Source organism: Panthera tigris, chromosome B2 (assembly GCF_018350195.1).
Source record: "Panthera tigris isolate Pti1 chromosome B2, P.tigris_Pti1_mat1.1, whole genome shotgun sequence".
Lineage (NCBI taxonomy): Eukaryota > Metazoa > Chordata > Mammalia > Carnivora > Felidae > Panthera > Panthera tigris.
The window spans coordinates 68,973,994-69,118,172 of NC_056664.1; positions in this window are offsets into that span (position 1 = coordinate 68,973,994).

The following is a 144,179-nucleotide window of genomic DNA, read 5'->3' on the forward strand; positions in this document are numbered from 1 at the left end:
AGATTTGATTCTGAAATATGCATTACCTGCCTAGTCTTCAAGGAATTTTAAGTAGATGCTATGGTCTCTGAGATTTAATGTTGTTCTAAGAAGGTGTGTGTGTGTGTGTGTGTGTGTGTATTATTCACCCATTTGATTTATACAATATTTACCCACTGGAAAAATTGAAAAATATAGAACTATTTTAGCAATCTATGCTGATTGGTGCATGTGGCTGGTTGAGAAATGCCAGAGAATATGTGCTTTTTGTCCCCATATATAAGATGAACTGCACTTTGGGATCCAGAGCACCAAAATCCCTCCCTATTTCCGGCATTGGATTGCCAAAGACAATTATCACTTATTTTTCTGCTAAAACTACCATCCAGCTTTGTCTCATTCCTAAGTCATTATTTGTCACTTGGGAAATTTGAAGACTGAAGTGGAAGCAGTCACAGAGAGTGGGGTGCGTAGAGATTATTATACAGACTGCTAATGCTGGGTTTCTCAACATGTCTGTCTGTACCATAGAATTACCTGGGAAGTTTTTCAAAACTACAGTTGCTTGGAGTCCCCCCAAAGGCCCCCTCAAAGACACTGATTACATTAGTCTGCGTGCAATTCAGCCATTTGTATTAAAACAAAAACAAAAAACAAAATGAAAACAAAAACTCCCCCAGTAATTCTTATGGGCAATCAAGAGTTTAAAAACACTGGGTTTGAAGATGTAACCAGGTAGCACTTGAGACCAGGACATTTCCATAAAAATTTGCTCCAAGAACATTTCATATTAGGAAGATTTTCCCTTTTCCCTTTTATATTGTTAAATTTATTTTAAATGTTTTCATTTATTTTTGAGAGATAGAGAGACAGAGCACAAGCTGGGAGTGGCAGAGAGAGAGGGAGACAGAATCTGAAGCAGGCTCCAGGCTCTGAGCTGTCAGCACAGGGCCAGATGCGGAGCTCAAATTTATGAACCGCGATATCATGACCTGGGCAGAAGTCAGTCGCTCAACCGACTGAGCCATGTAGGTGCCCCGCTTTTCCCTTAAAAAAAAAAAGTGTTTGTTTATTTTGAGAGAGAGAGACAGAGAGAGAGAGCGCAAGAGTGGGGAAAGGGCAGAGAGAAAGGCCAACAGAAAATCCCAAGTAGGCTCCACGCGCTATGCAAACAGAGCTCAATGTGGGGCTGGAGGAGGGACTCAATCCCATGACTGTGAGATCGCGACCTGAGCCGAAATCAAGAGTCGAATGCTTCACTGACAGCCCTGTAGTAGATGCCCTGGAAGCTTTTCCCTTGAAAAAGGGGAAAGTCACAAACATGTGACTGCAATTTTCCCCCTATACTGTAATTCCCTTGAGTCGCACCAGCCCTAAGTGCTGATGTACCCATGCAGATTTCTGTATTGGAACTGGAGACCTTCAGCCTGCCATGCACTCACAACCTGCTGACGTTCACATGGAGGATGCAGGCTTCCACAAAGAGAGCTGTCTAGAAGTTCTAGAGTAACCTTTTGCAGAGTAGATGGTTGCCTATAGAGAAGTTTGGCTCGCTGTATAGATTCACGCATATGATCCTGAGAAGAAAGTTTTCACTGGAATTTAGAAGTGGCATTGTTTTATCCTCCTTGTTCCCAATAAATAACAAAGAAATATGACCTTCCTTGGAGGCACAAATGTGTGATACTTATCAGAGCTGTAATATCTTAGGAAAAATTTATTTAAAAATAAACACCGTACCGAGAAGGAAGCCTGGCCCTCTGATCACATTGCCTAAAGCCCAGTTAATATTTCCCACTAGGCATCTTACCAATCACTGAAATTTAATATACCCAATAATGAATTAACTTTCTTTTCCCACATCTACACTTTCAGGCCACAGCTACTGGAGATCCATTTCCTCATGTGCAAAATGAGAGGTTTGAGCAAAGAGGCTCTCAAAGGGCCTTTCCAGCACTGAAGCTATAATCTGCTGGGCAATTCTCAGTTCATTACGAATGCCTGTACATTTCTCTAGGACTTAATTCTCTGAAACTTAATGCTTTCAAATTATTTAACATCATTATATTTTTGCTGTGTTAATGACATATTGTTCACATGGTTAATCTAAGCAAATAAAGCAAGTTGAGCATTGTTGTAAATCAGTGTAAGATCAGAGAATGAGGAGAGGTGAGGCAGGCTCCAGAGGAGGGTTGCTCCTTCAGCCACATCCAGACCTCCGGGCATTGCTGCCCTGCCTGAGTCCACTGACAATGGCAGTCTGCCCACAGACCGAGGTGGCAGACATGAAATATCCTTTCTAACCCTGCCGCTCCACCTTATGCTTCCTAGTACGTTCCTGAATTCACTAAGCGGAACAGTTTCTCTGATGAAAACTGTTGCCAGAGCCCTCAGTTCAGAAGGAAATAACAGCAGTCTCCAGGGGAGGACAGCCCCAGGTTTGGAATCAGATGCACAGCAGGCGGGGCTGTGGGAGGGCAGGGCTGAGCTGGAGAGAAGGAAGAAACTGGAAGCTCCCAACTGCTCAGTGGTAGAGAAGCTCTTGCCACAACCGCCACTTCTGCTCTCTCTGTGATCACAGAGAACCCAAGGTTTTTATTTGTACATCAGAGCTTGAAATAAACCTTGAATACAGGTCTAATGGGAGACTGAGAGGAGTTCCAGGACTCTAACATGTTTACTTTTCAAACACCAACTTCTGATATAGGCATCAAAGTGAGAATCAATAGCTTTTATGTCCTGTTTACTCTTTCCTAGGTAAAGTGCCTCTTTACTACTAGAACATTTTCTCCCTGTCCCTCTAGTTAACACAACAGATAACAAAATGGGCTGCAGTTTCTTTGAGGTCGCTGTCAATTTGCCATTTTTGTGGTTTTCTGCCCAATTGGTAAAGAAATGTTATGATTTTTAAGAAGCATAAGTTGAAAGTCGTCCTATATGTTTATCACTGAACAGTAACCGCCTGGAAGTAAGCATTGCATGAAATATAAAATATGCCTGAAGAATTTTTAAAAAGATGACATATGACTTTACAAAGAGAAGTATAACTGTCAAGAACTATCACTGCCTCATACTGACTTGATTAGAGAATCTCTTTTTATAGGCAGCTATTGTGAAGTCAAATTAAAAGAGTTCTTGGTGCATGTGGAACAAGAATAAAAAGGGCCACTTGTATTTTGAATTCGTGTGTGTTTTGAATGCCTATCAGCACACTGCCTTCATACCTCACTGTCCATAATGACAGCAGTCCTGCACAACCCCCACTTAATGCTGTAGTTGTTCTCTGGACCATTTTTGCTTGGCTATTGTCTCCCTGTTCTATCCTTCCACTTTTGTTGTTGTTGTTGTTGTTTATTTCTTTATTTGGCGGGGGGGGGGGCAGTGAGGGAGAGAAAGAGAGAGAGAGAGAGAGAGAGAGAGAGAGAGAGAGAGAGAGAGAGAGAATCCCAAGGAAACTCCATGCTCAGCACAGAGCCTGATGTGGGGCTCAAAACCATGATCCTGAGATCATGACCTGAGCAGAAATAAAGAATCAGACACTTAGCCAGCTGAGCCACCCAGAGGTCCCCTATCCTTCTTCTTTTATACATTCATGCACCTTTCATTCATAGGGTGGAACCCAAGCATCAAAAACCATTTTCTCTTTTGGTAATGTTTGTTATTTTATCTCATTCTTTATGATTATTTTATCTTTCAGGAAAAAATAATTTTCCCCACTTCAGATTTGTAGGCTGCAATCTACTGTTCTCATCTTCTGCTCATATCTTACTAATTTTTATAGCTAATATTTGAAATACATAATAAAGATTGTTATGATGGGTGCACAGCTGATCTCTCCAGTCCTGATGGACTGTGGAGACATTTTGTGTTTCCTTGAATGAAACAAATTCCAGCCCTTCTTTTTTTTTTCCCAAATAGCCTCTAGTTTTCTACTGTACATTTTTTTGTAGCCAAATATGCAAGGTGACATAATTTTCTCCAGAAGATATATTTTATTCTAAAATGTAGAGTCTTACAAGAGCCCTAAAATTTTAACATCACATTTTGGTGTTAGGCACATCCAAGAGCATATCATCCTTGACAGAAAACTGCACTATGGAAACAGTATTGTTTTTGTTCTCATTTCACCACGTTCAGATTACTGATTTTAGTTATAAGTACAATCAGAATCTAAGAGTTGTGCATTAAATTGTTGGGCAATGAGGTGATAGTACATAGCTTGCTGTTTTATTTATTGCAATCTCTTCTCCCCATCCCACCTTCTAACCACATCTGTTTGCTCTCACATCTCTGTAGTATTGAACATCCATCTTCATTAGAGCATGTATTACAGTGTGATCTCTCCATTCCAGACCTGATTTTGACTTCTCAAAGATAATATCCATGCATTGTCTGTTTTTGAATACTTAGTTTCCAAATGTTTGGGTTTTTTAAATCTTTTTAAAAATTACTTATTTTTGAGAAAGAGAGATAGAGTACTAGCAGGGGAGGGGCAGAGAGAGAGGGAGACACAGAATCCAAAGCAGGCTCCAGGCTCTGAGCTGTCAGCACAGCGTCCCACACAGGGCTTGAACTCACAAACTGTGAGATTGTGCCCTGAGCTGAAGTCGGATGCTTAACTTACTGAACCACCCAGGCACCCCACAAATGTTTGTTTTTCAACTGAATTAGTTTTACTGTTTCATTTAGTATCTCCATAACTTACACTGAAAGTATCCTGCCATTTCTTCTGATCTATAGAAGCACTCCAGAGATGGCTTTATTTATTTTAGAAGATTCTGATATAGTCTGGAAGGATTGCATTTGAACAAACACCATTCCATGGTTCCATGGTCAGTTCTTGTACTATACCTCTGGAGCTTGCAAACTCCAGCTATAGAGCAGTAATAAGTAAGTGTATGTATTCAGGTTTTCAGTGTCAAATATATCCTGAGCAAAAATGTGAAACTATGTTTAATACAAAACATTACTTGAGTAAGACATTTAAGTTGCCATTGAGACTGTATCAAGTACAATTTAAAGTAATTTAAAGCAATTACACTTTCCTCAGAGGTATCAATAGGTGAACTCTTCAAAGCAACTATTGCTCTGATGCAATTTACATGTGAAGTTTTCTAGTTATTTATATAATGATGATGATGATGGTGTGTGTGTGTGTGTGTGTGTGTGTGTGTGTGTAGAATCTCTTCTTACTCTGCCTAAATGTACCCATTTCAAAACCCTTGTCACCGTTCTATGTGCTCTAGTTTAGCCATTCCCATTTTCATGAGTATCTGAAACTCTTCCACCGGGATAGATGAACTCCCTGTAATTTTCCTAATTTATATATAGACTTCACTCTCCCAGCATGCTAAATGCAGACTCAACCAACAAAAATAAAAATTCCCTCAAGAGATAATTCCTTTCTTCTACTAACAGGTATTTTCTCTTTTAATACTTCTTGCTTTTCATTGTCAATTTCGAATCACTTAGTATGCCCAGAACTATAGCCAGTCAGCTGTAAATACCATTCAATTTAATAATAATAATATAAAACTTCATGTACAAAGTGTGAATCTTTTCATCAAGCACTACTGAAGTACTAAGTAGGAAAAGATGCAATCCCTATTTTCTCAGGCTACAATCTTCCGGGGAAGGAAAAAAAGTGTAAGAGTTAAGTATTTATCTGAAAAATGGACTACTGTATCTGAACACATCTGGAAAAATTGTTCAAGTTGCTCTAGGTTATGCTGTGATAACCGATGACTCCAAAATCTTAGTGGCTTATATCAATTAATGTGTATTTCTTATTTGTGTAACATATCTAATACATTTCAGGCAGATTCCTATTTTTATTCTCACAGGAACCCACACTGATGGAGGCTCCACCTTGACATATGCTTCCACAATTGCCAAAGCAATAAAAAAGATGGGGAAGTAAATCACACAGTAGCTCTGAAAGTCTAGAAATGATATATGATACTTCTCTCACTCTCTTTGTCCAAATTAAGAGGTATGCATGATGGCTCTCAAAAGTGAAAATGGTAGAAATGTGAGAGAAAAACATTGGTTGAAGCAGCAAGAAGGAAAAATCCATAATCATATAAACAAGTACATGTGCTCAGATGCCAAACCCATGGGAATACCAGACATCTCCATGGACTTTCGAAGAGTAAAGACTAATATAAACCAGTTCAGGCATTCAACCCTTCAGTCAATGTGTATAATCTAAACTGCTTTTTATAAGGCAGCATTAATTCCTTAGTCCCTGGTCCTCATGTAATTTCTTGGTATAATAAATACATTAAGGAAGGGTGCCTGGGTGGCTCAGTCAGTTAAACATCCTTTGGCTCAGGTCATGATCTCAGGGTTTGTGAGTTCAAGCCCTCTGTCAGGCTCTGTGCTGACAGCTCAGAGCCTGGAGCCTGCTTCAGATTCTGTGTCTTTCTCTCTCTCTCTCTCTCTCTCTCTCTCTCTGCCCCTCCCTTGCTTATGCGTTCTCTCTCTCTCTCAAAAATAAATAAACCACAAAAAAGAACGAAGTACTGTTAGCACATTACTACTTATATGAAAAGATAGAAATTTGTGTATCGTGATAATTTTCCAGCAATGTGCCAATGAATTAAAATTGAAACGATACATTTCAAAGTGACTGAAACCTAACAGAAATTGTCAGTTATTAATTGCTTATTAAATAAACAAAAGCAAAATGATAATTTCATGCTTGTCTTCCCTTAAGGGAAGGGAGAACTGCAAAGTCACTCAGGATTTCACTGCCTCGACCCAAAAGGGAAGTGTCACTGTCACTTTGTCTGGCTGTAAAAGTGCTGGTACATGTGGCCTTCCTTGAGTCTCAGAAGTAAAGGATTAGATGTCAGTGAACATGATTCTACCACGCACAGACATTATGGGATTAATGTGGATGGAATTTAATGATAAGAAGCAGTATCCTACGTGAGGGCAGGATATTTTCTAATTATTCCCAGAAAATTTCTACTTTCAGGTCAGTTTTAAATACCTCTAAAATGAAATTCCCTCATCTTTTTTTTGGCTTCAGACTATGCTCCATGCCTCATTTTTCTTATTAAATGAAAGATTTAAAATAAATGATTTTAAAATTCCCTTACAAATACACTATATTGAGGTGTGGAAACCAGTTCCAAAGATATGATATAGCTCTACAAATATTTTTATAACTGCTCAGTTTCCCAAACAGAGCTCCAAAATGTAAGGAGAATGAACTGGTTGAGTGCCTAACCATAGTAAGAGCTTTATAGATATATTAATGAATGCATTAATGTGAGGATGTGAGGATGCTGATAAGTTTTTATTGTTTTGGGGTACGCTGCAATATAAATATACTGTGTTCAAAGAATTTAAAAGCAAAATGGATTTTAAATAGCACCAGTCTAATTCTCTTAGTCTGAAATAAGAAACCTGAGGAAGTGGAAAATTAACGGATTTGTCTGATTATAGCAGTTACTTTCCCAGTGTGCAGCCTGAAGAGAAGGTTCTTCCTTCATGTCCTGAAGATGAGGACACAGACAACCTTTCTCCCTCTGGTAGCTTTGAAGTCTATACCAGTACCAGTGGCCCTCTTTAGGCTCCAAGCAGCCGTCACTCTTTCTCTTTAATGCTAGATCCTAACTGCAATCAAAAGGTACTTTAGAATGTATCAGTCTTCCACAACATCAATAAAGATGGTCATTTTGCCTCTCATTTACACATCTACATATGGAGAGATCACAATTAAAGTGGCTCACTGCTTTGTTAAACACCCCCTATTACACATTATCATAGAGCGTTGAAAGTAGAATTGTTTCCATACACACACACACACACACACACACATATATATACATACACACACACACATATATATATGTATGACATACATTGTTCTTGGTTCTGCCCTACATAGTTACTCAAAATAATGTTTATTTCTCTTCTACCAAATAGACTTTAAGTTTATAAAGATAGTGCATATATTTTCCATCCCGTCAAATGTTTTATTCCAAACTAACCTTCCTAAATTCCTTTCAAACTGCCTTAAACAACACGTTTTTAGAAGTTTTGATTATTCAAATCACATCGTTCTAATCATGCTTCTATTTATTAAGATCTCTTTTTTAACATTGTGCTCAGAACGTAGCACCATGCTCTAATGTTTTCTGACATGTGATGCATATAATGGCGTCATGTTTTATCTTCTGAAAACTATGCTGGCTTTGTATCAGATGATATACTCTAGATTTACATTCATTTTCTAGGTAGCTATGTCCCATTGTCAGCTCACGAGAAACGTTATTAATGCAGATATCCTTCACTCTATTCTTATGAAGTTGCTTTATGAATTTTTAAAAAAGTTGTTATTGCTTATTGTTATTGCTATTATCTCTATTGGGGAAAAAAATCCTGAACAGAAGAACTGGATTGGCATAGCTAATTAATATCATTCTTGATTGGATGGACTGCAACCCTTGAGTCAGGATCTCAAGTATAATCCAATAAACAGTGGTCAGGAACATAAGGCAGCCCTCTCAGGAAACATATGGTAGGAGAGGAGTCAGAGGAGTCAACAACTATATGTATGACAAATATGTTTTCTCAGCTGGTTTTGGCACTGCTGGTTAGTCTCTTCAGGTCACAACTCCCCTTCCCTGATGCCTGCTCCACCTCGATCCATAGGGATGGACACCAAGTTCACACTGGGATTCACTACCACCATGCTTTTAGTCATTGTAACCATATTCATTGGACCACATTTGATAGGTCAAGCTTTGAATGTGCAACACCAGTGGGCCAATCAGAATCCCTCTTCTGAGAATCTGGAATTTGTTTAAAAGAAAAAGTTCATCTCCCACTATGTAGCTGCATCTGTAATATGTAAAATAGAACGCTAATGGTGGCCATATTTTTTACTTTATCATGAGGACTGAGAAACAGAGAAAGCTGGTGCATCCAAGGACGGAGACTGAAGAAGATGCAATAAAAAACAAAACAATTAGGGGCAGAGAAAAATTCCTGATGTCATTTAAGCTCCTGATGCAATCCTGTGTGTGAATTTTACCACATTCCTGGCCCTGGATTAGACAACTATGTCACTTTATAATTAATCTTTTTTCTTTTTGTTCTAGAGCTGAGTCCAGTTGATTTCTGTTACTGAAACCAAAACAGGTGCAAATAAAATAGATATTTTCTTGGCTTGTGTAGTTTTGTCTTTCTGAAAATATATTACAAGTATCATACCACTGTTTTACATTTACCTTTGATTATTGCCTTCTTATACATCCTTATTTTAAAACATTTGATTTCAACAAAGGGACTTTTATGCCAGGATTGTCCTTCTGCTATCTTATCCTTCTTTAGAATTATTTGTTATTGCATGGTTCGTTTTATTCTGTTTTTTCTTCTCTTTTTATATTATCCAAATCCTCATGAATCATCACCAATCTTTCTCTAATTATAAAGTGAATCTCAGGGCACCTGGGTGGCTCAGTCCCTTGAGTGTCCCACTTTGGCTCAGGTCATGATCTCACACCTCATGGGTTTGAGCCCTATGTCAGGCTCTGTGCTGACAGCTTAGAGCCTGGAGCCTGCCTCAGATTCTGTGTCTCGTTCTCTCTCTGCCCCTTGGCCACTCATGCTCTGTTTCTCTCTCCCTCTCTGTCTTGCAAAAAGAAATAAACATTAAAAGAATAAAGTGAATTGCATTTTTTGGAGCATTTGTGATATTCCTAATGTCTACAATATGAATGATGTATTTATTATTCTTAGGCTACTATAGGCTCTAAGATAAAAATATAGCTCCAATGTTAATCAGTTTATTCATGTGTATGAGGAGAATCTATTTCCTTCACTGTTTCTTCTTGCTTCTAACAAGTGAATAAATTACTGTATAATATTTAAATAACACATAGTTGAATAAAGGGAATCATCACCTTAGAACTAAATCATGCAAAGAGGCAAAACATCATCAAAATTATTATGCCGATTGAAAAATAAAATTCAACTTTTATTTAATTGACAAAATTATAAAACTTGTATACATGCTTCCAACAAATGCTTACAATTATATGTTGAACAGGGATGTAAAAGAAAGGGAGAAAGAAAGAAAGAAAGTAAGTAAGAAAGAAAGAAAGAGAAAGAAAGAAAGACTCACGTGTTTATTTTTTAAACATTTTTTTTCACTCACTGCCCTTTCCAAGTTATTCTTATACACCATCTATATGTCATCTTTGGAGAAATGTCTGTTCATGGCTTCTGCTCATTTTTAAATTGGATTATTTGTGGGGTTTTTTGTTTGTTTGTTTTGGTGTTGAGTCATATAAATTGTTTATATATTTTGGATACTAACCCTTTATCAGACATGTCATTTGCAAATAGAGAACAAACAAAGGATTACCAGAGGGGAGGTGAGTGGGAGATGGGTGAAAGAGGTGAAGAGGATTAAGAGTACACTTACCTTGATGAGCACTGAGTAATATATGGAATTGTTGAATCACTATATTGTGCACCTGAAATTAATATAGCACTGGATGTTAACTACATTGGAACTAAAATAAAATAAAAAATAAGAATATAAAAGTGAATAAGACATTTAAAAAAGTTATCTTCACCTATGAATGGATAACAACTCCAATAGGCTTATGACTTCTCTATTTTCTTTTAGGTAATGAATATACATATTGTCAAATTGGTTGCAAATACAACCCCAGTTCAGAAACTAAAATGTTTGATCCAATCTATTTGTCATTCTTCAATCTTGTTTCAAAGGCTAATCACAGCACAATTACCTCCATACTGTGGCCACAGACAACATCAGTTTTCTTTCTTACCAGTGTTCTAAATATCCCAACTATGGAAATAATATTTCATATTTTTCTAATATGTCACATAGGCATCCTCATCATAAGTCACATATAGCACACACTCATACTCACCTTTACCTGCCTGAGAAGTAAAGAAACAGCTCAGCAACACCTCCTCCAGAGAAATCTTTTAACCACCCTCCTCAGTCTCTATAGTTTCGCTATTCAACATAACTAACACACTCACATCTTTTACCTGGCTTATGGACTCAAGAACTATGAAGATGTTTTTGTACATGAAAGTTTCTGTTAAAGTCATTTTGATCTTTGTTATCTATTGTATTGCTACTGAAGTCAAAATAGAAGAGAAACAATGCTTTTTGTCATTTGACTATACCAATAGCTTTAACTAATTTTAAAAATAAAAACAACCAAAATATAACTTTAAGGAAGTACTTTTCTTTAAATACTGGATTCAAAGAACAATTTATAATATACTGAGTTAATTAATCTCTGGTTGCTTAATATGCTTATTCCCAAAGGCTGATACTGGCCTTTGTTTTCTGGTTATCTTGTTTCTTTGGTAGACTAATCTTATTTGTGACCTACCATTGGCTAAGCTACTTATACTAGAAAAGAGTGATTAGTCTACACATCAGTCTTAATTCCATTTCTATCTATGAACTCAACTATGGTCTTTATTTGGTCAAATTTTGAAGAACATCTCCCTAATAATAGTCTTTTCTTCCAAGTAACAATAAAGGTGACACTTATGATTTATGTGACACGTCATATTAGTTCTTAGTTAATTCTTAGATTTTTTTTCTGTACATTGACTTAACTCAGTATCTAATGGAATTATTTTATAGAAGGTAGATTTGGAATTTGTATCACTTTTCTTAAAAAGACTAAAATTTTTGAGAAAGGATGACCAAAACTTTGGATAGCATAACTGAAAAAGGCAGTCATGATTTTTTGTTCACTCATGTTATGTTTTACCTGTAATTCTTTGCTTTATGTTGATTCAAGTGCACACTAGAAGGTTTCAGACAAATTGATTTCCTCTCAAAAGCTTAAAGCTCAAAATAAGAAGCTTTAACACTTTATTTTTTTTTTATTTTTTATTTTTTTTAATATATGAAATTTACTGTCAAATTGGTTTCCATACAACACCCAGTGCTCATCCCAAAAGGTGCCCTCCTCAATACCCATCACCCACCCTGCCCTCCCTCCCACCCCCCATCAACCCTCAGTTTGTTCTCAGTTTTTAACAGTCTCTTATGCTTTGGCTCTCTCCCACTCTAACCTCTTTTTTTTTTTTTTCCTTCCCCTCCCCCATGGGTTTCTGTTACGTTTCTCAGGATCCACATAAGAGTGAAACCATATAGTATCTGTCTTTCTCTGTATGGCTTATTTCACTTAGCATCACACTCTCCAGTTCCATCCACGTTGCTACAAAAGGCCATATTTCATTTTTTCTCATTGCCACGTAGTATTCCATTGTGTATATAAACCACAATTTCTTTATCCATTCATCAGTTGATGGACATTTAGGCTCTTTCCATAATTTGGCTATTGTTGAGAGTGCTGCTATAAACATTGGGGTACAAGTGCCCCTATGCATCAGTACTCCTGTATCCCTTGGATAAATTCCTAGCAGTGCTATTGCTGGGTCATAGGGTAGGTCTATTTTTAATTTTCTGAGGAACCTCCACACTGCTTTCCAGAGCGGCTGCACCAATTTGCATTCCCACCAACAGTGCAAGAGGGTTCCTGTTTCTCCACATCCTCTCCAGCATCTATAGTCTCCTGATTTCTTCATTTTGGCCACTCTGACTGGCGTGAGGTGGTATCTGAGTGTGGTTTTGATTTGTATTTCCCTGATAAGGAGCGACGTTGAACATCTTTTCATGTGCCTGTTGGCCATCTGGATGTCTTCTTTAGAGAAGTGTCTATTCAGGTTTTCTGCCCATTTCTTCACTGGGTTATTTGTTTTTCGGGTGTGGAGTTTGGTGAGCTCTTTATAGATTTTGGATACTAGCCCTTTGTCCGATGTGTCATTTGCAAATATCTTTTCCCATTCTGTTGGTTGCCTTTTAGTTTGGTTGGTTGTTTCCTTTGCTGTGCAGAAGCTTTTTATCTTCATAAGGTCCCAGTAATTCACTTTTGCTTTTAATTCCCTTGCCTTTGGGGATGTGTCGAGTAAGAGATTGCTACGGCTGAGGTCAGAGAGGTCTTTTCCTGCTTTCTCCTCTAAGGTTTTGATGGTTTCCTGTCTCACATTCAGGTCCTTTATCCATTTTGAGTTTATTTTTGTGAATGGTGTGAGAAAGTGGTCTAGTTTCAACCTTCTGCATGTTGCTGTCCAGTTCTCCCAGCACCATTTGTTAAAGAGACTGTCTTTTTTCCACTGGATGTTCTTTCCTGCTTTGTCAAAGATGAGTTGGCCATACGTTTGTGGGTCTAGTTCTGGGGTTTCTATTCTATTCCATTGGTCTATGTGTCTGTTTTTATGCCAATACCATGCTGTCTTGATGCTTACAGCTTTGTAGTAGAGGCTAAAGTCTGGGATTGTGATGCCTCCTGCTTTGGTCTTCTTCTTCAAAATTACTTTGGCTATTCGGGGCCTTTTGTGGTTCCATATGAATTTCAGGATTGCTTGTTCTAGTTTCGAGAAGAATGCTGGTGCAATTTTGATTGGGATTGCATTGAATGTGTAGATAGCTTTGGGTAGTATTGACATTTTGACAATATTTATTCTTCCAATCCATGAGCAGGGAATGTCTTTCCATTTCTTTATATCTTCTTCAATTACCTGCATAAGCTTTCTATAGTTTTCAGCATACAGATCTTTTACATCTTTGGTTAGATTTCTTCCTAGGTATTTTATGAAGAAGCTTTAACACTTTAAACCTCACTTAATGAGACTGAAGAGCAGTGTCTAGAACTATTAGTCGCCCATGGTCAACCAGAGATTGAGAAATCTTCTTTTCAGATGACCGACTATTCTTCATGCAAAAACTGTATTTAAATGACGTGGTCATCAGTGTAAAACACCCTGAAGAATTTACAGACATAAAAATAGCTCTTTTGGAACTACTAAATAAATATACTTAAGGTCACAGGATACAAAGTTAATGTGCAAAGTCTGTCACTTTCACATATACCAGCTACAATCAACTGGAATTAAAAAAATTAAAATACATGTCATTTACTATAGCATTTAATAAAATGAAGTATTTAGGGATAAGTCTTACAAAATATATACAGTACCTTTATGTGGAAAACTACAAAATGCTGAGGAAAAAAATCAAAGATGTAAATAAATGGAGAGATTATGTTCTTAGAATCAATATTGTTAGAATGTCAGTTCTTCCAAAGTTGATTAATAGATATGACACAATTCCAAATATAACTCTTACTGAGCTTTTTTTTAGATAACAACACACTGATTCTAAACTTTATATGGAAAGACAAAGAAAGTATAATACCCCACAGTATACTGGAAAAGAACAATGCTAGAAAATCAACAGTATCCAATATTAATTCCTACTATAAACCTTCATAATATTCAAAAGAGTATTGGTGAAAGTATTGGTGAAAGAATAAAAACGTAGATCAATGGAAAATATGGATGACCACACAAATATTGTCAACTTATTTTGACAAAGATATAAAGACAATTCAATAGAGAAAGCATAGTCTTTTCAACAAATGGATTGAAATTATTAGATGTCTATATGCAAAAAAAGAACTTGGGCACAGAACTTATATTTTATACAAAATAAATTCAAAATGGATCAAAGACTTAATTGTAAATGCAAACTACAAAACTTCTTATGGAAGTCTCAGACAAAGGCTATGTGAAGTTGGGTAAATTGATAAACACATTCATACAATAAGATACTATTCAGCTATGAAAAGAAATGAGCCATGAAATCATACATGATTGATTGATCTTAAATGAAGAATTCTTAATAAAGGAAGCCATTTTAAAAATGTTATATATTGTATTCCATTTATATGAGATTACAGAAAAGGTAAACTGATAGAAATGATAAATAGATCAGTGGTTGCAAGAGATTTGAGGAGAGAGAAGGTTTGAATTGATAAAGAAACAAGATATATTGTAGAGTGATAAAACTGTTGTATATGATACTTACATTTATCAAAATGCATAGAATGTTACACCAGAGTAAACCTTAATATATGCAATTAAAAAAATCATTGAGGTGATCAGAATCCCAAGAATGAAATACAGACCTTAGCAAAAGAATCTAACTGTATTTAAAATGTACAAAATAAACTTACTGAGGATGGTGGGGAAAAAGTTGCTGATTTAAGTAATTTTGGAAATGAGTATAAACTATATGGCCAAAGACAAAAGGAACTTCACATTAGAATTGTAGTCTGCTTGATACACTGTTTCTCTAAGGATAAGTATGGATTAAAATTCTCATACTGCTATTCACTTATAATGGTACTGAGCAATTAAGTAAACAGACTTCTCACTGTTGGAGTAGGAGGTTACAGATAAGCAGGAGGAGAAAGCTTGAATTCTTCATATGTAATGAACTAGATACAAATATATTAACATGAACTATTGTTAAGCTTAATATAAATACAGACGTATACATATAGAAATACTTATAGATATCTGTATATACCTGTGTTAGATTAGAACGATGTATTCTCTTTACTACTTGGCAAGAATTACTACTTGAGAAAGAATGAAATATGGCCTTTTGTAGCAATGTGGATGGAACTGGAGAGTGTTATACTAAGTGAAATGTCAGGAAGAGAAAGACACCATACATTTTCACTCATATGTGGATCTTGAGAAATGTAACAGAAGACCATGGGGGAGGGGACGGGAAAAAAAAAAGTTACAGAGAGGGAGGGAGGTAAACCAGAAGAAACTCTTAAGGACTGAGAATAAACTGAGGGTTGATGGGGGGTTGGAGGCAGGGGTGGGTGGGTGATGGGCATTGAGGAGGGAACATGCTGGGATGAGCACTGGGTGTTGTATGGAAACCAATTTGACAATAAATTTCATATTAAAAAAAAAGAAAGATGTATTCTCTTGCTCTGTTAGATGAGAGAGCCTAGTTACCATATATCTTGCTTTCTGATACCCTTCTCCAATAAAATTGACTAGGAGAAATGGTTTATTCTAGGGCCAAGGCAGGAATATACAGGATGAACATAGAACATCCTATTTGGCCAGAAATTAAGAAGATGCTTAAAACACACACACACACACACACACACACACACACACACACACACTGATGAGAATATGTCAAAGGGAACTAGGAGCCAACTGAAAAAACCCTCAATGACCAAAGCTGGAAAAATTTGAGTAAAAAAGAGTAGTACTGGTTGTAACCCAGTATAGAATAAATAGTCATGAGTCCATATTGATATAAGAAGATGATTGAAAAAAATAAATAATTGATATATTAAACATATTTCATATTCAGAAAAATTCCAAGTAGTTCATGTACATAAATTAAATAAATTTATGATAGAGCATAACTTCTGACTCTTTAATTTTATGCTGCACATAACAACCTTTTTCCCAAAGGTACTTAATGAAAAGTAGGGGGGGGGGAACAAAGAGTAATTTTACACTTAAAGAAGAGTAACCTTACCAACCAAGCAAACAAAAGAGAAATCTTACAGAAATCTGACAAACACTATTGCATCTCGGTTAGCAAGGTTAGCATCAGCAGTGACCATTCACATGACAGCATGTACTACTCTTGATGTGATGTGATAAGAAGGTCAGTTTACTTCTGTGCTCTTCATCCCCAAATCCCATGACCCCAGTATACTCAGGAAAAAAAAAAACCATCAAATAAACCCTAGTTAATGAACATTCTACAAAATACCTAACCAGTATGCTTCAAAACTGAGAAACTGTCACACTCTATAGAGGCCTAAAATAAGAAGATACTAAATGTAATGTGGTATCCTGAGTGAGATTCTGGAAGAAAACAAGGACATTAGGTAAAATCTAAGAAAATTTATATAATATAGGAATTTTGTTCATCATAATGTACCCATAGTTATTCATCACTTGGACAAATGTACCATACTAATATAAGTTAAGGGAAACAATAGGAAAAACTGGGTATAAGTTATGTGGGAACTCTGGCTCTATCTTTGCAGCTTTTCTATAAATCTAAAACTATTCTGAGTAAAAGTATATATAAAAACAAACAAAAAAGTTCTTACACTAGAAATATGCTTCTTAGGAGTAAAGTTACTTACTGATCATTTGACCTTGGGCAATAAAATTTTTATTCTTCAGTTTCCTCATCTGTAAAATGCAGAGAATAATACCTAACTACTAACCTTGTAGAGAGTGTTACATAACTGAATACAGGCAAAAAACTTGTAGCAATGCCTAGCACATAGTAATAGTAAGCATTACATGCATTAGTTGCAGTTCCTGTCATTTTGCTGTTCCATTTCTGCTCTACCATTCTGCCACTACGGACATATATTTCCCAATGCTTCTCTAGTGGGAACGAAGTTATTTCCTTCAGTACAATGGTTGCTAACTAAGAGCAATTTTGTATCTAACTCACATTTAGCAATCACCGGACACAATTTGGTTGCGGAAATATATATACACCTGCTGGTATGTAGAAGCCAAGGGTGCTGCTAAACATTCAACAATTCTTAGGACACTTCATCACGACAAGTAATTGTCACACCCAAATTAACAACAGACGCAGAATTTGAGAAACCGTCTCTAGTATCTTGTTTCCCCTACTGATCTTTAAGATGCATACAGAAAATGGAAAGACCTTCGTAAATGTGCTTTAATGATAACCTGAGTCTTATATAGCAGGTCATATGTTTTCTGTAAGTCAGGGTAACTAAGGCCATCTAAATACTCTAAGATGCACGGTAAATCCTCATGAAGCAATAACCAAATCAGCACATCTTCAGTAAAACCATACACATGTTACATTAGCTGCAGTGTTCTTGTTTTTTTTTTTTTTAAGTTTTCACATACTTTCTTGACCAGAAATTGTTGACCTGTGGTAAGCCTTTCCTTACATAAAAATACCAGAAGCATTAATAAAATTTATTGAAAATAATTGGGGATATTAAAACCACACACTGAAAAACATAGACATAACTATAATTATGTTAATTTGTGAGTAATTTATTCAAACTTTAATGAGAAATATCCTTCTTTTTGAAAGTATTGGTAAAGAAAAATTCTTATGTTACTCTCCAAATTCTAGGATATTACATGCAACTGCCTTAAAAGGCATTTAAAAGCTGCTTGTTCATAGCTAGAATACTCCATACTATCTGACTTAACGTACATTAACTGAAGATAAAGAGTGAAGATACAATGGAAGGTTTTAGGAATTACTAATTCCTTGAAATGGAAAGAAAGGCTAACTTTAGTTGCTTATGGAAAAATAATTTCTATTATTTAGTATTTATCCACATATAAATATGTATTATGTTTATTTCAAATTAAATATTTATGCAGACTGAGATACTTTGACTAGTTTCTTCCCTCTACCTTTCTTTTCCAAAAGAACTATGGCCATGAATCTCAAAATGTATATACAAATAGGGGCACAAAGCACAATGAAATATATGTCATAATTTTAATAAAATAAGAATGTTGTATTTTTAAGATTTCATCAATATTTTAATGACCAACTTCAGAGACTTATAATTTATGCCAGAAATTTAGAGCTGGATATCTTATCTATATTCTGTTGCCAGAGCAATTCTGTGCAGAATTGTGGAAAAGGAAATGATGACTTTTAAAGATATTTTTAGTCAATTTCTGGAGTGCTTTATGAACTTTCAAAATTCCTTGCCAGACAGAATGCTGTGTCTCTCCAGTTGTCTTCATCCCCCATGAAAACATAAGGTCTTTGAAAGCAGAAACTGTTATTTTGCACATCACTGGATTCCCAGAAACCAATTCATTCTTACAATAAATATTTTAAGATAACTAAATGACTATGGGCCTTCTGGTTCTGGGCATGAAAAACTTACCCTCCTAAGTACCTAAAAATAAGCAGAACAAAATAAAAAGATGTAGAAAGTTGTAAATAACTCTCTGCAGGCACTATACAGTAACCAACACTAAGCTATGATTCTTGAGGGAAGGAAAGCAGAGTAGGTGAAACCCATATTTCACTAGTGCTCAGTCTGAGGGTACTTTTTGAACTCCTGTGCTTCGGTACTAATTTGCTTCAATACTACTAAAGCAGGAAAAATGATGGAAGGAACAGGGTACCAAAGAAAAAGTATTTGCAGAACAGAAACCCTAAGCCCTGTGAAATATTTCCGTTACATCTTTGGCCAACTTCTATGCTATTTTTGCAAAGATTGAGACTATTAGAGGTGAGAAAAAGGAAAGAGACAAAGGCAGAGACAGAGAGAGAATATAGTTGAAGGGAACCTGATTGCTGATCAGCTATTTTTACTAAGTGTTGGAAAAATGTTGATGTTCAGGTCAAGCCATAGTAGAGGGATCGTGATACATACATTGACTATTGAGTTGGGATCTCAGAAAATATGTACACTACATACCCTAGCTGTAAAGCACAGGAGAAAAAGACTAGAAAAAAGAGAAAAATAAATAGACTTGCTTTAATGAATCAGAAAAACATGCTTCAATAATAGGATTAGAAAGATCCATGGGTAATATAACTTCAGACAGAATGTAACTCATCACTTTTTGGAGGAAAATATTATCTATAAACTCTACATTATATCATTCTCAATGCACTTCATAAATGAAAAGTTACTAGATATAGTGAGAGGCAGAAAAATTTCACTGATGAAGAAGAGTTAAATCAGCCAATAGGAGTAAAACCAGAGGTGATCCTGACATTGTGATTAACAACAGGAATCTAACTAGATTTAATAGAACCATATGTGGATAAATTGGATAAATCAGTAGAGTATTTAAAATTGAAAAGTAGAACCTAATAAAACAATGCAGTTACCACTTTTAAGCTACAGTAATAAATATATGAAATAAAGAATATATTGTATGTCTTTAACAATAGTCTGGATATAGTTAAAGAAATGTTTACCAATCCAGAGAGCAGAAAATGTCCAGAGTGAAATTGAGAGAAAAAGGAATCAAAAACCAAGGACATAACAGATGTCAGACATAATCAAAGTTGTCTCATACAAGCAATTTGTATCACAAAAGGCAATGCAAGAGACAGTCATATTGTGAGAGGTAATAAAAATGCTAACATAAAGTAGACTGTTTTTAAACTAAGGTTGAATTTTGTAATTTTTATAGTAACCAATAAGTCAATGATACTAAAAACGTGACCAAAAGAAAAAAAATAGCTAACAGAGGAGAAATAATGGAAAAACTTTTAAATACTTGTTAGATTAGAACAAAAGAAGTCAGGAAAAGAAAAGTAAAGTAACCAAAAATGAAATGAAAATGAAATTACACACCACTATAACCCTTGACAAAATCATTGTCACAAATTACCAAAACAAATCCAGCAATGTATTTAAAAGTACAATATTACAATGATGGCTCAGTGTTAAATAAACAATCCATGTAGCTCACTATATTAATAGATTAAATATGTGTGTACAAATTTCAGTAGATATAGGAAATGCATCTGACATTCATTCATAACTCTAAAATCTCAGCAAATTTGCAATAGTCTAGAGTTTTCTTCATCCAATAAAGAGCATCCACTAAAAAATACACCTAATATCATACTTAATTATGAAATAGTAAAATTGGGAATAATACAGGTTGTTTAGTCTTATTACTTTTATTCACCATTAAATTGAAAATCTTTGTGCACGAAGGCAAGGCCAAATTTTACAAAAGTGTAGAAAGAAAAAAGTAAAACCATTCGTCTGTGATAGCATAAATGTATACATAACAGTTATAAAGAAATCTACATAGATATGTACATAACAATGAGTGACTGTGGGTACTCAAGTTAATTTCATCTTTGCCATCCAAGAAAATTGAGATATTCAGTTAGGAATAAAGCCATGAAAAATTTAAAATGGAAGGGTCTGAAAAATTTTAAATGGAAGTGTTCATAACCCTGCCCAAAATGAAGCTCAATTTCCTTACTATTTCTGTCAATTAATATATTTTCACCATAAGAAAGGCAGTGCATAAAGAATAATTTCAAGATTCTCTACAAAGTTGATATATGATAGACATGATTTGTTGGGTTCATTTGGCTTGACAATTTATTTTGCCACATGTTGGGTTGAATAGATGTGAGAGAAACACAGCTCATATTAGGAGAATTAACACTGCTTTTTTTTCAGTAATAGAACACTAAACTTTTACTCCTAGCTAAGACTTGTTATATCATCATACCCATGTTTGCTTAGATGTCCAAATGATTAAACTAAGGATTGACTTTTCTTTTTTTGTTTTGACTCAAATGGAAATAAGTTGTGTCTGCTTGTCAAGGTTTCTCAATGATTCTTATTATTTAATCTGATAGAATTTTTTTCTTTTTTTTTTTCACAAAACTACTTTGTGTGTTCTTCAGCTCCAAAATGTATTTTATAAGTGTTGGCATATTAATTTTCATAATGTAAAGGAGTTTTAAAAAATTAATTGTCCATATATTTGAAGAATCAAAGTCAGTTTTGCATCTAAAACTGTAAGATATTTCTACATTACATCTTCTCTATTTTATTGTGTTCTTTTGTAATAATTTTTCTCATATTTTTTCAACCTTCTCAGCTAACCCAGTGGGATTAACGTTGTGTTGATAATTACAGGAATTACCAAGGACTGTCTTAGGTGTCTATTCCACAGAACAGATCTTTCCTACCTACGTTATCTGTGTTGCCTAGATGACTTTTCAAGTTTTTTTTTTAGCAAATATGTATTTTTAAAGTTTGTTTGTTTGTTTATTTATTTTGAGATAGAGTGAGAGAGTGGGGGGGAGGGACAGAGAGAAGAGGGAGACAGAGAACCCTAAGCAGTCTCTGTGCTGTCAGTGCAGAGCGGACATGGTGCTCAATCCCATAACCATGAGATCATGACCTGAGCTGGAAACCAAGAGTCAGACACTTACTCAACTGAGCCACCCAGGAGCCCCATTTATTATATTTTTTACTGAATGGATTTATAAACTATGCATGCTATATATATGTCATAGTAACTAGCAATGTGATTCTGGAGATAGACTACTTGAATTTGAATTCTAACACCTATACTAGTTGTGCGATCTTGCTGCTTAGTGTCCCAATGCCTTTGTTTTCTAAGATGTAAAATGAAGATAATAAGATCCATATCTCATAGAAAAGTTTGAACATTAAAATGAGATAATGCATGTAAATTAAAAAAAACACATGCAGAGCACTTAGAAAAAAATTGAATATTCTAGGTGTGCAAGAAATGTTGATTACTATTACTACAACATTGCTACAAAAACGTTATCAAAACTTTGAGACTGAGAGTCCTTTAAAAAGAAGGATTTTGTCTTACTCATCTTTGTATCTCCAATAGAAAAGTGTCTCACATTTCATGAATGCAAATAAACATTACTGAATAACTAAATGAATGAATGAGTGAGCGTGATTACAAGATCTATTAGTTTTCTTGTGTCTATGGTTTCTGACCTTTTGCAGATAGGTATTTTTATCATCATCATCATAATCATTGTTTTAAGTTTGCCTCCTTAAATGCAATAACACATTCTTTTCTAGTTCCCATATACTGACTGTTAGGTGGTTTTATAGTATGTAAAGAAAATATGATACCCAGAGCATGATTTTGAGAAGATGTTGGAAACATACATGTTTACCTCACCTGTCTTCTAAGTCCCTACCAAAAGTACTCAAAAATAAAATAAGTGAGATGGGTAGATAGGGGGAAATCTCAGTGCACTGCAGGCCATAATGTCCCAGAGGAAAATTGTCTGGGATGCCTAGATAATTCAAGGGCTCCCAACTTTCCCGTAGAATCTGGGAGAAAGTCCACAGAAAACCCCAACTATTATAGATGTCAGATCATTGCTTTGATGGTGTGAAGAAAGTTCTAAAGGTACTCTGCTGTAGGGCTCTCTATGTCCGATTGAGTTATGGAAACACTGGAGAGGTTCTATCCAAGTGAACTTAATTACCTCACAGTGTTTTACAGGATCCTTCCTTGTACATGAAGAAACCTGGAATCAGATAAGCTACCCATTCTTCCCAGGTCAGCCAATGATCCATGGGAGAAGTTAATCATCTGCAACTGATTTATCACTTTCTCCCAGTAGCCACTACATGAGACACCAGGACAACTTATTTACCCGGGAAACAATGTCCACGAAGATAAAAGTAAGTATGCCATTTAAAATAATTTATGGATACAAGGTAAGGACATAAAGCCAAATGTTAAAATTGTTAGCTTGTATTGAGGTGGTAGAAAACATTTGTGAATAACATTAATGAGTCTCAAGAAGAGGAACACAGAACAAAAAACAATGTAAAGAAATAATATAATTTCTAAACATAAAATTTCAATTGATAAAACTGGGGTGGGGGGGAACCCTGATAGGCATGTCCTAAAACTAATCAAAATTTCAAAAAATTACTATAACTCACAACAACAAAAATATATAAATAACAAGTAAAAATACTAGAACCTTTAAGAACAGATTCAAAAGCACTAATATACAAGTAATATTGTTTTTCCTGGAAGAGAAACAGTAAAGGATGGTGAGATATAATAATTAAATAATAGAAGACATCTTCCTTGACTACAGATGCTGATTCTCATAGTGGAACTTGTACAGGGAACAAATGATGTTCGACAGTGATACATCATATGGAGAATAATAAAGCAGATAAAGGAATAAAGGGCTGGAGTCTGGAGCCATTTTTCTATAAAAGGGATAAGAGAAGACCTTCCTAAGAGTTGGTCTCTGAAGGGACTAAAAATGTAAGCCAGTGGATTCCTGAGGAAAACATGTTGTAGACTGAACTGAAGACAAAACAGTATTAAATGAATTTAAGGGAGGATTGTATTTGGCATATTTCAGAAATAGCAAAATCAAGGTGACATCTGAGTGTGGGACTACATGGGAAAGGATTGATAGAAGAGGTCACAAAGGATACAGAGGCAAAAATATTCCAGATAAGGCAATGGCAAGAACTTAGAATCTGAATTCTGAGTGAGATGTTATGCCACTGGAAGATTTTAAGTGGAGGAGTTACATCATCTAGCATATTTTTAAAGTTTATTGTGTTGAAAATAAACACTGAGAGATAAGGTAGAGGTGAGGGCAGAGAGAAGAAGGCAAGTGGGAAGCCATTATAATTAATCTAGAGCTAGAAAATAGGAGCTAGGACCAAGTAGCAATGGAGATGATAAGAAGAGGTTGGGATCTGAATATATTCTGGAGGCAAAGCCAAGAGGATTTACTAAGAGATTCAACATTGGAGAATAACATGCATGGATTTTAAAAAGCTTATTTAGCAATGTTCTTTTATTAGACAATTTGGGTAAGATTTATTTAATGTCTAGCAAGATGCAGAGAACATGAATGGTTTGGTTGAGTGCCATATCAATGACATATATTACCTGACTTGCAGCAGAGAGTCAATAAATATTTTTTAAAATCAATGAATGCATGTTAGGAAACTGTATATTATTTATTTCATAATGTGAGTAGAACTAGGCAGTCCAATACTGAATTTTTTTAAAAATCTCCTTTAGATATTAAAGAATGGTATCTAAATAAGGTCTTACTAATATTATGTCAACATCTTGAGGTACAGTCAGGGTGGATAAGATAATCAAGATACCTTTTCATGGAATAAAACTGGAAATGAGACAGTATTGCTTGGATAAGTTTGGTAACCTCATCTTACATGAAAGTACCTATGCATTTGTTTTCTGCCTTAGAACCTTGGTCAATATTGTGCTTGTATTCCTCAGGGTGATATATTTTTCTTTCAAAATTAAAATATATATGAATATATATAATTATAGTATATTTTCTCCTATAGAAAATAAAAGTCATTTAAAGACCATTTACTGCTTATTTTTGTAGTAGCTCTTATGTTAGACAGTGTTATCTTCCTCCCAAATGAGTTTTATATTAACAGTGATGAATTTAAATAACTGGCAACATTAATTTTTCCAGACTTACTAAAAAATTTCAAAAAGCAAAGAAAAATTCAAATATATTTACTTTTTATTCTTTGGTTAGCATTATCTAATTCACTCCCCAAATCTGATCATAAAGGATTTTGTAATCACATAAAGACAGGATTAATGACAGTATTGTTTCACATAAAGTTCTAATGCAGAATGAGCTATGTATAATACATAGCAAAATTTTCCTGTAGTTTTTTGTTTCTGTAAATGCATTCTTTCTATTCAAGTCTCTAAATACATATAATCCAGCCTATTGTAGGTTATCCCTCATGGATTAGTAAAACATAGGTTTTGAAATCAAACTAATTTATGTCTGAAAGTTAGGTTTTTATTCCAATTGGCTAGCTGGCCCTGTGCATGTTTTCTGTTCTCTCTAAGCTTCAATTTGAAGCTCATATGAAATACAGAGATTGTAAAATATATTCTCAAAGTCTTTTATTCATTTAAAGTATTTATTAAGTGCCTTCATATCTAATGACCAATAAATATTAACCTTCTTTCATTTGAAGAATGTATGAACACACACATGTTATATACAATGGCTATATTACATACATATATGTATGTATATAAAATAGTCATTATGCAATTATTCCACTAAAATACATATTTGTTCAAATTATATATGTAATATAAATAATACTAAAACATTAAAACGTTTTATCCATTTGACTAGAAATCTGGTCTGAAGTAGAGCTTTTGTTTGGTCAATGGTCAGTTTTGACATTTTTTTTTAAAATTAAGAATAATACTATGAATGCAGTTTCTAACAGTAACTGTTTTCCATTAGATAAATATTTAATATGCACATTATATTTTGTCCTAACTACCACTTGTAAAATCCTATAAAGTAGGTATTACTAATTACTGTTTTACAAGTGAAGAAATTAAAATTTAGGAAAATTAACTTATTTGCCCAAAGCCACATGACCATATAATGGTGATACCTAAATTTGAGCCAAGTGATTCAAACTGCATAATATTATAAAATTATTAATATTTTATTATATATAACATACATACCTATATGTATGTATAATTTAGCAATTAAAATTTCCATTAGAAACAAACACATGTTTTACAACGAAGGTCAAAGAGTTCTCATATAAGGCACAGGCTTGAAGGAGTCAAAACAAAATTTTCAAATAACTGAAAGTTTTTAAAGTTTCAAATAACTTTGCCTGGGTATTAAAATTCTCAAGATCAATGTCAGGAAAGCTTGGTTTGTTTCAGATGACATTTTGACATTAGAAAGAAGGATAATTTCTAAGCAATCTGGTTTCCCCATGCATATAGATTTAGGAAGATCAATAAAATTACTTGAAGGGGCAAAGCCAGGTTATGCTAACATATCTAATTGAGAGTTTATTTTGATTTATATATATTTTTTTTGGTTAAATGATTCATGCCTCAGAAGGATGGCTTGAAACTTTTCTCATCAGAGTCCTGAATGAACAAGATTGTGACATACTGATCACAATGCTAGAGAAAAAGTGTTATCATTAAATATAATAATATATTCATAAAATCAATTATTTTAGATCTTTTTACTATGCATTTCAGAAAAGAACAAGTATTCTGTAATATAACCCACATAAGCAAAATACAGAGAAAAAATAAAGTAAAAACTAGGAGGCTTTTTGATTTTTCTCTTTATTGTCATGGTTTTAAAATAGTCTTAACATGGGTGATTTCTTTTATTATTATTAAAGTGCTCTTTATTGAATGGAATCAATAAAACTTAGCCAGACTTAAACTTTAAAAATGGAATAACATATATCTGGAAGTATTCATTGTGGTAATACGGAAAAAATCTTCCAATGTAAAAATCTTCCTCCTTTCTCTAAATACTGTACTCTGAAATTAATTAAATTATGAAATTAAGACTTTTGTGTTGCAGAATGGAGGAGTGTGTTAAGAAGGGAGAGAGTCTTTAATGGTAAATTTAACAAATTGTATGCAATTTCCCTTAAAATGTCATGTTAATCTGTCTAGGCCTAGTTTAGGAGAACACAGGGCATTAAAGTTAACCAAACTTCTAGAAAAGAGACAAAGTTTGCAGGAAAATCATGCAGTCCACCCCAACACACACCTACTCATTTCCTTTTCTTTGCCCCTCAAAGGCAACACTCATAGAACTGAAAACAGAACAGATTTAAATTACAGCATGATATAACTGTTTTAATCAGATTTGGAAAATATCAAGTTATTATTATACTTATGACTCATTCTAATTTTAATATACAGTTTAAAATGCATACTAATAAGGTAAGTAATTTTAATCATATTTGAAGTCCAGACCATAAATACTTATACATTTTTATGTGTTTAACACACACACACACACACACACACACACACACACGACTTACGTTTCTAAATCTGTTTACTTAGGAACAGTCTCAAAGATCTCCATGAAAGGTATTTGAAAACTCCTCATTCATATGAGATGGTTACAAAAGTGTGCCTATAGGCAAAAATGGATATTTAAAAGATGTTTACTTTTACAAAGCACAATAAGCTAAAACAGATGCACTATTTTATCACAGCCCAAACAGCATCAGTTATAAAGACCTCACAGGAACATATTATCTGTGGTTGGATAGTATGAGAAGAAATTGACTGTGGCATCCAACAGGTCTAAGCTCTCACACATGTAATGTGTAAGAGTGATCTAATACCTCTGTGTCCTTGGGTAGTTCATGTAATGTTTTTAAGCCCTCAGTTTCCTCTTCTGTAAAATAGGGGTAATTATTTCTATTTCACTAGATGTTAAGGATTGATAACAACATAGCACAAAAAGTACTAGATGCAATGCCCGAGAAAAAAATTTCTGAGTAAATTCTAGTTTCCTTCCTGCTGGTTTCCCAATAACACAGGTATTACACTCAAAACTTATGTTTCTACTACTTCATATAAATCATTGAATTTTCTTTCTTTTTTAAAAAGTTTATTTATTTATTTTGAGAGAGACAGAGAGTTGTGTGCAAGTGGGAGGGGGCAGAGCGGGAGGGAGAGAGAGGATTCCAAACAGACTCCACATTGTCAGTATGGAACCTGACATGGGGCTCGAATCCAAGAACCATGAGATCATGATCTGAACTGAAATCAAGAGTCAGACGCTTAACCTACTGACCCACCCAGGTGCCCCAAATCATTGCATTTTCTTACTTCTCCCAGCCTGCAAAATGAAACTTCAGCTTTGATCTGAGGATGGTGGAGTGTCCAGAGTTGAATGCAAAAAACACTTCCCATGAGAAAGTAAGATCTGTGTGTGTGTGCGTGTGTGTGAGAAAGAGAGAGAGAGAGAGAGTGTGTGTGTGTGTGTGTGTGTGTGTGTGTGTGTGTGTTGGGGTTTAAGTGAAGTGGTAGAAGGACAGAAGATAGTGTAAAAGAGTATTCTGTAGCATAAAAGAGGAAGTTTGTATTGAAACTACATGGAAGAATTAAGGAGCATCATCAGGAAGAGAAGGGAGAGCAGCAGGAGAACAGGAGAACAGCAAGAACAGCCTAATGACAAGAGTCTGGAGGAATCCTTTAATTCTGACATGAATAATGGAGAAAAAAACAGTCATGGTCAATCTGGGTTTTGTTGCCTCATGTAACATCTAAGACCTTCCGCAATTACTTTCAATTTCAAAGTTTCAAACCAAATGTACTACTTTTTTCTAAATATGAAAAAAACCAACTCATTACCATCATATTACTTAGGCATTACTCTGTTTTGTAGACAGAGATTGAGGTTGAGAGGCAAATTAAAACAATGAGAAACCGTCTTTCATTAAATTGGCAAACACAGAGAAGAAAAACAACATTCAGCCCCTGCGTGGGTGTGCCGAGATGGAACTTGCCTTTCCATGGTGATAAAGGTGTAGACTGGCACAAAATATCTGGATATAAACTTGGCATTATATATCAATACATTTAAAAATGTTAATATTTCCCAATTTAATCAATTATTCTCACTTTACCAATGTCTCCTAAGGGAATAGTTGTATGTATCAAAATTTTATGAAAAAGGAATATTTAACTGCTGGAGCAGTACAGCACCTATGAATTTGAAAACTGACACACAAGAGCTCCATTTTGGACAGGGCCTCAATGTGAAGAAAAACTTCTGGGAGTAGATCAAAATATAGACAAAAAGTTTAAAGATCTAAACCAAGATGGGGGAGAAGTCAAGAACCACGATATATCAAAAAATAAGCTGTCATTCATTTGAACATTAAAGGAAAACAGCAGAAGGGGGAGTCATATGAAGTTAACAAAGCTTTCCTTAAATGTGTTTCATCCTAAAAGTTAATGGAGTCTCATTTTTCTTAAAAATGTATGCTATAAAACTATTCTTCCACGTAACCCCAACAGAATTCAGTATGAAACTACATCTTGAGATAACATATCCTGAACCTAAGAATGCTTTCCCAGCATCACCAGCACCACACTGCATATTCAAATGAAATTACTGAATTTGAAAGAGAAAGAAAATCTTTTTTAAACCTAGAAAAACTGGCATATATTTTATTAGAGAAAGCATATTAGATTATCACACAAATTTTAAGATATGTAGTAAAGCAAGAAGAAAATGGAGACAATGTTTAATATAGTCAAGCAAAGAATTCATAAGTGAACCATTTTATATCCCATGAAACTGACTTTCAACTACAAAGGGCACATACAAGCTGTTATCAATATGTAAGAACTCAAAGAATATTGTTCCCATGAGGATTACCTGAGAAATCTATGAGGAAATAACGTACAGACAACCAAAATGATTAAAGAGACATGGACATAAGGGCTGGTGGTGAACACTGAGGATATAGTTAATTGCCCATAGAATTATGATGAAATAAGGGCTAAGAGGAAGAAAGTATGGTATGCAATGGCTATTTCCTATAAACGTTTGTTCATGGAGGGTTACAATGAGAAGGGAGAAAAAACTTAATGTGTTCAAGTAGCCATATAACTGGTAAGATTAGTACAGTTATTCTGAGACTATTTTGCCTGTAATATGGGATAAAACAAATGAGCACTGGCATATTCAAATTCTATCATTCTTGTGTCTTGTAGAAGCAGAGGGTAATGATGTAACAGAGAAGACAGCAAAATAAAAGTTCTGTAGTCTTGAACTTTAAGTGAAAATATCAATATAAATTTTTAAGGTATTTTATCTTGGGTGACTTAGCTACAATTAATACTATTTCATGCCCATGAAAAATGGTTAAAATATATTACATTAAAAATAACCCTGCCTTGGAGTGCCTGAGTGGCTTAGTCAGTTAAGCATCTGACTCTTGGTTTTGGCTCAGGTCACGATCTCACAGTTGTGAGTTTGAGCCCCACATCAGGCTCTGTGCTCAGAGCAGAGCCTGCTTGGAATTCTCTCCCTCTCTCTGCTCCACCCCCCCTCTGTCTCTCAAAATAAATAAATAAACTTTAAAAAAACCCTGCCTATACTAAGTGCAAATGTGGGAGAGATGTGAGCCAACTGGACCACTAGTACATTTCCAGTGCGAGTGCACATTGGTATAACTTCTTTGGGGAAAAAATGGTGTGGTAGTTGTAGCCCATCAGTGTTACTCTTCCTTGTAACCACAACAGAATTGCATACATACATAGTTTCACCAAATTCATGTGTTCAGTGCTCATAGCAGCATTATTGAGAATAGCAAAAACTAGAAACAACTGGTAGTTTTTAAATTTTATGTAACTTAATTTAAATTTAAATCGTCACATGTGGCTAGTGGCTACCATATTGGGCAGTATAATGGGAGTATTTTTTGATGGAAAGATATCAAGTAGAGTTAATGATAGGCACAATAGCGCATCATAACATCAACCACTATAGTTCTAGAGCAAGGTCATGACATCTACAAAGGACCATAAACTATTCCAAAAGTATCTCCTTTCATACTACTCCTCCTGATAGAGATGGAGCAACAGACTGTAAAACACTGAGATCTCCTGGTCTCATTCATCAGATTCTGTCAAGCCTATCATTCATCAGATTCTGATGAATCTGATGCCTATCATTCATCAGATTCTGTCAAGCCCAACATATCACAAAGTTGGATGAGTCCAACAGCAATCCATCATAAGATGAAAGTGACACATCTGGGATCATACAAGAGCAGGGCCAGAGTGACCATGCAAGGTGCACAAATAGGTTGCCCATTATGTCAACCACCATTGTTGCACCAGTGTCTCATGCTTAACTCACCTTATGATCATGTGAGAGATTATTTATGGCCAATTAATGGAAGAAGAAAAAGGATGATGTTGTTTGCCATAAATGGATTGGTTCAGCAAATCTATGTGAGCTATTAATGGACTACAACCACATAATAGCTCCAGTCAGGGATGGTCCTGAATGATACCAGTGAGAAGGAATCATTCAATGGAAAGAAGCCTTAGATGATGCATTTGTTCATTCACTTTGGGTGACAAAAATGGCCTGAGTGAAGAATCTGTATAGGTGCATAGGCAGGGTGAATAACCTGGCTGGATGGCTTGGGACCTGGAAAAATAAATAAAAAAGATTAGGGAATTGAAGATTTAGGGAAAATAATGTAGTTGGAAATACAAGAATAGGTACAAAATATGAAGATTTGTGAAGCATGTTAACATCCTTCAAGAGCATCCACTTTAAGTTTGTACTGCTCTGAAGAGCCATCTTAGCTCAGGGCACCTAAAAGATTGGATGATGTCTCACTTGCAATTATGTCAATATGTCTCTCCAATTCTGCCTTATTTACTTCCTTACACATTTACCTCCTAACAGCATTTTCTAAGAAATGTTTGGTAAGTCTTTACTTTAGATTTATTTCCAGGAAACTCATTCTTATTAGGGAACAGACAGAATAAAAATATTAAAAGACAATGTTAAAACAGTGATAAAATAAACTGTACAGAGGTTATATAAATAAATGGAGAGATATTTCATGTTCAAAGATTGAAAATTTCTATATTAAAATGTCAGTTCTTTCCAACTTGATGTGTAGATTCGATGTAATTATATTCAAAATCCCAGCAAATATTTTGTTGACATCAATATACTGATTATAAATTTCATATGGAAAGACAGTTTTGGAAGAACTGGTATGCTCTTTAATAAATAAATTTATATTTGTTACTCGAGAGATTCTGTGTGGCTTATCTTTGAATGTTATTTTTCTTTTCTCTTTCAAGGATTCCAAAAACATGAGCTTTTTATCTTCTTTGCCATCTTCCATATTCAGCATAGTCTCTATAACAATTTAAGTGTTTTCACTTTATGGTTTCTTTTTGTGGGATTTGCTTATGTCTGTCCCTTAGGTCTCTATGTTTCCAGTCATTTTTTACATTTAATTTTTATTGCTTTTAATATTGCTTTCTGGAGGTTTTGTTTTTATTCCCATTCATTTCTTGAGCTCTTCTTTTGTTGTCTTTTAACCACTCTATGTCTTGATTTATTCATTTTGAGGTCTTTTAAGGAGGTATATTATTCTCCTATTACTGTTGTAACAAATTACCACACACCAAAACAACAGAAATCTATTCCTTTGTATCTCTGGAAGCCAGGAGTCTGAAATCGTTTTTAGTGGAGCCATACTAGCTTTGTTGCCTTGGGGGGAGATGCTTCCTTGATGCTTCTCATCTCTGGTGGCTGCTGGACTGCCTTGGCACCCTTTGGCTTACAGTTCTACATCACCACCACCTTCTGCCTCTCTCTTATGAGGATACATGTGATTGCATATAGGACCAACCCAAGTATTCTAGGATAAGTTCTTCTTCTCAAGATCTTTAACTTGATTACATCTTTTGCTATATAAGTTCATAATTACAGGTTCCAAAGGTTAGAACATGGGTTTCTTTTGGGTGGGCACTATTCAGTCCACTACAAAGATTTATGTTACTTGTCAGTTCTCATGAAGCTTAATGATAGGTCAAGATGCAAAAAATACCACAAATGAACACATAAAAAAAATCAGTTCACCGTGTGCAAAAATATATCAGCAGTAACCAGTGCGTGTGCATGAGATGATTAAAGCAAAATTATGTTACAGAGAGTCATTAAGTGACTATTGTATGTTAGTTGCTCTAGAAGGGCCTCTCTGTGTTAATAATAACTCAACAATAATCTAAATGACAAGAAAGAGTCAGAAATTCAAATAATGGGAGGATGAGCATCCAGGTAAAGGGAACAGTTAAGGTAAAGGCTCTAAAGGTAGAACAGGTTAGCCATATTAAAATAATAGAAAAACAAAAACCCTATAGCTAGAACAAAGTAGATGAAATAAAACAAAGACACAGAAATGGAATGAATCATATAAGACTTTCTTTTGTTTTATTGTCCACCTTTTTCTTTTTCTTTTTTAAATGTTAATCCAACATAGTGAACATACAGTGTTATATTACTTTCAAGTGTACAATATAGTGACTCAACAATTCTATACATTACTTAGTGCTCATCGCAATAAGTGTACTCTTAATTCCCTTGCCTTGTTTCACCCATTCCCACACTAGTCTCTCCTCTGTTAACCACCAGTTTGTTCTCTATATTTAAGAGTCTGGTTGGTTTTGTTTGTTTATTTGTTTGTGACTTATATATCTTTTCAAATTAGTGTCTTCATATTCTTTAGGTCATTACCCAATAGCAGAATTATTAGATCTTATAATACTTCTATTTTTAATTTTTTGAGGAGCCTCCATACTGTTTCCCACCGAGGCTGTACCACTTTGCATCCCCACCAACAGTGCACAGCGTTCCCTTTCCTCCACAGCCTTGCCAGCACGTGTTTCTTGTGTTTTTTTTATTTTAGCTATTCTGACAGGTGTGAAGTGGTATCTCATTGGGGTTTTGATTTGCATTTCTGTGATGATGACTGATGTTGAGCATCTGGATGTCTTCTTTGGAAAAATGTCTGTTCATGTCTACTGCCCATTTTTAAATGGGTTATTTACTTTTGCATTGAGGTGTTCTAAGCTCTTTACATATTTTGAATACTAATATTTCATCAAATATGTGATTTGCAAATATCTTCTCTCATTCAGTAGGTTGCATTTTAGTTTTGTTGATTATTTCCTTTGCTGTGCAGAAGCTTTTTATTTTGATGTAGTCCCAATAGTTTATTTTTGCTTTTGTTGAGAATGTTTGCTGACTGAATTCAAATGCCAAGATCAAGAGTCTTAGTATAGTAAAGAGCAGAGAGATGCCGAAGTTTAGTGAGCTGGGGGGGGGCGGCGGGGGATAAAACTGGATATTTTTTGAGGGAAAAAATTTTTAAAAACCTACCAAAGGCTGTTGTGTGTGCTTTAGTTAAAGAAGGAAACTCAGAGGCAGTGAAGCATCCGTGTTATTAAAATAGTCTTTGAAAACAGAATACAGACCTGAGTTAAAGAATCAGTGGTAGGAATAAAAAGAAAAGGGTAAATGGGAAGAGATGTCTTCAGATCTACAGGACTAGATGACAAAGTGATGAAAAAGGAGAACAACAGGATACCTCAAATATTTAATGCTTGGTTATCCAGAGGAATGATAATGTAATTAATAAAAATAATGTTCAGAAAATTACAGCATGCTTTAAATATATTTATGCAATATATAAAACTATATGTTAATTTTATCCCCTCATATAATTGTGCTTCTATTTTTCTCTCTAGCTGTGTTTTTACTCCTCTCCTCCACAGCATGCCTCAAAAGTACAGAAAACATGTTCACTCTGCCTCATGACCTTGGCACATGCTCTTCCCTTTGTCAGGATCTTTTTTCCTAATCAACTCCCAATCCTCATTTTATCTGGATTACTCTCATTATTTTTATGATCTTGGTAAAATGTTACTTTCTTGGGGAAGTTTTCTCTCTTTAATTCAGTCAATAAATATTTTTTGAGTGACAAACATGACTAACATTTTTCTAGAAAGAAGAACATTTGAGATGGAGATAGCAGCGATTGCAAAAGTTTTCATGAAGGAGAGTGTTTTGCATGCTAGAGAAATAGCAAGGAGGTAAGGTGGGGAATGATATCAAAGACATGATGGAGCAAAAAAACTTATTTATGGTCTTATAGATCACCAAGAGTGTTTTTGCTTTTGCTAATAGTGAGGTGAGAAGTCTCTGAAAGATTTTGATCAGACAAATAAAGTGATCTGACTTATGTTTAAAAGTCAAGAATTACTTGGCTCTGGAAAGATGGGAACAAGGTCAGAAGCAGGGTAGATTGATTAAAAGGCTATCTCAGTTATTAAAATAAAATATAATGATGGCTTGGAGTTAGTAAGATGGGGTTGCATTCTGAATAAGTTTTCAAACAAAACTAACATGATTTTCTGATGGATTATAATAGAGAGTGAACTAGAAGTCAAGAATGGATTCAAGGTTTTTGTCTTGAGAAACAGGAATGACGAGCTCTTGCACTGAGATGGAGAAGAATGTGGGAGAAGCAAGCTATATGGGAAGACAAGTAGTTCGGTTTTGAGCATGTTATATGCATGATCTTTATTAGGCATTCAAGGCATTAGATATTGACTAGGCAGTTAGATAAACAAATCTGGAATTCAGGGTAGAGTTCTGTACTGAAAATACAAATGTATGAGCCTCATGACAGTGTGAGGGTGGTTAAGCTCTTGTCTCTCAGCTCCAGTTCAAGCTTCTAACTGCTCTGTGATTCTGTAGCTGGGACTCCACAGACTTCATTCCACCTTTGATAGCTGACTGATAATTTCTATAAATAACTGAGTTCATCCTTGTGTATCTGAGTACAATATTCCCCATAAGTTCCAGGTGTGTGGGAGATTTTAAGGAGCTGAATTATACTGCCTAGTGTTCTTTTCAGATTTATGTCACTGCCAGTTTCTGGCCCTACATATTTTCACTTCTATGTGTTCAGGGAGTCAGATCTCTGTGCTCTCCCATTTGCATAAGGAAATTACGAGCAGCCTGAGCCCTTTGGCTGTCCTCATTCCCTTCCTCTGACTAGTTAGGGCATGGACCTGACTCTGTTTTGGTCCAGAGACTCCATATGAGTTCTACTGGTGGTTTTTAGGGAAACACTAGCTTTTTCAAGGACGTAGTTGGTCTTACGTGATGTCACTGATGAATTTTTCCAGGCTCCAATCCAACAGACACTGCCTGCCTCACAGTGCACTGGTGTGTGCAATAATAAAGGCCTTTTGTTTAAGCTACCTTTAAAAAATAAATTAGGGGCGTCTGGGTGGCTCAGTCAGTTAAGCATCTGACTTCGGCTCAGGTCATAATCTCATCATTCATGAGTTAGAGCCTTGCGTTGGGCTCTGTGCTGATAGCTCAGAGCCTGGAGCCTGTTTCAGATCTGTGTCTCCTTCTCTCTCTCTCTCTCTCTGCCCCTCCCCTGTTTGCACTCTCTCTCTCTTTCAAAAATAAGTAAACATAAAAAAATTTTTAAAAAATTAAAATTAAAAAAAATTAAAAATTTTTAATGGTGCTAGTGGGTCACTGGAAGGTAGGAGGATAAGAAAGGGACTTGCGCTTTTCTGATCTGCCTGATGTTTCTGTCAGCATCCCTCCCTCTAAACCCAGCAATTACTCTTCACCCTAGAAGCATTGGTTCATTTCTATACCAATTAGTGCCAGATTCCACTTTCCTTCTCCTCTCACAGAAACATCTTCATTGCACCCCTTCAAAAGCTTAAACACCAAAAATAAAGCAGTGGCCTCCTCCTGCCAAAGGCCTGGATCCCAACATCACAGGTCCATGCCGCAGGCTTGTTGAGGACTATCCCTCCACCTTTATATTCGAAACACCTAGCAGACTGCCTAATACAGAGCATGAGATAGATCAGTGAATGAACAAGGAATGGATGAGAAATCTACATTAAATAACATATAGCCTAGCCAAACACCAAGCATTCTAGTGCTTGAACATGATAGTCCTATTAAATTCATATTTTCTTTGATTTTCTATTCTCATCAAATGATCCCACCCTGTCAGTAATTGTTCAAGGCAGAAACTTGAGAGTCAGTGTTAGTTATTTACTTTCTCTCACATCTCACAGCCACTCCATTTGCAGATTTTGCAGATTCAGCTTGTAGATAAATATCAAATCAGTCAACTTCTCTCTACTGCCACCACAGAGCACTATGACTCTAGTGTGGGATGATCTAATTTAACTCCATAAGTGGTCTCTTTCCTTCCATCTTGGCCTCCATTCTGAGACTTGATTCTTCACCCTGTTTTTACATCTTGTTACTTCCCTTCAAAGTCTCTCCCCGCACATGCCTTTCTCACTTCTTGCAAGTGTTCTTCTTCCCATCTCAGGGTATTTTCATTAGCTGCTCTCCTTCTTAGTATGTTCTCACACTGTTTCATTTCCCTAATACTTACTGGTGCTTCATATCTTAAGTTAAAAGTCATTTTCTCTTTAGACACTTTCATTCTCTGGTCGAGTATTGCTGTTATATTCTCTTACGAGCATCTACTTCAATTTAAATTCATTAATTAGTTTAATAATTATGTGCCTGTTGTCATACTATGCCTTTTTACCCTCCTTTCTAAAGTCAGAATAAAATTAGTGCCCATTCATTACATTTTGTGAGAATTAAAAAAAAATTATGTTTATTTTTGAGAGAAAGAGACAGACAGAGTGCAAGCAGGGGAGGGGCAGAGAGAGAGAGAGAGGGAGACACAGGTCTGAAACAGGCTCCTGGCTCTGAGCTGTCAGCACAGAGCCCAACATGGGGCTCAAACCCATGAACCGTGAGATCATGACATGAGCCAAAGTTGGATCCTCAACCTACTGAGCCACCCAGGTGCCCCCAAAATTTAATATAATACATGTAAATCACTTAAAATTATGTCTCATTCATTGTAGACATTCAATAATGTTGGCTATCATTATTTTTAGCATCATCCTTATTGCTAAATTTCCTTGAGAGATTTAAGTAACTTAAGGAATTTATCAATTTGGTGGAGACAAAACTTAGCCCATAGCATTCTGGCATTAGCCCCTAAAATCATGTCCTTCTTCCATGCAAAATGCACTCGATTATTCCATTCCAACAGCTCCCAAAGTCATAACTCATTCCAGCATCAAGTCTAAAGTTTAAAGTCCAATTTATTTTTTTTAAGTTTATATTTATTTTGAGAAAAAGAGAGCAAGCAGAGGAGGAATAAGGAGAGAGGGAGACAGAATCCCAAGCAGGTTCCCAATGCAGGGCTCAAACTCATAAACCACGAGATCATGACTTGAGCCAAAATCAAGAGTCAGTTGCTTAATGAACTGAGCCACCTAGATGCCCCTAAGATCCAATTTCTCATTTAAATATCATCTAAATCAGATTTGGCTCCTGGGAGCAATACCCACACTGCTATATGCAAGTGTCCTGCCTATGCAATTATGCTAGGTGGAGGTACTGCCCTTTGAAGCCCAAGTGGTAGTATATTAAGTCTCAACACATACCTGACACCTTGCCCACACCCTATGAACTCAGAGTCTATGGTGGGAGTAGCAACCCTGATAATGTCTGAATCGCCTTTGGGGTACTTGTTCCCTTTTCTTGAAGGATAGCATGTGTTCACAGTCTTTATTCCGTCCTGTTTCCTCTGTTTCTTTTAGTCCCCACTGGTAGTGTTACTGCCAGTATAATCCCATCTCTATTCCTGGCATGTGTGGCTATAGCTGATAAGGTACTCAGTTTATGTCCTCCCTAATCTCAGGATCAAATGTTTCCGTGCATTTGATCCAGAGATTAAGTGTTCTCTGCTGAACACGCTTTCTCATTTTCTGCAATATGAACAGGCTGAGAATTTTCCATATCTTCAAATTCTGGTTCATTTTTGCTTAATAATTTCTTCTTCAATCCACCTCTCTCTTCTAGCATTTTATTATAAGCAGTCAGGAGGATCCAGGCTGTTTTTTCAATACTACCTAGGATCTGCTTGACTAAATATCTGATTTCATCACTCAAAAGTTTTACCTTCCACAAAACACTAGTACACGGTCCAGCCAAATTTTTTGCCACTTTATACCAGAGATAGCCTTTTCTCCAGTTTTCAATAACATGTTCCTCATTTTTGTCTGAGAGTTCAGCAGAATGTCTGTATTTCTAGCACGTGCTTCAAAACTCTTCTACTCTCCACACATTACCCAGTTTCAAAGCCATTTCCACATGCTTAGGAATCTGTTATAGCATCACTTTCACTTTTCAGTACCAAAATTTGTCTCAGTCCCCTTGAGCTGCTATAACAAGATATCATAGACTAGGTGGCTTAAATAATAGGAGTTTTTTCTTCCAGTTCCATAGACTGGACATCCAAGACGAAGGTGACAACAAGGATGGTGTTTAGTGAGCACTCTTTCCTTGGGTGGCAAATGGCCGCCTTCCTATTGCCCTCGCATGGATTTTTTTTTTCTGTGTGGAGAGAAAGAGAGACAGGAAGAAAGCTTTCTGGTGTCTTTGATAAGGGCACAGGCCTGATCTCTAGATAGCATAACACTGCAGGTTAGGGCCCCAATATATGACTTTAAAGAAACACAATTCAGTTCGGAGCAGTAAGTCTGACATATTCAAGATGGTATTTCAGCATCTAGCACAGTGCCTGGGACATTTTAGTAATAAATAACTGTGTGTTGAAAGAACATATGTACAAATGAGTGAGTAAATTAATGAACTGCTATTATCATTAGAAAGAGAAAGGGAAAGGCTTAGGGATGGAACACTGAGGAACACTTATGATGAGAGAAATAAAAAGAAAAAAGCCAGAGACAAGAAAGGTCAGGAAGGGACAAAGAAACACCATGAAATGTCTTGGAAAACAAGACACAGAGAGATCTAAATGAGGGTCACTCAATTGTGCTATAACACAACTGGACTGACATTAGCATTTCTCACTAATTCTTATAAAAACGTTATCAATTCAAATTAACAAAAGGCCAGGGGCTTGATGTTCAAAATAAATTATCTTAGAAATCAGGTTATTAGTAAACAATCAGTTTAATTAAAATGGAAAACAAATCACAGCATAAGTAATATATTTGTCAGGATCCTAAAACCCACTGACATCAAAGACATTGTCATTATAAGAGCATGTGCTTTCCTATCTTGTCTGCTTGTGAGAGAAATTTTTACCTATTATAAGGTTAAATTCAGAAGAACTAGATAGAACTAGATAGAGAAGATTGGATAAACTGATTTATAATGTGATTTGGTTCATTTAACAATATATGGGTATGTTTTCCATGCTATCACCTAATTTTTCACATCATTTTTAATCATTACGTAATTGAATAATAATAAATATTATTTGTTTTGTAAAAAGATGGTTCAAATGAATTGCAGTTATAAACCTTTCCAGGTCTAATATCATGGTAAAGATTTATAAATACTGAGATTATATTCTTAAAACTTTTTTTTTTAAAGTACAAAGGTTGGGTCAATAGGGAAACATATCTTTATTTAGTTAGTTAATTAGTTTAGCGTATTTATTCACTTTGAGAGAGAGAAAAGCCTAAGCAGGCTCCATGCTGTCAGTGCAGAGCTTGATGTGTGGCTCAAACCCATGAACAGTGAGATCATGACCTGAGCCCAGATCAAGAGTCACATGCTTAACCAACTGAGCTATCCACATGCCAGGAAACATATCTTTAAAGTGTTTGACTTAACTTCTCTTTCAAGCAGTGAAAGAGAATACTGGTATCCCTACATCTTCATCAACATAGGTTTTACCATTCTTTTCTTTCCTTTTTTTTTCTGCTATAGGCAAAAATTTTCTTTGTGTGGCTTTAATTTTCATTTATATAACCAATGATGAGTTAATATTAAACAGCATTAAAATGACAATATATGTGCATTTAGGATTCATTGGGTGGAGAAGAGTAAATATATTCATTGAATCATGTATTAATTAATTATTTACTAAACTTCTCCTATGCTCCAAGTTCTATTTTAGACACACAGATAAGTAAATGAAACTGACCAAAGTCCTTGCTTGCTGTCAGGAAAGTTATATTATAGTGGATGAAAAAAGATAATATAAAAATAATTAAGTTTAAAAGTCAAGAACCCTAAGGACAAAAGCAAACCAGAAAAGGAGGCATAAATAATTTTAGAGACCAGTTTTAACTTAGATATTCAGAAATGACCTCACCAAGGTGACATTATTTACAGAAAGACACAAAGAAGGTGAGAAGTGTGGCCTCATATATAAGTAAGGCAAGAATGTTGCAGGCAGAGAGAATGAGAAATCCAAAGAGTGAGAAATAGGACTGCCAATCTGTGACTTCATTTCTAATGTTCGAACCAGCAGTGAGACCACTGTGTCTGGGGCAGAGGGACTGACGTAAGTAGTGGAAGATGAGGTCAGAAAGATTTCAGGAGTCTAAAATCAGACCATAGTCTTTCAAACTATTCTAGGAACTCCAGTTTCTTATTTGAGTCAGATGGGAATACACAGAGAGTGTTAAGGAGAGGAAAGATATCAACCAACTTGAATTTAAACCAATTATTCTGACTGTTCTGTGACCAAACTTGGGGCCAGAATGGAAGATGAGAGTCCAGTGAGGAGTCTGTGCAGTGATCCTCATGACAGATGATGGTGGAAGGAGAGGTGGTGAGTAAGAGTGAAATTCTTGGATATATTTCAAAAGGATTTTCTGGAGGATTTGCTGTGTTCTGTGAGACAGAGAGACTCCAAGGGTAACTTCAGAATTTCTGAATTGAGCATGGAGAGACCTTTAACTGAGATGGGGAAGACTGGGAGAGGCAGGTTTGGTAGAGGGGAAAGATCAGGAATTTGCATTTGGAGACATTAAGCGTAAAATGCCTGCTAGACATGAAGAAGGCAGTTGGATGTAGAAGTGGACAGTTGAATGCACAAATTCAGGGTAGAGATATAAATTTGGGAGTCAGAAGTCTGAATGGCAAACCTAAAATGAATTTCAAAATGATGAAAGTAGGAGATACACAAACCTTTAAGACCTGCAAATAGTTTTTCAGTTTTAAACTAGAAAACGATAATTCTACAGGTAATCATAACATGGAAAAATACTACAGAATTTTTCATTCGCATTAACATATATTTAACATTCATTATAAATAAAGTGCCCTATAGTTGTTTAAAAAATAATAAATGTATCCAGATAAATAGCAATGCTTGAAAACATAATTCCATAGGATATTACATATTACATATATTACATAGACATACATACCAAGATGATATCTAGGACTAATGAAACTTGATTGACTAGAGAGTGAAGGTAATTCATAATTATGATACAATGTAGACAAGCTTCTGGGAATGCTTTTGAAAATTATTTAGCAAACATATTCAACAGCTTTAAAATATCACCTCTCTTATAAAGTAAATCTACTGAGAAATTTAGAATACTATGTAATAATTAAAAAGATGATTTAGGTCTCAATGTGTTAACATTTAAGGATCACCAAGGAATGTCAGTTTTAAAAAAGTTAAGTTGCAAAATGGATTTATATTATAGACCAATTTATATTAACATATCTTTATATATGTATATATAGAAAAAAATTTCCAAAGATTACGCACCAAATAATAAAGTAAACTTGGCTAGGGACAAGAGAGAGGAGTGGGGAAAGATGGTAAGAAGAGGAAGGAAAGGGAAGTATAGCTTTTTAACCAATATTTATTTATTTATTTATTAAATTTTATTTATTTTTATTAATCTCTAGGGGCTTGAACGCATGATCACAAGATCAAGAGTCGCACACTCTTCTGACTGAGCTAGCCAGGTGACCCTGGTATTTTTATTTTTATAAGAACGTATGTTCATGTACAATATGTATAATAAAATTAAGTGATTTCATTTTAGTTTTAGAAAACTTGTAATAACACTAAACATTCTTATTACATTGTTAGTTTTTAAAGTTTAATATCAAATATATATATATATAAATGGAAACATTAGCAATATCTGTCTTTGACTGGTATGATCATAAAAGTTTTCTACCTACTTATTTTCCTAAAGTTTGCATTTTTGTGATAAGTTTTAGAATAATTGGGACACCTGGGTGGCTCAGTTCTTTTAGTGTTCAAATCTTGATTTAGGTTCAGATCATGATTTCACGGTAGTGAGATAGAGCCCCGTGTCTGACTCTGTGCTGAGCATGGAGGCTGCTTGGGATGCTCTCTCTCCATCTCTCTCTGGCCCTCCCCTGCTCATTATCTCAACATAAATAAATCAACATTAAAAAAATAATAATGCATATATTAAAGTAAGTCTCTTTGAGATATATAATGAATAACATAATAAATATTAATTAATTAATTAATTAAATGCACCCTCCCAGAGTTGTGACAAAGTGCTGATTTTCTATATTTTAAGATTAATACTGAGCTGAAATTTTTTTTTAATTTTTTTTTAACATTTATTTACTTTTGAGACAGAGAGAGAAAGAGAGCATGAACAGGGGAGGGTCAGAGAAAGAGGGAGACACAGAATCTGAAACAGGCTCCAGGCTCTGAGCTGTCAGCACAGAGCCTGACGCGGGGCTCGAACCCACAGACCGTGAGATCATGACCCGAGCGGAAGTCGGACGCTTAACCGACTGAGCCACCCAGGCGCCCCTGAGCTGAAATTTTTTTAATTGTATTTTTAAACCTCTTAGCAGAAATTCATCATAATGACTCAGGTACTCTGATTAAAGAGAAGGTTTTCACAATCAGTGGCATCCACTTGACATCTACAGTGAATAAAACAACTCCACATGATAGACACTTGTATAGTAAAGTTTCATGCATGCCAACAGCAGGTTTATGATGTAATACAATATATTATACATGTAAAATGAAAAACTATTTGTTAAGCTAAAATATTCATTCTTGATTTTAAAACTCAACATCAAAAAAGAAGAATATTTGTTAATGGGAAAATAAATATTTTTGTATATCACGCATTCAAAATCATAGTTAAAATGGTGAAATATTATAGACATGCAAAATAAAATGCCTAGGAAATAAACCACAATATTAATTTTCATTGCACGTAATTATTATTCTCAAAGGTCCTAACCAAAAAAATAAGACTAGAAATAAAACAAAATAGCATATCCTTTGAAAAGCTGGAGAAAAGAAGAAGCCCTTGTAGACAATATAATTGCAAGCCTAGAAAGCACAAGAAAAGCAGCTTATAAACTTACTTTTGGAATAGAATGGTTTAATAAATGTATTAAATATCACACCAATGTGTAAAAATTAATAGCATCATTATATGTACTAGCAATAGCCATTTGGAAGGCAAAAAGAAGAAAAGATTTCAAAATAGCAACATAAGTGTGAAATACCTGGCAATAACCTACTCACATATTCTGCTAGTACTTTATGAAGAAAAATATAAAAGTAGGTGTGTAGAAAAAAACAAAAAACAAAGACACAATAAATGGAAAGACCTACATGCTCCAAAATAGAAAGAATGACTTTGCAAAGATGTCTGTTCTTTCCAAATTAATTTATAGATTTAGCAGCAATTTAAAAAACAATATTATGAAACTCACATGTACATAAAAATGTTTGAGAATAGCTAAGACCTTTTTGAAGAAAAACAGATTGATATTGGAAGACTGATTCTGTCATAAAATTAAAGTTTCTTATAAAACTAAAACAAAAGTATCAATGTTCTCTACAATAGAGATACTGATGAATAAAGTGAAGCACCTAATGTTTTTAGTAACACTAGTGTTAATGGGCAGAATTTTGCCCCACGAACCCCCCACCAAAAGATAGGTAGAAATATTAACCACTGATACTTCAAAATGAGACCTTATTTGAAATAGGATTTGTATAGATTAATCAAGTTAAAATTAGGTCATTAGGGTGAGTCCTAATCCAATATCTAGAATCCTTCTAGAAAGTAAAAATTTACATACAGACATAAACATATAATATGAAGACTAGATACCACCTGAAGACTGGATTGGATTGGAAGATTGAAGCAAGGTATCTATGAGCTGTAAAACACGAGTGTAGGCAAAACATCACAAGCCAGGAAAAGACAAGGAATGATTCTCCTCTACAGTTTTCAGAGAGAGCATATGGCTCTGCCAACAATGTGATTTTGAAACTCTAACCTCCAGAACTGTGAGACAACAAATCTCTGTTTTTCAAAGCCACTCATTTTGTGGTACTTAGTATGGCAGCCTTAAGAAACTAATGCAATTAGTATAGAATATAATTTTATAGTACATAAGGATGACTCCAAATACTGGGAAGGAAAGGAAACATTATCCATAAATGGTATTGGGAAAATTGGTTAGTTTCTTAGAAAAAATACTCTGGTGGATTTAAAAATAGAAACGCTGGAAGTATAAAATTCTAATGTGGAATAACAAATATGTGAATCAGAGAACATTCTTGAAGCTTTGAATCAAAGGGAAAATCCGTAAAGAAAATATTAGATTAAAGTATGTAAAATTGCCATTTTATGAGTCAAAAATGGCCAAATATTCGTCACTACATATGCTTCAATTGAACACACTTGATCACATTAAGAAGTAAAATCCTTGCCTGTCAAAAACATCATAAACAAAATTAAAGCGCAATAACAGACTGGAAATGTGCTGATAACATGTCATACTTGAGACAGAGTATGAATTGGGAGTCAGAACCCAAATTGCTACTTCACCAAGGCTATTAAAGTTACTTAATATATAAATTTCAGTTTCTCCCTTTTAAGATGGTGATGATAAAATAAAACTTTCCATGTTGTTGCATCAATTAGATATGAAGAAAATGGCACAAATTAAATATAAAGTGTTTCTTAAATATTAGACACCCACTAAATGGACATTGCTAGATAAATGACTTCTTTATAGACATGTTAATTATTGCCTTATTTATTATAATAGATCATGGTCTAACCAGAGAGTTATGCAAAGAAGTGAGACATATCTATGAAATAAGATACCATGCAGCCAGTGAATTTAATTGTTCTTTCAAAAAATTTTTTATTATCCGCTATGCACCAGGCACTGTTCTAGGCTCTGTTAATTGAGCAGTGAACAAAACAAAGACCCTGTTCAAGAGTTTTGTGTTGTGGTGTGTGTGTGTGTGTGTGTGTGTGTGTGTGTGTGTGTGTGTGTGTATGTGTGTGTGTGTGTGTGAGAGAGAGAGAGAGAGAGATTGAGAGAGAGATGAGGGAGAAATAGACTAAGAAGACAAGAAATTTGGGGTGCTAGAGAGTGAAAGGGTGAGGCTTAATTTCAATATCCTGATCAGGGGTGTTCTTTCCTATAAGGTATATTAAAGCAGACTTTTGAATTATTGAGGAAGGAAACTATGCACACACTAAAAGTAAGGTGCTAAGGACAGAAGAATGGGAAAGACAAAGACCCCATAAGGGGGCCATGGTTGGCATGTCTGAGGAAGAGCAAGGAGGCCTGCATGGCTAGAGGAGAATAAGTGAGGGAACAGTCAGAGGAGATGAGTTCCCAAGATGAGCCAAGATTGTTTAACCCTTGACGAGTAAGATCGAAATCCACTGGTGAATAATTTTTAGTCATAAGAATGATGCAATACTAAGGAAAAAACTTGAAGATATAAAACCAAATGCAAAAAATAATCAAAATATATACAAAGAAAATTATCTCAATTATGTGCATGTATATAGAAAAGAGCCTGGAAGTAAATATGCGAAAAGGTATCAGGAGTTTTGAATGGTGAAGAGAAAATGGGTGCTTTTTTTCCCCCATATGCTGCTAAATTTTCCAAAAATGTTATGTAAAAAAGCAAAATTGTTATAATTAAAAGAAAATGCTTAAAAAAGAAATGTATATGCATGCATAGTAAATACATTTTATAATATTTAGAGGAAATTTTGTCAACTTGAATCTTTGATCATTTGTTTCTCAACCCTCAAAAGTCATGTCTTATATATTGCCACATATTATTTTTATTGTTTTCCTCTTTTATTTACATTTTTCTTATTTCTATGTATTTTTACTTTTCCTCCTCAACAACTGCTGTACATAGTTTAATAAAGTTAGATCACAATAAACGATATATGGCTTAAAAGTAGATTTCTTTCCAGACTATAGAGTGAAATTTCTAATAGAGTTGCTGCTTATCAGTGTAGATTCCTTGCTTTGAGGCTCGAAAATATAAACTGTAACCCTGGGAGTTGATGCACAGCCTCATCATGTCAGACATATTCTGATAACTATAATTTAGGTGTTCTTTTTAGACATTGTGTGACCTACCCCACACAATTTGCTAATATAGCTAACAAGTCAGAACCATACAGTAAAAAGAAAAGCCTTTCTCACTTGTTTGCATCTGGGATTGAAAGTGCCTGGAAGGTGGAAACCATGGCTGTGCCCTTTTGAAAACTTCAGTGGAATACCATTCCTAATCTTTGGCTCCTATATTAAAGTACTTTGATGCTGAAAAGTGTTTAGGACTGACTAAATTCCAGGCAATCTTAATTAGCTGATTAAACAAATTTTAAGGATGTATGAAAACAAACATTAAGAGTATGCAACTTTGTTGTAAGCAAGGGCAAATATAATCTCTATAACCAAAGTATTTACAACTTCTGGCTTGAACTTTAGAAAATAAAGCACAAAATAAAAAATGCAAAGAAAGGTTTCCTATTCATAATAGGATCTGCATCTTACTGAGGTCTACTCCAAATGTATGCTTATTGTATTTCCACATAATGCTTTCATCAGATGGGAATACATGAGCTTACTCTGAATGGAGATTGTGAATTTATTTCTTCTCCATCAAGGTCGTAGAACAACGTGGGCACAAGACAGGAAGACAGGGGAAAATGGAAACAGAGAGATTCACATACATAGTAGGAATAATTTCAGGTCCCTTAAGAATGAATTTACCAAATTATGTCGTACACCTTAAACTTACACAATGTTATGCGTCAACTATATCTCAATAAAGCTGGAAAAAACACAATGGATTCACAAGCTAAGAGAGCTTATTTTTTTTACAATTAAAGACTTGTCTATATCTAGTTCTTATATCTTTTCCTTTCTTCCAAAATTTATAAAAAGGACTCAATTATTCTCTCTATAATGGTAGATGTAAGCATCCACACAGTTCTCTTATTGTTATTATTTTTATCTATACTTACTAATAGCTCCTGAAACACTTTCTCCATATATTTTTAATTCACCCATGAGAACATGTCAGCAACAACTCTAAAAGACTTTGTAGACATAAAAATTCACTTGTCTTTAATGTTAAACTTTAACTTTCTTTAAATGTCTAGCAAAGCTCAGCTAAAAACCTATCCTTTCATAGGAAGCCTACTCTTGATTCACTAATGAATCAAATTCAGAGCCCTGGAGTATGATTGCTCCCCTGCAGCTAGCAAAATGTATTAAGTTAACTCTAACATTATCTAATGAAGCACTTCCATTGGTGACTAAAACTAGCAGAGGCCCTCTCATGAGAGTCACATTATAAGACGGAAATGCCAGCCTTGAGAAATGGCAACTTCTCTGAGACCAAAAAGGACCCTTTATGAGTAGTGTTCACAAAAGAAAAAAAAAAACGCACAAAAACTCACAAAAAGTACCTTTCAATATTAATCAACCAACAGATCAAAGTTATTAAGACCATGAGAAGACAACAGGAAAGAAGTGATTTAGCACATCAATGAAAGATTCAATTGGAACATATTCCTCTTTCCTTCATTTTAAAATAATAAAATGTAAAACTTTGATGAACTTACATTTTACTTAGAGCACAGTTTTCAAAATATAATTATTTGTTTTCCAAACAATGACAGTGTATGATTTCTTTGCTGCAGAAATTTACTGTTTCTTCTTGCTTCCTAAACCCTTTGCTGGGATGGTTGAGGTGAAAAAAAGCAGAAAGAAGATGGAATCCTCTCTCACCACTGCTGGGAGTAGGATGAGGCAGACGCTCTCTTCCTCTCAACACAAGGAACCAGACAAGAAAGTCAATGTTATGTTAATGTCAGAAGTGTTGAGGAGAGAGGTGCTAGAGGGGCCAAGGATAAAGACCATGATGAAAATTATCCAGAAATATAAGCAGAGTGAGTTTTTACTTAATAGAGGAGTCACAAATTTAATGAATGCACTCTCTATTAAGAGACAGTAGAGAGGTGTTAAATAAGTCACCAAATGTTGCCACGAACCCCTCTACAATCCACTATGGCTGATGCTGCAACTTAATTTTGTACTCTCCGCCTATCAAACCTTAAGTGTTTGATATTCTGCTTAACTCACTGATCCATGAATTTAGTGCCAGTTATTCAGATTGATTTGCATGGGGAAACTTATTTGACATTACACAGGTGAGGGTTTAAGAGACCTAATTTTGGTATCAGACAGACGTGAGTTAGAATTCAGTCTTTACAGTGTACTAACTCCATAGTCCTGGCAAGTCACTTAACCTCAATTTGCTACCTCAAATATGGGGATAATAGTAATATTTCATAGACTGTGATAAGAGAATTTCAGAAAAGAGCCTTGTACATAGTAAATACCAAAGTAATTATGGTTATTATTATCTCTGTAAAATAGACTTTCTTCAGGTAAACAAAACATTATTTTATATACACCATTCCTCAGTGACTGATCAGTCTTTAGTCACAGACACGTGTTGATACATCAACTGTTTCAGAAGTGGGGCTAAACAGAGGGAAAGTTATTAGAATTTTTCTCCTGGAGTTTCCATATTTTTGCGCTATTTAGGTCAATCCATTGGTCAGTGCCTATTTTGATACCAGTAAGCATAAACCTTATTAGTCAAATCAACACACACTAGGAGAAAATGACCATTACTCATATGTAATATAAAAACTGTATATATACAGATATACAAAATATTATGTATTTTGTATATGAAGAATGATATTTTCTATCTATTTATGTGTAGCAACTGAGAGAGAGCAAGAGAGAGAGAGAGAGAGAGAGAGAGAGAGAGAGAGAAGGGGACAGGGAAAGGGAAAGAGAGAAACATAGTAAAATACTGCCAATTTATGAGGCTACTGGAAGTTTTATTCAAATTCTGGATATAGACAGTGCAAAAAAGGAAAAATTATAGTACTTTCCATGTATGATTATAAAGGCACATATTTTAAAGAAATGCTGGCTATCTGAAGCCATCTGATTATAATATCTGGTATAATACATCATAATCAAGTATTGTTTATCCCAAGAATGCAAGGATGACTGAATATCAGAAAATATATCAGTATAATTGGCCACAGATAAAAGTAACAAACTCGTGATTACACATGCAGAAAATCATCTGATATAAATCAGCACATAGTATAAAAGAGAAAAAAAAAAGATAATAAACATAAGGGAATTTCCTTAACCTGGAAAATTTCTAGTCAAAAACTTACAGCAAATGTTTTACTTAAAAAATATATTTAGGGGTGCCTGGGTGGTTCAGTCAGTTAAGCATCTGACTTCGGCTCAGGTTACAATCTCATGGTTCATGAGTTCAAGCCCCACATCGGGCTCTGTGCTGACAGCTCAGAGCCTGGAGCCTGCTGCAGATTCTGTGTCTCCCTCTCTCTCTCTCTCTCTCTCTCTGTCCCTCCCCTGCTCGTGTTCTGTCTCTCTCTGTCTCTCAAAAATAAATAAATGTTAAAAATAAAAAAACAATATTTAGATACTGTCCCTTACCCAGCAAGATAAGGATACCTATTATAACTTTTATTGTTTAACAGAGTACTGAGGGCCTGGAAATATACTGTAGGAAAAGACAAATAAGATTTATATGTTTTTAAAATGAAGACATAAACTATTATTTAAAGTTGATAAGATAATCTACTTTGAAAGCCAACAGCATCAAGAGGTTAGAGTGGGAGAGAGCCAAAGCATAAGAGACTCTTAAAAACTGAGAACAAACTGAGGGTTGATGGGGGGTGGGGTGGGAGGGAGGGGAGGATAGGTGATGGGTATTGAAGAGGGCATCTTTTGGGATGAGCACTGGGTGTTGTATGGAAACCAATTTGACAATAAATTTCATATATTAAAAAAAAAAGAAAGCCAACAGCATTAATAACAGATGGGAATTAAGGTCAGTATATCTCCTGGATCAAGATCAACATATAAAAATAAATAGTGTTTCTGTACACAGGCAATAACAAATAGGCAATATATCCAAGAGCAAGATACAATTTTTAATAGTAGTAAAAATAAATGAAGTGCCTAAGAATTAAGAAAAAATATACAAAAAAAACATAGACTATAATATGAAACTCTATTAAATAATATAAAAGAGCTTCCAAATTAATAAAGAGAAAATCTGTACTCTTCTACAGAAACATTTCCAAAATTCATAATATGAACATTTCAAGTATCACAAATTATTAAGGAAGTCTTAATCATAAATCTGGCTGGACTCTTTTTAGTGAATATATTCTTTAATTTATACGGTTATATAATGTAAAATATTTAAGTATTTAATTACATAAAGTTAATAATCTCTTCTTCAATGAAGAACACTATGAGCAAGTTAACAGACTGGGGACATATTTAGAATAAACACATACGTGTCCAAAGCCAACAAAGAAATAGCATGTAACGTATACTGGAATACTTACAAATCAACCAGAAGGAGAAACAAAATTCCAGACTAAATCAACAAAGAATATGAATTTTCACAAGAGGTAGTCAAAAGGTCCAATTAGTAAATGAAGAGATCCTCAAATTCACTGCTTAGAAATGTAGAACTAAGATAATGAATTATCTATTTACTCTCATGTGTTTGATATATATTTGGTAGAGATGTGGTGATATAAAATATCTCTCATTCCCATTGTTACTGTTCTAATAGTTATTCACATGAAAATTACATATATTCTAAGACCTAGTAATCCAACTGTTAAAAAATATTTCAATCATATCTATAAGAGGATATATTTAAGAAAATACAATAGACTTCCCTTATCTGGGGAGATATGTTTTAAGATTCTCAGTCATTGCCTAAGACAGCAGATAGTACTGAACCTTATATAAACTGTTTTTTCCCTATACATACAAACCTCTGATAAAGTTTAATTTATAAATAGGAAAAGTAAGATATTAACAACAATAACTAATGATAAAGGAAAAACAATTAATTTTTTAAATGTTAATTTATTTTTTAGACAGAGAGAGAGACAGAGTGTGAGTGGGGGAGGAGCAGAGACAGAGGGAGACACAGAATCTGAACAGACTCTAGGCTCTGAGCTCTCAGCACAGAGCCTGACAGGAGGCTCAAACCCACGAACTGTGAGATCATGACCTGAGCCGAAATCAGGTGCTCAACTGACTGAGCCACCCAAGTGCCCCAAAGTAAAAACAATTAAAACAATATACTGTAATAAAGGTTACGTGAATGTGTCTCTCTGTGTCTCAAAATGTTTTATCGTACTGTCCTCATGCCTCTTCTTCTTGTGATGATGTGCAATGATAAAATTCATACATGATGAGACGAAGTGAGGCGAATGATTTAGGCACTATGATAAAGCATTAGGCTACTATTGACTTTCTGATGATACCTCAGAAGGAGGATCATCTGCTTCCAGAAGCAGTTGACCATGGTTAACTGAAATTATACAAAGTGAAGCCACATTTTAGGAGGTACTACTTTGTAAACATTTTTGTGTTAACCCCAAGCTGGAGGTAATGCTGCATTGTTGGTGGAAATGCAAACTGGTGCAGCCGCTCTGGAAATTTGACAATAAATTTCACATTAAAAAAATATAAAAAAATAAAAAATAAATAAAATTAAAAAAAACAAAAAAAAACACCCAAAATGTAGAGGAGGCACACCATAAATACTATGGAGTTCTTAAAAGCAGCAGATTTGACATATGCCTTACAAAGTGGACATAAATATATAAAATATGGAAAAAGTGGACTATATATATATATGTATATATATATATAGTGCTTAGAGAAAAGAGGAAGAAACATTTTCAACATGCATTTTTATACTGTCTATATTTTTCAATGACAATATAAAGAAAAACTATGTCACAGATATCTGAGAATGTTGTCTATAGCTGAGTTCATGAGAATGGGCTAGGAAAATGATGGTGGCATACCAAAGACCATTATTAGTTCAGTCCTCTGTATCTATGTCAATAATAAAGAAAAATAAACAATACTCTATTAAAAGTAAACAAATGCAATCCACAATTGTAAGAAATAATAATTATAGTAAAATATTATTAATTAGGTAATAGATTTTTAAAATGCTCTACAAAAGCATAGATAAGTGAGACAAAATATGACAGGGCCAAGACAAAGCTTTCTCAAGGATATAAACTTAATTGCATGTTGATGATTGGGTAGTTCACTAAGATAAAATGTGGAGGGAGAACATTCAGGATGAAGGAAAAAAATATCTAAGGCTCAAAACTGTGAAAGAACAGTATATCTTTAATTAGCTATGATAGCACAGTACTTTTGTTACTTTTTCAACACATAATATTTATTTCAGAACATGATAAAGTGAAATTTCAATTTACATGGAGTTATTTTTCATTTATCTTAACAAATTTTGGCCAATTATTTTACAAAAGACAATATACAGATTCACCTGTATTTAAGCTAATTTAATTCCAGCATTCAGTTCTAAAGTCATATTTGTTGTAATATAGAAACCAAATTACCACTCCACTAATTTTTCACAATAAAAGTTGTCTTTCTCACCTCATGATGCCATCTTGAATAGCAGATGCTTTCAAAGATTGAAAAATATCACCACCTGTGAATCACCATTTTCCACTTCATTCACTTAAAAAATTCGCACCACAAAATTTAGATCAGATAAATAAAAAATGCCTTGTATTTGCCTTGTATCTGAATAGTAAATGTTCTTAATATTTCCTTGTGTTTGTACTTTATACTTTCATCCTTTCTACTTTCATAGTCCCTGTCCTAGTACCTGATCTGATTCTCAAACTCATATATCTATCCAGACCTCTCCTCTGAGCCTCAGATCCCAAGCTCTGTTCTGTGTATGTCACCTACCAAATCCCTGAGCATCTCAAACTCAACATGCTTATAACTGAATAGGTCAGATATCACTCCTAAACCTTCCCTAATTGTATTTTCTATCATAGATAATTTTAACTGGTCATGTAAGCTAAAATCCTTACACTCATCTTTCATTCTTTTTTCCTCATACATCTCATTCAATCAACCTACACATTCTGCTTATTTCATCTCTCATCTCTCTTTTCTGACTAGATGAGTACTGAAATATCATTAGAATTCTGCTTCCCTCATTACTTCACTCAGTCCTCTTTTTGATATGCAGTTCTCTCTTCTGAGTTTTAGTATTGTCTGCTAAAGCCACCACTGGACAATGTCACCTTGTCTTATATCAGGCTGCCATAACAAAATACCATATACTGGGTAGCTTAGAAACAGGAGTTTATTTTCCCACAGTTCTGGAGGTTGCAAGTCCAAAATCGGGATTTCAGTATTGTTGAGTCTGGTGAGGACTCCTTTCCTGTCTTATAGATTGTAGCCCTCTCAGTGTGTCCTCATATGGCACAAAGAGAGAGAGAGTGTGTGTGTGCACGTTCTCTGGAGTCTCTCCTTATAAAGTCATTAATCCCAAGTTGAGAGTTAGGGCTTCAACATAGGAATTTTGAGGAAACACAATTCTCTCCATAGAATTCCACCCCTGGCTCCCCCAAATTCATGTCTTTTTCACATGCAAAATACATTCATTCCATTCCAATAGACCCAAGTGTTTTAATTTATTCTAGCATCAACTCTAAAATTTAAAGTCCAAAATCTCATCTGCATAACATCTAAATCAGATATTAGTGAGACCCAAGGTGCACTTTTCCCTGAGACAAAATCCCTCTTCAGCTATGAACATGTGAAATCATATAAGTTATGTGCTTCCAAAATACAATGGCAGGACAGATATAGGATAGGCATCCCTTTCCAAAAGGGAAAAATCAGAAGGAAGAAATAGTGACAGGTCCCAAGCAAGTCCAGAATCTAGCAAAGCAAATTCCACTAGATTTTAAAGCTTAAGAATAATCCTCTTTGGCTCAATGTCTTGCCTTCCAGATCCACTGGGGTAGAAGCAACACCCCCAAGTCTCTGCCTGAAAATCCCAGCACCACAGCTCTACAGGGTAGTGCCACCTCTAAGACTTCAGGGGGTGGCCACTGAGCCTGTTGAAACTGACGCAGTGGCCATGATGATCTCTAATTCATCTTTAAGATCACGTTCCCTTCTTCTTGAAGAATTGCACATGCTCACGGGTGAATAGCTCTATCATCCTATCCTGTCAAATCCAAGTTTGTTGACCTTTTTTCTTTCTGTCCAGTCTCAATTTCCTTCAGTTTAAATAGATAGTATTTCTGTTCATATAATCCCATGAACTCTTTTTCAAGTGATAATCTAGCCACACTCTTGATGTTCTGTTCAAAACATGCTTTCTCACTTTTTATAGTATAGACAGGTTCAGAATTTTCCAAGTCTTTGAGTTATTGTTCCTTTTTGCTTAGCAAGTCTTTCTTCAATCCATATCTATCATCTTGCATTTTACTATAAACAGTCAGCAGGAACCAAGCTGTTTCTTTAACACTTTGCTTAGAAATCAAATTACTGCATCTCTCACAATCTCTACCTTCAATTAAAATACTAGAAGACAGTCAGCCAAGTTTTTACCACATTACATCAAGGATCGTCTTTCCTCCAATTTCTAATGACATATTCTTCATTTTCATCTGAAACCTTACTAGAATGTCCGTATTTCTAACATTTCCCTCAGAGCTTTTCTAGTCTCTACTTATTACCCATTTCCAAAGCTACTTCCACATGTTTAAGTATTTATTACAGCACCATCCAACTTCTTGGTACCAATATCTGTATTTCTCAGTGTTCACCTGAGAAACTGGCCCAACAGAATGTGAATGTATGTAACATGTAATAATACATGCATACACACACACACACACACACACACACACACACACACACACATTGGCAAGCTAGAGACCCAGGAGAGCCAATGTGTAGTTCCAGTATAAGTCAGAAGGCCAGGAAAGACCAATACTCCAAGTGCCAGTGATCAAGTCCATTCACTCAGACATTTTGTTCTATTCAAGCCCTCAACTGATTGAATGTGGCCCACCTAAATTAAAGAGAGAAATCGAATTTAATTAGTCTACCAATTCAGATGTTAATCTCATTCCTAAACACCCTTATAGACACACCTAGAATAACGTTTAACCAAATGTCTAAGCACTTCATTGCCCAGTCAAGCTGACACATAAAATTAACCATCAGATATGTGATGCCACAAGCGGCTGGTGACTAGATACATTTGCACAGATTAGAAAGTCATAGTTTCTATTGAAGCCTGATGAGAAAATACAGTGCATGAGGTTCACGAATCCTTCCTAATCCACTCTAGATTGCAGTAATGCCTTTCACTCAGCTTTATGATACTGGTTGTTTGTTCAAATTCTAACCTTTCTCATCTATTGTCATTCTCAAACTCATCCCTCAAAAGCTCAGCTTTGGCATTTTCCCTCTCTCTGTTCCTCTGGCAGGCCTAGAACTAGCATCTGGTTAGGTCCATGTTGGCCTTTCCTTCATGAAACACCTTCCTGTTAAGCACTGGCCCCTAGTGATCACACTGTGGCATCAGCACAGTATACATGGTCACCCCTGCTGATTTGCAAGAAAGGTGGAACAGTATTGCATTGTTAGAAGATTTGGCTGTTTTACTGATCTGTAGCTTTTATGTCATAGTTTTACAAGGATTGCCATATTTTTATGCCTTTCCCTATCAACTACATTAAAGTGTAGGGGTATATAAAATACCAGATAGAGGTGCATTGATTTTAAATCCCAAGTATTTTTTCACTATGTACATTATTTGCCACCCTCTCCATCACTAATATAATTCAGTCTTTTAATATCTGGAAAGGCCCCTCCAAAGGAACACCTCAGTTGAATCATTATTTCCAAGATCTCATTCTCAATTGTGAATGACCAGAAATTCTGTTTTATCAAGTACTGAGAATTAATCAGTGTCTCTGGGATAGATTCAAGCTAAGCAAGCTCAAAGGACTGACGTATAAAATTGGAATTACAATTTATTCATTTATAATTAAACAAAAACCCTCTTTCAAGTAGACTAAATATCTACATTTAATGGTTAGCATATTCTCTCCCAATGGAAAAGCTACATGGGTAGTCAAATTAAAATATGAAGATTTCTTGATGAGTGTAATATCAGAACACCAGAAAAAGGCAATCTGACAGTGTCCTTGGCAGAGGTAATTAGAGCGTTTCTGTCCTGCTATATTGATATAACTTCCTTGGAGGGGAAATAGTCGCATTGTTGAGGGCGACTACCCCTTCCCACGAATAATAACTAATAGCCTCAGAAACATGTTTTATTTTCTTTCTGTATATGTATATGTACATATATATACATATATATGTGTGTGTGTATATATATATATATATACATATATATATGTATATATATATATCCTCATTTACTCACACATTTAAAAAAATTAATACAATAAGTTGGACTATAATATTTTTTAATTAATTGAATGAGACCTAATTTTACAGTAACCTATTTATCTCTAAAGTTGGAATATTACTAGAAATAGAGGATGGGGTGCTTTAAATGATAACAGCGAAAATCACAGTAAATAAAAAATCTCTGGACCATCTCTTGTTTTATAGGTAGGATTATATATAGTTTGTTTTTATTTACATACAAAACTTATTTCAATTAACTGAACAGCTTGAGTTTATTATTTCCTGGAAACATATTAATTTGATTAACTCTAAAGTGAAGCAAAAATACTTTAAAAACCAAGGCAGAGAGCAGTAAGTTTGATATCCTCTTAAAGTTTTGGTCACTCGTATGAGAGTCTTCAAAGAATGGACAACTATCAGGGCACCTGTGTAGCTGAGCCATTTAAGCTTCCACTTCAGCTTAGGTCATGATCACGTGGTTTGTGAGTTGGCGCCCCACATGGGGCTCTGGGCTGACAGCTTGGAGTCTGCAGTCTGCTTTGGATTCTGGGTCTCCCTCTCTCTGCGCCTCCCCTGCTTGTGCCCTGTTTTTTTTTCTCTCTCTGTCTCTCAAAAATAAACATTAAAAAATGTTTAAAAAAATAGACAACTATCTTCATAAAGAAGACTGCAGATATTCCTACAGATTGGACCAATACCTCCCTTTGAAGACTGTTCTTCCTCTGCTCTAGGATATAGAGCATGAATGATTAAGGCCCTCAAAGTTCTACAAAAATAAAGTATGGAAGAATTAATTTTAGAATATGTATAATGGCAGGTAAATAAAATAAACATTACCCATAAAAGAGCCAACCTTAAGAAATAAGAGTTTTTCTCTGAAATAAAAAAAAAAAAAAACAAATATTTTTCCTGAAAAATAATCTGTCATGAAAAACTTTCCTAAATTATATCCAGTGTTTAAACTAATGTAATTTTGGGAGATGGCTGTCAAAAACAATAATTTAAATGATTTAATAAGGTTGGTCTAGAGCCATACTTTCTGAAGTTAGAAAACAGGTCAAATTATCTATTGAACTGGCTCCCATGTTTGCCAATCCAATCAGTCTAAGCAACAGTAATCTATTTCTATTTCCTGAGGACTGGAGATGAAAAAATCAGGGAGTTGAGATTTGGGAATGTTGGAGGGAGAAGAGGCATCTACCCAAATCATTTATGAGAGGTTTCAGATATTTAAGACCCTGTTAAAATTTTCGAAGTGACTCCAGAGCACAATCCTATTTACAGGACATGCAATGATCATGTAATGTTTTCAGGCTTTTTGACAAAGCTTAACTTTGAACATAATAAAAGGAATCTAACCTGAGAGGGAGGAGCCACGATGGCAGAACAGTGTGGAAGTTTTTTGTGTGTCTCACATCCATGAACTACAGCCAGACCAACACTGAACCATCATGCACACCTAAAAAAACTGATTGGAGGATTAAAACAACAATCTGCACAAGCTGAACCACAGAATTCAGCAGGTAGCTAGCGTGGAGAGGGGAACTAGGGGAGCTAGAAGCCATGGGAAGGGAGGTGCTTTTGTGGGCAGAGAGAGGACAGAGATGGGGGGGGGGGAATACAGGAAAAGCACCCCTCCCCAAAAGCAGCTGGAGAGAAAGTGGAAAATTAGAAACAGCTGCAGGGACTAAACTAAAAAGGGAGAAAGTAGAAAGGAGAGGGTTTAAAATCCATTAAGATTGTATACCACCCACTCACTACCCTACTGGGTAGCAGTTATTTACAGTCCTCCCAGTCATAACACTCATCAGTTCCTTGATTTGATGCTTGTATCAATCATTTTGATCATTCTTTGCATAAATCCTTTCCCTTCTATCAGTACCTAGCCTCAACTACAACTCTAATCAAATCCAACTCTCTTCACATACAATTGGAATATTGAATCAAAGTGTGAATCCACCATATCAGAAGAAATAAATATATTTTCAGTAGACACTTGAAGTGTTGTGTCAAAGGGTTGGGAGGAGCCAAGATGGCGGAACAGCATGGAAGTTTTTTGTGTATCTCGCATCCATGAAATACAGCCAGACCAACACTAAACCATCCTACACACCTAGAAAACTGATTGGAGGATTAACACAACAATCTGCACAACCTGAACCACACAATTCAGCAGGTATGCAGCACAGAGAGGTGAACTTGGGGAGTGAGAAGGCAGAAGAAGGGAGGTGCTTTAGCGAGTGGAGAGAAGATGGAGACTAGGGGGATGGGGAGAATATGGGAAAAGCACCCTTCCCCAAAAGCAGCTGGAGAGAAAGTGGAAAATTAGAAACAGCCGCAGGGACTAAACTAAAAAGGGAGAAAGGAGAAAGGAGAGGGTTTAAATTCCATTAAGACTGTAAACAAGAGGAGTGCAAAGTCTGCAACTCTGCAGCTCAATACCTGACGGTGCTCTGGTAGGAAGAGTGAATCCCCAGGAACAGAGTGGGGTCCAGGAGGTTCTTGGGCCACACGGGGAAAAGCAGTTCCACTGCTGGAAGGACATTTGGTAGAGACTGTTGAAGCCACGTGGTGCCAGAAGACCACAAAAAATGGCCACATTCGCTGGTGCTGGAACAAGGTCCTTAAGGGTGAAGCCTGGTGACAGATGTGTGTTGTGATTTTCATAATCCCTGAAATGCTGCTGCTACACTATCTCGCAAACTTTTTCTGGGGTGGGCTGGCACCTGGGCACAGTCTCTGGGCACTGGCAGCAGCAGGGTCTGGCAAGCGTTCCGAGGTGCCGCCGACATTCAGCCATTTCTTGGGAAGACCCTCCCACAGAGGGGCAGAATGGGTCAAAGCTGCAGTCCTTCAGAAGTAAGGGGCTGGGGGTGGGGGCACTGGGTGGCTCAGTTGGTTAGACGTCCACCTTCCACTCAGGTCATGATCTCACAGTTTGTGAGTTCAAACCCCATGTCGGGCTCTGTGCTGACAGCTCAGAGCCTGGAGCCTGCTTCAGATTCTGTATCTCCTTCTCTCTCTGCCTTGCCCATGCACACACTCTGTCTCTCTCTCTCTCTCCCCAAAATAAATAAACATTAAAAAAAATAAAAAAAAAAAAGAAGTAAGGGGCTGGGGAAAACAGCTGCATCTGAGATGAAACTCGGGAAAGAGATACTGCCTGGGGTCTGGTCACGGAGAGTGAAAAAGCGGGGAGTGGAGGAAAGCTGAAGACAGGACAGGTGTGCGATTGCTGATCTGGGAGAACAGACTGGGTAACTGGGTGGCGCCATTTTCACCACTCCCACGCATGCACATACACACCTACGGACACCACAACACTACACCCCAGTAGGCTAGCAGCACCATCTAGTGGAGAGCAGAGCAGTTACACTGAGCCCCCCAACTGGGCCAACCTCACACTTCAACAGCACAAGTCTCATCGCCTACTTACTTTATGTACTATAAAGCACTTCATTGACTTCTACAGGAAAATGAAGTAATTTCAGTTCTATTTCAATCTGTTAGCATGTCCATCTATTCAATTTTTTTTCGTTTTCACTTCTTTTTCTTGAATACAGAAACTTGATTTTTATTTTCAATTTTTATTAAAAATATTTTTCTTTAGTTTTTTGCTATATTTCTTACTTTTGTGTTAATTTTTTCAAATTCTATTTTACTTCCATTATTTATTTTAGTCTACTTCAGTGTATTCACTTTTTCAAATTTTCAAATGACATCCTTTTACTTTTTCTTTTTTCTCTTTTTTGTTTCTTTTCTTTTCCTTGAATGCAGAAATAGAAAAACTTCATTTTTACTTCCAACTTCTGTTAAAAATATTTTTCTTTAATTTTTTTACTATACTTTTTGCTTTTATGTAAATCTTTTCAAATTCTATTTTACTTCCATCATTTTATTTTATTCTGCTACTGTGTTTTCACTTTTTCAAATTTTCAAACGATTTCCTTTTTTTCTTTTTCATTTCTTTTCTTTTTCTTGAACACGGAAAAAGAAAAAATTCATTTTTATTTTTAATTTTTATTAAAATATATTTTTTATTTTTTTATTATATTCTTTACTTTTGTGTAAATTTTTTCAAATTCTATTTTACTCCCAACATCTCATTTTAGTCTACATTAGCATATTCATTATTTCAAATTCTCAAACGATTTCTTCCCCCCCACCTTTTTTCCCCTAATCTGTCAAACCACTTTCAACACCCAAACCAAAACACACCTAGGATCTAGCATCATTTATTCGATTTTTTTGTGTGTGTGTGAGCTTTTTATTTTTTTAATTTTAATAATTTTTTAATTTTGATTTTTTTAATTTTAATTTTTCTACCTCATTAATTCATTTTCTCCTTTCAAAATTACAAAACCAAGGAATTCACCCCAAAAGAAAGAGCACGAAGAAACGACAGCCAGGGATTTAACCAACACAGACACAGCAAGATGTCGGAACCAAAATTTAGAATCACGATAATAAGAATACTAGCTGGAGTAAAAAATAGATTAGAATCCCTTTCTGCAGAGATAAAAGAAGTAAAAAATAGCCAGAATGAAATTAAAAATGCTATAACTGAGCTGCAATCACTGATGGATGCAGCGGCAGCAAGGATGGATGAGGCAGAACAGAGAATCAGTGATATAGAGGACAAACTTATAGAGAATAAAGAAGCAGAAAAAAAGAGGGAGATTAAGGCAAAAGAGCACGATTTAAGAATTAGAGAAATCAGTGACTCGTTAAAAAGGAACAACATCAAGAGCATAGGAGTCCCAGAGGAGGAAGAGAGAGAAATAGGGGTAGAAGTGTTATGTGAACAAATCATAGCAGATAACTTTCCTAATCTGGGGAAAGACACAGACATCCAAATCTAGGAAGCACAGAAGACTCCCATTAGATTCCACAAAAACCGACCATCAACAAGGCATATCAGTCAAATTCACAGAATACTTAGGCAAGGAGAGAATCATGAAAGTAGCAAGAAAAAAAAAGTCCCTAACCTACAAGGGAAGACAGATCCGGTTTGCAGCAGACCTATCCACAGAAACTTGGCAGGCCAGAAAGGAGTGGCAGGATATATTCAATGTGCTGAATCAGAAAAATATGCAGGCAAGAATTCTTTATCCAGCAAGGATGTCATTCAAAATAGAAGGAGAGATAAAAAGTTTCCCAAACAAAAATTAAAGGAGTTTGTGACCACTAAACCAGCCCTGAAAGAATTTATAAGGGGAATTTCTGAGGGGAGAAAAGATGGATATATATATATATACACACATATATATATATACATATGTATATATATATATGTATATATATATACATATACATACATATATATATACATATATATATACGTATATATATGTATATATATATATATATACACCTAATGCAACAAAGATTAGAAAGGACCAGAGAACACCACCAGAAACTCCCAACTCTACAAGCATTATAGTTGCAATAAATTCATATCTTTCAGTACACACTCTAAACGTCAGTGGACACAATAATCCAAAACCAGCATATATATGCTGTTTACAAGAGACCTACTTTGGACCTAAAGACACCTTCGGATTGAAAATATGGGGATGGAGAACCATCTATCATGCTAATGGTCAACAAAAGAAATCTGGAATAGCCATACTTATATCAGACAATCTAGACTTTAAAATAAAGACTGTATCAAGAGATGCAGAATGGCATTATATCAAAATCAAGGGGTCTTTTTCTCAAGAAGACCTAACAATTGTAAACACTTATGTGCCAAATGTGGGAGAACCCAAATATATAAATCAATTAATCACAAACATAAAGAAAGTCATTGATAGTAAAACCATAATAGTAGGAGACTTCAACACCCCACTCATAGCAATGGACAGATCATCTAATCAGAAAATCAACAAGGAAACAATGGCTTTGAATGACACACTGGACCAGATGGACTTAACAGATATATTCAGAACATTTCATACTAAAGCAGCAGAATATACATTCTTCTCCAGTGCACATGGAACGTTCTCCAGAATAGACCATATACTGGGACACAAATCAGCCCTAAGTAAGTACAAAAAGATTGAGATTATACCATGTGTATGTTCAGACCACAACGCTATGAAACTCGAAATCAACTACAAGAAAAAATTTGGAAAGGTAACAAATACTTGTAGACTGAAGAACATACTACTAAAGAATGGATGGGCTAACCAAGCAGTTAAAGAGGGCATTAAAAAGTATATGGAAGTCAATGAAAATGATAGCACCACAACCCAAAACCTCTGGGACACAACAAAAGGGGTCATAAGAGGAAAGTGTATAGCAATCCAGGCCTTCCTAAAGAAGGAAGAAAGATCTCAGATGCACAACCTAACCTTACCCCTCAAGGAGCTGGGAAAAGAGCAGCAAATAAAACCCCAAATCAGAAGAAGACAGGAAATAATAAGGATTAGAGCGGAAATTAATGCTATTGAAAGCAACAAAAAACAAAAAACAAAAAAAACCCAAAACAAACAAACAAACAAAAACCAGTAGAACAGATCAGTGAAACCAGAAGCTGGTTCTTTGAAAGAATTAACAAAATAGATAAACCACTAGCCAGTTTGATCAAAAAGAAAAAGGAAAGGACCCAAATAAATAAAATCGAGAATGAAAGAGGAGAGATCACAAACAACACAACAAAAGTAAAAACAATAATAAGAGAACATTATGAACAATTATATGCCAATAAAATGGGCAATCTGGAAGAAATGGACAAATTCCTAGAAACATATATACTGAACAACAAAACTGAAACAGGAAGAAACAGAAAATTTGAACAGACCTATAACCAGTAAGGAAATCAAATTAGTAATCAAAAATCTCCCCAAAAAACAAGAGTCCAGGGCCAGATGGCTTTCCACGGGAATTCTACCAAACATTTAAGGAAGCATTAACACCTATTCTCTTGAAGTTGTTCCAAAAAAAATAGAAATGGAAGGAAAACTTCCAAATTCTTTCTATGAAGTCAGCATTACCTTGATTCCAAAACCAGACAGAGACCCCACTAAAAAGCAGAACTATAGAACAATTTCCCTGATGAACATGGAAGCAAAAATCCTCAACAAGATATTAGCCAAACGGATCCAACAATACATTAAAAAATTATCCACCACGACCAAGTGGGATGTACACTTGGGATGCAGGGCTGGTTCAATATCCACAAAACAATGAATGTGATTCATCAGATCAATAAAAGAAAGGACGAGAACCATAAGATCCTCTCAATAGATGCAGAGAAAGCATTTGACAAATATAGTATCCTTTCTTGATAGAAACCCTCAAGAAAGTAGGGATAGAAGGATCATACCTCAAGATCTTAAAAGCCATATGAACGATCCAACGCTAATATCATCCTCAATGGGGAAACACTGACAGCTTTCCCCCTAAAGTCAAGAATAAGGCAGGGATATCTGCTCTCGCCACTGTTATTCAACATATTATTGGAAGTCTTAGCCTCTGCAATCAGACAACACAAAGAAATAAAAGGGATCCAAATTGGCCAGGAGGAGGTCAAATTTTCACTCTTCACAGATGACATGATACTCTATATGGAAAACCCAAAAGATTCCACCAAAAACTCTTAGAATTGATTCATGAATTCAGCAAAGCTGCAGGATATAAAATCAATGCACAGAAATAAGTTGCATTCTTATACACCAACAATGAAGCGACAGAAAGAGAAATCAAGGAATTGATCCCATTTACATTTGCACCAAAAACCATAAGATACCTAGAAATAAAGCTAACCAAAGAGGTGAAAAATCTACACACTGAAAACTATAGAAAGCTTATGAAAGAAATTGAAGAAGACACACAAAAAAATGGAAAAGGATTCCATGCTCCTGGATAAGAACAAATATTGCTAAAATGTCGATACTACCCAAAGCAATGTACATATTCAATGCAATCCCTATCAAAGTAACACCAGCATTTGTCACAGAGCTAGAACAAACAATCCTAAAATTTGTATAGAACCAGAAAAGACCCTGAATAGCCAAAGCGATCTTGAAAAAGAAAAACAAAGCAGGAGGCATCACAATCCTGGACTTCAAGCTATACTACAAAGCTGTAATCATCAAGACAGTATGGTACTGGCACAAGAACAGACACTGAAATCAATGGAACACAATAGAGAACCTAGAAATGGACCCACAAACGGGTGGCCAACTAATCTTTGACAAAGCAAGGAAGAATATCCAATGGAGTAAAGACAGTCTCTTCAGCAAGTGGTGCTGGGAAAACTGGACAGTGACATGCAGAAGAATGAACCTGGACCACTTTCTTACACCATACACAAAAATAAACTCAAAATGGATGAAAGACCTCAATGTAACACAGGAAGCCATCAAATTCCTCAAGGAGAAAGCAGACAAAAACCTCTTTGATCTTGGCCATAGCAACTTCTTACTCAACACATCTCTGGAGGCAAGGGAAACAAAAGCAAAAATGAACTACTGGGACCTCATGAAAATAAAAAGCTTCTGTACAGCAAAGGAAGCAATCAGCAAAACTAAAAGGCAAATGAGAGAATGGGAGAAGATTTTGCAGACAACGTATCAGATAAAGGATTAGTATCCAAAATCTATAAAGAACTTATCAAAGTCAACACACAAAAAACAAATAATCCAGTGAACAAATGGGTAAAAGACATGAATAGACACTTCTCCAAAGAAGACATCCAGATGGCCAACTGACACATGAAAAAATGCTTAACATCACTCATCATCAGGGAAATACAAATCAAAACCACAATGAAATACCACCTTCCACCTGTCAGAATGGCTAACATTAACAACTCAGGCAACAACAGATGTTGGCGAGGATGCGGAGAAAAAAGATCTCTTTTGCATTGCTGGTGGGAATGCAAGCTGGTGCAGCTGCTCTGGAAAAACAGTATGGAGGTTCCTCAAAACACTAAAAATAGAACTACCTACGACCCAGCAATTGCACTACTAGGCATTTATCCACGGGATACAGGTGTGCTGTTTTGAAGAGACACATGCACCCCCATGTTTATAGCAGCACTATCAACAATAGCCAAAGTATGGAAGAAGCCCAAACGTCCATCGATGGATGAATGGATAAAGAAGATGTGGTATATATATACAATGGAGTATTACTCGACAATCAAAAAGAATGAAATCTTGCCATTTGCAACTACGTGGATGGAACTGTATCATGTAAGTGAAATTAGTCAGTCAGAGAAAGACACAAATCATATGACTTCACTCATATGAGTACTTTAAGAGACAAAACAGATGAACATAAGGGAAGGGACACAAAAATAATATAAAAACAGGGAGGGGGACAAAATAGAAAAGACTCATAAATATGGAGAATAAACTGAGGGTTACTGGAGTGGTTGTGGGAGGCAGGATGGGCTAAATGGGGAACTAAGGAATCTACTCCTAAAATCATTGTTGCACTATATGCTAACTAATTTGGATGTAAATTTAAAAACATAAAAAATAAAATTTAAAAAATTAAAAAGAAAATAAAAGGAATCTAACCCAAAGAGGTAACAAAGAGAAACTACTTGATTGGGAGTGAAGCTTTCATGTTAAAAACAATCCTTATGTTGTCATGATGGCAAAGAAACTTACATAGGAAATTTACTTAATTCAATTAATTGTATTTAATCGCAGTAAAGTAGAATTGTTTGGGCAAATGCAAAAGGATCACTAGACTAAAATATACAGAATATTGATTCTTCAATTATTACCTCTTATGTAAACAGAAATTCACTTGTAATAGACACTTCTCTCATCTTGAACATAAAGAATGGGATGTGCAACTCTTACCACATAATAATAATTATATAATTAGCATTTATTTATATAATTATTGTGAATATAAAATTATTTTTTTATCCTGACACAGCATGTAAATTTTTGAACAAATAGAAAACCTAAATATTTTTGCTACCTTGCTATGCTCATGTATGTTAGTAAGGCCTTTGAGAATGAGGTCACATTTACTAAATAAGGAACAAATACAATGAAAGCTTGCTAATACAAACATATCTCAGCTTATTGAGCTTCACTTAACAGATACTGTGTTATTTATAAAATAAGTCTGTGGCAACCCTGTCTTAAGCAAATTTTCCAGCATTTTCTCGCTTCATGTATCTGTCACATTTTGGTAATTCTTAGAGCATTTTGAACTTTTTTCATCGCCAGTATATTTGTTATAGTGATTTGTGATCAGTGATTGTGACTCACTGAAAGCTCAGATGATGGTTAGCATTTTTTAGCAATAAAGAATTTTTTAATGAATGTATGCACATTGTGTTTTTTAGACACAACATTACTGTACATTAAATAGACTAGTATAGTGTAAACATACCTTTTATATGCACTGGAGAGCCAAAAATTTCACTTGACTCATTTTATTATGATATTTGCTTTATTGTGGTGGTCTGAAATTGAACTCACAATATCTCCAAGGTGTGTCTGTCATCCATTAATAGGAAATTAAGATATCTGAGATGAAATTTCACAAGCTCTTCATGCAACAGGATGTCATGAACAGAATCCTTAAAATGTTCCTATTCTTTAAAGTATAGCTATATACTTATTGTCTTGATGATCAAAATTAGCTCTTTTTAAATAATTTACCACTCCTCTCCACTTTCCCTCTCCCCTGCTCCTGCCAATAATGTCTGGAAATTTCCCTGGTCACTGCATTACGTGCATTACATTACCGCATGAACCCTTCTTCTCTGCATTCATGCCTTGCCATCACAGTGCCACTGCTGCTATCTCTGTTTTAATGGGCACAACTTCCTCTATTGATGACATCTCCTGATGTCTCACTTCTGTGTCCTTGTGGTTCCCCCTGAGGATGAAGACCCACAGTGTCATCCTGATAGAAGTACTCAAGGAAATGGCCATTTATTATAGTACTAGTGTTTGCCATTGTTTTGCAAACCTTTGGAAAGTGGATGCTTGGTGAGATGTGTGATCCACACCTGCCTTCTCCTGGACAGGTGCAGTTTTTCCCTCCTGTGAGAGCACAGCCCATCGAAAGGAAATGCCTCTGATCCTCCAAGTTCCCAGAGGAGGAAGCACAACCTCATGCAACCCAAGATCCACATTTTCCTGTCCCAGCATCAACTACTTATCATAATACAAAGGCTCCAATAATACAATCATAATGTAGTATGGTTGGCACAGTCTTTTTATAAAGGCTTGGGTATTCAAAGTGAATGATTCCAGATGTTCATATGTGAATATCCATTGTTTAACTTCTTAAAACTGTAAAGTTTTAAGTTGTGAACTAAATCAGTTATGCAAACTTCACAAACATTTTACTTTATGAACTGATGTTTAAATGGAGGTTCCCACAGAATACACACACACACACACACACACACACACACACACACACATCTGTCTATATCTATATCTATATCTATATCTATATCTATATCTATATCTATATATCATCTATCTATATCTATATCATCTATATCTATATCTATATCTATATCTATATCTATATCTATCTATTACCATAGAGGAATGGCACATTGAAAGCAGTTTTCCTACATTTCAGCAGCTTCAAATCCCCCTTCATGAGACCTTTGATTTTGGCATCCAAGAATACAGAAATAATTACAACCAACATAAGAAACTGAAGTAAGTAAATAATAAAGGGCTATTTAATTAAACATGATTAATCAAACCGTGTGTTTTGTTAAGAAGAATCAAACTTCTTAGAAAACCATATTAAGAATACTTCGTTGACTCACAAACTACCAGAACTGAAACCGAAAGGAATAGAAAATTTGAACAGACCCAGTAAACTTATTGAATCAGTAATAAAAAACCTTCCAATAAACAAGAGTTTTGGGTCAGAAGGCTTTTCAGGGGAATTCTACCAGACATTTAAAGAAGAGTTAATACCTATTATTCTCAAATTGTTCCCAAAAATAGAAATGGAAGGAAAGCTTCCAAACTCATTATATGAGGCCAGAATTACCTTGATTCCAAAACAAGACAAAGAGCCCACTAAAAAGTAGAATTACAGGCCAATGTGTCTGATGAACATGGATGCAAAAATTCTCAACAAGATACTAGCGAATTGAATTCAGCAGTACATTAAAAGAATTATTCACCATGATCAAGTGGGAATTATTCCTGGGCTACAGGGCTGGTTCCATATTCACAAATCAATCAATGTGATACACCACCTTAATAAAAGAAAGGATTAGAAGCATATGATTCTGTCAATGGATGCAGAAAAATCATTGGACAAAAGACAGCATCTATTCTTGATAAAAATCCCCAACAAAGCAGGGATAGATGGAATATACCTCAACATCATAAAGGCCATACATGAAAGGCTCCACTAATATCATCCTCAATGGGAAAAACTGAGAGTCTTTACCCTGTGGTCAGGAAGAAGACAAGGATGTCCACTCTCATCATTACTATTTAACATAGTACTGGAAGTCTTATTCTGACCATTCAGACAACAAAAGGAAATAAAGGAAATCAGCAAGGAAGAAGTCAAACTTTCACTATTCGCAGACGACGTGATGATCTATATAGAAAACCTGAAAGACTTCACCAAAAAATTGCTAGAATTAATACATAATAAATTCAACAGTTATAAGATATAAAATCAAAGTACAGAAATCTGTTGCACTTCTCTACACCAATAATGAAACAGCAGAAAAAGAAATCAAGAAATCGATCCCATTTGCAATTGCACCAAAAACAATAAAATACCTAGGAATAAACCTAGTTAAACACATAAAAGATCTCTACTCTGAGAACTATAGAACACTTATGAAAACAACTGAAGATGACACAAAGAAATGAAAAAATATTCCACACTCATGGATTGGAAGAACACACATTGTTTTGGCTATACTAGCCAAAGCAATCCACACATTTAATGCAAACCCTATCAAAATATCACCAGCATTTTTCACATAGCTAGAACAATCCTAAAGTTTGTATGGAACCACACACACACACACCGACAAAACCCAAATAGACAAAACAATCTTGAAAAAGAAAAAACTGGAGGCATCACAATTCTGGATTTCAAGCTATATTACAAAGCTGTAGTCCTCAAGACAATATGGTACTAGCACAAAAACAGACACATAGATCAGTGGAACAGAATAGAAAACCCAGAAATGGACCCACAACTATATGGTCAACTAATTTTGGACAAAGCAAGAAAGAATAACTGGTGGAAAAAAGACAGTCTTTTCAACAAATGGTGTTGGGAAACTGGACAGAGACATGCAGAAGAATGAAACTGGACCACTTTCTATACCATACACAAAAATAAATTCAAATTGGATGAAAGACCTAAATGTGAGACAGAAACAATCAAAATCATAGAGGAGAAAACAGGAAGCAACCTCTTTGACCTCTGCCACAGCAACTTCTTACTAGACACATCACCAAAGGCAAGGGAAACAAAAGCAAATATGGACTACTGGGACTTCATCAAGATAAAAACTTCTGTACAGCAAAAGAAACAATCAGAAAAATTAAAAGGCAGTCTTCAGAATGGGAGAAGGTATTTGCAAATGACATATCTGATAAAGGGTTAGTATGCAAAATCTATAAAGAACTTATCAAACTCAACACCCCAAAATAAGACAACTGGGATTTTCTCTAAACACTTTCTATTTTATACAGTTTTGGTACATGATACTTAGTCTCAACATTACTGAGAACATGTTGTATGGCACCAAGAAGTTTGCTTATTTATTCATTTAATTATATTAAATAAGATCATAAAATGAAGCTTACATAACTTTATGGAAATATCCAAACCTTTCATGAGTGTGTATATGGGAACAGGATAAGGAATGCTTCATATCCTTTTTATGGGCCTAAAAATAGAGATTTTTGCCTTTCTTTATTTAAAAAACAGGTATGTTAGGGGTGCCTGGGTGGCTCATTTGTTTAAGTGTCCGACTTCAGCTCAGGTCATAATCTCACGGTTCCTGAGTTCAAGCCCTGCGTGGGGCTCCGTGCTGACAGCTCAGAGCCTGGAGCCGAAGCCTGCTTCCGATTCTGTGTCTCCATCTCTCTCCCTCTCTCTGCCCTTCTCCCACTTTCTCTCTCTCTCTCTCTGTCTCAAATATAAATAAACATTTAAAAATAACTTTAACAAACAAGTATGTTTTTATTTCTTTGAAGCAAAATTGTATTGCTATGCTTAACTTATACATGCATCATTACCTTAGCAGTTTATACATTATTAATAAGAAGAAAGATCTATATCATTTGTGCCACAGAAGATAATAACTATGGGACTTTCTGTATAGGCCCCATGGTCTGATCAGTCAACAGTAGGATGGTGGTAGTTTAGAATTCAAAAAGAATTTCAAGTCAAACTTTTCCATGACAGACTTAATTGTAAATTTTTTTGAATTTGAGAATCTAGACAATGATACAACCTCTCATCTTTCACCTGTAGCCATGGCTTTGCCAAATTTATAAGATAAATTAAAAAAACATTAAAATTTTGGCATACTTCAGCTTATCAGAACTCCCTTTTCCTTAACCGTAATATGCTGGGTACAATTTTCGTTTATTCTTTGTCTTCAAAAAAACTAGCACACAAAGACCTCATAGAGTGATAAGAACAAGGCAAAAAAAAAAAGGTATGACTAATGGATAAGATTCTTAACACATCCAATTTCCTTTCACTGCCTCCCTCTTTTTCTCTCTGCACTAGCCATCTGAGTACAAGAGTTGCTATATTTAATAATCACACTTTGGGAAAAATGATGACGGTTGTGCTGTCATTTCTTAAAAACTTGAACACATGAGTCATTTAAAAATGAAAGGATAATTTGAGTACTTGAGGGAATTTAGGCAGCCCGGAGATGGGTGAAAGTAAGCAGACTAGTGAAGTAAAGAGTACCACTTAAATCAGTGACTGAGATCATTTTAACTTTCTAAACTGGAAGCTGTGTAGCTAAGCCCTGCATTTATCCATACAGAAAGGTAATGTTGGCTTTGACGCAGCTTAAACAACCCACGAGGGAACTAAACAGTAACCAGTCGTGGGCTTCAGCAGATCCTTTTGCACACTGAATTCCTGGTGCTAGGAAAACAATTAACTTTTTAAAATAAGAAGCAGAGTTCATTTTATCCAACTGCCTCCAGTCAGTAAAAAGTTATTTTAAAATTAAAAGAGGGATGCCTGGATGGCTCAGTCGGTTAAGCATCCGACTTCGGCTTCGGCTCAGGTCATGATCTCAAGGTTCGTGGGTTTGAGTCCCGTGTCCAGCTCTATGCTGACAGCTCAGAGCCTGGAGCCTGTTTCAGATCTGTGTATTCTTCTCTCTCTCTGCCCCTCCCTCACTCCACTCTCTCTTTTTCTCTCTCTCTCTCTCAAAAATAAACATTAAAATTTTTTTTAATTAAACGAAAAGAAAGAAAATTGTCTATCACACACCTTCAGAGCATGTTAGGAAAATACATTCCTATATAATTTTCCAAATACTGTATTTCTTTTTGTATTATAAACACAACAAGTGGCTCAGTTTGCATTGGTCAGTTAATGTTTTGGGAGCAATGATGTCTTTATTATATATTAGAGTATAGTATTTATAGTTTAAGGATTGGAAGACTTAATTCAAAAGCCTCCTCCATATTCCTGCTGAAATTACAGTAAAACACTAAGTTACTGAAAAGTGAGTAAACATAGAAATGCACAAATGACAGAGAGAAGAATAGCAAGAAAAAGGAGAGAATTAAGAAGCAAGACCATGAGGTCTATAGTGTTGAGTCCCCCGGTTTTTTTGTTTTTGTTTTTGATTTTGTTTTTGTTTTTCCTAGGAAAGGGTGATATTGCTGAAAACTACATTTGTGAAAAATGACACAGTCTAGTATTTCTCCTACATTCTCCTCCTTCTTTCCTTTAAGTTAAATACAAAGATAAGTAAAAGACAGGCTATCTGGACTTTTTTGTTGTTGTTGTTCTATTTGGTTTATTTTGGTTCAAATATGATAAATCCCTGTTGTTCTAAGCAGTATGCTATAGATTTTCTCAAGTTTAATTAGCAAGCACATAGCAGAAGCCTGCAAAGAAAAATAGAAGAATAATTCTTTGTAGTGGCCATGCATTTTTCACTTCAAAGCATTAAAAAATATGTTCCCCAATTAATCTACTAATCCTTACTGCCATGGTTTACAAATCAAATAGGACACTGAAACTATCCCAGACAAGTCAAGCTTTCAAACTCCCAAGTTGGGTGTCTTGATTGCAATGCAATAGACCAGAGACCTAAGTAGAATTTGGAGATGACAGTTGTATCTCTTCAAACTAGTTGCTGTGAGGATGGTCCCAAAGAGCATTGTTTCAGTAAGTGGTTCTCAATTATAGGGCTTCAAGAATCATCAATATCTGGAACTTGTTAGAAATGCAAATTCCCATGTTCCATCCTAGCTCTACTAAATTAAAAACACTGAGTTTTAACAAACCTCCAAGTAATCCTGATGCATGCTTAAATATGAGAACCACAGGCCTAAAACAAGCAAGGTTGATAATACATAACTTTTTATCGTATGAAAGACAATAGTGCTTATGTGAAAATGACATGAGCAATGTGCAAATTGAGGACAGTGTCACAGATATTTAGTCTGGAGTATAAATGGCAAAGAGAGGTCACTAAAGGAGAAATGAAAGAGAGAAATAAGATGACAATGCGGACCACTCAAGACCACTGGGAAGAAAAGAAAACAAAAGGAAATAAGATACAAATGAATATTGATTTTCTTTTCTTCCAGGTTGAATCCTGGAAGCTTTCAGTCTTATGGAAGCTTCAGGTGGAGTGTCTACACATGGCCTGTGGAAACTACACAGTTGAAGACCAGAAATGACACTTCAAGCTAAGACATATTTGAGGGTTTGCTTGTCTACCTCTGAGACTTTGTGTATTATATGGCCAGACTAGCTAGTTTTCATCTGGGCCAAGGCCTTGTAGAAATTTCAAGAAGAAATAAGATGAATGCCCTGAATTGAAAGGTAAGTGTACCTCATAGATATGCAGGCCAGTCTAGGTCAGGCCGGTTTGAATATCCTTCATTGTAGGTGAGGTAAATGAGTTTTTAAACATGGGGCTTCCAAAGACTGGTCACCACCAATATACAAGCCATGAAATCTTTAGCAGGTATGTTAGATAGAATTGTCTCTTAATTAAACATGGTTATATGAATCCAGGGTCCCCAACATATGCAGTATTTCTGGTAGGATTTGTAAAGCAGAACACATCAACTTCACAAAATTATCTGAAAATCATTACTTGTAAGAAATTTCCATAAAATACACAGGTAGTCAATAAATATCATGAAAATAAAAACAGCGTGACAACTTCAATAGATGGTCACTGCGTATTTGTTCCACTTCTTCACCTTTCTGTCTACAGATTCTCTACTTTTCAGAATCATTTTTCTACCAAATTGTAAACCTAATCACAAATTCTTTCATCTAAAAATATTAGGAAAGTTTTTTTGCGGCGAAAATTTCTAACCAAATATTTAAACATATAAAACACCATTGAGGAATGAAATAATACAGCTCTCTGTAAGAGAATATGACAAATAAAACACATGTAGTACTTACTATGAATTAAATGCTTTCAAAATCCACTCAACTGGTAGGCATGGTTACCCCTAGTTTTTATAGATGAGAAAATGAGAACTTATAAGGTTCAGTCACTTGCCAAAGGCAATGAAACCATAAAGTGCCAAAGCACCATTAGAACTCAGGAAGGGAGGTGTGAAACCAAAGCACATTCTGTTTCTACTACACACACACATACACACACACACACACAAACTATATCTATCTATCTATCTATCTAGCTAGCTAGCTAGCTAGCTAGCTATCTATCATGTCAGATATATATATCAATAACATCAATAATCAATATACAGAAGAAATTAAATATTCATCATTTATAGTTTTGTTAATTGCTTATTGCTTTTAATGCTGTAATTCAGTTTTGTCTAATAAGAATATAATGTGAGCTACATATGTACATGTAAATTTTCTAGTAGCCCTATTTTTTAAAAATTTTTTTAACGTTTATTCATTTTTGAGACAGAGAGAGACAGAGTATGAATGGGGGAAGGTCAGAGAGAGAGGGAGACACAGAATCTGAAACAGGCTCCAGGCTCTGAGCTGTTAGCACAGAGCCCGATGAGGGGCTCGAACTCACGGACCGTGAGATCATGACCTGAGCCGAAGTCGGACGCCCAACCAAGTGAGCCACCCAGGCACCCCTCCAGTAGCCCTATATAAAAAGCAAAAAAGAGGGGTGCCTGGGTGGCTCAGTCGGTTAGGCGTCCGACTTCGGCTCAGGTCATGTTCTCACAGTTTGTGAGTTGGGAGCCCCACGCTGGGCTCTGTGCTGACAGCTCAGAGCCTGGAGCCCTCTTCGGATTCTGTATCTCCCTCTCTCTCTGCTCTTCCCCGTTCATGCTGTCTCTCTCTGTCTCTCAAAAATAAAATAAATATTAAAAAAAATTTTAAGTAAAAAAGAAATGTGATATTTTAAAAATGTATTTGATTTAATCCACTATATCCAAAATAGTACCATTTCAATATGTAATCAGCAAAAGTATTAATGAGATATTTTACTTTTTTATATATTAAATCTTTGAAATCAGTATATATTTTATACTTACACCACATCTCAATTTGAACTAGCCACATGGGTAAGTGGTGATATTAGCTCAGATCTACTTATTGAATGTCTGGTATATGCAACATAGAATTAGGTTTTACAGTGGACAGATAATAAGAATATAGTTTCTCTCCCCATGGCTCCTTTAATATTCTTGGAAAAAATAACTCTACCCCTTTTCTAAGCCAAAAAAAATAAAAAAAAAATAATGAGCTGCTGTGAACTGACTTCTTTTGTGAGGAATTTTCCTTTACTAAGACACATGACTTCTGTATGGTTAATGAGGTCCTGATTGAGAAAAGTGAAGGAAGAAATAACACCGACAAAATAAAAGTGAAACAACAAAAAAGATGTGATGGATTTCCAATGCCCAAAGGTTAAAATGTTGCAGGTTTCAGAAAAACCTGCAAAAATATTACGCTAAGATTGGTACTCAGCTAATGAACTGTGAAGAGTCCCTTAGCAGAGAAAATTGAAGAAGTAATGGTGTTAAAAGAGTTCCTAGAGGCCTGACCAGAGGGTTTCAAGGAGTGGTTAATTGCCGGGCTCCAGAGGGAGTAAAACAGGCAGCTCAATTGGCTGCTAGAAAGATGAGCAGTTGGTTTCTCGCTTTCAGAAAAAACGTAAGGCTGGTTAAAAAAATAATCCAAATAAAAAAACTAGGAAAGGAAAAAAAAGTAAAGCAGTTAAGCTTTCCCTTGGAATTGTATTGAATACAGCATCACTTATAAAGATATAAGATATATTTAAATCTCATAATAAGAAGGTCAGGAGCATTGACTCCAGCTCTCTATCTAGCTGTTACTGGTGATTGTGGTCTGGTGTCCAAACCAGGCCCACTCCCAGCTAGATATGCACCTTCCTGTGCTGAGAAGTACAAGACCCTACAAGCCTCAAGTTACAAATTCATTCAATCAGTGGAAATGTATTGAGTGCTTAGTAGGAGTTAGACACTGTGCTGGGTCATGAGAGGTCACAAATGAATACAGGTATGTACAAAAAGTCTGAGAAGACACAATGATGACCATTTCTGCCAGAGCTTGGGAGTACAATGGTATCCAGGAAGGTTTTACAGAGGAAAGGAAGTCTCCGACGAGTCTTAAAGCATAGGTTTTCTTTGGGTAGAAGGGCAAACATTGGTAAAGGGGAGAAAGTCTGGTGCAGAGAGGAGCTTCTGCCCTGAATTTCCCATCCTATATCATATATCAATAAAATAACTGTACACCTTGGTTTGCGTAGGACAATCCACGTTTGCTGCTGTCCAAATAGGACTATTAATTTGTTCTTTATTCTCAAAGTGCTTCATTTGAACAATAAGTTTTACAGCCATTCTGTCAAATAGCAGATCCCTTGTTGAGAAATAAACTCTTTTTTTTTCACCAAACTGTAAGTGAAAACATAATGATCAACTGATATACTTGTATTGATACTGATATAATTGTATTGATCAAATGCATGTACAAAGTATGTTTTTAGAATCTCATACACATGTCAGAGGAAGTGACCTAGAAGTGGTTATGTGTGTGTGTGTGTGTACATTTATGTGTTACATGTAGCTATGTACACATATCATGTCTTGTAGTGTTAAGTGTGATGAAAAGAATAAAAAATATTAAAGAGGACAGGGTGACAGCTGGGGAAATTGTGCTATTTTATATATGGTAGTCAGTGAAGGCCTTTATTTAAAAGGTACAGTTTTCTTTTCTTCTTTTTTTATGTCCATTTATTTATTTTGAGAGACAGTGAAAGAGTAGGGAGGGGAAGAGAGAGAGGGAGACAGAGAATACCATGAGACTCGATCTCAGGAACCATGAGGTCATGACTTGAGCTGAAATCAAGAGTCAGACGCTTGACCGACTAAGCCACTCAGGTGCCCCAAAGGGTACAGTTTAACAAGAAGTCTGGGTGACATGAGTAAACAAGCTGAGGAATAGCAAAGGGAAAAGTGGCCAGGGCAGAGGAAACATCAAGTTCCAAATCCCCCAGATAAGAGCAGTCTTGGCATGTTTGATGAATAGTAAGGTGGCTAGCATGGCTGGAGAGGGAAAAGTGAGGGGAAGAGTGATTACAGATGAAGTCAGAGAGATTGCAAAGGGCCAGGTTGTGGAAGGTCCTGTAAGTCATGGTGAGCAAATTTGGCTAGTTTTGGAAGATGTGGGAATTCACTGGAAGAGTTTTGAGCAGTGGAATGGCAGAATCTGATGTGAATTTTAGAGGAACCACTCTAGCTGACTGCAGTGAAGAGGGACAAGAATGCTTAGGATGCCCAAGCATTTTGGTTAATGTTTATTAACTTGGAACTTAGCTTAGAACCACACTTCAGTATTTTCTTTGATGTCATTGCTTTATTTCAATATTCTCTTCATTTACAAAAAGTGTTTTCCCATTCTAGTATAATTTATTCCTTGCCTTTCCAAAGCATAAACTGGAAGTAGAACTCTTACCTTTCATACCTTAGAGTCAATGAAACAGCATAATAAACTCTACCATGTCCTCATGCCAAGAAATGAAAAGACATTAGATTGTTAACATAAAGGAATAAAACTGGTCACTGTCTTATGCACCCTCTTCCCATCCTTTCCTGAAAAACTTTCTCTCCTTACAATACTTGCCCTTGAATTTCCAATATGCCTCACTTTCTATACCTTTCCTGAATCCAGAGTAACCCATGCTAGCCTATTCTCATCAGACTACTCTATATTCTGGCTGTTGCTCTTGTTTTACTTTCTGATCACAGTGTATCTCCTTTACGGCCTGTCAGCACTGTGAAGGGTCTGCGATGGATCTGTGATACTATCATACTTGCTAGCTAACAAGTTACCCTGCTTCAGTTTCATGGGTGCTGGGAGAAAACATGAGACTACTGGGTCAGAGACAATAAGCTTTGTTACTCACAGCACAGCCTGCAGCATAAGCTTAATGGTCACTTTATTTCCTTTGACCCTCAAGCCACATGGACATGATACATAGTGGATGGGGTGGATGCTGTGCACACAGTGGGCTTTTGGTGAGAAACTCCAAGCTTAAGAAACCCCAGTCTTTTATAATGGGCTGAAAGGAAACCTACAGGATGTTGCCTGTGATGGAACGCATTATCTTTACCATAGTGAACAGAAAGTGAATCTGTGCTCTGGAAGGAGACACTGTCTCTGTCTTCCAAGGCAGTTTACTGTACAAACATCCTTGAAAAGATCATCTAGAACAAAAGTCAGTTAGCCCCTTCACTTTCAAGACTTGCAGAAACGTAAGAGACATATGGACATTGTTTCTCAACATGGTCTGTAAAGCCTAGGTAGATGAATGCAATTAATGCCAAGGACAATGCTATGATGTTAATGGATAATTATTGGTTAGTACCTGGGGTATGTATATTTTAGCAAAGGATTCCTAGACCTCTAAGGGAATAGAATATGGTGAAATAAATCTCTGATTCTGGGAATTAAATGCAAGTGCTAAGGGGAAAAAGCCCTTTTTTCAATATCCTTTTTTGATATGGAAGATGTAAATTGTCACCTTATCATCCAAAAAGTGTTAAGAAACATTGCCTTCTATTAGGAAGCTCATTATTAAAAATACCCATTGATATCCAGGAAGCAAATTTTCCCTAATATTATTCATTTTAGATAAATGATTATTATGTCAATTAACTGGTATATAATTCAATAGCAGTTTCCTTCTAATTATAAACATTCATTTGTACATTTTTACTGAAAATAATTTCCCAGTGTATGTTTATTTTTAAGTGTGCAAATGTTGGCTCTGTGTTACTTACCTCCTAATGTAGGTTTCATTTTACTTAATATTTATTAGTAATTTTTGCATTACACAAATATGTTTCTACTTTTTAGATAAATACTTCATTTTCAGATAATGGTTGTTTTAAAGACAATCAAAGCTCAGTAGTAATAATCTTATGTTCTTAAGAGAGCCACTGGGATAAAGGATACTATTTATAAGTTGGTTGAGGAAAGTTCTGAGATACTCTCATTGTAGTCTAACCTTAAATAAGTGGTAAAAATCAGTAACTGAATATCAAAGGGGTTGAAAGGAGTCTTTTAGGATTGCATCTTTGGAGACTGAATGATTTTTCAGTCTACATTTTCTAAATGATGATTCACTAAAAAGAGTGAAATTTGGAAATATTTTGTTTTTAAGTGTCATCTTTAAAAAATTATTAACTCTTCTTAGTTTCTTTACCCTTCTGTCATATGCCATAAACTCTTTTTTATAATTTTTTTAATGTTTGTTTTTGAGAGAGAGAGAGAGAGAGGGAGAGAGAGAGAAAGAGAGCATGAGCAGGGGAGGGGCAGAGAGAGAGGGAGACACAGAATCTGAAGCAGGCTCCAGGCTCTGAGCTGAGCTGTCATCACAAAGCCCGATGCGGGGCTCAAACCCAAGAACCACAAGATCATGACCTGAGTGGAAGTCAGACGCTTAATTGACGCCACCCAGGTGCCCCTGCCATAAACTTTTAAGAGTGAAAAACTAGTATGCACATTGAGACACTAAGAGAAAGAAAAAAAATTAAAGTACCATACTATTTACTCTAGTGTACAATTTGTGTGATATATATAGTAAATAAATATTTTATGCATTATCTCATTTAATCATTCAAACAACCTGAAAAAATAGTTTGTTTATGATTAAGGAAACTCAGAAAGTTGTTCTTTCTCAAGGAAATGCAGCTAGATGGTCACAGAGCTTGAACTCAAATCTTTACTTGTCTAGATGACGAAGTATGACCAAAAAGCCATCTGTAGGGGCACCTGGGTGGCTCAGTCAGTTAAGCATCTGACTTCAGCTCAGGTCATGATCTCACAGTTCGTGGGTTGGAGCCCCACATAGGGCTCTGTGCTGACTGCTCAGAGCCTGGAGCCTGCTTTGGATTCTGTCTCTGTCTCTCTCTCTGCCCCTCTGCCTCTTGTGCTCTCTCTCTGTCTCTCTCAAAAATAAACAACCATTAAAACAAAATTACAGAAAAGTCTCTCTAACTTTTAAAGTCCCAAAAATGATACCAGTAATTATATTGTACGAAATTTCCTGGGATCTATTTGATAATCTCTTATTTTCAAATCCCTGTTTTTCACTTTTTTTGTTAAAAGAAAAAGATATAGGCATGGATTTGCATTAAGGTATAAAAAAGAAGAAAAAGGGTTTTCTTTTCCTTCTTCATTGTAATTCAGAACAGAGCCAGGCACTTCAGATTAAGGACAGCCATGTCTTGTTGAGGCTAATCGGACACTCTGTATCTGGTTCTCAGAATACATCAGTTAGAAACAATTAAGACAGTATTAATAGAGATTAGAAATAGTTACCTATTTCAGGACTGTTTCTATGTAAAAACGTCTTTACATTTAATTCCACATCAGTAAAAGACAGATGAATATGTAATTGAGTGCTGTGACACATCCAAGCTCAAAAAACCCACATAGATCTTGGGTATTTAGAAGAGTTAAAGGGCTTCTATTTTTAATGTAAAGTAGTAAGAATCATGAATTTTATGCCAAAAACATCCTGGTCTTGGTCAATGAAAATATCAACCACACAGACTTTCTCATTATGCAGTCATATGAAGATAATAGTATCTAAATGTTGGCTGAAGGAGGTCAGCATAGTCGCTCATTCCTCCTTTGTTATAGGAGTGGAAATGAGCAATAAAATGGTCCCATTCAGGTTGAATTAAAACCTCTTTTAGCTAAACTCCAGACGTTCTTTCAGTTGAGACCCTTCACATTCTTTCAGGTGATGTGCAAGAGCCCAGGCTTGTGACCAGAAATTCCATTACTTAGTTATTTCTTGGGACTAGACAATGGAGAATAAAAAATGTTTGTAGAAGATCAAGGTCAAAATTATTTTCTCCATGATGGGAGAGAGAGGAAAGAAATAGAGGGAGAGAAGGAGGAGAGTAGAAAGAGAGAGAGAAAGTGAGAGAGAGTGAGCTTCTCTCATTAATTAACACATGAAGGTAGCTGAGCTGACCCCGAGTAGATGCTTAATATGAATCTGTGGTAGAGGAATGTATGACATTCAGATATTGAGACTTTTGATGATCATATGCCTCATTCCACAGCATTTTTCATCACCAGTCCATGCAACTTTCCCCTATTGCTTTATTTCATATTATTTTCCTACCATCATTATCAATACCTAGTCCCCTCTATACCTATAAGAACCCACATAGCAGTTTGATGTCCATACATATATATATATATCTATATCTATATATATATCTACATTATATATATATAATGTAGATATATATATAGATATAGATATATATATATAATAAATATAATAAATAAATATAATAAATGACACTGTTTTATTTGGAATTACATTATACTATAAATCTCATTCTGTTTCTTTTTTCACTTATCATTAGAAATCTAGTCATGTTTTAGAGGAGAGTGGACATCTCTATGTTATTGAGTGAGCCCATCAATAATAATGGCATATGTCTCCATTTATTCTGATTTTATGTTATTCAAACTTTAATAAAGCTTTTTATATTATTCTAAATGATGCCTTGCTTTCATTCTATTGACTATTAATTTACCACTTTTAGAGAAGAATACTACAACCAAGCTTCATTACAGTTGTACATTAGCATAAACCATCTTATTGTCTCCTCTAAGACACATTATACCCATGTTACCCTAGAATACATGATTCTCAGAAAGCATTTTAATATATTTGAATTAATATATTATCTTTACTTTTAACTTGTTAAGAAAATACTAGGAAGATAAAATTATTTAGGAAAGCAAGTAGTTTGCTTGGAGAGAAGTTTTGATAGAGAGTACAGGCTTTAAAGAAGTTGGCCTCCATATTAAAGGAAAAAAAAAGAAAGAAAAGAAATTTTAAAAATAGAACCACATAGGATAACAAATTTACATTATATTAAATCAACTTACGATAAATGTAATTTTCTTTAATATGTATTATATTTGTAAGTGTTTTTCTATATTTATTTTATTTATTTTAAAATTTTTAATGTTTATTTCTTTTTAAGAGAGAGAGAGAGAGAGAAAGAAAGAGAGTACAAGCAGGAGAGGGGCAGAGAGAGAGAGAGGCACAGAATCCAAAGCAAGCTCCAGGCTCTGAGCTGTCAACACAGAGTCCAATATGGGGCTCAAACCCACGAACCGTGAGATCATGACCTGAGCCAAAGTTGATGCTTAACTGACTGAGGCACCTACTCACTGCAATATTTTTCTATATTTAGACATTACCATTGTGAAAGTCAGGGATAAAGTTATTTTTTAGGATGTAAGTCAGTAACATTCATGAAAGTTTCAAAGTTTATTTTGGGGACAAGAACTACACAGGGTTAACTTGTTTTGTTTTGTGTTGTTGTTGTTAGGGGCTGTATCTCAGTTTGAAAACTTCCTTTTTCACTCCAACTATTGTATATGATGTGCACACTGACTTATGATAAAGGCAAGGTAAGGTGTCATATTTGCAGCCATACTAAGTAAGAGCCACAAGCTCAGTGAATAGGCAATCAATTTTAAACAATTCATTCTTAATTAAAGATTTTTCTTAAACCTAAATTGCCTAATCCCTTTTTTTATTTCCAAAGTAGCAATAATTTTAAATTGTTATGATTATAAAATAATGCATTTTTCAGAGGTATTCTTAGGTACCTTGAAATACTTTAGCTGATTTAAGCCAAATAGACCTCTTTATTTGAATCCATCCTGGTCTAAATTGACATCCCTACACCCTAAAACAAAATTCCTAGGAATCTTGCAAAGTTTCAAGTTAAATGTGCTTTCTAGTAGGTCACAAAAAACCATACCTTAAGGGTAGCAATTATTTATTAATTTATTTGACAAAGAGTTACTTAATGTTTACTGGTATGTGGCACTATTTTAGGCATTGGAAATACAGCTTTTATCAAGTAAGAACAAATCTGTATATTATTTGGCAAAGTGGAGAACAATGCCAAATAAAAAAGTAACTCAACTGATAAAAATAAATAATACTTAATTTTTTTATTTACTTGATATCTTCTAAAATGTCATACCAGATCATACTGACATCTAAGATTAGGGTGAGAAGTTACTCTTTGGAAGACACAGTCTAAATTTCAAAATAAACAAACAGTAATTGTGTCATCCTGTATCATCAATCCTTTTGTCTGTCTAGGTCAACCCAACACCAAGAATTTCTCCCACTGATGGTTTCACCTCTCTGGTGAAATTTACTTTCCCTGTTCATAGACCCAATCAATCTGTGCCTCAGGCTGTCCCCTTTCCATCATTTCACTGCTGGAATAGAATTGATCAGAAGAACCATAAATTTCTCTGACATTAACCAATGGGATCAATGTGCTATAACTAAGTATAGATGATCAAGGTCCAACAATTCAGGCACAAAAATTGACATAGAAACTTGTTTGATCCTAAGTTCCAAAGGCAACTGAATGCCTCTACTTAGACTCATAATGTTTCATTACATTTCTCAGTGACTAAACTTAGGGCAAAAATAAAGGTCCTAACCCTAACCTTTTAGCTAGATTGGGTAGAATTAGAAGTATAAACTTAAAGTTGGAAATTCTCAGAGGTCTTTTAGTTTTTCTTTCATTTGTGGGAGTTCAAATCTTTTTTTTTTTAATTTTTTTAATGTTTATTTTATTCATTTCTGAGACAGAGACAGAGCATGAGTGGGGGAGGGGCAGAGAGCGAGGGAGACACAGAATCAGAAGGAGGCTCCAGGGTCTGAGGTGTCAGCACAGAGCCCGACGCGGGGCTCGAACTCACAAACCTTGAGATCATGACCTGAGCTGAAGTCGGTTGCTCAACCGACTGAGCCACCCAGGCGCCCCTGTGGGAGTGCAAATCTTTATACCAAGTTATTTTATTTAACTATACAGTTCGAATGAAATCACTAATTATTTTGTGTCTTTGCAAGATCACGTCAACTGAAAACCAGTAACTCAACTTAGTTTTAAATCTGAGATAATAAAATTAACTTCCATTTATTGCTCTGTGGTAGAAGTTTTGAATATTTTTTTCATCTTAATCTCAAAACCATGTTATCAGGTAGATATCGTCACTGTCTTCTTAAAGCTGAGGCAGGTAAAACTAGGTATTTTGACTAAATTCATACAGCTAGTATGTAGTTTAGCAAGAACTCGAGACAAAATTCCTGATTTCAAACATCATGCTCTTGAACAAGACTCTGGTATGTTTCTTGGCTGGAAAAGTGTTTAGAATTCAGATGCTGTGTTAAAGGTCACAATTCTTTACCAAAAACTTTTCTTAATTAAATTTACTAATCTTTTGGAATGGGAAAATTTAATATTTAAAAGGGAAATTTCACATCTTTCAAATTATAGGCCAGTCTATTGGTCCTTTAGAGTTCTAGAGCAGTTTTATTTCCAATGAACTGAAGAATTAGGTTATCCAAATAGATACCTTAGATGGAAAGAAAGAAAATTTAGGGTACACTTAGGTTTATAAGTTATGACCAGGTCATAGATCTGGTTGTATATTTATATCCAGGCTTTTAAAAAAACTTTTATATGTTTCTAAAGACAAAGGACTGAACAAGTACCCATACTTTTAAGCAAAATGCTCTGACTTTACTATCATTTCCCCAAAACACTTGAGCCAGAAGAAAAAGAGAATGGGTCTCTGTTGCAGGACATCTTCAAAATTTTCATGCCTAGTCAGGATACAAAAATGGGAGGGAATGTAGAAGCTCATTCCAGCAGCCTATGGTTCCAATATGATACTATGTTAGCTATTTCCAGTCACCATTTTTCACAGTGGGTCCTAGCAATGAAAGTAGTTGGTATGGCTGTGAAATAGACTGTTGTAGAGAGCCACAAAGAAGAGGAGGCTCAAGATGTCCATTTTTCAGAGGCTATGTGCAACTAGAATCCCTATCAGTTACGTTGGTGCCCTGGTGCACCTATCAGTACCCTGGTGCAACCACTGTCCAAATGACCCCAACTCATTATGCTCAGTCAAAATGTATACAAACATCAACATGAACATGGTAAAACCCTTTACAGATGGTGGAGGGGACTCTAGTTGCTTCTACCAATTTGGCCAATAGTGTGATAATCAACTTTTAGGAAGTTACAGAATAGGAGGAATGGAATCTGAAGAAACCAGAAGAGAATTATCCCAGGGTTTCCCCCTCTTCAGGGCTCTACTGCTGTACTCAACTGAAAGCCACCTAAGGCAGGTAATAAGTCCTTTTGATCTGTATTTACCAAACTGCATCAATCACTGTGTTTCTCTTATCTCCTCTACTTTGAAATATACCAAGGACATATGATATACATCTAAGTTATATATCAAAAAATAAATCAATACTTAAAATCACCCAATTGGAGGAACACAAATTTACTAACACCACTAAAACAATTATAGTGGAGACAGAGGAGACTACGTCATCAATTTGTTTGAGCCAAATGATATGAATCATTTAAAGGTGAACCATGCCATCAGTATGGATTCCTCCATGGACCATGGGTGCATCTTTAAGCCTTGATCAGAATTTTGATTTTCACAGGAGTGCATTCACATTTTGCAAAGCCATTTAGTCCTTGCTGTAAGAGTTATGTCTTTTGTAAACTGAATGCTATTTATTTTTAAATACCTTCTTAGAGCTCCACCCGCACCAAAAGGCAGAAAGTATAGAATATTCATTTATTCAACACGTATTTACTGAGTGCATACTTATCTGGGCACTGGAGACATAGCAGTGCACAAGTTAGACAATGACTTTCCTTTAATGAAGTACATATTCTGTTTGTTTGGAAGGGGAGCTGAGCCTACAAAACAATTAAACCAATAAATAAACAATATCATTTAAGACGATATGAAGAAGTGTCGTGAGATGGTGTGCTAGGAAATGAATAAGGCTATTTTAGATATGAAGAGAAAGCCTCTGTAAAAATTGCTTGACCAGAAGAGTTGTTCATGGAAAGATCTATGGGCAGATCCGTGGCACAGCGTTCCAGGTAGAGAGGAACATGAGGAAGACTTTGATGTAGGAAGGGAGCTTGGTGTCATAAGGCCAACAACAGAAGACCAGTGTTGAGCAATAAGCTATGGTGGTCAGCCAAAATCAAGTAACAGGGAAGGAAGAGTGGACAATGACTGTGGTGTGATAGGAGATGAAAAATAATTACCCAAGTCTCTCAAGTACATGCTCAGGAGCAAGTCCCCAGGGTCTAGGCACTTTCTTTCTGTGTGTAGCAGCCTGTTCTGAGATAGTGCTGCATTTCCCTGCCATTGCTGAACTTCCTAGCTGCAGAGCACGTTATTCACTAGAAGCATCGCCTTCATTATCACTGCACTGTGAGTAGGTGGCATTGTCATTATGTCAGCGTTTATGAAAGAGAAATTATGAAAGGTGGAGAAATTTCAGGGTCTTGGAAATTCCTGCATTCACCAGCCCAAGAGGAGGGAGGCAAGGAGCCTGGGCTGTTTTTTTGCTTATTGCTAAGGCCCAGAAAAGACCTGAAGCCCAGAGTTCTAACCTCTTCACATAGTTGTGGCCCCAGGAATTTAGGAGTCCTAAAGAATCTGGCTCCTGCTCAGTGGCAGACCAGGACAGTGATGACACAAATTTCTGTTCAGAAATGAAGCCTCATAGACCTCACATTCAAGATGCAAATAATCTTCCATTTGAGCAGCATCAGCCAAAATGTTTCTTTGGAAGCATTTTGGGAAGGTGATAGGAATCAAATTGTGAGTACGAACAGTGAAGTGTGATAGAAAATGTCTTCCAAGAGGGATTTTTTTTCTTTTGCCCAACTTTACAAGACAGATGTTTCCCCTAATCAATACCTCATGTGTATAGCACAAAGCACTCTTCAAACAGCATGTGTGTTAAAGCAATCTCCACAAGGAAAAATATGTATTTTTTACCTTTACAGATATCTTTAATTTTCTGCTACCTGCTATTAATATTAAACTAAACAGTTTAAAGAGACCTATCTCTCATTTTAAAAAGACTATCAAAGGACACATTTCATGTGTTTGGCATCAGAAGTCTGGTTGCCTCTTTTGAGTTTTTCTAATAAAGAGAGCAACAGGACTTCTTATAATATGAGATAAATGTCCTTGTTTTTTTTTTTTTTTTAAATCAACTGTTGGAATCAAACTACTGTGACAGGTCAGAGCACAAACTTAATGCCAGAACTCAACAGAAGCAGGGGGAGAGCTTTTGCATTTATCTTCCCCAGTACAAATGCTGGAAGTCTATAATTCAAGAAGCTGAAGAGTCTACCTTTTGACTGAAAGCAAAAGGTAGACTTGACAATTAAGGGACTTGGTTGAAAACATATAAGCACTATCTCCCTGGCAGTCAGATTATATTCCTTTTATACTTTCCTCTTCAGAGACTCTTCAACCTAACACACGGTGTTTGAACTCATCTGAGTAGAGCTATCCATTAATTTCTAGGGTAATTGTTTTTTATCCAACATAAAACTTTACAAATTATAAAAGGCACACAAAGTTCACAATTATTATTCATTATGTCTATAGCTCTCATGAGTTATAAAGTACTTCATAATTGCTTTTTGTTAATTACGAGATTAACTTTTTAAAATAAAAGAACACAGGCAAAATAGCCTGGACCACATTTGACAAATACTAAAAATGTAAAACCATTTAGAGTACTTTAACATTCAGGAGAACATAATTACCTAGAAATTTGTAATGTTAAGGATCCAATCTGATGAATATTTACTTTCTGACCATTAAGAAATCTGCAAGCTATTTCACTTTTTATTCTGATTATAACATATGTATAAATTAGGTCCCTTTGAATTGGAAATGCTGCAAAAGAGAAAGTCAAATCATAAGTTTGGTTTATTTTCCTCCTACCATAAATTCCCAATATCTCCTCAATAAAGATAGGAGATTACGTTGCATATTATTGTACTGACTGGAAGACAGAGATAAAGATACATCATTCTTTAATCTCCTGAATCTCTCAATAAAAACAGATGGAAACAGAGGAAAGGCAAAAACCACAGGAGCATATCTAAAATGATAGTAGATGCGAGAAGGTGGGAAGATGGCTGCATAAGAGGACGCTGGGCTCACCGCGCGTCCTGCTGATCACTTAGATTCCACCTACACCTGCCTAAATAACCCAGAAAACCGCCAGAAGACTAGCAGAAGGGAGTCTCTGGAGCCAAGCGCAGACGAGAGGCCCACGGAAGAGGGTAGGAAGGGCGGCGAGACAATGCGCGCTCCACGGACTGGCGGGAGGGAGCCGGGGCGGAGGGGCGGCTCTCCGGCCAAGCGGAGCCCCCGAGTCTGGCTGGCAAAATCGGAGGGGCCAGACGGACTGTGTTCCAACAGCAAGTGCGACTTAGCGTCTGGGAGGTCATAAGTTAACAGCTCTGCTCAGAAAGCGGGAAGGCTGGAGGACAAAGGGAGGGAGAGCTGCTGAGCCCCCGGACGACAGAGCTCAGTTTGGTGGGGAACAAAGGCGCTCGCCAGCGCCATCTCCCCCGCCCATCCCCCAGCCAAAATCCCAAAGGGAACCAGTTCCTGCCAGGGAACTTGCTCGCTCCGCAAACACCCAACTCTGTGCTTCTGCGGAGCCAAACCTCCAGCAGCAGATCTGAATCCCTCCCGCTGCCACAGGGCCCCTCCTGAAGTGGATCACCTAAGGAGAAGCGAGCTAAGCCTGCCCCTTCTGCCCCCGTGCACCTTGCCTACCCACCCCAGCTAATACGCCAGAGCCCCAGCACCACAAGCCTGGCAGTGTGCAAGTAGCCCAGACAGGCCACGCCACCCCACAGTGAATCCTGCCCCTAGGAGAGGGGAAGAGAAGGCACCCACCAGTCTGACTGTGACCCCAGCGGTAGGCTGGGGGCAGACATCAGGTCTGACTGCGGCCCCACCCACCACCTCCAGTTATACACCACAGCACAGGGGAAGTGCCCTGCAGGTCCCCACCACTCCAGGGACTATCCAAAATGACCAAATGGAAGAATTCCCCTCAGAAGAATCTCCAGAAAATAACAACAGCTAATGAACTGATCAAAAAGGATTTAAATTATATAACAGAAAGTGAATTTAGAATAATAGTCATAAAATTAATCGCTGGGCTTGAAAACAGTATAGAGGACAGCAGAGAATCTCTTGCTACAGAGATCAAGGGACTAAGGAACAGTCAGGAGGAGCTGAAAAACGCTTTAAACGACATGCAAAATAAAATGGAAATGACTACGGCTCAGATTGAAGAGGCAGAGAAGAGAATAGGTGAACTAGAAGATAAAATTATAGAAAAAGAGGAATCTGAGAAAAAGAGAGATAAAAAAATCCAGGAGTATGAGGGGAAAATTAGAGAACTAAGTGATACACCAAAAAGAAATAATATATGCATAATTGGTATCCCAGAGGAGTAAGAGAGAGGGAAAGGTGCTGAAGGGGTGCTTGAAGAAATTATAGCTGAGAACTTCCCTGACCTGGGGAAGGAAAAAGGCATTGAAATCCAAGAGGCACAGAGAACTCCCTTCAGACGTAACTTGAATCGATCTTCTGCACGACATATCATAGTGAAACTGGCAAAATACAAGGATAAAGAGAAAATTCTGAAAGCAGCGAGGGATAAACGTGCCCTAACATATAAAGGAAGACCTATAAGACTCATGACTGATCTCTCTTTTGAAACTTGGCAGGCCAGAAAGGATTGGCACGATATCTTCAGTGTGCTAAACAGAAAAAATATGCAGCCGAGAATCCTTTATCCATCAAGTCTGTCATTTAGAATAGAAGGAGAGATAAAGGTCTTCCCAAACAAACAAAAACTGAAGGAATTCGTCACCACTAAACCAGCCCTACAAGAAATCCTAAGGGGAATCCTGTGAGACAAAGTACCAGAGACATCGCTACAAGCATAAAACATACAGACATCACAATGACTCTAAACCCGTATCTTTCTATAATAACACTGAATGTAAATGGACTAAATGCGCCAACCAAAAGACATAGGGCATCAAAATGGATAAAAAAACAAGACCCATCCATTTGCTGTCTACAAGAGACTCATTTTAGACCTGAGGACACCTTTAGATTGACAGTGAGAGGATGGAGAACTATTTATCATGCTACTGGAAGCCAAAAGAAAGCTGGAGTAGTCATACTTATATCAGACAAACTAGACTTTAAATTAAAGGCTGTAACAAGAGATGAAGAAGGGCATTATATAATAATTACAGGGTCTATCCATCAGGAAGAGCTAACAGTCATAAATGTCTATGCGCCGAATACCGGAGCCCCCAGATATATAAAACAATTACTCATAAACATAAGCAACCTTATTGATAAGAATGTGGTCATTGCAGGGGACTTTAACACCCCACTTACAGAAATGGATAGATCATCTAGACACACGGTCAGTAAAGAAACAAGGGCCCTGAATGATACATTGGATCAGATGGACTTGACAGATATATTTAGAACTCTGCATCCCAAAGCAACAAAATATACTTTCTTCTCGAGTGCACATGGAACCTTCTCCAAGATAGATCATATACTGCGTCACAAAACAGCCCTTCATAAGTATACAAGAATTGAAATCATACCATGCATACTTTCAGACCACAATGCTATGAAGCTTGAAATCAACCACAGGAAAAAGTCTGGAAAAACTCCAAAAGCATGGAGGTTAAAGAACACCCTACTAAAGAATGAGTGGGTCAACCAGACAATTAGAGAAGAAATCAAAAAATATATGGAAACAAGCGAAAATGAAAATACAACAGTCCAAATGCTTTGGGATGCAGTGAAGGCAGTCCTGAGAGGAAAATACATTGCCATCCAGGCCTATCTCAAGAAACAAGAAAAATCCCAAATACAAAATCTAACAGCACACCTAAAGGAAATAGAAGCAGAAGAGCAAAGGCAGCCTAAACCCAGCAGAAGAAGAGAAATAATAAAGATCAGAGCAGAAATAAACAATATAGAATCTAAAAAAACTGTAGAGCAGATCCATGAAACCTAGAGTTGGTTTTTTGAAAAAATAAACAAAATTGACAAACCTCTAGCCAGGCTTCTCAAAAAGAAAAGGGAGATGACACAAATAGATAAAATCATGAATGAAAATGGAATTATTACAACCAATCCCTCAGAGATACAAACAATTATCAGGGAATACTATGAAAAATTATATGCCAACAAATTGGACAACCTGGAAGAAATGGACAAATTCCTAAACACCCACACTCTTCCAAAACTCAATCAGGAGGAAATAGAAAGCTTGAACAGACCCATAACCAGTGAAGAAATTGAATCGGTTATCAAAAATCTCCCAACAAATAAGAGTCCAGGACCAGATGGCTTCCCAGGGGAGTTCTACCAGACGTTTAAAGCAGAAATAATACCTATCCTTCTCAAGCTATTCCAAGAAATAGAAAGGGAAGGAAAACTTCCAGACTCATTCTATGAAGCCAGTATTACTTTGATTCCTAAACCAGACAGAGACCCAGTAAAAAAAAAGAGAACTACAGGCCAATATCCTGATGAATATGGATGAAAAAATTCTCAATAAGATACTAGCAAATCGAATTCAACAGCATATAAAAAGAATTATTCACCATGATCAAGTGGGATTCATTCCTGGGCTGCAGGGCTGGTTCAACATTCGCAAATCAATCAACGTGATACATCACATTAATAAAAGAAAAGATAAGAACCATATGATCCTGTCAATCGATGCAGAAAAGGCCTTTGACAAAATTCAGCACCTTTTCTTAATAAAAACCCTTGAGAAAGTCGGGATAGAAGGAACATACTTAAAGATCATAAAAGCCATTTATGAAAAGCCCACAGCTAACATCATCCTCAACGGGGAAAAACTGAGAGCTTTTTCCCTGAGATCAGGAACACGACAGGGATGCCCACCCTCACCGCTGCTGTTTAACAGTGTTGGAAGTTCTAGCATCAGCAATCAGACAACAAAAGGAAATCAAAGGCATCAAAATTGGCAAATATGAAGTCAAGCTTTCACTTTTTGCAGATGACATGATATTATACATGGAAAATCCGATAGACTCCACCAAAAGTCTGCTAGAACTGATACATGAATTCAGCAAAGTTGCAGGATACAAAATCAATGTACAGAAATCAGTTGCATTCTTATACACTAATAATGAAGCAACAGAAAGACAAATAAAGAAACTGATCCCATTCACAATTGCACCAAGAAGCATAAAATACCTAGGAATGAATCTAACCAAAGATGTAAAAGATCTATATGCTGAAAACTATAGAAAGCTTATGAAGGTAATTGAAGAAGATATAAAGAAATGGAAAGACATTCCCTCATGGATTGGAAGAATAAATATTGTCAAAATGTCAATACTACCCAAAGCTATCTACACATTCAATGCAATCCCAATCAAAATTATACCAGCATTCTTCTCGAAACTAGAACAAGCAATCCTAAAATTCATATGGAACCACAAAAGGCCCCGAATAGCCAAAGTAATTTTGAAGAAGACCAAAGTAGGAGGCATCACAACCCCAGACTTTAGCCTCTACTACAAAGCTGTAATCATCAAGACAGCATGATATTGGCACAAAAACAGACACATAGACCAATGGAATATAATAGAAACCCCAGAACTAGACCCACAAACTTATGGCCAACTAATATTTGACAAAGCAGGAAAGAGCATCCACTGGAAAAAAGTCTCTTTAACAAATGGTGCTGGGAGAACTGGACAGCAACATGCAGAAAGTTGAAACTAGACCACTTTCTCACACCATTCACAAAAATAAACTCAAAATGGATAAAGGACCTGAATGTGAGACAGGAAACCATCAAAACCCTAGAGGAGAAAGCAGGAAAAGACCTCTCTGACCTCAGCCGTAGCAATCTCTTACTCGACACATCCCCAAAGGCAAGGGAATTAATGCAAAACGAATTACTGGGGCCTTATGAAGATAAAAAGCTTCTGCACAGCAAAGGAAACAACCAACCAAACTAAAAGGCAACCAACAGAATGGGAAAAGATATTTGCAAATGACATATCGGACAAAGGGCTAGTATCCAAAATCTATAAAGAGCTCACCAAACTCCACACCCGAAAAACAAATAACCCAGTGAAGAAATGGGCAGAAAACATGAATAGACACTTCTCTAAAGAAGACATCCAGATGGCCAACAGGCACATGAAAAGATGCTCAACGTTGCTCCTTATCAGGGAAATACAAATCAAAACCACACTCAGATATCACCTCACGCCAGTCAGAGTGGCCAAAATGAACAAATCAGGAGACTATAGATGCTGGAGAGGATGTGGAGACATGGGAACCCTCTTGCACTGTTGGTGGGAATGCAAATTGGTGCAGCCACTCTGGAAAACAATGTGGAGTTTCCTCAGAAAATTAAAAATAGACCTACCCTATGACCCAGCAATAGTACTGCTAGGAATTTACCCAAGGGATACAGGAATACTGATGCATAGGGGCACTTGTACCCCAATGTTTATAGCAGCACTCTCAACAATAGCCAAATTATGGAAAGATCCTAAATGTCCATCAACTGATGAATGGATAAAGAAATTGTGGTTTATATACACAATGGAGTACTACAGGGCAATGAGAAAGAATGAAATATGGCCCTTTGTAGCAACGTGGATGGAACTGGAGAATGTGGTGCTAAGTGAAATAAGCCATACAGAGAAAGACAGATACCATATGTTTTCACTCTTACGTGGATCCTGAGAAACTTAACAGAAGACCATGCGGGAGGGGAAGGAAAAAAAAAAAAAGAGGTTAGAGTGGGAGAGAGCCAAAGCATAAGAGACTCTTAAAAACTGAGAACAAACTGAGGGTTGATGGGGGGTGGGAGGGAGAGGAGGGTGGGTGATGGGTATTGAGGAGGGCACCTTTTGGGATGAGCACTGGGTGTTGTATGGAAACCAATTTGACAATAAATTTCATATATTGAAAAAATAAAATAAAATAAAATGATAGTAGGTGCAAGGGAAAGAGAAGCTACAACTTAATTTTGAGAACCAATAGATAATAACCAAAAAAGAGGGAGCTAAAATTATTATAAGGGTACAACCATAAAGGTAACCTTTGAAACAAAACTACAATCCATCTTTTAGAAAAGGGAAAAACAACTAGTGAAATCAAATAAAGATAGGAAATTTACTAAATGAGCATAATATGTACCTAAGAAAGGACAAAATATATATGTGCATTTATATATGTATATAATTATATATAACATATAATAATTATATATATAATATATGCACTAATTTACAAATGAAAGGATAAACCATAAAATGTTTTAATGGTACTCTATAGAAGCATTCAGGGAACAGATTAGAAGGGACATGGGTAGTAATTATGTTTCATTGATTATTTATATTTTTGAATAGACTCTAAAAACATTATGTACACACATAAAATTAAATTTGAAAAGGCATCCTTAAAACTATAAAATGAGACAAATCAACCCAAATATTTCTCTGATTGGTAGCATGACCACAGAGAAGGCACTATTTTTTCATGTGGTATTAAGACAAGGTAATTTGGAAAGTCATTTCTAGAGGAATATACCCTAAAGACAAAAAGAAGTATAAAAAAGTTACCTGTTTCAATTTTCATATTTTGCTGGTAGCATTGGCATTGTTATTCTGATAATAATGGAATACAGTGTGTATGGTACAGGGTAAAGGAAATGAATATATGATACTTAAATTCAATTATTCCCAGAGTGGTTGTCAGGATTCTTGTGGGAGAAAGGAGATTCAATGCAAAATAGAAGACATGAATTAAAACTCTATAATGTACATTTTAATTAAAATGATCAGTTTTTATTCTTTAGTATTTCATCTTTAAAAAACAAATATTCAGTTCCCTTCTCTTGTCCACTGAAGAGGTCTGGAAATAATAGTGAACTAATAGCAATGATCCCCCTAGGGTGTAGATTAGGCTTTTCAAACATAATTTCTTACTAAAAGAAACAAGGGTTTTTGGAGTAGGGGCTAATTCCAGAACTGAGACACAGCTAGAAACACCTGTTATACCAAACAACAAGGAATTTATCAAAATCTACTAGGGCTATATCTAAAGGACTCAAAGGCAATTTGAAGTTTCCCACTGGGCAAAACTGGGATACTTTGAGTGATGATGATGATGATGATAATAATTAATAATAATAATAATAATAGAAGTGTATTAAAAATGCTAAAGATGTTTTAATTTATTCGTAATGATATAAGAAAAGAAAAAAGAGGTTATTGATGATGGATGTTAATGAACTAACTTATTATTTTGAAAACTGGTAAGTAAAGGAAACAAATTAGGCATTTATGCTGACTTCCTTATACCAATTGTTCCATATGGTAAACAAATGGCAAAGGAAGGGAAATTTCCCTTGAGAAAAATATTTCAGGTAACAAAAGGAAAAGTTAGTTTTACAATGTCACTTTTACATTAATAAATGAATTGATCTAGAAACTAAAAACCAACAGTTGCTGACCTCACAAAAACAGAAGTAATCAGACATTGTTTCACGATGCAAGATCAAACCACCATTTTTGAAAATGTTTCGCCAACAGAAGATGGAGAGGAAGGGGAACACTTTTGCACTGCTGGTGAGAATGCAAACTGGTGCAGTCACTCTGGAAAACATTATGGAGATTCCTCAAAAAATTAAAAATAGAACTACCCTATGACCCAGCAATTGTACTACTAGGTATTTATCCAAAGGATAAAAAAATGGTGGTTCAAAGGGGCACATGCACCCTGATATTTATGGCAGCACTATCGACAATAGCCAAATCACGGAAAGAGCCTAAATGTCCATTGACTGATGAATGGGTAAAGAAGATGTGGTGTATATCCAATGGAATATTACTCATCAGTCAGAAAGAATGAATTCTTGGAACCCGAGTGTTCACTTATGCTAAGTGAAATAAGTCAGAGAAAGACAAATATCATATGATTTTACTCATATGTAGAATTTAAGATACAAAACAGATGAACATAAGGGAAGGGAAGCAAAAATAATATAAAAACAAAGAGGGAGACAAACCATAAGAGACTCTGAAATACAGAGAACAACTGAAGGTTACTGACAAGGTATTGGGTTGGAGGAAGGGCTAAAGGGGTGAGGGGAATTAAGCAAGACACTGGTTTTGATGGACACTGGGTGTAATATATAAGTGATGAATCACTAAATTCTATTCCTGAAAAATATATATATGTATTTTGATTAAACAAACAAACAGAAAGGCTTTGCCAACCATGCTGAACCTAAATCCTATTACTTCCTTAGTTCCAACCATCAATTTACAAGACATACAGGGGACAGAAGAACAGACAATATGAAACCATAGGAATGTGATCAGCAAAATCCAAATTTTGCAAAGCTCTGCATAACAAATGATGAAGGATCTTTAACAATATAGATTGCAAGGGAAAACATTACAGAAGAGACTGGTAATATAGAAGGAAATTAAGCATCACATTAACCAATTTCAATGTGTAACTTCTGTCTTGATTTAAACAAAGATAAAAATATTTATGCAAAAATTGGAAATATGAACATTGCAACTAAAAAATTATTGTTGGGGTGCCTGGGTGGCTCAATAGGTTAGGCATCCAACTCTTGGTTTCAGCTCAGGTCATTATCAGGTTCATGGGATTGATCCCAGTGTCAGGCTCTGGGGCTGACAACACAGAGCCTGCTTGGTATTCTCTCTCTTTCTCTCTCTCTCTTTCTCTGCCCCTACTCCTCTCTCTCTCTCTCTCTCTCTCTCTCTCTCTCTCTCTCTCTTTCTCTCAAAATGAATAAACAACAACAAAAAAAGATATTGTTAAAATTTTTAGTATGATTCTTGTTTTGCAATCTTGTTAGAATATTTATTCAGTAACATTACTTTAGAGATATATATGCAAATATTTAGACATGAATTCATATTTACTTCAAAAAAATAAGCAAGGTAAGGGTGGAGTGAGGAAAAGGAGTGGCAGTATAGTTCAGACAAGATTGGCCAAGAGTTGATCCTTGCTGAAGCAGGGTTCTCTATTCTATTTTATTTCCTTTTTAAAATATTTGATATTTTCCTCTAAAAGATTAAAAATACAATGAACTAATAAGTTCAAAGGAAGCAGTAAAGTGTATTTTCCTAGTTATTCAGAGACAATTACATTACTTATACTATATAAAATATATGTGACAAGTATGTGAATGATGGCAACCAATTCACCTACTGAAAGAAAGTTTTACAGAGAAAAGAAAATGATGATGGAAATTGTGACATTCATGTTATAGGATATTAAATCAGTGGGAAGTTTCTAAAATCAATGTTTTCTGAAATGTGAAAGGTGTCTGCCTGATATGTTTTCTCTCTTTGACCCAGCATAGTGACAGCCACATATTAAACTTATAAGAAATATTTGTTAAGTTATGTGATTGACTGGGTCCTAAAACAAACAAAATATAAATCCTAGCAAAAATAATTTGGCAAACCTAAAGAGGATTAGCCATAATTATATGTGTTTGTAATACTACTGTGTTTGTAACCACTGGGAAGGCACATTCAAACCAGATTCATGGAAATGGAGTTAAGTTTCAGAAATAGAGATTTGTAAGGATGTTAAGAGGTTATGCTACATTTCAGATGTTTAGTGTATTCTTTTTCTCACAGTAATTTGCAAATTAGAGACATCTACCTGGGGCAGAGAAGTTCCAGCTTCTCCTATATACAAAAGCACAGAAATTATAAAATTAGGAAGATAAACATCCACATCAAATGTATATTTACTGCATACGATTAAAGTTATTAAAATAAATGAACATATTGAATTACAGTCTTGTCCATCATTTTGTATAGTGCTAAAATTCACAATTCATTAATTTATTTATGCATTGGTTAGCATGCATGTATTACCCTATTTATCAAGAGAATGTTTTCAGTGTTCGAGATTCAATAATTGATAAGGAACATACTTTATTTTGAATAGATTGCACTGAATGGGAGAAAAATAACAAATAAGCAAATAATTACAGAATGATGTGGTAAATTTATGATAGAGATATGCAGATAGTAGTGTATTATGGAAAAGGAGAAAAAGAACCTCTCTCAGTAGTAAGTGAAGGGAAAATATAAGGTGTTCCAGCATGGAAATACAATGAGAAAAAGATCTGGGGTGGAGCTGAGGGAGGGTGGTTAAGGAGAGGCACAGGGATAATGAATGACATGATGATAAATAATTCTTTTGTCATCAGAATACAAAATATGCTACAAGTAATCTTACACAGTCTATAGCCATTGTATCAGTGTTGGAGATTTAGGTCATTTCCACTAGATTGTAAACTCTCCATGAGGATAAGGAGAGTCCTAGCTTTGCTCACCATTATAGCCCCAGAATCTAACACATTTGCCAGCCCATAGTATATGATGGATGAAAATTTATTGAGTAGAGGAATGGATGGATAAAACATATGAATGAATGAGTGGATTATCTTCAAAAAGACTGCAGTCAACATTTATGAGCATTAAAGCCTGCCCTTCTCTGGGGCACATGGGTGCCTAAGTAGGTTAAGCGTCCTACTTCAGCTCAGGTCATGATCTAGAGGTTGCTAGGTTCCAGCCCCATGTTGGGCTCTGTGCTGACAGCTCAGAGCCTGGAGCCTGCTTCAGATTTTGTGCTTCCCTCTCTCTCTCTCTGCCCCTCCCCTGCTTGTGCTCTGTCTGTCTCAAAAATAAACATTATTTTTTTTAAATAAATAAATTCTGCCCTTCTCTTGTATTATTCCTTACCATAGAGCTCTTGAAGTGAGATTTGAGTTTGGATATTGCGCTGGCTTTTGAAATATTAGCAGACATTTTAAGAATAACCAAATAGTATCAGCTGCAAAGAAGCAGTTGAAGTTGAGGAGATGGGCTTCAGGAATCCCCCAAATAAGGCCTGCCTCTACATAACACTGACCTTGTTAGTAGAAAAACTCTCCAGGTAAACTTCCATGCATGTGCTTATCCATTCATTCAACAAAGATCTATTCAGTGCCTACTATGTGCTTGCACTATTCTACACACTAGAGATACAGAAACACACAACCACACATACATGCATACATCTACCTGCCCACATGGAGCTTATAATTGAGCCAGAGTAGACAGGCAATTAGTAAAACATAGTATTTCATCTAGTAATGAGTGGTGTGGAGAAATAAAGATGAAAATGGGCAGGGAGAATAATGGTAAACTGTGCTGCCTCATTGTCCATCAAAACGCTTTGGGAGGAGAATGCCAATGGGGGAAAAGATGGTCTGGGAGGTCAAGGCATCTTGAAAAGTGACATAAACAGGAACTAAGCCTGAGATCACACCTCAGATAGTTGGTGATGGCTAGGCTGGGAGGGTTTTCTTCTGGTGGGAGAGGTGAAGGGAGAGAGAGAGAGGTTTGCTTGGACCACACAGTGTTCACTCCTGGTGTTGAGGGGAGAGGTAGTCCCATATGGAGCACTGCCAGCTCTTGGGTCACCGCCTGACTCCTTCCACGCCAGTGTAGAGGGCTGTGTCAGCTGGCTGTCTTCAGATGCTTGTCTATTAATAATTATAGGGCTCAATATTCTCATCATATCTCCTTTTTCATATTGTTATGACTTATCTATATACCCAAAGAAAATACTGTTAGCAAGAACCATTTTGAGATATACTAACCTGAGCCGTTCTCTTTTAGCCAACGAATTAGTTATAGTGATTGAAAGCTTACAGTACAATTTTACTTTTATTATCTCAAAGCCTTAATAGTTAATTAACTTGACATTCATGATTCTTTCTGATCTCTAACACCTCTTTATAAGTTTTAGGGTAAATATTCTTTATTTACATTTTTATGAGGAAGACACAAACCTGTGCTTTGAGCCCATGAGTCAATGCAGGACCAAAGATAAAGCAAAAAGTAACTTGGTAGGTTCCCCAGAGATGCCAGGATGCCAGGGGACCTCAACTTTTATTTGGACACTGTGGCAGCTAATTAAGCAACAAATCAGAGTGTGTTTCCAATCCTTCCTGATTCTTTGCCAAGTAGTCAATAAACAATAAAATGTGTTTATAAAAACAAATGTCAGACTAAATCAAGTATCAATCACCCATTTCAAAAATAATAAATGTTGAGAAACTTCTTTGTATAAGGCAAAGCATCATCCTAAAACTTACAGTCTGGATTAGAAGACAAAAGTGTACTGTACTGTATGACAAATTTAATAGCTTTGCAAAACAATTTCAGACCCTCCTGTTAACACAGTAAGTGATAAGTGTGAAATGAGAAATACAGGTAACTCAGGTATTAGTTTACAGTTGAAGAAGAGCTCAGTTAGGCTTAAGATACCAAGGGTAGATTTGGGAAGAACTTAGATCTTTGATGAACAGATAGAAATAGGGAGGGAATTCCGAATAGGGTGAACAGCATGGGAAAAACATGAAGATAAAAATGTAAACAGATTTTCTTCAAATACATTCTTTTAAATTTGGGGGAATCAAAGGGGTTTCAGCAAGAAGGCAGTGGGGTAGGTTCAAAGCACTAGGTTTGTGTAAGGCTAGCCACATAACTCTCAGTTCCATCTTAAACATGGAAAGAGAACATTCCATCCCCAAAATAGGTTTGTTTCTTTCTTTTTTCTTTTTGCCATGCAACCAAAGCAAACTTTCCTGCAAGTTAGAAACAGAATGTTGTCTGCTGCATTTTGAAAAGTCAATACACTTTCCATATTTTGTGCCTGTAAGTACAACCAGAGGGAAAGTATTATTCTCTCAGATCTTGTAAACAGGCCACTTTATAAGACTTATGTGGTCTTTCAGGAGCTTTGGAGGTGCTGAGCCTGTGAGGTATTCAAGGACTATCCTTCTCTCCCACTGTACTCTGACTGAGGAGGCAGTTTCGCTCGCATGCTATACTTGTTTTCATTCTTCCAAGAGAGAAGGTGAGGTCTTAAAGAACAATTAAACACACGGAACTTAGTCATGCCTCCAGGAAAAAGAGAAACTACAAGCTGTGCTCTGACTTAGCAAATATGTTTTGAAGACTCTAAAATCCTCTCTGAGGGGGAAGAATATGAACGAGAACTGTAGCATTATTCATACTTAGCCTTTGTTCAGGTTTTATGTAACAACTAGAAGCCCCCACAAAATTGTGGATGCATCTTATGTGAGGTCTATTTCAGTGAACATAATGAAAATAATATTTTGAGTTATTTCAAAGGGTATTTTGGGTATTTCAGAAAGTGTCAATGTTTTTGGTAATTAAAACGCATGTTGGTTAGAAATTGCAAGAATTATGCTCGGGTAGGTAAGAATTTACTAGCAGGCAATGGCCAAGCTAGTCTTCATTAAAAAAAACAATAAAGTATTGAGAATACTAATACAAGCACTTACTGTATACAAGGACTTTGCATGTATTACCTCTTTTAAAGGTCACAAAACTTACTATTTGAAGAAAGGAACACTATAGGGAAAATGAGGCTCAGAGAGGCTTCACTAACTTGTCCAATGACACCAGGGCTTATCAGTGGCAGTCGCAGAGTCCAGGCGTAGAATCCTTCCCTACCTCACTGTTTTCCTATGTTAGTAGTTCTGAAGTAAGTGCAAAAGTTCCTGATTCCCTTAATTCTGGAGAGCTTGGGTGGCTCAGTCTGTTAAGTGTCAGACTCTTGATTTCAGCTCAGGTCATAATCTCCTGTGGGATCAAGCCCTGTGCATCAGGCTCCTTGCTGAGCATGGAGCCTGTTTGACATTTGCTCTCTCTCTTCCTCTCTCCCTCTGCCCCTCACCCCAGCATTCTCTCTCTCTCTCCCTCTCTAAAATAAATTAAAAAAAAACTAAACCTAATTCCTTTAATTTCTTGTCCTTTTTGCTTCTTCTCTTATCAAGTGATATTAATGTTTACCTGCTTGAGATAATTGAATGGAATTGGTCACCATAAAAGGTCACAGAAGCAACCCCCAGGGCTAATGCAAGGAACTCTTTTTGGAGGAGCCAGAGTGTGGATATGGATAGGTTCATTCCTCACAACTGGCCCAGCACATGAGAGGACACTCTCTCAAGGCCTCCAGCTGGCATCAGGTATAGACTTTTAAAACATGAGGGAGATGTTTCCAAAGCTGCACCAGGGTTAGATAACTTGGAGATAGAGCCCACAGAGAAGGCTATCTTAAACTTCTCCCATCCCTAAGCCTCATACATGAGCCTTAAGCAAAGACTTGAAAAGATTTACGGACTGCTTAATAGAACAGCATTAGTCCTGAACAAACTATTTTCTCTTTCCCCTCCCCAAATAGATGTCCAATAATAAAAAAGACTTAGTGCTGTTCTATCCTCTTGAGGCAGGAATCCTCAAATATATTCTTGATGTAATCAGAAGAACTAAAAATGACAACAGTGGAAATTTTTAAAGGGACTCACAAGAGTACTTTCAATTTTTGTGTGTGTGCCAGTATTGGTAGAGTTGACGTTCAAAGTAAAATTAAATAGAAAAAATAGATGGGAAAAAGTTATTGATTCTTTCCTCAAATTAATATTTGTTGAGCACCTCCTGGACACCTGCTGTTATGGTTTGTAACACATAAAGTAAGAAAAAAGTAGATCCATTGACTATTGACTTATAATACTTGAAGTCTCAGACATAAAATGACATTTATCAAGGGTAATAACCACATATTTTTCATACTCTTCACTTTGGCAACTTAGAAGTTGCACAGTCTGACATCAGTGTGAGTCAAATAGCATAAGGAGCATATTTTATTTAAGTTCTATCATTTCTTTCTCAACTTATAGTTTTCTTCCCTCAGTGAGTGACTATCAGGTCAATTATATTGAAAGCAATAACTAACCTTTCCCTAGATTATGCACTAGCATTTATAAATCCCTGAAGCAGTTAAATTAGTAAGTAGTTCGTTAATTTGATACATAATCAATTTTTTGTTCCCTCTTGCTCTGTGGCTTGAGTCTTTGTACAATTGCCTCTGCTACCTCAGTGTGATGAATCTTTCCATCTTGTTAGATAAATTTGTTATATAGTGAAGAAACTTAAGAACCCTGATGACTCCTTTTTCTCATCTTTTTCAAGAGTGTCTCTTAAACCTTAATAAACCTGTAATTAAAGCAACTGTGTATAATAAATATTCCTTGAATTCTATAACACTATCATTTTGAATAAAGTAGTTTTTATTGTCCAGAGAGACACTCTAAATAGCACTAAATATTTGAAGATAAATATTAATAAATAATAATGAGCACTAACAAATTAATAGATATAAATAGTAATAAAGACAATATTAATAAATGCATATTAATAAATGAAAATAATGCTGGTGATAGAATAATAAATTAATAAATGTGTCTGAGTGATCACCAGCTCAGTCCCACGACTGGTTAAATATGCAGGTTGAATAGGCAACTGTTGGCACTACAATGACAAAGGGGCCAGGAAGTATCTGATGGCTCCATCAATACATTCCATAATTACTGTCACAGGAAATTCAACCAAGTGGATTTCTTTTTCCTTTTTCTTTTAAATAAAGTTTATATGTTGATCCCTACAAAAAAATTTTAAAAATTAGGATGTATAGGCAAAACTTAATATTTATTAGAGATGCTTTCTTCAAAGCACCTGTTAGATTCAGTAACTGTAAAATGAAAGTGAAATGAAGGACCATAAAGGAAATGGACACCCAAAGTGAGTGGAAGAGATGTCTTCAAAGGTCAAGTGTACTGGAGACCAAACACAAACTTTGGCCAATTCAGAGATATGCTCAGGACTAACTGTAGTACAACAAAAATGAAATAAATTCTGAATAATAATACCTTTTCACAGAATTGATTACTCATCTGCATATTCTAGTGAACTACTTAAGCCTCAACTCCCTATGACTTAATACTTCTCCAAAAATTTGCTTATTTATTCAACAAACATTTATTAAGTGTCTAAAATGTATCACCCAATAGTCTAAGTGCTGGGGTGATAGCTGTGAAAAAGATGGGCAAAAATCATTCAGGGGACTTATATCTAGCTTTAAAATATGTCCTTTAAATTGAACCTCACAACACTATTTCTTGTAGATATCAGAGATCTATCCAAAAGCCACAGGAAAGTTTTGCTTATAGATTACAAGTGGTCCCTATCTATGAGGCACTTTATTTAGTGAAATAAATAAAAAATTTTATCATTTACAAATCTTTGTTCTGAAAGAAAAAATGAATTCATTTCTCTGTGCCAAAGGCATCTCCTCTTGTTAAAAATGCACAGCCTAGGCTCTGCACGATGCTACTCCCCAAAATAAACATATAGTGACTTTAAACAAAGAATATTATTCTCATTCCAGGACACTAGAAATGAAGCAGAAATATTAATGTTTTTCCTCTCATTTTTGTCTCTTGTGCCTCATATTGTATCCAGAGGCTATTAGTTTTAGTTTGTTGAAATAGCCAGAACTGATGCTCAGGTGTCAGTGTGAATAAACCAGGAGACAGGGAAGAGCCTTTGATTCTATCCAACCTTGTAGTAAATATGGAATGCTAAGGAGGCAGGTGTTCTTACTCCAGGCAGTCTATAAATAAGCGGTAGAGATCAAGTTCAATTTCTGTATTTCCACTTACTATGCCCTGGTGCAATTTACTTAATATTTATAAGGCCTCACTTGCTCACCTATAAAATGGACAGAGTCCATACTTACTTTGTTGTTATGTCAGAGGAAGCATTGTCCTATCCTTACATTATTAATTTTGGTTGATCTCTGTGACACCAAGAGAGGTCAGTATTGAACATTCCAGCCTCTTCAACACTTCTCCCTTGTTCATCCATACACACAGAGAAATAACATGCCACTGAATATAGGGAAAGCCTGATTATATATTGTCACATTAACCCTGAGTGGTGTCACTACATTAAAAAAAAAAATGGACATGATCTTATCTATCTTTTGTTATTATAATCACTAAGGAAGGCTTTTATCGTGCTGAAACAGGTAGCAAACCAGATCTTCTAAAGGTCTACTTGGAGGCCTAACTGGCTGCCTACTCACCCTTTTCTCTGGAACTATACATTCTTTAGGACATTATGTCTTTTATGAAGTCATGTGGCTTCTTCATGTATAAAGGTTATTTCTGTATGCTAACTTTTTGGACAAATATCTCTAGATCTATCTTTGAGGAAAGAGAGGAGCCTCCTTTTCAGTGAAACCATAGCACAGTCTCCCAGACCACCTTATAATAAATAGGACTTTGCTTTCATCTGGCACTATGCATTGATTTCTCACCTTGTTAAAGAACATAAAGGACTAAGGATTTCCATCAAGCAAAAGTATATAAAATGTATGTATATGAGTTCAAAGGCAAAAGTCTAGTCCCTACAAAAACTGATGAAAGCAGGTGTGATATCAATCCTGGAACTATTGCAAAGGCAGAAGTCCAGGAAGAAAGGCTCATTACCTAAATGGAGCTACAAGCTGTGGTCTTGGCACCAGACACAAGGCAAGTCTAAGCTCTTGGAATTTAGGACAGAAAGGAAGAGCAGAATTAGCTGGAAGACTGAGATGCTGGATGAGAGCCCTTTTTGAGGAGGGATATGCTAGGCTCTGATCCTGAAGAAGCATGGATATCTTAGTGAGGAATTGTTTGACCCTTGCTGTAGCCATTTAGAGGTCAGGAAAGGAGGTTAGTCATAGGTAAGACCATACATCTGACAGAGAATTTATCATATTACTGCTCCAAATTGATTCCAATTTAAAATTCCTCTTGCTCCATTAATATAATCTAGAAAGATTGAATTCATGCAACAGCTCTTTTTTAGCAATTGTTATATGTCTTATTAAAAAATCCCTTTGTGTAGATCAGGGTTATGATGTCACATATCTCAAGAGACCAACCATGAGATACAAAGGGACAAATGCAGTCAGATGCAGGGAATCTAATAAGCAGTGTTGGGCGAAAAGAAGGGGAGAGCTGTATACCATACAGCTCAGCTGCTACTCAGCCAGCAAGAAGAGCCTCTTCAGGATGTGGTTTCTCAAGAAGAGCCAGAAATCCAGGTTTTAAAAGTTTTTTAAGTATGGCATTAAACTATTTTTAATGTTAGCAAGTCAATTTAATTTGAAAAATCATTTCAGTGCAATTATCAGTGACTCCAGACTGAAGCACTAGGGTTGTTATGGGACTAAGGAAACATTATATTTCAACTCATGGCCCACTAATCAATTAGGATGGAGATCAAATATAACTTGGCTTTTCCTTTTCTTACAGACAGAATTTTAACTGTCTTCATCAGCCTTTTAATTAAAAACAATGGGTATACTGCTTAATCAAGTAATTTGAAATATACTTTATACATAATATTATAATCAATTGTTAAAATGGTAATTAAAAAGGGGAGAGGTAGAGACGAGAGCAAGCAGAGGAAGCAGATCTGAATATTAGAAAAGAAAGAGGGGCTAAGGAGAGAGTAAAAAGGCAGAGGAGACAGACAATGCTGAAGAGAGTCACATCATGGAAGAGAAAAGCAATTCACACAGTAGAAAGCATACCGAGAGAAGTTAAAGAAATTTTGAACTTACATTGAGTTTCACTTTGCTATGTATCTCATTTATTCACTGTCTAATTCAAGTTAATAAAAATATATTGAGTGTCTTCAGATGCCCAACACTGTCTAACTGAAACAGAGGTAGCAGCAAAGAAAACCAGACCCATGCACACACAGAGATTACGTTCTCATGGGAAACAGAAGATGAGCAGATGAAGAAATTAATATATAATATGTCGACGGAGAGTAAATGTTACAGAAGGACAATACCAAGGCAAGATATAGAGAGCTCATAGTTAGGAGATTGCTTCTTTAGGTAGGTCACCAGGGAAAACCTCTGATAAGATTTTAGCAAAAATCTTAAGGAAGTGAAAAAGCTCTGCATGAAGTTAACACCATACACTTTAAACGATCTCCATGAGGGCAAGAATTGGGTCTGCTTTGTTTACCTTCAACTCCTTATTGTTTAGCACACAATGGTGCATTCTGGGAGGAATAACAAAATAGCCTTACAGGGCAGATATTAGCCTCTGGACAGTAGGTGCAGGAGATATAGCACATTACCCTAAACCTGAAACCCGAAAAGCTCATTGTATTAGGGCCCTAGGGCTGCCATAAGAAAATATGAACTTTGTGTCTTAAATAACAGCCACTCCGTGGCTGTGTATTTTCTCACAGTTCTGGAGTCTACAAGTCCAAGATCGAAGAACTACCACAGTTGGTTTCTGGTGAGGTCTCTCTTTCTGACTTGTAGACAGCAGCCTTCTCACTATGTCCACACATGGCCTTTCTTCTGTGTGTGTGCAAGGAGAGGACTTCTTCTTATAAGGACACCAATCCTGTTGGATTAGGGACTCTTCCTTATGGCTCATTTAACCTTAAATGAGGTTATACTTTCTTATCAGGACTATCTCCAAACACAGTCCCCCCAATTGGGGGTTGGGGCTTCAACACATTGATTTTGAAGGAACATGACCCAGTCTATAATAGCTATTTTATGCTGGGAGATTGATTAGAGTTCTTTAATCACAAGCAATATTGGGCATGACTAATTTAGACAAAAATGAGTGTGTAGACAAGAAATGAAGGATAAGGTTACCGTTTTTTTGAGCCTTGGTACCCACTAGCATTGGGCATTGCAAAACCTGTATGATCGTAATCCATGGCCTTATCCCATAACCTGGGAGAACTGAAGGAAATGATAAAGAATCAGACTTTGGAAGGCCAAAAGCCATAGAAGCTCCAGAGACTTTAAAAGATGGAAGTGATAGAATCTTTTCAGGGTGTCATCCTCAAGGTGAATGAACTCTAATAATTTTTAGTCATTATAGTCCTCCAATCAAGATAAACATTTTGGGGAGAGAGAGTTTGATTGCTCTTAGGTCATGAACATCTCTCTTTATAAAAATTGGTCAAGAAAATTAATAGACAGCTCTACTGAGTCTTTCTTTAGTAGCTTTGGGATGTCACCCAAAGCTAAATCAAGGTACTGCTAGCAGAAATAGGAAGATTGGTCTCTGAACCGGCAAAGTTAATCATGGTTAAAAATTCTAGTTGGGAAGAAAATGAGTATGATTGATGGGAATCCCAACTCTGCCATGAATTCACTGACTCTGTGACTTTGATTGAGTTATTAAACTGATCTGTATCTCAGAATTCTCATCTGTAAATGAAAGAAAATTCTAGAATTATCTCCTAAAAATGTTGATTTAATTCATAAAAAAAACCTTGAAACAGTATCTTACACTGTGTAAGTACTCAAAAACATTAACTAATATTTTATTTGGGACTGAAGGTCCTCATTAATGATCTAAACTATATTCTGCTTTAGAAAATAATTTCCCCTGATATCATTTAATTATGTGATTATTATTAAACTTAAGTCCTTCGATTTGATTCAGATTTACCTGACCAAATTTCTCTCCTTCAGTCTCTCTTATACACACAGACACACACAGACACATAGACACAGGCATACACACACACACACACACACACACACACACACACACACATGTATATATATACACACACACACTGGTGTAGGTCTCATAAGTATCTCCCTAAGTATGTTATTGGAAAATATGCTTATAAAATTATCTTTGATAAAATCATAGTTGTAAAGATTCAAACTGGCTCAAAGGCCAGAGATCAAAGCAAATGATAAATATAGTGTTTAACAAGGCTAGGAGGCAGCCACAGAATGAGGGTGAGTGCTAGTAATTGTTGTGTAAAATCGTTTTTATTCAACATCAGGCAGAGGAATAAATACCAAGTTAATGAAATTCTTACATGATACAAAATTGGGAAGCATTGTAAATGTTGGAAAAGCCTAAGAACCAATAACAATGAAGCAATAAATGGAAATATAAAGAAAATTAAATTCAACTAAGCAATCATACAATAGCATGATGAAATGAAATTAAGTTGAGACAGTAGACTCCTAAATTATAACACTTATTACAGTGTACTTTGCAAAATTATTTACATAATCATCTCCATTGTTTACCCAAAGCACTAGGAGACATTAACTCATTTAATTAAAAAATTACTGAGTATCAACTACATACAAGATACAGTGTTACTCAATGAGCCATACCAACAAGCAAGTCCCATTCCAGCTAGTGACTGTACAGATTCAATCTCATCCATCTTTATACCCCCAGTACCTAACATACAAGCCTGGAAAAAAGAGAAAGAAAAAAAAAACAGAGGCCATTTTAAGTGATAGCTAAATAAAAGAGGAATATTTATAGTCAAATATATCTAAAAGGAAAGTTATTAATAACACATATTGATTGAAACTAAAAATATGTTATACACTGCTTTCCATGTTTGGCCTGCATTCTTGTTCAATCCTCAAACAGACTATGGCACATTACCTCATGTTTTAGTCGAGGAAACTATAGGCAAGTAACTCTCCCAAGATCACATAGATAGTAAGTAATGACACTGAGATTGAAACCAAGTCTGTCTGATTTGTTACTTTTAAGCCCTCATAAATAATTTTAATTTCTAGGCAGTGGAATGCATCTAAGAGGAGCTTTATTTAAATTTGTGAATCTCATGCATTTTTACTGAGCATGCAGATGATTCTCATGTACACATGGTTGAAAAACTATAAAAAAATTTTTCAACCAGAGGACAGCATTAGTGAATATTTCGTTGTTGACACTTCTTGTCAAGATTTGAGTTAGATTATATCAAACATGATTATTATTTCTTTATCCTGAGATAAACCAACCTTTGTGAAATATTTATATCCATTATCTCAGTTGTTTCTTACAAGAACTCTGTAATGTAGGTGGTGGATAACGGAAATGAAAAGAATTGTCTTTCTTTTTTAAACCTTCTCCTTTACAATTTGCAAACTGAGATTTAAGAATGTTGATTGACTTGTCCAAGGGCACACAAGGAAATAAGTTTTTTGTAATCACCATGTCCACCCAGCTTCCTGGATACATTTTCCTAATCTTGTTTGTCCTCAAAATTCACTTCTTAAGAGGTTTGTTTTATCTTGTTCACCTATATTTGTAAAATGCAAAGAAATTGTTCAAAGATGTTGTGAGACTTATCTTAAAGTGTATATATAAGATCGCGAACGTTAAAATCTGAAGTACTCCATAAATGTTGAAGAGAACAAACAAAAATAGACCTCAGGAAAATAGTCTGAAATCAATGAGCAGAATTGCCCTAGAAATCAATATCACCAAAGGAGACAAATGGCTGAAAACTGAGGACAAATTAGAATTGCACACACAATGTAATACAGTACCCAAACAGACAGTGATTTTCAAGCCTGCATATAAAGAGACATTTGATCCTAGGATGGGAAAGCAATAGCCTTTTTCTACAAAGCTCTTGGGGATACCACATCTGATAATAGTGTCTGAGGTAATATAACCCTATCAATAGGGCGGTAGGCCACAGAAATGACTGGAGAGAGGAAGCATCGATTTCCAAGTTAGGCTTAAGGAGCTTAATGTGTGTACATTGGTGATGTAATGACAAAGAGGCCATGATTTTCAGCAGTAATACCACTTCTCTAAAGACAGATAGATGTTATTGATTTAATTTATGTGAGCTTATAAAAACAAACCAACTTCCTACTGAGATTTAGGGCTAAAGAAAACTAAAGAAGGACCTCCATTCCTCTAAGAATGGTTTTCAAAATATTTAAAAAAACTAAAGTATGTTCAAAATATTGAAAAAAATGAAAGTAAACCTTAGTGGCTAAGATTTTTGTTCATTTATTCACCCACCCATTGAGGTTTTAGATAATTGCTATGGGTAAGCATTATAACAGGGGCTCAGGTAGAAAAATGAGTAAGACTTTACATTAAAGATCACATTTTTTAATTCAAAATTAAAGTTTAAACAAATGATTTATTAAAAAGTGATATGTATCTTAAAATGCACTTATCTGTATTGTGATAAAAGTAGCTACTGTGGTGGGGCCATATTTTAAATGGGGTAGGAAAAAGAATATTGTAAAAATGTTCATCTTTTCTTCCACTTGACTTCATAACTGATGTTCCCATGTCATTATAGACTCTTCAGAAAAATGTTAATGATAACAAATTGTGTCATGGAGTGAAAGTGGCTTAACAGTAGTAAAGCTGAAGCATGTGCTCATACATGTGGACAGAGTAGGTCAGTGCCTTCTGCTGGGACACCCTCTGTTCATATTTCTTTGAAACTGTGGTCATCATCCCACTATTTCTTTCAGCACCTGGAATGGTAGTGTATTCACTGCCTATGAACCATATTGAATGCCATGATCTTTTCCCATGACTCTTGTAAAGGAGAGGGTAGTAAACAAGTCAGTACTGCTAATGATATCAAGTATCTCTTTAATAGTAAGTAACACAAATACCAAGCCCTGTTCTATTTTTTTATGCAATAGTTCACTTCGTCTTCAGAATAACTTGAAGAGTGGAATATTATCATCCCCTGTATTATAGATGAGGACATTTAAGGTTTCAGATTAATTAAGATTGCTTAAGAGGAAGCAGCCAAGATGGTGGAACAGCATGGAAGTTTTTTGTGTGTCTTGCATCCATGAAATACAGCCAGACCAAAACTAAACCATCCTGCACACCTAGAAAAGTGATCTGAGGATTAACACAACAATCTGCACAACCTGAACCACAGAACTCAGCAGGTACATGGCATGGAGAGGTGAACATGGGAAGAGAGAAGCCACGGAAGACAGGGCCACTTTTCTGTCAGAAGAGAGGACAGAGATGGGTAGGGGGGGAAGAATATGGGAAAAGCACCCCCCCCCCCCCGCAAAAGCAGCTGGAAAGAAAGTGGAAAATTGGAAACAGCTGCTGGGACTGAACTAAAAAGGGAGAAAGGAGAAACGAGAAAGGAGAGGGTTTAAATTCCATTAAGACTATAAACAGGGGGAGCGCAGAGTCTGAAACTCTGTAGCTCAATAACTGGCAGTGCTCTGGTGGGAAGGGCAAATCCCCAGGAACAGAGTGGTGTCTGGGAGGTTCTTGAGGCACATGGGGAGAAGCAGTTCCACTGCTGGAAGGACATTTGGTAGAGGCTGTGAGGCCACCTGGTTCCAGCAGACCCCAGAGAACACCCACATTCACTGGTGCTGGAACAAAGTCGCTAAGTGTGATGCATGGTGCTAGATGTGTGTTGTGATTTTCCATAATCCCTGAAACGCTGCTGCTACACGATCCCACAAACTTGTTCTGGAGTGGGCTGGCATCCGACCACTGTCTCTGGGCATTGGCAACAGCACGGTCCCGGAAACGTTCCTGGGTGCAGCTGGCACCTGGCCATTACTCGGTGAGACCCTCTGCCGAGGTGCAGAATGGGTCAAAGTCGCAATCCCTCAGGATTGTGGGAAAAACAGCTGCATCTGAGATAAAACTCGGGAAGGAGGTGCTGCCTGTGACTTGGTCACAGACTGTGTAAAAGCAGGGAGTGGACTGAAGCCAAAGACAAAGGACGGGTGCGCAACTGCTGATTAGGAAGAACAGAGTTCTCATACTAGAGACTGGGTAGCTGGGTGACGCCATTTTCACTGCTCCCGCAAGTACACACCTACAAGCAACACAACAATCCACCAAGAGAAAGCCAGTAAGCTAAGCAGCGCCATCTAGTGGAGAATGGAGCCATTACACTAAGCCCCGCCCAACTGGGCCAACCTCACTCTTCAAGAACACAAGTCTCACCACCCGCTTAGTTTATGGACTACAAAGCACTTCATGGTTTGACTTCTAGGAGAAAAGGAAGTAATTTCAGTCATATTTCAGTCTGTTAGCCAGTCCATCTATTCAATTCTCTTTCTTTTTTTTCTTCTTTTCTCTTTTTTGTTTTTCTTTTTCTTGAATACAGAAAGAGAAAAAATTCATTTTTATTTTCAATTTTTATTAAAAATATTTTCTTTAATTTTTATTCTACTATATTTTTATTTTTGTGTAAATTTTTCAAAATATTTTACTTCCATCATTTCATTTTAGTCTACTTCAGTGTGTTCATTTTTTCAAATTTTCAAACAATTTCCTTTTTGTTTTTTCCCTTTTTTTCTCTAATCTATCAAGCTGCTTTCAACACTTAAACCAAAAAACATCTAATATCTAGCATCACTTATTCAATTTTTTTGTGTGTGTGTTTTTTAATTTTTTAATTTTAATATTTTTTAATTTTAATATTTTTCTTTTAATTTCTTCTACCTCATTAATTACTTTTCTCCCTTCAAAATGACGAAATGAAGAAATTGACCCCAAAGAAAGAGCAGGAAGAAACAAAAGCCAGGGACTTAACCAACACAGATACAAGCAAAATGTCTGAACTAGAATTTAGAATTACAATAATAAGAATACTAGCTGGAGCAAAAAATAGATTAGAATCCCATTCTGCGGAGATAAAAGAAGTAAAAGCTAGTCAGTATGAAATAAAAAATGCTATAACTGAGCTGCAGTCTTGAGTGGAGGCCACGGTGGCAAGGATGGATGAGGCAGAACTGAAAATCAGTGATATAGAGGACAAACTTATGGAGAATAATGAAGCAGAAAAAAAGAGGGAGATTAAGACAAAAAAGCACGATTTAAGAATTAGAAAAATCAGTGACTCGTTAAAAAGGAACAAAATCAGAATCATAGGGGTTCCAGAAGAGGAAGAGAGAGAAATAGGGGTAGAAGGGTTATGTGAGCAAATCATGGCAGAAAACTTTCCTAACCTGGGGAAAGACACAGACATCAAAATCCAGGAAGTACAGAGGACTCCCATTAGATTCAACAAAAACTGACCATCAACAAGGCATATCATGGTCAAATTCACAAAATACTCAGGCAAGGAGAAAATCATGAAAGCAGAAAGGGGAAAAAAGTCGTTAACATACAAGGGAAGACAACATTCTGTGGCCTATCCACAGAAACTTGGCAGGCCAGAAAGGAGTGGCAGGATATGTTCAATGTGCTGAATCAGAAAAACTTGCAGCCAAGAATTCATTATCCACCAAGGCTGTCATTCAAAACTGAAGGAGAGATAAAAAGTTTCCCGGAAAAAAAAATTAGTTTGTGACCACTAAACCAGCCCTGCAAGAAATTTTAAGGCGGACTCTCTGAGGGGAGAAAAGATGAAAAAATAAACAAATAAATAAACAAATAAATAAAGACCAAAAGCAACAAAGATTAGAAAGGACCAGAGAACACCAACAGAAACTCCAACTCTACAAGCAACATAATGGCAATAAATTCATATCTTTCAGTACTCACTCTAAACGTCAATGGACTTAATGCTCCATTCAAAAGACATAGGGTAACAGAATGGATAAGAAAACCAGATCCATCTATATGCTGTTTACAAGAGACCCAATGTGACCTAAAGACACCTTCAGACTGAAAGTAAGGGGTTGGAGAACCATCTATCATGCTAATGGTCACCAAGAGAAAGCCAGAGTTGTTATACTTACAGCAGACAATCTAAAGTTTAAAATAAAGACTGTATCAGGAGATGCAGAAAGGCATTATATGATAATCAAGGGGTCTACCCACCACGAAGACCTAACAATTGTAAACATTTAGGTGCCAAATGTGGAATCACCCAAATATATACATCAATTAATCACAAACATAAAGAAACTCATTGATAGTAATATCATAATACTAGGAGACTTCAACCCCCCACTCACAACAATGGACAGATCATCTAGTCAAAAAATCAGCAAGGAGGGGCGCCTGAGTGGCTCAGTCGGTTAAGCGTGTGACTTCGGCTCAGGTCATGATCTTGCATAGGTTCAGGCCCCGCATTGGGCTCTGTGCTGACAGCTCAGAACCTGGAGCCTGCTTCAGGTTATGTGTCTCACTCTCTCTCTGCCCTTTGCCTACTCATGCTCTGTATCTCTCTCTCTCTCTCTCTCTCTCTCTCTCTCTCTCTCTCTCTCCCAAAAATAACATTAAAAAACAACAATTTCAAAAAAATCAATGAGGAAACAATGGCTTTGAATGACACACTGGACCAGATGGACTTAACAGATATATTCAGAACATTTCATCCTAAAGCAGCGGAATATACATTCTTCTCCAGTGCACATAGAATGTTCTCCAGAATAGACCACGTACTAGGACACAAATCAGCCCTCAACAAGTACAAAAAGATCTACATCATACCATGCATATTTTCAAACCACAATGCTATGAAACTCGAAATCAACCACATGAAAAAATTTGGAAAGGTAACAAATACTTGGAGACTAAAGAACATCCTACTAAAGAATGAATGGGCTAACCAAGAACTTAAAGATGCAATTAAAAAGTACATGCAAGCCAAAGAAAATGATAACACCACAGCCCAAAACCTCTGGGATGCAGGAGAGGTGGTCATAAGAGGAAAGTATATAGCAATCCAGGCCTTCCTAAAGAAGGAAGAAAGGTCTCAGATACACAACCTAACCTTACACCTTAAAAAGCTGGAAAAAGAACAGCAAATAAAATCCAAAACCAGCAGAAGACAGGAAATAATAAAGATTAGAGCAGAAATTAAGGCTATTGAAACCAAAAAACAAAAACAAAAACAAAAGCAAAAAACAAAACAGTAGAACAGATCAATGAAACCAGAAGCCACTTCTTTGAAAGAATTAACAAAATTGATAAGCCACTAGCCAGTTTGATCAACAAGAAAAAGGAAAGGACCCAAATAAATAAAATCAAGAATGAAAGAGAGAGATCACAAACAACACAGCAGAAATAAAAACAACAATAAGAGAATATTATGAGCAATTATATGCCAATAAAATTGGCAATCTGGAAGAAATGGACAAATTCCTAGAAACATATACACTACCAAAACTGAAACAGGAAGAAACAGAAAATTTGAACAGACCCATAACCAGTAAGGAAATCAAATTAGTAATCAAAAATCTCCCAAAAAAACGAGTCCAGGGCCAGATGGCTTTCCAGGGGAATTCTACCAAACATTTAAGGAAGCATTAACACCTATTCTCTTGAAGCTCTTCCAAAAAATAGAAATGGAAGGAAAACTTCCAAACTCTTTCTATGAAGCCAGCATTACCTTGATTCCAAAACCAGACAGAGACCCCACTAAAAAGAAGAACTATGGACCAATTTCCCTGATGAACATGGATGCAAAAATCCTCAACAAGATATTAGCCAACCAGATCCAACAATACATTAAAAAATTATTCACCACGACCAAGTGGGATTCATACCTGGGATGCAGGGCTGGTTCAATATCCACAAAACAATCAGTGTGATTCATCAGATCAATAAAAGAAGGAAAAGAACCATATGATCCTCTCAATAGATGCAGAGAAAGCATTTGAGAAAATACAGCATCGTTTCTTGATAAAAACCCTCAAGAAAGTAGGGATAGAAGGATTATACCTCAAGATCATAAAAGCCGTATATGAACAACGCTATGCTAATATCATCCTCAATGGGGAAAAACTGACAGCTTTCCCCCTAAAGTCAGGAACAAGGCAGGGATGTCCACTCTCGCCACTGTTATTCAACATAGAATTGTAAGTCTTAGCCTCTGCAATCAGACGACACAAAGGAATAAAAGGCATCCAAATTGGCCAGAAGGAGGTCAAACTTTCACTCTTCACAGATGACATGATACTCTATATGAAAAACCCAAAATATTCCACAAAAAAAACTGCTATTACTGATCCATAAATTCAGCAGAGTTTCAGGATATAAAATCAACACAGAGAAATAAGTTGCATTCCTATACACCAACAATGAAGCGACAGAAAGAGAAAGGAAGGAATCTATCCCATTTGCAATTGCACCAAAAACCATAAGATACCTAGAAATAAATCTAACCAAAGAGGTGAAAATGTATACACTGAAAACTATAGAAAGATTATGAAAGAAATTGAAGAAGACACAAAAAAACGTAAAAAGTTTCCATGCACCTGGATAGGAAGAACAAATATTGCTAAAATGTCAAAACTACCCAAAGCAATGTACATATTCAATGCAATCCCTATCAAAATAACACCAGCATTCTTCACAGAGTTAGAAAAAATAATCCTAAAATTTGTATGGAGCCAGAAAAGACCCCGAACAGCCAAAGCAATCTTGAAAAAGAAAACCAAAGCAGAAGGCATCACATTTCTGGACTTCAAGCTATACGACAAAGCTGTAATCATCAAGTATGATCACAAGTATACAGTATGGTACTGGTATAAGAACAGAGACACTCAGATCAATGGAACAGAATAGAGAACCCAGAAATGGACCCACAAACATATGGCCAGCTAATCTTTGACAAAGCAGGAAAGAATATCCAATGGAATAAAACAGTCTCTTCAGCAAGTGGTGCTGGGAAAACTGGAAAATTCTTCTGGCATGCAGAAGAATGAACTTAGACCACTTTCTTACACCATACACAATTCCCAATCTGGGAATCCCAACAGTGTATTTTGGAGCCTGCCTGTTTTACCACTAAGTAGCCTGCACATCAAGACTATGGCTATTGATTAATCCACTGAGTGACATGGGACCAGATCCCCACTAATGGAGTGTATACACTATCAAATCCAAAGGCCTTCCTTCAATACAAGTTCTTTAAACCAACAACCCCCTTTACTGGAACCCTGTGCTTTTATCACAAAAGGAAATAAGGAGTTCTAGCTATGACAGGGCCATTATGGCCTCAAAGCGGAAATAATCTCTGGCCCTCACCTGTTGTCATTATTGCTCTGCCTGTTGGATCACCTGAAAGCCAGGTGCCCCTGGCATCTGGGATAATCACATTACACAGTGAAGAAAATTGAAGAGAAGTGGCATGAATGGAAGGAATGTGGGAGCTGTTGGAAAAGCCAGTGGGGAAGTGCTGTCATATCTGGAAGGGGCACTATTCAAAGCATCCAGACCCATTCTTGCTCTTATTCTCATTCTTATGATTGTGCAGGACTCCTTTGTGCCTGCTCTCCTTCAGACTCTACTCTATATGCAATATTATATTGAATATTAATATTTATATGTATTAATCCCATCAATGGCCGTATAAGGTGTCAGTCCTATCTATCTCCTATTTAAAACGAAGAAATCAATGCCTAACATGATGAAACTTCTTCAATACCACTCATTGAATGTGTGACAGAGTCAGGATTCAAAGCTAGGTGGTTTAGTTTCAGAGGTATCATTATCACATTGCATTTCCTTCAATGGCTGGATAGAAGAGATCGATTGCGACTGTCCAGAATCATTTAATTGATACATTTTGGTGTCTGGTACATATGACAAGAGGAAAATGGTTTGTCTGCTTACTCTAGAACCAGCATGGAACACTGTATCATTCTTTATGAAAAACAGCTATTTTTTTAATTTCGAAAATTGATTTATTTTTGTGTATAATAATATTTGACTTGGCTTTTCTTGAAGTCATGTTTATTGAGATAGAATTAAAACACAGCATTATATGGTTATCTCAATAGTCTCATCACACCTGACACGAAATACATGTACAATCCAGTCACTGCTCTATATTCGAAGAATATGACGTCACTCTCTAACATATTAAACAGCACTATGGGGCATATGTAAACAGACCAAGTTATATGAAAAGATTCCTCTTGGAGATCTTTTCTAAGCACATTACTCCCAGTTATCTACACAAAAAACAGTATAAGACTTATTCCTGGATCCATTCAAGGTTATTAGCATTAAATTTCACCAGTATTTACTAAAATGATGCAAATTTATTCCCTCTTTCATTACTTTCAGCTTCCCTGAGAAATCTAAATCTTTTCTCCACTTCAAACTTTTAGATACAGTTCTACAACCTTAAACAAGTGGCTGGTCGGCCCCATCAATAAGGCATTTAAATGACAACAATGTTGATTCCATGGAAAGGGCATAGACCAGAAAAGTCTCGGGATCTTTGACATGATAATATAGAATTATGTTATCTGCCATAATTCTATTTCTTAAGCACACAGCCATGGTGAACATGACCCCAACATACTCTTGTTATATACAATCATCCCAAATTTGTTTTCAACACAGTTCTCTCTTAGAGCCCAGTCCCTAGCTTCCCTCACTTGCAAGGCTCCAAAAGGAAGGAAATTAAACATCCTTATCTGAGGAAAAAAATTATTCCAAGTTACAACAACTTTTTTTAATTAAAAAATATTTATTTTTGAGAAAGAGAGAGCAGGGGAGAGGCAGAAAGGGAGAGACAGAGACAGAGAATCCCAAGCAGGCTCCAAGCTATCAGTGCAGAGCCTGATGTGGGGGTTTGAACTCATGAAACTTGAGATCATGACCTGAGCCAATATTAAGTCAGACACTTCACTGACTGAGCCACCCAGGCACACCAAGTTACAAAAACTTTAAAGACAGCTTTTAATGTAAATACTGCTCAAGACAAATAAGGCAAAGCCTTGCCAAAATTATCAGAAAAGTAGGTAATTTTGGCTGCAGAATATCATCATGTTTATTCATGTTAGCAACTCCTTAGCCCCGTACCAGAAGATTATATAACATTCTCATAAAATTTCAAGTGCGCAGAGTTATACCCTGCAAGGGACTCAAAGGTCTTGGAGTTTTAAGAGGATGTGGCCCATAATCACTTGGGATAAAGTTATCAAAATTGTTCAGCAGTTCATATTACCCTATTCAGGTAATCTTCATTCTCCGCATTATAGCAAAGCCCAGGATTTGTGTCTTATACAGAACAGTCACTAAAGAATTTCCTGGAATATAGGAGGACTTGCAGCATTGTCACAGACATGAATATAAGATGAAACTTGATTTTGTTATGGTCTGTCAATCATCAGTAAAGGTATTTTCCTAAATATCTTTTCATAAGGTTCTTTAACAACATGGTTGAAATATTCTGAATACTTTTAACTCTAGCTATCAGTAAGTAGACATTACTGAACATTAAGTTATGACTGTAAAGTGTAGCTCCTTCACAGAGATTTTCCACTTATACTCACAAGGAGGTGGCATAAATGACTCTTGAAAGAACTTGAACCTATTATCAGGGAATTGATTCCCAAGGTAAGAATGTGCTAACAGATTTCCCAGGGATACTTTCCACAAGAATCAGGGTGCTTACAATATCATTCCAGTTAATGTTACAATGTACTTAAAAATAAAAAAATATATTTTTCATTCCAAAAATTATAGAGATTTAGCATTAACTGAATATGCTGTCTTTAAGCTATGTATAGGAACTGATTCTAAAACAAAGCCTAGATGTATGGGAATAAAAAAAAAAGGCATGGTAACATGCTATTGCTTTTAGAGATGGTTCTAGGAATATGGGTATATTTAAGCCCCAGAGAAATTCAACAGTGGATGAAATAAGGTCTCAGAGGGTCATGTGTCACCATCTCCCACCTTAACAGCCTGGATCCAAGCAAGGAACTGAGAAGTGCCTTCTGAGAATGACACATAGGGATGAAATCACAAGAAAAATTAGGAAATCCCTCATGCTTGATCAGCTAGGATATTATACTAAAATGGGATGGCACTGAGAATTGAAGCTCAAATTTCAGCAAAGAGTATTTCAGATCTTATTAGCTGAGTTTCATAGTGATTCCAGGTAAGAAGAGCCTGGGTATACCACAGGAGAAAGAGAACAAGGAAGATAAGACATGATTAAAAGCAAAAGAAATGCTACAATGTATCAAATTTAGGCCTGGGTTACATAGGAAGCTGGGAGGATTTCTCCTAGGGTATAACCTCACTGAAGATGGTCAGGAAGCTTCTAATAGAACAGAAGCTATTTGGATTTATCTCTGTCTGTGGGGCACTCTACAGCAAGAATTGGTAAGATTTTTTAGGAAAACAAATATTTAAGCCTGAAATCAAAGAGAAAGGAAAGGAATGAAAGGCACGATCTTTACCTACACATTGTAGGGGTGGGAAGACACAGACAGCTTTAAGGTGGGCAGCCTTTTAACAGAACTCTAAGTGAACTAGTAACAGAGTCATCTATTTTCAAATCTGCTTTGTTCCCTGACTTTTCAATACTTTCAGAAACTTCATGGTAAGGAAAAAGGTTTTTTCACAGCCTTGATTATAATATTATCTAACACCTTTAAAACCTTGCCCTAGGGGCGCCTGGGTGGCTCAGTTGGTTTGGGCGTACAACTTTGGCTCAGGTCATGTTCTCACAGTCCGTGGTTCCAGCCGTGCGTCGGACTCTGTGCTGACAGCTCAGAGCCTGGAGATTGCTTCTGATTCTGTGTCTCCCTCTCTCTGGCCCTCCCGGCTCATGCTCTGTCTCACTCTCTCTCTCAAAAATAAATAAACATTAAAAAAAAATCTTGCTCTTATGCCTAGCAGACACTATAGAACAGGCCAGAGTTTTAAGAGATTCTAGATTTATTCCGATTTTACCACAACAGAGTCATGACATAGCACGATGGAGGAAACAATCTCAGCCATTGGATTTCTCATCAGTGCACATTTTCCAGAATGTCAAGAAGTTATCAACTTCCGACTCTCTTCTAGAACATCATGAAGTTCATAAGTTTTCTTCTCTGAAACTTCACCTTACAATATTCATCCTGGACATAGGATAAAAATGTCCTTGACACTAAGGCATCAATGTCTTTTTTAAATGTTTAATAAAGTTCAATTTTTATCTTTTAAAAAATTTATTTTCCAGATTTTGACTTGTAGCATATAAGTTTAAGGAATATTATGTTGATTTAATACATTTAAACATTTATATATTGCAAAATGTGCAAAATACCCACTTTAGCACTAGATAACACCTCCGTTTTGTTACATAACTACCATTTCTTTTTTGATGTGAGAACATTTAAGATCTATTCTCAACAACATTCAAGAATAAAATAAAGTATTATTAGCTATAATCACCATGCTGTACATTCAATCCTAAGTATTTGTTAATCTTATAACTGGAAACTTGTACCCTTTGAATAATATCCTCCTTTCCCCCCATTCATGCCCCTGATAAGCACCACCTTGCTTTATTTTTCTGAGTTCGGCTTTCTTAAATTCCTTATATAAGTTATATCATACAGTATTTGTCTTTCTGTGAATGACTTATTTTAGCATAATGCCGTCAGAGTTCATCCAAGTTGTCACAAATGGCAGGATTTCCCTCTTTCTTGTGGCTGAATTTTATACATGTATTAAAATATAAATATGCATATAAATATATACGCCACATCTTTATGGATTTATCTGTTGATGGAGAATTAGGTTAGTCACATATCTTGGCAATTTTGAATAATATTATTATAAAGATGGGAGTACAGATACTTGTATGAAATCCTGATTTCAATTCCTTTAGATATATACCCAGAAGTGAGATTGCTGGATCATATAGTAGTTCTATTTTTAATTTTTTGAGGAACCTCCAGACTCTTTTCCATAGTGGATCTATCAATTTTAACTCCCACCAACAGTACACAAGAGTTATCTACACCCTTGCAAATACTTGCTATCTCTTATCTTTTTGGTAATAGCCATTTGAACAGGTGTAAGGTAATATCTCATTGGGGATTTGATTTGCATTTCCCTGATGATTACTGATGTTAAGCACTCCTCATATACCTGCTGGCTATTTGTATGTTGTCTCTGGAGAGCAGTCTATTCAGTTCCTTGGCCCATTTTTTAATCGGGTTGTTTCGGTTGTTGTTGTTGTTGTTTTCCTATTGAGTTGTATGAGTTCTTTATACATTTTGACTATTGGCCCCTTACCAGCTTTATGATTTGCAGATATTTTCTCTTATTTTGTAGGTTGATTGTTTCATTTGTGGATTGTTTCTTCTGTTGTGTAGCTTTTTAGTTTGATGTTATCTACTTGATTTTTGCCTTAGTTGCTTCTCCTTTTTGGGTCATATCCTGGAGATAACTACCAATGTTAAGGAGCTATTTCCCTATGTTTTCTTATAGTAGCTTTTCATTTTAAGATTTTATGTTTAAGTTTTTAACCCATTTCAAGTTCATTTTTGAGTAGAGGTTCGATTTCATTCTTTTGTATGTGGTTATCCAGTTTTCCCAGCACCATTATTGAAGAGACTGTTCTTTCCTCATGGAGTATCCTTGGCTCTTTTGTTGCATATTAATTGAACATAATTGTGGCCTTATTTTGGGGCTTTTTATTGTGTTCTATTGATCTATGTGTCCATTTTTACACTGGCACCAAACTGTTTTGATTATTATAGTTTGTAGAATAGTTTGAAATTAAGAAGTGTGCTACCTTCAGTTTTGTTCTTTTCTCTCAGGATTGCTTTAGTGATCAGGGTTGTTTAATGGCTCCATACAAATTTTAGAGTTATTTTTTTCTATTTCTGTGAAAAGTGCTATTGGAATTTTGATAGGGATTGCATTAAATCTATAGGTGACTTTGGAAGTATAAACATTTTAACAATATTAAGTCTTCCCATCTGTGACAGAGGAAACCCTTTCATTTGTGTGTTCTTCAATTTCTTTCATCAAAGGCCTATAGTTTCCAGTATACACATCTTTCACTTCTTTCATTAGTTTTTTTCCTAAGTATTGTTTTTTTTATGCTATTATAAATGGGATTGTCTTCTTTAAAGATTTTTTTTAACGTTTATTCATTTTTGAGAGACAGAGAGAGAGACAAAGCATGAGTGGGTCAGAGAGAGAGGGAGACACAGAATCCAAAGCAGGCTCCAGGCTCTGAGCTGTCAGCACAGAGCCCACCGTGGGGCTTGAACTCACAAACCATGAGATCATGACCTGAGTTGAAGTCGGACGCTTAACCGACTGAGCCACCCAGGAGCCCCGGGATTGTCTTCTTTATGTCTTTCTCAAGCATTTTGTTGTTAGTATGTAAAGCACAATTCTTACCTGTATGTTGATTTTATATCTAGCAACATTACTAAAATCTTTGATTAGTTAGTTCTAATGGTTTTTTGATGGAGTCTTAGAATTCACTATATATATACATACATACATACATACATATATATATATACATACATGTATGTATATACATGTATATGTATACATGTATATACATACATATATGTATGTGTGTATATATATATATATATATATATATATATACACATGATCAAATCATCTATAAACAGAGACAATTTCACTTCTTTCCTTTTTGGATGCATTTTATTTCTTTTTCTTGCCTCATTTCCCTAGACAGGGCTTCTAGTACTGTGTGAATAACTGTGGTAAGAGTAGATACCCATGTTCTATTTTTGATCTTAGAAGAAAGGCTTTTAACCTCTTACCATTGAGAGTAATGTTGGCTGTCGGTTTGTGATATAATGCTTTCACTGTGTTGAAGTATTGTTCCTTCCATATCCAATTTGTTGAGGATTTATATCATGAAAGGATGCTGTCTTTGATCAGATATGTTTTCTTTATCTATTGAGATGACCATTTAATTTTTCTTTCATTATCTGAATGTGATATATCAAATTTATTGATTTGCATATGTTGAACTGTACTTGCACCCTAGGGATCGATCCCACTCATCACCATGAAAATCTTTTTAATGTGCTGTTGAATTAGGATTGATAATATTTTGTCGAGAAATTTCTCATTTATGTTCATCAGGAGTATTGGTCTGTAATTTTTTTCTTGTAGTGTCTTTATCTGGCTTTGGTATCACAGTAATGTTGGCCTCACATATGAATTTGGAAATAGTCCCTCTTTTTTAATTTTTTGAAATATTTTTGATAAAGATAGGCATTAATTCTTTAAATGTTTGATAGAATTTACCAGTGAAATCATCTGGCCCTGGACTTTTCTGTTAGGAGGGTTTTAATTACCGATTCAATTCCTTACTCATTATTGGTATGTTCAGATTATCTATTTCTTCATGATTCAGCCTTGTAGATTTCTAGAAAATTATCCATTTCTTCTATTACTGGCTTATCGGCATGTAATTGTTCATAGTTGTCTCTCATTATTCTTTGTATTTCTGTAATATCAGTTGTAATGTCTCTTCTTTCATTTCTAATTTTATTTATTGGAATTACCTTTCTTTTTCTGTCAATTTTATATATCTTTTCAAAAAAACCAACTCTTAGTTTCATTGGTCTTTTCTATTTTCTTTCTAGTCTCAATTTCATCTTTTTCTGCTATAATCTTTGTTAATTTCTTCCTTCTGCTAACTTTGGGCTTAGTTTTTTCTTTTTCTAGTTCCTTGAAGTGTAAAGTGATGTTGTTGATTTGAGGTTTTTGTTTTTTGTTTTTGTTTTTGTTTTTTTTATGTAGGTGTTTATTGCCATAAACTTCCCTCTTTGAATTGCTTTTGCAGCTTCCCATAGGTTTTGATATGGTGTGTTTCCTTTTATGTTTGTTTCAAGATATTTCTTCATTTCCCTTTTGGTTTTTTTCTTGACCCATTAGTTGTTCAGTAGCATGTTTTCTGATCTCCACAAATTTGTGGATTTTCAAGCTATTATTGACTTTTAGTTTTATACCACTGTGGTTAGAAAAGATACTTGGTATGATTTCAGTCGTTTAAAATTTGCTGAGACTTGTTTTGTGGCCTATAACTTGATCTATCCTGGAGAATTTTCTGTGTACACTTGAGATAAATGTGTTTTCTACAGCTGTTGGGTGGAATGTTCTGTTTATATATGTTAGTAAAACTTAGTCTCAAGTATGGTTCAAATCCAATGTTTCCTTGTTGATTTTCTGTCTGTATGACCTATCCCTTCGCTTTGAGACTATGTGTCCTTAAAGCTGGAAAGAGTCTCTTAGAGGCAGCGTGTAGTTGGGACTTGTTTTTATATCCATCTTGCCACTCTATGCCTTTTGATTAGAGGATTCAGTCCATGAATATTTAAAGCAGTTAGGTAAAGATTTACCAATTCCATCTTGTTAATTGTTATCTGGCTGTTTTATAGTTCCATTTTATTTTTCTTCCTTTCTTGCTGGCTTCCTTGGTAAATTGATTATTGTCCACAGTGGTATGCTGTGATTCCCTTCTCTTTATCTTTTGTGTGTGGCTATGGTAGATTTTAGATCTGTGGTCCTCCTGAGGCTGACCTAAAATATCTTACATATTTCTTATATATTTAACAGTATATTTTTACTGATAGCAATTAATTCATCATACATTGCATTAAAAAAATCTCTATTTTTTACTTCCCCTTTATGTTTTTGATGTCACCATTAACATCCTTTAATGCTCTGTATCCATTAACAATTTATTGAAACTATAGCTATTTTTAATATTTTTCTACTTTAACCTTAATACTAGAGTTAAGTAGTTAAAGAACACATCACCATATATACTGTATGAGGGTACTTTGAATTTTTTTTTTAGTGTTTATTTTTGAGAGACAGAGAGGGACAGAGCATGGGCAGGGAGGGACAGAGAGAGAGGGAGATACAGAATCCGAAGCAGGCTCCAGGCTTTGAGCTGTCAGCACAAAGCCTAATGCATGGCTCAAACTCACAAACTGTGAGATCATGACCTGACCTGAAGTCAGGTGCTTAACCGACTGAGCCACCCAGGTGCCCCTGTATGAGGATACTTTGAATCTCACTATATGCTTACATTTGCCAGTGTGTTATATACTTTTGTATGTTTTTATATTACTATTTTGTTTCAGCTTGAAAAACCCCTTTCAGCATTTCTTATAAGGCAGGTGCAGTAGTGAAAATTTTCCTCAGCTTTTATTTATTAGTGAAAGTTTTTATTTAGTCTTCAATTCTGAAGGACTGCTTTCCTGTGCTAAGTATTCTTGCTTGGCAGTTTTCTTACTTTAGCACTCTGAAAATTTACCATTCTCTCCTGGCTTGCAAGGTCTCTGCTGAGAAATTGGCCAATAGCCTTATGGGGTTCCCTTGTAAGAGAATTTTTTTCTCTTGCCGCTTTAAAATTTCTGTCTGTCTCTGGTTTTAAACAGTTTTATTATTATGTGTTTTGAAGAAAATAAATTTGGATTAAAATTTTGAGGTGACCTTTTGGCTTCAGTGAACTTGGATTTCCAAATCCATCCCCACGTTAGGGAAGATATCAGCCATTATTTATTGAAATGAGTTTCTAGCCCTTTCTTCCTCTATTTTTTCCTTCTAAGACTACAATGTGTTTTTGTTGTTGTTGTTGTTCTCCTTCTTCTTCTTTTGTTTTGGTATGTTTTTTGGCTGATATCCCATAATTCCCATATGCTTTTCTCCTATTTATTTGTTTGTTTGTTTTGCTCTCCTGATTAGATTAGTTCAATTGATCTGTTTTCTGGTTAATTCAGGTTCTTTTTTCTGCTTTTTCAAGTCTTTTACTGAAGCTCTCTATTGAATTCTTCAGTTCAGTCATTGTATTTTTCAGCTCCAAAATGATGTTTGGTTCTTTTTTATGTTTTCTCTCTCTTTGTTGAACTTCTCATTATGTCTTTGTGCTCTTTTCTTCCTATTGCTATACTGCTTATTTGTATTCTCTTATAGCACTTAGAGCATCTGTATAACAACTCTTTTGAATTCTTTGTGTGCAATTCCTGGATCTTCATTTCTTTGAGGCCAGTTACTAAAAGTTTATTGTATTTCTTTGGTGAAAACATGTTTCCCTGATTCATCATAATCCCTGTAGTCTTCTGTGCTTTTGAAGAAGCACCCGCCTTTTCCACACTTCATGGACTTACTTTGGTAAGGGAAGCCTTTCACCTCTGGGTAGAGTGATGCTAGATTGTGCTTTGACCTCAGGTCTAACAATGCAAGATGCCAAGTCTTCCCAACTGATAGTTCTGCTTTCCTTGTCCTATCCATTCCATTATTCACTTGGTGATCAGAGAGATATGCATAAAGTCATGATGTTCTGTAGCTCAAATCTCCGGAATCACTGTATTCACAGCTGTGTGGTCCTTAGCAAGCACTACAGAGGTCCACAGTGACTACAAGAACTTTTGGGATCCTAAAATGTCATCTCTGGTCTAGTAGCTAGGGATCAGAGCAGGCAACAATGGTGGCCAGAGCCAGTGGTGTGCACACACTCACATATGGAGGCCACCTGCAGGTTGCTATGTAGTGGAAGGGGCCAGGTGCAGGCATATCATAGTGATGGGGGCCAGGAAAATAAACAGGGCCAGGGGTAATGATAGGGTCACTGGCAAATACTACACCCAAAGTCATTTGAAAATAATAGGGTAATGCATAGATTTTTACATTTTATAATAAGAGAATTTATTAAATAATTTTCACAGTAAAATGTGGCTTAAAAAGCCCTATGGACCTCATGATACTATAGCTCATTTGTTATTTTTCTTTGTTTGTTTTGAGGAAAGGCAGAAGTATAGACCTTCCAGAAGATAAAAAAAAATCTTCCAAGTCCTATGCCACTGACATTGAAACAAGTGTTTATATGAAAAAAAAATGCTGCAAACATTCAGTTCTTATTATTGTTTGATCCTAAAATCAACACCTGGAATAACTGATGAATTGTTTAAAGAACGAATTTTTGTGGGCCTTCTTATAATTCAGCAGGACATCACAGTTCAGCTCGAATAAAGCACACTCATTATGCTCATCTTTATTTTGCTTGCTCTGATACAGAGATCTTATGCAAGTGAATAGAAAGGAAAATAAAGTAATTTCAAAAACACTTGATACAATGCAACAAAAGTGCCCTGAAGTGTTTTTGTCAGTTTTTAGGAACCCATCATATTAATTTATAACAAAACATTGACTTCTGAGTTGATGGAACAAAAGCAATAGCAAGAACTATTGCTCCAGGAACATATTCTCTTATAAAAAAAAATGAAGATTTATTGTGTTAAAAATGTCATTCTGTGTTGCCCAGAAAAGTACAAATTATAAAAACGTCAAGATCTCTCAAACAGTATTGGTAAATGCCATGTATTGAAGAGTTTTATTAGAGAATGGTCTTGCAGATGTTTCAGAGTTATTTTCATTTTTTAAAAAAACTCTTAAAAATAATTAAAATTTAATGAAAAAACTTACAACAATAGAAAAGGGAACTCTATACACTTTGATCGCATTCACTGATTTTTAATGTTTTGCTACATTTAACATTCTTTCTATAACTATATCCCCATTTAGGTCTATGTATATATAATTACTTTCTCTGGGCCTTTTGAAAATAGGTTGCATACAATATGACCTTTTGTCACTTAATACAACTTTTCTTACAAGAGTGAAAACTTCGGTGACGTAGCAAAGATCACACAAGCCTATCTCTCCCACTGGTTGCAACTATAAAATCTGAAAGAATACAAAATGCTACCATCTGAGAAGTCTAAAAAAGTAAACAACAACAGGAAGATAGAAGAGGAGGTCAAAAATTGAGGAATGATCAATTTTAGTGCATATCTAAGTTTTTTGTTTTGTTTTGTTTTGTTTTGTTTTGTTTGTTTCTTTGTTTTCTCTCTACTTCATTTCCCAGCTTTGACCCAAGGAATATCCAGTAGTTAGAGTTGTGGAACTATGCAGTAGATACAGACAGCAAAAACTTTAAGGGAAACATCCTCTTTCTGGCCATGGGGCCAGAAAAGGTGGAGGATTCTGGGTGAATTCCTTTTCTTTTTTTTGTCTTTTTCTTCGTCTTCTTCTTCTTCTTCTTCTTCTTCTTCTTCAGCCCTGCTGCAGGGTCAAATCATTGCAGAGATGTATGGTTGCTACAGTACAATAGATGGAGTTACGGATATATAAAATCCCAAAGTCAAACCTGTATCTCTGGCAAAGTGAACCAGAAAAAAAGGGCCACGTGGTTCAAAAAGTGTACATTATGGAATTCCTAATATTTTCCTGTCCCCTCACAGCTTGGCTCCAAAAGAGACACTCAGTCAGTCAAATGTAAATGCTCAGAAACCTAAAACTCTGTAAAAGAGTCCAAATTTTAGGCCAGAGGAACTCAGAAAGAGAGCCATTGGTAACCTGAAATTATAGATGGTCTTAGAGAAGTTACAATTGGCAAGAAAATTCTCTAATTATGTGTATGAGCCAACACAGTTACTAGAATTACCTCTAATCTGGGCAAGCACGGAACAGGCTCACAAAAGCATAGGAAAGACTGAGGACCACTGCCAAGTCCCAGAAAACTACGAATGGCATAGATGGATCAGATATAACCTTAGCAAATGCTTTGAAAAATTAACTGACAGCCGTGTCCAGGCCTGAGACAGGGAAGGGAAGAGATGGGCATCCAGGGGCTACAGCTGGCCCCTGCCACAGTCCTTTCCCAGGCACCAAGGTGGAAAAAAAAAAGATAAAGGAAAAAACAAGCTGACAAAGAAGTCACTGCTGGCAGAAGGCAAGAAATAATTTGCTGAAACTAAACAAGTCAATTGTCTGGCAAAACAACAACCACAGCATCAGCAGCAAATCGACATTCTCTAGAGGATTTTACAGGATCCTGATTCTGTTAACAAAATAGTGTATATGCCCAGGATGCAATCCACAATTACTTGACATAAAAAGACCCAGGAGAATATAACCTATGAACATGACCAACTGTCAATGGAAAAGACAATCAACAAATGAAAACCCTGAGATGACTAACATACTTTAAAACACCCTGTTCCCCACATGAGGAGCTTGGAAGTCACCACTCTATCATAGCAATAAGCAAAAAGCTGAACAGAATGAAAAATCTACAGTTCTTCTCAGATCCCTAAGAGAGAAAAGAATGCAAGGCAAACCACTGTTTCCAAGATTAGAGAGTCAGACGGGAATACAGGAAATCATGTCTTAAGGGAGCAGAGACTCAAGAGGGGAAACTACTATATTTCATAACATTGGTGGCCTGAAGATATTGACCAATTAGTGTATAGAATGTTCTTCAATTTTGTTCTGTCTGATATCTCTTCATCATTAAGATTCAAGATATGCATCCCCAGCTGCTAGAATACTACATACACTGTATTGTGACCTTTAGGGAATCTTGTATTTGGGGCCTGTGGTGTCTATCTGCTTCTTACTGGTGATGTTAACTTTGATCACCCAATCAGAGTATTCTCTAGATTTCACACTGAATAGTTATTATTTCTATTCTATAAATAATAAGCAATTTGTAGGGAGAACCTTTGAGATTATGCAGATATTCTGATCTTCATCAAACTTTGCCCCCTATACTTTTTTTTCTTTATTTAGACAATTTATTGTTAACAGGATTACCCTAGCAATCCATCATAATGACTGAACCCCTAGGCTTAAAACTCATTCATAATTCTTGAAACGTTTAGAATCATAATTGCAAAATAATAATTTTACAACTCTTCCACTTCTATATTTGTCAATCACCATTCTGTATTAAGAAGAGACATTTAGGGGCATCTGGATGACTCAGTCAGTTACGTGTTCGACTTAGGCTCAGGTCATGATCTCACAGTTTGTGAGCTCAGGACCCATGTCCCCCTCTGTGGTGACAGCTTGGATCCTGGAGCCTACTTCAGATTCTGTGTCTCCCTCTCTCTCTGTCCCTTCCCCACTCATGCTCTGTTTCTCTCTCAAAAATAAATAAACATCAAAAAAAATTTAGAAAAAGAGATATTTATCTAATCTATCTAGCTAGCTAGTTAGTTTCTATTGTGGACTCATAGATTTATATTTTATTCAAAACAAAACAAAACAAAACAAAACAAAAAACAAAAACACAAAACAAAACAAAAAACTCCATTTATCCAGTAACCTGAACTTAAAATGGCAGGCTCATTAAATCATTCTTATTGATACCATGGTTTATCTAAAAGAAGTAATTCTCTTGAAATTGAACCCAGAATATAAGTGACTACAAAAATTTCCACTTATAAATTTTCATTAAATACATTTTGCATAAGGTTTTATTTGAGAAAGAGTATGATAATAAAATGTTTGAAAAAACATGTATGATAAACAAAATGTTAACAAAATATCTATTTTGGATTCATGACAGATCTCTTAAAAAAAGATTTATTTACTTATTCTGAAAGAGAGAGAGAGGGAGAGAGAGAGAGAGAGAGAGAGAGAGAGAGAGAGAGAATCCCAAGCAGGCTCCAAGCTGTCAGTGCAGAACCTGATGTCGGGCTTGATCCCATGATTAGTGAGATCATGACATAAGCTGAAAACTGAGAGTCAGACACTTAACTGACTGAGCCATGCAGACACCCCAACAGATCTCTTTTAAAACTTTAGTTTCTCATGTCTCCTCTCTCCTTAGAGAACACTGAACCTCTATAGTGATAATTATGGACTATTTAACTGGGTTTGATGTAGTCAATGTATTATTTTCTTAATTTATATGTGAAACTAAACCAGAATCCTTGTGAAAACTGAAAAATACAACTTCTATTTTTTTGTTTCTGTGTTCTACTGGTCTTGTCACTCATTCAATCACAGGTTTTTTAAAAAGTCCCTAATTTATATATTTCATACAATTGTCTAAGGAGAAAACCAGGTTTTTATTTATTTATTTTTTAAAAACTTAATATTTGTTTTTGAGAGAGACAGAGTGCAGGGGAGGGGCAGAGAAAGAGGGAGTCACAGAATTTGAAGCAGGCTCCAGGCTCTGTGCTGTCAGCAGAAAGCCTGATGCAGGTCCTGAGCTCACAAACCCCAAGAGCAGACACTTAATGGACTGAGCCACCCAGGCACCCCAAAAACCAAGTTTTTTTTAAATGAAGTTTATACTAGTAGACAAATACTAACAGAACTTGTTTTTTCCTTCTCAATGTTAACTGGTATGAAGTTGACTATTGTTTTCACAAACAAGAACCAATAGTATTTACAACCCTTTAACATATCCTCATATCACCTAATAAAAGGCACATCTTCCTCTTAACCTCTCCTGGGTAACTACATTACTGGGCTCAAGGTACAGAAGAAATGAATTCTTGGAGACACTTTATTCCATGAAAATATTTAGCATTTGGGTCCCTAATTTACCAGAATCCCTGAAGTATAAATGACAGCACAAGAGGGACTCTGAGAGATTTTTAAAAACACAAGACTCAGAAATTTCAGACTGCTCCTATTTTAATAGTCTGTGGGGAAACCCCAAATGGAGAAGAATGAGTGACAGAAGTCAGAGTGAGAAGAAATCGGACACTGTAAATTATAGACACTGGCACCATCACTATCACTTTTCCCTCCAATGGAGATATATTTTCTGGTTCTTCATTTTGCTTCATACGTACCCTTCTCTCCCTAAAATCAAACAAGCAAGCAACAAACACCACAGCGGTTCAAAATGTACTTGTCTGTTGTCCCTGATGTCTAACTTTCTCTTCTTATTCCTATCCTCACGAAATGAAGTAAAAATGGAAGAGACACCCCATTTTCCTGGAAAAGCAGACCATTCTTTTAGACTGCTACTTTGGAACAGAAAGCTACCCAGATGTTATTTTTGCATTCTAAGCAACATTTGGAAAATGAAACAGAGGATATGAAGTGAGGTATTTTCAGACTCTCTCCTAAATGTGTTCAGGTTCCCAAAGGATTCTGACTCACCTGAATCCAGTGAGCATGTCTTTTTTAATTAAGGAGATCCAGAGCCACACTTATTAAACAGCTTTTCCTATCAACTTTGCTGAGTATTGTCCTTTCTCTGACATCAGTTTAGGGGCCATGTGTTTCTTGTCCCCAAAAGCTGTGTTTTAGGGACATCAAATGTTTCCATTTGTTCTCTTACCCCTTTAGAGTATCTTCAGCACAGAACATTCAATCTTCTGATTATGGTATTAAAGAGTGTTTACTTTCAATATGGGAAGATCTGTGATTACAGTGTCCAATAACAAAATTGAACACAGAATTCACTAACAAAATGGGTATGAGATGTTACTTATTTCCTACCAATGTGCACAATGATCTAGACAGCTGTCTCAGATCTCTGTTTTCCCCCCTGACCCCTATGCCATTTTAGGTTTTTAAGCTCTAGAATTGTCTCATCTCTTTTCCCTATTCTTTTTCTCTTTTCACTTAGTATCCTGTTTCAGAAGAGGCAAGATCATTTTGGACCTGGTTCCCAGGTGTGACCCTGCAGATTTCCTTTTTCTCTTGTTCAGGAGGATGTGAAATGTATAGAATAGTTAATTTTTTACCAAAACCATATGTATTATGTATCACTTAATATTTGTTACCAGAAAATTCTCAGCTTGGATTTTAAAAGTGTAACTTTTATAAGAAATGCAACTAAAATAAAATAATATGAAGCTAATGAAAATAAAGATGGAATTAGTTATGTTGCCCAAATACTAACCAAAAGTTAGTTTCATTGGGTAAAATATAATTCAAAGGAAAAGCTATTAACAGGAACTCAGAGAAATATATCATATTAATAAAAATAAACAAGTATGATATAAAATATGCACTATACATTTCTTAAACCGCCAAAGAAATCTTAACAATTTCTTTTAAATCAGTATCATAGAGTTTATGTTCACTGACCACAATTCAGTGAAATTAGAACTTAAAAACAAAATGTTGGCTAAAATATATTTGGAAGGTAAAATAACTCAGTTTTAAACAATTCATAACTGAAGGTGGAAATTGGAAATTGCAAAATATGTAGGCCTGAAATAAAACAAAAGTATAATATATCAAAACTCCAAAGTCTAACAAAATTATATAAGGAAAAAATTTAAACACTAAAATGCATTTGATAAAGATTTCAGTTTTAGGAACTAGACCTATAATCAGTGATAAATTATATTCAGTCACACTAAGGTAACAATTACATTTTAAAATAAGCACTAAAGGGGTGCCTGAGTAGCTCAGTCGGTTAAGCGTCCGACTTCGGCTCAGGTCATGATCTCACAGTTTGTGAGTTCAAGCCCTGCATTGGGCTGTGCTGACAGCTCAGAGTCTGGAGCCTCCTTCAGATTCTGTGTCTCCCTCTCTCTGTGCAACCTCCCCCACTCATACTCTGTCTTTCTCTCTCTAAAAAATAAACATTAAAAAATTTTTAAAAAAATAAAATAAGCATTAAAAATATAAACTAGTAAAAAGCAATATAGTTTACGAAAAAATTAAAATGGGTCAAAAAATCTTATCACTATAAAACCCTTGGCAAATCTGATTAGAACAGTCAATGCACTTGACTTTTTAGAGACTACATTCTAAGTGAAGTAATAAAGGAGCACCTGGGTGGCTCCATCAGTGTCCAGCTCTGGCTCAGGTCATGATCTCACAGCTCATGAGTTTGATCCCCACGTTGGTCTCTGTGCTGACAGCTCGGAGCCTGGAGGCTGCTTCGGATTCTGTGTCTCCCTCTCTCTCTGCCCCTCCCCCCAGCTCCTGCTGTGTGTGTGTCTCTCTCAAAAATGAATAAACATTTAAAAAATTTAAAAAAAAAACTAAGTAAAGTTAAATGAAGTATCTAGAACAAGTTCTTGGTTTACCTTCACTCCTCATTCAAACCACAGTCATTTCCTTTGGCAGAGCACGGGGAGAGGTGAAAGAGCAAGATAGTTGCCTTTGTATGGAATCAGTTTTGTCTGAAGTTTATTGGACATTATTTCATGACAAGTATTAGTGCTGAAAAGTGATTGCTTTTTTTTTCAGAGAGCAGGGTTGGCGTTCAGAGCTAAGATGAACCACAGGGCTCCTGGCTCTGTAGTTCTCTGCTGGACTAGCCAATCTCCTGAGAATTCCCAGATCACTCCACACCCTTTCAAATAACAGGGTACTCATGGCGCTCATTAGTGCAGCACCGCTCAGTGTGCGGTCTGCATCTGGTGCCCTCCAGGAAACTTGTTATCAGGCTGCAACAGAGAAGTACAGAAATGACAAGAGGCTTGGAGACCCTCTCACAACAATCTTACAAACTGATTTAAGGTTGCAGAAACTAATAATTTTTAAAACGGACTTGTATTATATATATCCTCTTCTTCCATTTCACTTATTCTGTTAATTCACTTTTCTTATATCTTATAAAAATATTGGCCCACAATGAAATGCAAACAAAACAAAACAAAACTGATCCTTCATTACAGATACTTTGAGAGGCACTGCTTCAGTAAATCTGATAACTTTTCTAGCAACATTTCTAGCTACTTCTAAGATTCCAGGGGGAACAGCTGACCAGCAACTACTAAGTGCAACAGCAGTTCCAAATCCAAAGTCTTGGGCCACCATTACAGTTTGTTTGGGGTACGCTTTCCACTCTCAGTGACATTTCTTTACAACCTTCATCCTCCATGTGTGCCTTCATTCCAACAACAAATAAGCTGCTTCGGGCCGTTCCTAGCTCAACAGTGAGCAAGGCAGATGTCACTCTTGCCCTCACAGAGCCTATCCTTTAGTGAGATCTTACCTCCTTAATGCTACTGTTCTTCAGAGTCTCATCCCCTACCTAGTTTCCAATAGTGCTCTCAGAAAAGAAGCCGATATTGACCTTCAGTGTTCAAAATTAACAGATAGACATGGTGTTACTCTACTCAAGCGTAGCTCATGTAAAATATTACTTCTAAATGTTCAGTGTTTGTTAGGTTAAGGGGGTTCAGGATGAGATGGGGAGAGTGCCTTGCTCACGGGAAATTATCACACATGCAACACTGATTTATCTGGACTAAGCCCAGATTCATTTCCTCCTCCCCTAACATGTGTCTTCCTGCATCCACCTCAAACTCAAGGACCACAGTCTTAATCTGTCATAGTCTACTTCCATCAATTAATAGTTAGGTTGGTAGTTAGCCTTCAGATCTGCTGGGTCTCAGATCTTTTTCAGACCCTGAACATTCTAACTCAAAAAGTCAGGGCAGCGTTAAAAACAGCAATCCCAAAATTTCTCTCTCTCTTTTTTTTTTTTTTTTTTTTTAGTTTTTTTAATGTTTATTTATTTTTGAGAGAGAAAGAAACAGAGTGTGAGCAGGGAGGGAGCAGAGAGAGATAGAGACACAGAATCTGAAGCAGCCTGCAGGCTCTGAGCTGCCAGCACAGAGCCCAATGCCGGGCTCGAACTCACAGACGCGAGATCATGATGTGAGCAGAAGTCAGAGGCTTAACTGACTGAGCCACCCAGGTGCCCCTCTGATTTGCTCCTTTTAATTGCAAAGAAAAAGTCATGTTTGTCCCCAGTCATTGTCAGCTTCTTTCTCCTTAACTCTCTGGGAAGACCTTTGCTAATAAGATGCCAGGAAATATACCACCCAGGAATGCTTTGTTCTTTTGTGGCTACTGGAGGATCTCTTAGCAAAGAAAATAAAGTGGATGACTAAGTGCAAAACATTCATTAGAGTACTCTCCAAATATGTTTTATATGAAAAAATGATTTGGCTACAGAGAATGATTGGTATGTCAAGAATTTCATTTCAGGCAACAATTTTGTTATTAGAACAAGCCTCAGTTGTCTACACGTTGGTTTTGTTTACGAGATGTAATGTAAGATAAATAAAAAAGAGAACTTTGAATGCTGTTATCTGCCATGCAGTACTTCTATTGTAAGTACAGATAATAACAGCTCTAATATTTTTTCATTTCCTTGGGTATCAAATCTCCTTCTCACTGCACACGATGCCTTTCTCACTGCCGCTGGCTGCTGTGGCCACAGTGCTCCAGCTACTCAAGAGACCTGAACAAATAATCCAGCAGTTTGTCTTTTGTAAAGAGGAAACAAACTCATATCTTTAAGCTCAATCTCTTGCATGTCTTACAAGGAGCAACTGAAGTGTTTCTTATAGTCCAGGATACCTCAAGAATGAAAGTCACTTAAAATAGAGGCATCTTACACTGTGCCCGATTCCCTGAGCAGCTGATTACTTAAAAAAAGAAAAAAAAAAAGGGAATTATAGGCTCTAACTTGATGCATGTACCCAGCACAGTGCTGTCCCTAGCTGGAGAGCCTGGGTCTGATTTTAAAAGATACTCCTGCAGCCTCACAAGGTAAATGTCTCTTTTGCATTCAGTTTATTGTATCAGAGGAAGTTTCACAGGAAAAGGATTTCTTGTTCTCATTACATAATTGCCAAGCATCATTTTAAAATATGTCCAAGCATCTGAAATATAGAATTTTCACGAACCTTTCATGTGGCCACATGATATGGTAAAATGTGTTCCATCTCAAAGGTTAAGAGTATTACGAGTGCCTGGGTGGCTCATTTGGTTAAGCGTCCCAATCTTTCAGCTGAGGTCATGATCTCACGTTTCCTGAGATGGAACAACTGCCTCAGGCTCCAAGCTGACAGCACAAAACCTGCTTGCAATTCTCTCTCTCCCTCTCTCTCTCTCACCAAATAAATAAATTAATTAAAAAAAATGGTAAGTAGATCAGAATGTTGGTTGCAGATCTACTTGAGTCTCTTGGGTTTCTCAACTACAAAACTAGTTTTGCAACTGTCCCTACAGGTGCTATAAAGACACGTGCCGTTGATACAGGAAAGTGCACTTTGGAAAACACTGCGTGTTACATGTCAGTGGTTCTCAAAGTTTAGAATGCCCCAGGATCTGTTAAAATACGGGCGGCTGGGCTCCTGGGTCTCTATCTCACTGGGCACAGGACAGGGCTGGAGATTCTGCATTTCTCAGGGAATACTGATGCTGCAGGTCTAGGCAGCACACTTTAACAGAAACAGACATAAATTAATTGCTCTCAAACTACAGTTAGAGCTTCACTCTCACTTTAATCCCCCACCCATTTCTGTTTCCAACAGAGCAGTTGGGCATGTTTTATTTTTATATCTTTGCCAATATTGGGATTGTGGGTAGTATTTCATTTGAAAGAAGGGTTAAAACTGTCAGTTTAAAAAAGTATCCAAATGGTAAAGCACTGAACTGCACATCTTCCATATCTTAGCAAAAGTGAAATGGAGTTTATAAATTATCTGACTACTTTAATCAGATGGAAAATCTAAACTAAATGTGAGCTCAAATTCTGGAAATTTCAAGGGCTTATAGTATTCATCTTTGCTGTCCTAGATGCTTAGAAAACTCCAATTGTCCTATATAGGACTGTTAAGGCACTCAGAGATTTAAATCTGAAACAATCCACAAGGAGAACAAGTTTTAGTGTGGTCATATTATTAATACCATAATATAAAACTAGTTGCCAATTTTTAAATATACTTATTCTTTCTGGGTTTTTTATGGGATATTAAGAGAATTAAATGAGTTTGTGTTAGGCAACTGAAATACATTAAACAATTCAAACTTGTGATCAATTCATAATTGTTACAGTTCATGAAGAAAAACTGAACATTAATCAATCAAATGCTTTCCTCCAAATTCTACCAATGACCAAAACATGTGAACCATATTTATTCATTCTGGAAAATATATGGTGGGATTTTCTTAGTACATGTTTAATTATTAATGTAAATTTCTTAGATTAATATGAGAAATTAAAAATGAAGTAGAATTGCACCCCGTTTATAGTTTCTATTACTATTTCCAATGGAAAGAAACAAGCCTCCTTTCAGAAATGGGTATGTCCATATTTGTGGCAAGAAATATACAAGATGTGCTTATAACATCTTGTTTTGTCAGAAAGAAAGGAAGTTTTCATATGACTAAATGAAGTCATGATACAACATAAGAGCCAACTTGGAGGAGTTCCCACTGAGTAAGCTTGGTGTAATTTGATCATCAGAAAAAAAACATTCACTATGTTTGTGAATGTGTGTTTGTGATTAACACACATTATATATAAAATTCCGTGTTCATAATGACAAAAAGACTCGTTGGCCAATAATGCTATCTACTAGGGCACCAACTCATCATTTTGAAAAAAAGTAAAGGAAAATGACTAAGCATTTATTCTGCAATTTGTGAATGGCCTGTATTTCAAAATAACCAATAGTAAATGAGGAAAACTGTTCTTTATAGAAAGTGTTCAGCTTCAAAAAGTGCAGACAGAATGACAGAATAAGAAAATCACCCAAAGTGAAATAATGAATCTAGGAAACAGTTATTAAATGGATTCTAAAGCTATTAAGTGAAGTGTAAATGAAGAACTTTATGGAGGGGAAATCAGGCTGACCCCACCTATATCCACTGATTACCATTCATTAATAACGAAAAGAAGACCTTTTGTGTTTTAAGAGGTGCTTCAAAAGAAAGTTGAAAACATCCATCTAGGAAGCATTCTTGCTAAATAATGTGTCTGAGTCTAATCACACTTTCATATCTAACTACCAGCTTATAGGGAATAGAGGAAAAGTTAACAACACCAAATGAAGCAATCAGCCAAATGTGGAAATTGAACCATTCTGTTGGACAAGAGAGCTGGTTTCTCCAACATTCTAATCATTGGCAACATGGAAGAGGTGAGTGAGGAGATGGCACAGTTACATTTAAAAACGAGACATAACATAAATTAGAAGACCATACCTCTAACTAGATTCTAACCTGACAAAACAACTATAATCTACAATCATATGTTTCTGAAACAACTGGAACAACTGAAATAACTATATTTTAATATAGCCTATGTGGGGTAATATTAAGGGAATATTATCAACTTTATTAAGTGTGATAATGACATAGATACAAGTATATGGATATGATGTATGTATTTGTGTGTATATATACTTTTTCTCAGCTACATATATATATATACACACATATATATGTATGTATATATCTATACATATCTATGAAGTCTTTCCTGATATTGCCATAATATCTGAGATGTGCTTTTAAAACACTTGAACAGAGGGACGCCTGGGTGGCTCAGTTAAGCATCCGACTTCATCTCAGGTCATGATCTCACGGTTGGTGAGTTCGAGCTCCCATCAGGCTTTGTGCTGACAACTCAGAGCCTAGAACCTGCTTTGGATTCTGGTCTCCCTCTCTTTCTGTGCCCCTCCCCCACTTGTGTTCCGTCTCTCTCCCTCTCTCTCAAAAGTAAATACACATTAAAAATTTTTTTGATTAAAAAATAAAACACTTAAACAGAATAAAATATTAACAGAAAAAAGAAATAGTTGAAACAAGATTGGCAAAATGTTTATAATTATTAAAGCTGTATATTGATATGTAACTATATAATTATTAATATATACCATTATCTCTACCTCTGTGTAGGTTTGAAATTTTCTCCTCCGAATTTATAAATAATAATAAGTAGAGAGAGATGACCCCAAAATGACATAGGACACCAGAAGAATCTAGTCCCGTGTTTCTCAAATACTTTGGTCTCACAAGCTCTTTATACACTTAAAAATTATTGTGGACTCCAAAGAGCTTTGGTTTATATGGGTTATATCTATTGATACTTACCACTAGAAATTAAAATGTAAATTTTGAAAATATTTATTTATAAATCATTTATAGCCCTAATAAAGCTATCATATGTTAACACAAATAACATAGTCTTGTTAAAAAAAATAGTTTCAAAAAAATTAGAAGTGACATTTTTTTTTAATTTTTTAACATTTATTCATTTTTGAAAGGCAGAGAGACACAGAGCGGGAATGGGGGAGGGGCAGAGAGAGAGGGAGATACAGAAACAGAAGCAGGCTCCGGGCTCCGAGCTATCAGCACAGAGCCCGACACGGGGCTCGAACTCATGGACTGAGAGATCATGACCTGAGCCGAAGTCGGCCATTAAAAAAAATTTTTTTTTAACGTTTTTTATTTATTTTTGAGACAGAGAGACAGAGCATGAACGGGGGAGGGTCAGAGAGAGGGAGACACAGAATCTGAAACAGGCTCCAGGCTCTGAGCTGTGAGCACAGAGCCCGTCGCGGGGCTCGAACTCACCGACCGCGAGATCACGACCTGAGCCGAAGTCGGCCGCTTAACCGGCTGAGCCACCCAGGCGCCCCGAAGAGTGACATTTTTAAACTATTTGCAAATTTCTTTATATTCTGGCTTATTAGAAGAAATCAGGGTTCTCATATTTGCTTTTTTATTCAATCTGTTGAAATATCTTGTGTGAAATATTTGAAAACACAATCTTATAAAAACATGTAGTTGGGAAGGAAGGAGTGTTTAATAACCTTTCAGATAACTTTGAATATTCTTCCATGATATTATAACAAAATCTGGTAAGTATTGTTCCTTAGATATTAGTTGCAGTATAGGACCCAAAAACATATCAATACTCTTTTCATACTTTATTACAATAAAATCCATTTGTCCATCTTGCACCTTAAATGGATATTTTATCCATGCATGATTTTATGTCACGTATTTGTCATTTAAGATATATTGGTTCATTAAGTTATACAGATTGTTCAAATGATTTCATGTTTCAAAAAATCACATTTTTTTATACTAACCACAGATATCAGAAATTTTTTTTAAGCATTGGAAAACTGTCAAGCTCATGGTAGTGGATGGTTTTCCAAAATTCTAAGTTTCTAGGTTAAATGAATGTCTTAAAATGTCTGCCTAATACCCAGTTTGCTGTGTTTTTATCTAAATGTTGTACCCCATTCTTAAAAGAAGCTTCTATTTCAGCTCACATCTCAAACAATTGCACAAATTATTGTTTTTGAGACAACCATTCCACCTTGCTAACCAAGAGAACTGTTTCACTCATATTTCCTACTTCCTCACACAGAATATTAAAGAGTGTTCTATACTCAAGGTTAGAGACTTAATGAAATTAATAAAATTCTCTGCTCTGTTAAGGACACTTTAAGTGAAACTATCCATGTATTTTTAATTTTTAAACTATGAGTGCATGAGAATAAAGTAAACAAGAACTACTGGTCCAGTTTCATGATGATGCTTTGATTCTGGGCCAAGCTAGCTACAGTTTTGCTCACCATTAACTCCTGTACTATCAGTGAAAATGTCAACACCATGAAAAAAATTAGATAGCATCTTACTATTATTATAAAAGTAGTTTTGACCTCACAGTCCCCTTGAAAAAACTAATCATGTAAAACTTCCATAGATCATCTGCAAAATACATAAATAAAAGAATCATCAGTAGAAAAGGCTAGTGTAATCAAAAGGTTCATTTACTAGTCAACTGTTTCCTCCTCTCAATAGTTTGTTTTTTTAAGTGTTTAGGCTTATATAGAATTTTAAAACTAAAAAGAACTTCTTAGAATTTTTATTTCTTGATCAGCAAACCTAACCTGAAAAATTTATTATTATGGGGGCGGGGGGTATCTTAGATACGAGGAATAACATACTTCTTCATATATATGGATTGCATATTTCCCACACAGCACATCTTGTACAAAGAAAAGTTATGATAAACTCATAACTTGTGGATCAATGACCTGAGTTTCATCTCAGGAATATGCAGAGCTAGGCCAA